Here is a 137,426-nt window from a genome sequence, read left to right as displayed (position 1 = left end):
GGAGCCCAGCAGCTGGTCCCATCTTAGGTGCCCTTTCTATGGGGGTGGAGAAGCCCACCAATTCTTTAATCGTCACCAAGTCTTATTTTTGTCCCCATCTGACAAATGAAAGTAAAGTTCAGAGAGGTGAAGTAACTTGCCCAGAGTCACACAGCTAGGGAGAGCCCCAATCAGGATTTGAACCCTGGTTTGTGTGGCATGAAGCAGGGCTCATCCCTTGGTGATGCCATTCTGAGAAGACAGACTGTGAAGGGGCCTGGCACGGGGCTGGCCCATAGAAGGGTGACTCAAAAGGGTTACTTTTCCTTTCCTCTTCCTTTGTGGGGCTAATGCAATTCACCAGCCATCTGGTACTTTCTTGTGTTTAATTAACAAATATTGATTGAGCTCCTACCATGTGCCAGGCACTGTTCTAGGCACTGGGGATTCAGTGAATAAACAGAAATCCCTGCCCTGATATTCTCATGAGGAAGACAGACAATAAATAAAATGTACAGGATGTTGGAAGATGAAAAGTGCTATGGAGAAAACACAGCAGAAAAGGAGCCTGCTGCGAAGGACGGGGGAGAAGGGATTCCAACTTAAATGAAGTGGTCTGGGAAGGCTTCACATAGAAGACATTTTTGTGTAAACTTGAAAGAGGTGAGGGTGAGGTGTATGGATCTCTAGGGAGAGACCCAGGCAGGAACAGCATGTGCAAAGGTCCTGAGGTGGGTGTGTCCCTGAACTGGCCAGAAGCCCACTGGGTCTGGAGTGAGGAAGCAAGGGGAAGATGGTAGGATATGGGTTTGGAGGTAACAGGGTCCCCCTTACACGGGGCCTGTAGGCTGGTGTCTGATCTTTGACTTTTGTTCTGAGGGAGATGGGAGCCATCAGGGTTCTAGCGGAGGGAGGACAAGATATGAGTGGCCTTGTACAAAACAAGACGGAGGTGGTAGCTGCAGAAAGTCCTCTGTCCACTGGCCTGGCTGGGAGAGAGGCAGCAATAAAGACTGCTGAGCAAGATGGGCTGCAGTGGGCCACAGCAGGACAGACACCCTCAGGGGCCTCTGGTGGGCCAGGCGAGGGCCAGCGACCTGGGTTCTACCTGGCCCTGTGGCCGAGCTGCTGGGTCATCTTAGATCATTCTCAGCCTTATGTGCCCAGCTATGAACTGGAAATAATTCTAACACTGTTGTGAAGACCAGAGGAACTGAGCTAACTACTGTGGGAGCCCCAGAGGCTGGGAGGCTTCCTGGAGGAGGGAACCCTTGAGCTGAGCCTTGAAGTCCAAATAGAATTAAGCCTGGTGGAAGGAACGTGGGTGAGGATGGTGGGGGCTGGCGAAGAGCATCCAGGGCGAGGGACAGCGTGAGCAAAAGCTGGGAGGCTGGACACCAGAAGATACTGGGTGTTGAGTGAGCTTAGCCGGGGGTCTCTGGGGAGTGGGAAGGCTGGAGGGCCCCTCCCTTCCATCTGGCATGGAGGGGTTGCTTTTTTTTATTTTTAAATTTTTAAATTTTTATTTATTTATTTTAACATCTTTATTGGAGTATAATTGCCTTACAATGGTGTGTTGGTTTCTGCTTTACAACAAAATGAATCAGTTATACATATACATATGTTCCCATATCTCTTCCCTCTTGCGTCTCCCTCCCTCCCACCCTCCCTATCCCACCCCTCCAGGCGGTCACAAAGCACCAAGCCGATCTCCCTATGCTATGCGGCTGCTTCCCACTAGCTGTCTACCTTACGTTTGGTAGTGTATATATGTCCACGGCCTGGAGGGTTGTTGTTGCCCCCACCCCTCCTGCAGCAGCGGGCAGGGCCGGGCTATCCCTTCCGCCGCGGACACTTTTTCAGCCACCTCTGCGCTCTCCTGGGCCGGCCCCGCCCCTGGGCTGCCCTGGAGGCAGGGGCGGGGCCAGGCGCCCCAGAGCCGGCAGTGGGAGGGCGGGCCCGGGAGCAGGTGGAGGGCTGGCGGCAGCGGCAGCGGGGCTGCCATGGCTCGGCCTCCGGGTCCAGAGCACCGACTGCCACCTCTCCCCTCCTGGCCTGCCCCCCATGCCTGGCAGACCTTTGCCTTTGCCGGGGCTCCCGCCTGACCAGCCTCCCCTCCCCGTCTGGTTGGGATTTGGGGGCTGAGCCGTCTGGGGTCCCAGGGCCAATGCAGTGCCGGCTCCTCCGGGGCCTGGCTGGAGTCCTCCTCACCCTTCTGTGCATGGGGCTCCTCTCCCTACGGTACTACTCAAGCCCATCCCCGCAGGGCGTGCCGGAGACCCCCGGGCTGAGCCCGCCAAGCCCTCGGCCGCCGGAGCTGCAGCTGCACCATGTCTTCATCGCAGTCAAGACAACCCGGGCCTTCCACCGCTCCCGCCTGGAGCTGCTGCTCGACACGTGGGTCTCCAGGACCAGGGAACAGGTGACAAGCGGGTGACTGCGGGCCGCAGGAGTGGCCTCTGGTCTGAGGGACTCACAGAGGACTTTCTACCGAGCTGGGGTCCCTGGCGGCCTCGAGGGAGAAGCTGCTCACCCATCTGCCCCACCTGGGCTGTCTTCTCGCTCCTTCCTGGGAGGATCGGGGGCTCCTGTGGCCCTGACTGTGTCCCTTGCTGGCCCCGGAGCCAGGCGCTTCTCAGGCCCACTGCTTCGTTTCTTTTGGGGCCAGGCTGGGCCCCTACCCCGGGCTCCTGGGTCCCTTCTGGGGGGTGGTCTCTCTATTCCCTGGTTGTCCTGGCACAGGTTTCGTTCCTGCCCACTCTGGCCCAGCCTGGCATCGGGGGCAATGGGGGGTGTTGGGCAGCTGCGACAGAGGCCCCCGAGAGGTCCTGACTCTGACATGCGCCCAGGCCAGGCCGCCCCCTGTCCAGGCCCTGGGTGCTGTCCTTCTGCCCTGGCTGTGAGCGTGGAGCACAGGGACTGAGCCGCTGAAGAGGGGACAGTCTGGGGTGGAGGGGCTGTTCGGGGAGAGCGGCAGGGGGGCATCCTCTCAGAACTCCTGAGAGTCCCTGCCCCCACGCCTCTGCGGCCCAGGGTGTGCCCAGGGCGGTGCACCTCACCTCCTGTGCTCCATTTCCTGTGGGGCACTTTCCGAGCGAGGGAGGTGGGGCGTGTGCTGTGATGGTGGCGGCTGAGGTAGTGGTGGGCGAGAGGTCAGGGCAGAGGTCTGCCTGGCGTGTGGGATTGTGTGTGTGTGTGTACACCCGCGTGCATGCTCACCTGCACGGAGCCAGTGTCAGTGTTAGATGTGCCGTGACAAGAGGCGTGTGTGCCGCAGGGCTGCGTGGCTGCTGCCGTTCTGGGGAGGTGGCTGTGACACGCCGAGTCCCTTCTGGCTCTTGCCCTCCTCACATCCAGTGCCCTCCTCAAGCAAAGTCAGTGATTTGGGGGTGCTGGGAGTCATCCCTGGGGGAGGGAGATTCTCACACACACACACACACACACACACACACTGTCCCCACTTCGGCTCAGTGGAAGTGACGAGCCTTCGGAGGGGGTTGGGGGCTCCTGGAGACCAAGGAGCGGGGAGGTGGTGCCTGGAAGAGGCCAGGGCCCCCTGGGGAGGGGGCACCCCTGCCCTGATTTCCTAGCACCCTGGATTAACCCTTTCCTTGCTGTACCCCCAGCACCCCAGGCTCCTCCCTGGGGCTCTGCACAGCTTCTCGTCTTGGGCAGATTCTGGTTCCACTGGCGGAAGTCGCCAAGCCTGGCCCTCCCCGCAGACCTTCCTGTTTATGGTGCTGTGTCTGTGTGTACCCGGGAGCATGGCCTCACGTGGTCAGAGGCCCTTTCCTGTCTCGTCTTGATCACTATGGTGGTGTGCTTGCTCCGGATGAGGAAACTGAGGCCAGAGAGGAGGAAGTGCTTGCCCCGAAGGCCTGAGGGGGCAGAGCCCAGTAGGAGCCGGCTGCCATCTCCCGCTGGGGCCCCTCCTTCTCTGCTGAGACCCGGGATCCCAGAGCTACCTAGTCACTTGGGCCTCCAGCCTGGGTGTCTGGGCCTGGCAGGACCAGGCCGGCAGAGGAGAGGCAAGCAGCCCCCCGCTGTGCCCTGAGCTCAGCCCCAGATGCTAACCGGCTGCTCAGCATCTAAGTGACAGCATGTCGGTGCATCGCTCTGTGGAACCTTCACAGTAACCCGAGTGGTAGGTATTGACATTCTCAGTTTACAGGTGAGGAAACTGAGCAAGGTTAAGCAGAGGTAGGAGATGAATTCACTCAGTTGGACACTCCCACCCACCCCCACCCCTGCCCCTAGCACAAGGGGCAGAGTCTAGAAATCTTGTCCTTTAAGGCAGGGTTGAAAAAAGGAAAGATACTCAGAGGAAGAGGAGAGGAGACAGAGAGACCCACTCCTGCCATTGCATCTGGGCCCCCTTCGTTTCCACCCTTTGGCTCATCTCTTCCTGTGACCTTGGCCAAGGCCTTCCACCGTTCAGCCTCAGCTTCCCCAGCCACACAGGGCAGGAGGGTCTCGGAACCTCTTTCAGCTCTGCTATCAGCAGCGGTCCTGAGCTGGTTAACTCCAGGGCTGGGCACCCGCCCCAGCTGGTTAAGGCAGCCGGGTGGCAGGTGGGCCTTTGTGGCAGCGAGCTGGGGCTCGTGTGGGGCCTTTGTCCCAGGCAAAGGGGGTGGGCTCGGGGAAGGCACGTTTTGTGATTCGGGGGGGGGGGGTCTTCCTCTTCCCCACAGTCCTCGAGGAGGGCGGGTGGGGGATGGGGGAGGAACAATGGCCCCACATCTCCCCTCCTCTGCAGCAGATGGCCCCCGGCCACCCCTCCCCTGACCCCAGCAGGCTGTCTGTCCCTTTGTTCTCCCGGGAGGTTTTAACCATTGTCAGAGTCCCTCCTTGAACAAATCACATGCAACCTTCAGCTCGGAGGAAACTGCCCGCCGCTCTGTGCCAACCTCAGGATTCCCAGGGACCGAAACGCCAGCCTCATGCACCCTGCTCAGCCCCCGGGCCCTGCTGCGGGGACCCCTCCCCTCTGCCTCCCCCCACCGATTCATTCACAGGCATTCCCTGGCCCATTTGGCCCACGCTCCAGACTTGAGAGGGTTCCGCTATCTGGGTGACTGTTTGGTGGCAAAGTTTGCCAGGTAGCAGGGCAAGAAAGGCCAGGCTCCCCCGGGGGCTGTGTTGGAAACAGACTTGGGGTAAGGCGGGACGGAGCAGGGAGAGCAGGGAAAGGTGACCAGCGAAGCGGGCAGGAGGTGGCGAGGGGGGGCTGGACCGAGGGCTGGCCGTGGAGGCTGGAGGGAGAGGGTGCACCCTGGGCAGTTTGAAAGTTGGGTGGACAGAATTTGTTGACAGACTGGATGTGGGTGTGAGAGAAAGAGAGGAGGCACGATGACCCCAAGGGGTTGGGTTCCAGCAAGACGGGGAAGAGTGAGAGGAGCCCAGGTCCAGGGGCGCTTGGGTGCTCCGTGTTGTCGCCCTCAGTCTGAGGTGCCTGCTAGACCCCCAGGGAAAAGTCTGGCTGTAGTGGGAGTTGAGGGCGGGGAGAGGTCCAGGCTAGGTTCAAATCCTAGCTCTCCTCCTGCCAACCGCACCGCCTTGCTCCATCACTTAGCTTCCGTTTTGCCATCTGCGAAGCGGACAGATCATAACACCTGTCTGGGGGTTTAGTGAGGTCATGGGGGACCAGGTGTATGAATGCTGTGGTGGGTCACCTCTGCTACCTGGCAGATGTGTAGGGGCCCCGACACTTGCACAGGGAGTTTGCGTGGCTGTGAAAGTCGTGACCGTCTCTGTAAGTAGTTTGGTGTCCTAGTGTGTGAGTCTGTCTACTGAACAAGTGTTTAGGGTTCTGTATATGTGGAGGGGCCAAGCGGGACTGTGATGTGTGTGCGATGTGATGTGTGTGCGATGTGATGTGTGTGTTATGTGATGTGTGTGTGATGTGATGTGTGTGTGATGTGATGTGTGTGTGATGTGATGTGTGATGTGTGTGTGATGTGATGTGTGATGTGTTTGTGTGTGATGTGTGATGTGTGTGTGATGTGTGTGTGTGAGTGATGTGTGTGTGATGTGATGTGTGATGTGTGTGTTGATGTGATGTGTGTTATGTGATGTGTGTGTGTTGTGATGTGTGTGTGATGTGATGTGTGATGTGATGTGTGTGTGTGAGTGATGTGTGTGTGATGTGATGTGTGGTGTGTGTGTTGATGTGATGTGTGTTATGTGATGTGTGTGTTGTGATGTGTGTGTGATGTGTGTGTGATGTGATGTGTTTGTGTGTGTGTGATGTGATGTGTGTGTTATGTGATGTGTTTGTGTGTGTGTGATGTGTGTGTGATGTGATGTGTGTGTGTATGTGTGTGTGTGTGATGTGATGTGATGTGTGTGTGTGGTGTGTGTGTGAGTGATGTGTGTGTGTGAGTGATGTGTGTGTGTGATGTGTGTGTTGATGTGATGTGTGTTATGTGATGTGTGTGTGTTGTGATGTGTGTGTGATGTGATGTGTTTGTGTGTGTGTGATGTGTGTGTGATGTGATGTGTGTGTGATGTGTGTATGTGTGATGTGTGTGATGTGTGTGTGTGTGTGTGTGTGGTTGATGAAGGTGCGATTCTGCTAAGGGTGTGTGACTCTGGTAGGGACCCTGTGGGTGCTGGTCTGTAAGGGGGCTGAGTGTGAGCCTGATGGGCTGGTGTATACCGCGAAGTTGTACAAAAGCTGGGTTGTGTGTGTTGTATGGGGGGGGGGTTGGGTAGTTGAGAAAGTCATGTTGTCCTAAAGGAGCGTGTGACTGTGAGAGGGGTGTGTGTCCATCACTGAAGGAGGACAGAGGTCTGCCATGTGTGTATCCACCTGGACTTGGCTGTGGTGGGCTGTGGGCTGCCCGGGACTCTCCTTGGCCAACCCCAGTCCTGATTCCTTTCTCCTTCCTAGACGTTCATCTTCACCGACAGCCTGGATGAAGGCCTCCAGGAGAGACTGGGTAACTCTGGGTGGGTTGGGGGCCCCTCGGCTGTTGCCAGGGAAAGCTGGGGTGGCTGTCCCCTGGCCTGGGGTTCCCCAGGAAACACGGCTGCCCACCCTTGTCACAGGGGGATTCCCCTTTTGCCCAGGATGGGAGCAGGCTCCTTCCCTGGAAACGGGTATGGGTGTGGGGAGGGACTGTGCGAGACAAGACCCTGGACACCTGGGTCCCAGCCCGGCCTACTGTCCATTAGCTCCAGGGTCCTGGGCAGGTCAGCCCCCCCGACCTCAGCTTCCCCATGTGTAAAATGGGACTGGATGCACTGCTCCAGGCTCTCTGAGGCCCCGCCTTCCTCTGCATTCTCACGCTGTGTAGGGCTGTTGGGAGGAGCTGGGCAGGGGTCCCTGACCTGTCCTCCCTTCTTCAGGGTCCCACCTCGTGGTCACCAACTGCTCTGCGGAGCACAGCCACCCTGCCCTGTCCTGCAAGATGGCTGCTGAGTTTGATGCCTTCTTGGCCAGCGGACTGAGGTGAGGTCACCTTGGTCTTTGGGGGCAGGCGTGACCTTTGCCTTGGGCCAGTTCCTAAATGAGGTGTCTTGTCAAAAAAGTAAGGTTGTCCGGGCCCTGTGAATTTAATCACATGTAGGGCCTGCTGGGATCTGTCTCTGGACAGACAGATGGGATTCCAATTCTGCTGTTCACTGGCTGTGTGACCTTGGGCAAGTGTCTTAACCTTCCTGAGTCTTGGTTCCCACCTGTGAAGTGGGCACAACTTCCTCATGAGCTTACACCAGACGCTGCCTGGCACAGCACACACCAGTGCCTTCAGTGTTAGCCTCCCCCACCCCATAAGTCTGTTGACTTACTATGAGGGCGCAGGGTGGAGTCTGGCTGGCTGGCAGCCCTTGGGAACCCCCTCCAAGTTCACTGTCCCGCGTTCCATCCCCACAGATGGTTCTGTCATGTGGATGACGACAACTATCTGAACCCGAGGGCGCTGCTGAAGCTGCTAAAAACCTTCCCGTGGACCCGCGACGTCTACATCGGCCGGCCCAGCCTGAACCGGCCCATCCACGCTTCTGAGCCGCAGCCGAACAACCGCACGGTCGGTTCCCTCGCTGCCTCCTTTGTGCATTGGCCGCTGGCCCCGGGGGCGGGGCCATGCGGGGCGGGGCCATGCGGGGGCGGGGCTGTGGAGGGGTCCGGTGGGTTTTCTGGGTTTCAGATTTGGCTGCATCCGGGTGTGTCTGGGCTGGTGGCTTCGCCTGTGATCCTCAGTCTCGTCCTTTATGAAATGGGGAGATTGAGATAATGCAGGTAAGGCACAGAGACTGGCGCTTAGTAGGGCCTCGGCCACGGAGGAGCAGTGGCTCGTCCTGGTCACACAGTGAGCATGGGGGGGGTGAGTTGAGGCTTCCTGACTCCACGGCGGGGCTCCTAGCCACCTGGCATCACCATGTAGTTGTACAGATTGTTAAAATGCTGAATCCGCTGGGCCGGGTAGTAAATTGTGGCTGCCGGGAGCCCCTGAACCCTCCCCTCCCCTCCTCTTCTCTAGACACCCCTCGTCTTTCCAGATTTCACTAACCAGCAACTGAGTTGACACCTGGTACAACAGGGTTCCCAGCACCGGCTTCAGCTCCAGACCTGAATGGACAGGTTTAGGTCGCCAGATTTTGCCCCTAGGGCTTCCTTGGCCCCTGTGAAGAGTCAGGCCATGGGTCCCCCTCTCTAGACGTGGTGCCTGGAGCGGGAGCTGGGCCAGTTGTGGGGTTTTCTCCCTCCCAGGGTCACCATCTGCTTCACTAGGGAAACCAAGAGCAGGGAGCACAGAACCTTAATTATCTGCAGCTAATCAGCCTCTGAGCCCTAATTAAATCTTCCTGGGCCTTGGGGGAGCGTGTGTGAGCGAGCTGATGCCAGGTGAGCCGCGGGGTCTTCCAGACTCCCACACCTCCTCATCCCTGACCTAAGGGTTTGAGAGCTCCGCTCTGGAACCTGACTCCCAGGGTTCACACACCAGCCCTGCTACCTCCTGGCTTTGTGACCTTGAATGAAGTCACCTCACCTCTCTGTGCCTTGGTTTCCTTATCTGTAAAATCAGTGAAAACAGTCACTACCTCATAGGGCTGTTGTGAGCAAAAAAAGAATTAAATGCGGTCATCTATCCAAGGGCTTGGAACGGGATCTGCCACGTGGTGGACACTAGAGAGTGTTATCAATCAGCACCCAACTCAGCACAGCCTCATCTCTGAGCTGTGTTCTTCCCGTGCTGGTTCAGGACACACCCAGTCCTGGGCACACCCAGTCCCCGACCTCACAACGTGCATGAATGCCCTCCTTGTCAGACACCCCACCAGCGGGATCCCAGGACTCTGCTCCAAAGTGTCCTGGTCTGTTAAGACCCTGGCATCCCCCAGGGTGGGACAGCAAAGGGGGCAAGGGCTCGGGCTTGGAGTCAGTCCCAGCTCTGGGACCTCAGTTCTGTGCACCTTGGTCACCTCACCTGCAGCACAGGGCTCTGCATAGTCAGTGCTCAGGGTTAGGCACTTGCATGGTCGCTGCTGACGTTGCTACAGTTCTCTGGGAGTGGAAGCCCTGCCCTCATCAATTCATTAAACAAGCATTTATTGGGCACCTCCTGTGTGTCAGGTCCTCAAGAAACCATTCATTCTGCCTGATTGAGGCCTGACCTCTCTCTAAGAGGGCAGAGTTTCCAGAAGTAAGCTCGTAGAGGTCTTTAGGAGGAGGACACCTCTGGGCCAGGAGAACCACCGGATTTCAGAACTGGAGCCAATGTTGTACTCACAGGTGACAAATCTGAGGTACAGAGAGGGGCAGGAACTTTCTCAAGGTTACACAGCTGTGCAGTGGAGGAGGCGGGGGCCCGTCCACTTTCCAGCTCCCTGCCCACGGCTCTTCTCACTGCTGCATCATGGGAGGTGACCCAACCCAATGTAACACGCATCAGTGAAGCACCAACTCTGTACTTGGGAGAAGGTAACTTTAGGGCACTTGTTTGACCAAGAGATGATACAGCTGAAGAGGTTCAGTGTTTCTCAAAAGCCTTAAAGAAATTCATGGGTGAATTCACATATCCTCACAGAGGAGGTAGAAGAGGCCTTGGGCCATGGTGATGTTGGGTGAGGGCAGAAGGTGGTTTACACCCCAAAGGGGTGGTATTGGTTGCTGAGATTGAAATGCCAAGGGGTTTGCTGGCCTTAGGGGCTCACAGGCCTGCCTGCCCTTCTCTCTTTCCTCCATGAGACCTCATTCTCTCCTTTTGCAGAAAAGCTTTCTTGGTCCCAGGAGTTGGGACTGGTGAGGCCAGTGTTCATGGCCCGGTGTAAATGGCATCAGGATTACCTTTACTGGTGACCCTGTCAAAGCATCTCTCCCTCACAGCATATGGAGCTCAGGCGAGGACTCTGATTGGCTGGCTGAGTCTGTTGCTGAGCCAGTCACTGGGTCAAAGGTGTGGTCTTGTGATCCATCATTCCTGGGGCACCTGCCTGTATCTGTGACCTATGGGAGCAGGTGCTGTGTTGGGCAGTCCCTCCTGAACCACATGGGGATGTTTCTCTGAGGATAGGGATAAGGTGCGCTGGGTGGACAAATATGATATGTGTCCTCTTTAACTGAAATCCAGCCAGATTGGGGTCTAATTGTTGTCCCCATCATTCTTAAATGGCTATGTGACTTTGGGTCTCGGTTTCCTTATCTATAAAATGGGCATAATAATGTCAGGCTGTAGGAAGACTTTAGTGAGATGTGAAATAAAAAGTTTTGAGCCATGCTTGTTGGGGGTAAGGGGGGCCCTGGCTGTTGCCCCCACCCCAGGCTCACCCTACGTTTTGGCCCTCCCCATCTCTCCCCGCAGAGGCTGGTACAGTTCTGGTTTGCCACCGGGGGCGCCGGCTTCTGCATCAACCGCAAACTGGCTTTGAAGATGGCCCCATGGGCCAGGTAAGCAGAGACCTAGAGACTGGTGGAAGAGGTGGGGGGGTGCAGAGAGGGGGTGTTGGCTGGTGTGTGGGTGGGGCCTTTGCAGCAGGAAGGACTTGAGAGCGAGCTCAGGAGAAACTACCTCTCATTCCCGCTGCATCACAGAGTTACACAGTTAGTGGTGAGCAAGCCACCTGGCACCATGCCCTTGGGGGTACCCGCCTAGTGCACTGTGCCACACACAGGCAAGTTGTGTAATCTCCAGGAGCCTCAGTGCCCCCATCTGTAAAATGGACCTGATAATACAATGGCCAGTGGTTGTTGTAAGGGTTAAATGAAAAAGTGTCTGGGCTGGCACCTGGCAGGAGCCTGGCAAACGTTAGGTCCCGTTTTCAGCCCTCTTCTGACTGGTCACTGTCACAGGGGAGGTGAAGGGCAACTGGAGGGGCACTCAGAGGAGGGAGTAGGGCCTTCTGCTTGGGGAAAGGAGGGAAGGCTTCCTGGAAGAGGTGAAATTTGAGCTGGGATGGTCCTAGAGGGCTCAGACTGAGGGGGATCGTGGGAATAGTGGAAGCCCTCAGTACCTGGTGGGGGTGCTGATATTCTAGAGAGGACGTGGCCGAGGTCTAGCCTCTTGAGGTCTGCCGAGCAGGCTGTTATTAACAGCTGCATCAGTGTCACTACCTTGAATTGAGGGTTGGCTCTGAGCCAGGCCTGTGCTTTGCTAAGAGTATCACAGCCCCCGGGGAGGAAGGGGTGTTGGCCTTATTTCTACTGGGCTGAGGAAACTGAGGTGCTGAGAGGCTAAGCAAAGTAATTGGTTCAAGGTCGCTCAGCTGCTGGGTTTGGCTCTAAGGCCTGCGTGCTCTGTCACTACACCAGCCTGCCGTGCCCTACCCTGGACGGGAGGGGTCCTCCGGGGCCAGTTTGTGCCCTGGCTGGGAGCAGGAGTGCTGTCCTAGCATCTGTCGACAGCAGGCATGTACACACAACCAGGGGTCATCCCTGTGCCTGGGCTGCCCCCATCGAGGCTTCTGTCCACCTCTATGGTACATTTGTGTGAATTAGAAAAATGTACCCACTCTGGGCAGGTGCAGCCTGGGGAGGGGGGCAACGGCTGGGTTTCTGCACCCACTCGACCCCTCGGTCAGGCATCCTGCACAGCGGGGCAAGCTGCCCCACCTGGCACCCCCGCGGCGTTCGTGGGGTACGCAGTCAGGTGACGCCCTTGCCTGGAACACCGCTCCTCCCCTGCTCGGCACCTGGCTGACTCCAGCTCATCCTGTAAGACGCTGTTTAAAAACTGCTACTGCCATGATTAAGTAAAGAGCAAAACAAAAGACTGCCACATCCTCTGGGAATCCACCTTGTCCTCCCTGTGTCCCCACGCCTCGTGCTTCCCTCTGACTTAGTACCAGTCCTCTGAAATGACCTGCTCATCTATCTGTCTCCCTCCAGAATCGGGGCTGCTGTTGAGGGCAGGAAGCATTTCTTTCTCATCTCTTTGTCCTCAGCCTCTGTGTCATGGTGGCTGGCAGCAGGTAGATGCTCAAACTCAAGAATGAATGAATGAGTGAGTGAATGAATGAAAAGAAAGAGAGAGAAAGAAAGGATACATTTTTAAAAAGGGCTGCATTTCACCTTTCCTCCACTTAATCCTCACAACAGCCTTGTGAGGGCAGGGCCATTATCATGCCCATTTTACAGAAGAGGAAACTGAGGCTCCCCGAGGCTTATGACTTGCACAAGGCTACACAGTATGCAAGAGGCAGATGCTAGAGCCAAGCTTCGTTTTCCCAGCTGGCCTGGGCGGAGGCAGGGTCTTCAGGGAGGCAGGGAGGGCTTTAGGTGTCGAGGGCCTTAGGCCAGTGGCTGCAGCATGACTGTGTCCCTCAGTGGCCCCCGCTTCGTGGACACATCTGCCCTCATCCGGCTGCCTGACGACTGCACTGTGGGCTACATCGTCGAGTGCAAGCTGGGCGGCCACCTGCAGCCCAGCCCTCTCTTCCACTCCCACCTGGAGACCCTGCAGCTGCTGGGGGCTGCCCAGCTCCCAAAGCAGGTGAGCCAGCCTTGGGGCAGGTGGCACTGGGGAAGGTGTTTGTGGGGGCTCTCCCCTATTGATGGAGAAACTGAGGCCCAGGGTGGCAAAGGATCCCCTTGAGGGCATGCAGTGACTCAGCTCTCTCCACCTCTAACCCTCAAGGGTCTGCATTTATGATGCTAAAATTATTTGATCTGGTTCCCAAATGCCAGCTGGAGGGACCTGAACACATGAGATGGAGCTCATCTTGAGGTTCAGACCACCCAGCTCGCCACATGCTACCTCCTTCCCTCTCTCCTCTCTTCAACCTCCCATCCTCCCCGCACCCTCTGAAGGGGCCAGTCCTTTTCACCTGCCTATCGGCAGCCCCCTCCTTCACCAAAGCTTACAGGTGTCACTGGGAAGGACCAGGTCTTCAGTAGGGACATCCAAGTGTAATGTCAGGCTGGGGGAGGGGGAGGGACCCGTCCCACTACCTGGCGAGGAATGACTCTGCTGAGGTCTAACTGGCTGTGCCTTGCAGACACGCCCTCCAACTCATGGGTTTCCAGCCCCGTAGAGGGTCCTGGCTGGGAGGCCCCTGGGATCTTCTGCCTCATGGTGTGAGTGAGTCAGAGCCCTTTTGGCTGCAAGTGACAGAGAGGCAACAGACTAATTAAACAGAAAAGGTCTGTTTAAGTCGCGTACCTGAGAAGCTGAGGGCTTGGCCTGACTTGCTAGATCTGGCAGGGTCTGGGTGCTCAGACCCTGTCCCCTCTCTCATGTGCCCTCCCCCACGTGGGCCTCATTCTCAGGCAGGCTCAACCCTCATGCTGGCAAGGTGGCAGCCCCTGGTTTCCACCCCACCCATGGGAAGAGAGCTCCTCCTTCCACCAGATCTCAGGACTGGTGCTCATTGGTCACATGGCCCACTTGGGTCACATGACCTGTCTCCTACCAGTGCCTAGAGTTAGAGTTGATTGGCCAGACCTAGAACGGGGATGCAGATTGGTCCCATTAGGATCACAGCCAGGAAAGAGGGGCAGATTTTGGACGGCCAAAACCAGGGCACCCTACAGGTGGGGTTTTCAGATCCCCCGCTGTGCCAGGCAGCACACTGGGGCCTTAACTTCTTTAACTCTCTGCTTCCCCACAGCATTCACGTGGGGGTGAGTCCTAACATTATTCCCATTCTACAGATGGAGAAACTGAGGCCCAGAGAGTGGAACTAACTGTGGCACACAGCTAGTAGAGGACAGAGAGGGATTTGAACCATGCTTGGGTGGTCCCTAAGCCCACAGTCTTTAACCACTGTGCTTGGCTACCTCTTGACGGGTGTCATCATCCTGTATCCTCATTTCTCGTGGAGTGACCTTAGGCTCCGGGTGGAGACGGATTGCCCAGGCCCTAGAGTGGGTCTCAGGAAACCTCCGTTCAGGCATGCAACTTTCTGGAAAGGTGCTTTCCCGCCTTGAGCCTCAGTTTCCCAATCTGTAGATGAGGGAATCGTTCCAGCCTCCCTAGTAAACTGGACCGTTGGCGGCACAAATGGGATTATGGTCAAAGGGGAGTGGGGTGGGGCCCTCAGCGGAACAGCCATTACTGACGGTGGAATTTCAGGTGCAGAGGAATGCTTTTTGTGCCCCTCAAAATGCCTTCTGTGCCTTCTCTGTTTCTGCCCAAATGCTGCCCCCTTGTGGGGTCGCCAGTGGGACGCCCTGCACCCTTCACTCTCTTCTCTGTGTCTCTCTGCGCAGGTCACCCTCAGCTATGGCGTCTTTGAGGGGAAACTCAACGTCATTAAGCTCCATGGCCCCTTCTCCCCTGAGGAGGACTCCTCCAGGTGGGTCTGGAGGCTGAAACTGGAGGATGGGAGGAGTGGGGCCTGCGTCCAGGCATCCAAAGATGGGAGAGCCAGGAGGGAGGGAAGTGAGAGAGGCCAGTGACTGACAGCGCAGAGCTGGGAGTGGAGGGAGTGGATTTCAGTCTCCGCTCTGTCACTGGCTTGCTTTGTGATCTTGGGCAGGTGCCTTGCCCTCTCTGGACCTTAGTTGCCCCATTTGTAACACAAGGAGGCTGAGCTATGTGGATCTGAAGGGCTCTCCCAGGCCTGATCCTCTGGGAGACTGTGAAAGACTGAGCTCTCTTCACTGAGCAAAGGAGATGCTCTAATGGAGGAGCTCCAGGCAGTCATGGGGAAATGAAAAGAAAATCTTTCTTAGGCTCTTTGTTTCTTTGATGATACTTTGTGATGGATAGAGGGTTGGAATGGGGGCTAGAATGCCACTTAGGCACCTTCCAGTTCTGTTCCCAAAGACTCCCTGGGGGGATTAGGGCTGCTCAGCCCAGCCCCCTCTGTCCCCCCCCCAGCCCCACCCCCAGCCCCGATGGCTGTAGGGCAGCTCAGAGCACAGCCAGTGACACACTGTGTCAGGGGAGCAAGACCTACTTAAGGAAGTAAAAGAAGCCGGTGTGGCTGGAATGTGGGAGGAGAGAGGAGAGTGGAGTCAGATCCAGTTGGGGAGGTGGCGGGGAACACCCTCCCCCATGCCCCCGAAGGCCCTGTGGGCTCTGTCTGGACTTCGGATTTATCCGTAGGGTAATCCTTAGGGGAGCCAGCACTCCTGCCCCTGAAATTCTGCAGAGCTGTCTGGCTGGGGGCAGAGGACTCACAGCTATCCCAAGGCTGCCGGGACCAGGGCTGTGTTGAACAAGTCGGGCATTCCAAGGAGACAGAGTTTGGCTCAATTTCTAAGAGGAAAGGAGCTGCCTTCTAATAGAGTGAACTCCCCATCCGTGGAGGTGTGCAAGCTATGGCTATACTGCCAAGGCGTTTAAGAATTGGTGTTAAATGCTCTCAAAGCCTGAAGATTTAGAATCTAAAGGTTGCTACCTAATGGGGCTGGAGCCAACTGGGGACTCAGATATGTGCGGCCAGAGGGTGTGGCCTCAGCTGAGGCCTCTTCATGGTTTCTCTGGCTTTTGAAGTCTTTATAAGCCAGCGGTTCTCACCTCCCCCCCACGCCCCCCACTAAGGGACAGTCGGCAGCGTGTGGGGGCATTTTTGATTGTTAAGACTCAGAGGATGCTTGCTGGCATCTGGTGGGTGGAGTCCAGGGACGCTGCAAAGTACCCTGCGATGTACGGGACAGCCGCACAACAGAATTATCTGGCCCCCAATGTTCATCGTGCTGAGGTGGAAAACCCGTGCCCCAGAGCATCTCTGTGACGTGCTCCCCAGGAACCCGTGGGAGTGACCCATCTTGTCCATTTCTGGTCTCTCCACAGGTTTCGCTCCCTCCATTGTCTACTCTACCCGGATACTCCCTGGTGCCCACAGCTGGTGGCCCGATGAACCCTGAACCTCCGGGCAAAGGTTGAGCTGAAGCCTTTGGTTGCCCTTAGCCTCCCAGGCGGCCTTGAGGGCCCGTGGCAGTTCCTGTGTGGGCAGCAGTCCCTGGCAGGGCCTCTGTGGTGGGCAGGCCCAGGATTGGATGGTGGCTGGCGGTAAAGGCATCCCAAGCCCCTGGGAGGTGGGCTGGACAGCCCAGGACCAGGTGCACCATGGGAGGGCCAGAGAGGCCTCAGGGGCTAGACTTCATGGGCCTTGGGTGGCTGAACTGAACAAGGGTAGGGGTCCTTGAGCTGCTCGAGCTCAGGAGTCCTAACTCTCCAGAGAATTACATGGGTCCCTTGGTGTGGTCAGAGCCCCCACCTCTGGTCCCTCAGTTACTCTCCCGAGGTCAAGCGCTGGGCCACCCACTCCTGGCTTCCTCGGCTGGATCCCCAACCACCGAGGGGACGCAGGTGGAAGAAGGGCAGAATCCAGGGTCTGCGGCAGATCCTGTTATTGCTGACCAGTCTCCGGTCCCTGCTCCCCACCCGATTCTGTCTGGAGCATCCGCAGGTCCAGACCCAGATGATGAATCAGAATGGGTCCTAGCCAATCACGATGATCCTTTTGCTCACTTTCCCAGCTTCCCTTTCTGTTAGGAGCTACTATATGACTCAGCTCTGGCCAGAGCCAGAGCTCTGTCTGTTAGTGCAAATAAAGCAAAGCCAATAGAGAGGCTTCTGGGGAAGGTTTTGCAGCCCCAGACCCCATCTTCCTGCTGTGAATGTGGGTGCGATGTCTGGGTCTAGGGCAGCCACTTTGCCACCATGAAGGAAAGGCCAAGACAATCATCCACAGCTGTCCCTTCCAACATTTGGTTGTGTAAGAATATTAAACCCTTATTTGTTTAAGCCTCTCTTGGTTCAGTTTTCTGTTACGTGCAGCCAAAGTCGTTCCTGACCGGGGCAGGGTCTTTGATCTGTCTGTCGCAGTGGTGTTGATTTGAGTCCCTCGGCTAGACAGCCCTGCCCTACCCTTGCTGGCCGTGTGACCTTGAGGAATCCACTTGGTCTCTCTGGCCTGTTGGCTCATTTTATATATGAGAAAAGGAATACCTACCTCGCGGGTTGTAGGTGAAATGATGCAGTTTGTAAAGGGCACAGCATGGAGAAAGGAGTGGCTCAGTGAACAGTGATGGAAGTAGCGTGTGCTGGGTCATTGCATGCCAGGGCATATAAGAGTGCGCGTGTGCCGTACACCCTTCTACGCTCGTCTGTGCCTAAGGACATGTGTGGGGTGTATGGATGTGTTTGTGCCTGTGTCACACCTGTGTGTGTGTGTGATGTGCACGCATGTGAATATCTGTGTGCTATGAGGTGCTGGTTTGCTGGGGACGATTCTTCCTTTTATCTGTCTTCAGGGCCTGGGTTGGTGTGGCCAGAGAATCAAGGCAGGCTGAATGGAGCTAAGGCATTCCGCCTCTGGTATCAGATAAAAGGGCACTTTGACAGCCCAGGTAGGAGCTGAGTAAAGGTAAATGCCCTTAGAATTTCATGTCCCAAAGAGGTTGCATGACTGAATGAAAGCGATCGTGGTGAAATTTCAGGCCTGATGGTACCTGTGGGGAGGGCTAGGAAGGGAAGTTGTCTGCTCCCCGCCAGCATTGTGCTCAGAGATGTTGTGTAATTGGCGTCACAGTGGGGCTCAGGGCTGAGGGGAGGAGGGAGGGAGGACAAAGGGGCTCTGACCCAGGCAGCTGGGGCTGGGGGCTCCTTTGGAGCACGTCCTCCAGCCCTCGAAGGACCTCGTCCCTGCCGCAGCTCTGTCTGGGCTGATGGAACCGCCGAGCACTGGAGTCTTAGCACCTTCTTTTCCAAGGAGGAGCCTGACCCAGAGGGAGGCCGCTCTGTGCGTGTTAGGCGCAGGGCTTCCTTTCTTTCTGGGTTGACCTAATGCTGGGTTTGTGGAATGCGAGCCGAGTGGGGCGGGCCCTGGGCCCACAGCCCAGTGGGGATGGGATAGTGTGCTGCACTGCCGCTGTCCTCTCCACCCTGCGCGCGGAAGGCTGCTGGCTGGACCGCTTTTAGAAGCAGCGGCAGATTTGCAGGTTGCTCCCAGATTCTGAGGGTCGGGTGGAGGGAATAGGACTCGGGCCATCTGCTGCCTCCATTGTCCCAGAATAGCTGCTGTAGGGCGGGGAGCAGAGTCAGCAAGGATCAGAATTGGGATGGAGGAAGGAGGGAGGCTGAGTTTAACCCTCTGTGGGTCTGTGTGGGAGGGTGTGAAGCTGCCTGTAGGCTCTGCTAAGGTGACCTGTGTGGGCCCCACAGGCAGGGACTGGGAGCAAGGTTGGACCACCTTGTCTAGGCTTTGCTGTGCACCTTGGGCAAGTATTATTTCCATTTTACAGGTTAGGAAACTGAGGCACAGGGAGAAGGCCCTTGGTCCAGGTCACAGGGCTTTCAGGTGCCAGGGCCGAGGTTTGAGACTCCACAGTGGTCATCACAGCGTGGGATGACCCTGCAGGGTCAGAGGGCCTCCTCAGGCCGGGGCTCTATCCTCCTTTCCCCCTCTGCCTCTATGCCCTTGGGCAGGTGACTTCACTACTATTCACTGGCCTCACCTGGGAAATAGGCACAAAGACTACCTAGTGTGCAGGGGCAGTTTTGAGACACTGCACAGAAAGCTCCTGTGGCAGGTAGTCACTCAATAACCACCATCTCCCTGCCCTCCCCAAGCTCAGTGTTCTCGGCTGCAAAAGGGGGTGGAAGGGGCGCTGGACTGGCCATCACCTCCACTCCGCCCTCTGGTCTGGGTCATGGTCAGTCTCTCCTGTGTTACCATAGCAGCCTCCTCGCTGGCCTCCCCTCAGGCCCACTCACCCTTGCCCACCGGTGCTGACCACACTCGCCTCCTCGTGACTGCTGATGGGTGCGCAGCTCCTCTGCCTGCCCCAGCTCTCCCTCTCCCTGGAATGCACGACTGGATCGCGCCTGTCAAGCTCCAGTGTCCTCTCCTAGGGAGGCTGTCCTTGATCACCCACCACAAAGTGGCTGCCTGACCACCGTCACCTTGCTCTGGGGTAGCTCTAAACGTCTCTTGTTGGTGTACGTGCTTGCTCGTGTATTTGTTGTTCGCCCCCATCTGACTGTTGGCTCTGTGATCCCAGGGATTGTGGTGGTTTTTCTCACTCCTGCTCACTGCCTGGTGCATAGTAGATGCTCAACAAATATTTGTGGGATGAGTTGAAAAATGAGTGAATGAGTTTCTCAGAGCTATTCCAGCTTTGTCAGCTTTAAGATTTTACGAAAGGTGCTAAAACCCCTTGGGGACCAGGTGATGGGGAAGATTTATAATGGAAGGATCAGGCTGGTAACAGTGATCATTTTTAGTGTCACACACGAAAGGAATATCTGACCTTACTTGCTTCTGATATGGTGCACTAGGAAGGACACAGCTTCACCCAGGAGGTCTGCTTGCCAGAATAATTGACTCTACACAGATCAACCCTCTGGGTCTAAATATCAGTGTCCAGGAAATGGGCGGGGCACGGGCAGTGGAACATGTAAAAGGACACCAGGAGGGCTCAATCCACCAAATCAACAATGAGGACGATTCTACAGGACAAAGAGCCTGGTTTCTTCAACAGGTAAAATGACATCAAAAAGGGAAGGAGGAAGGACTGTTAGAGATTAAAACGGATTTAAGAGTCACAGCAACAAAATGCAGAGCACGGAGCTTGTTTAGATCCTGGTTCATAAAAATGGACCCTAAAAAGACATGTTTTTTTTAGATTAATTTATTCTTTTATTTGCCAGTAGCCTGCAAACTTTTTTAATCTAAAAAGTACATTTTACATCACAATCCAACAAACACACATATATAATATGTATACATATAGAAAAGTGAAACAAAAGTTTTGCCAAAAACGTCTACCCTCAGTGTTAATTCTTTTTAAGACTTTTTTTGTTTTTTAAACCAAGGCTGAACTGCACTGACACATCATAATCACCAAAGTTCCTAGTTCATCTTAGGGTTCACTTTAGGAAGTGAATAGTGTTGCACGTTCTGTGGGTTTGGACAAAAGTATGATGACATAGGGCTCCCCTGGTGGCGCAGTGGTTGAGAGGCCGCCTGCCGATGCAGAGGACACGGGTTCGTGCCCCGGTCCGGGAAGATCCCACATGCCGCGGAGCGGCTGGGCCCGTGAGCCATGACCACTGAGCCTGTGCGTCCGGAGCCTGTGCTCCGCAACGGCAGAGGCCACAACAGTGAGAGGCCCGTGTACGGCAAAAAAAAAAAAAAAAAAAAGTATGATGACATAAAATCATTATGATGTCATACAAAGTATTTTCACTGCTCATAAAAACTTCTGCACTCTGTGTATTCATCTCCCCTCTCCCCTCAAACTCCTGGAAACCATTGATCTTTTCATTGTCTCCATTGTTTTGCCTTTTCCAGAATGGCATATAGTTGGAGTCTGTTTTTCGTTTTTCTTTGCAGGGAGGGGTTCAAAGCCTATATGCCTATGAGACCACGCATGGCTCACCCACGTGTGGACAGGACAGGCTGTAGGTGGCAAACTCCCCCACTGAATACTGTAGCTTTCCTTCCAGTACTGAGCCCTGTCTCACTGGTCCTGCCCAGCAGCCACGTGGAGGTGCAGGGGGATGGATATGTGTTGGGTATTTGTTCATAGGAAGGCCACAAGGTTTGTGTCCCTTGCCACAATGAACCCAGATTCCTGTCGGGTGTTAAAAAGACATTTTTGATAAAAATGAAGAAATTTGAATGTGGACTTTGCATTATATGGTATTAAGAAATTGTTCATTTTATTAGGTGTGATAATGAGGTTACTTTTTCAGAAATGTTCTAATGTGTGAGAGATACATTCTGAATATATTCTGAAATGATATATTGTCTGGAATTTTCTTTAAAGAGATGCTTGGGGGAAGGAATTAAATAAGGATGTCAAAATGGGGACGGTTGTTGAAGTGGGGTGATGGGCACATGGGGGTTCATTATTCCTATTCCCTTTATTTTGGTGTGTGTTTGAAATTTTCCATAAAAAAAGTAAAATTAAATAAATAAGAGGGCCTGTGGATATTCCATTTTGCTAGCTATGGCCCTCCCCCTTTGCTTTTCCCCTTTCTCTCTCCCCTGTCCCCTCCTCCATGCCCCACATTCAGGCCCAGAGAACATCTGTTCTCATCAGACACTGCTGTCCTGAGTCTACTTCCTGTTCTCCCCAAACACCCAGAGAAAGGAGAGGCAGGCCTTGACCAGAAGCTGACCCCTGCCTGATTTGCATTTTGCCTGTTTTCTGGTTTCCTTGAGGCCCATCCTGACTTCTTTTGGTTCTGAGCACTTGTCCCAACTGCTTCGTAACCCAGCAGCACTTTCCTCGGGCACAGTCACTGGGCCGATTCCTCCGCCCACTTATCACTCCCCCTAGTCATCCATCCAATAAGAATTTACTGTTCACCTCCTCTGGTGGGGGCATGGGGAGGTCCCAGTGTTAGAGGCTACACAGGGGAGTCAAGGGTAAGCCCTACCCTCAATAGGGAGCTCGAATCCCAGTTGGGACAATATTGAAAACATGGTGTATCATGTAATCGATGAGGAACTGTGACCGTGGGACAGAAGAAGGGAGGACTAAATTCTAGGGGGTGTAAGGGGCAGCAGGAATCAGGAAGATCTGGGTCTTGAGCCATGAGGAGGTGAGCAGGAACGGAATGCATCACATATTGCCTTGAAGATGGATCTAGGGAGACCCTAAGGAAAGACAAATGTTAGTTACGGTTATGATTACCGTTTTCACCTGCCTACTTATCTCACTTTGCAGGACAAAGATGAAGTACGTACCTGGCACCGTGTCCACGTAAAACACAGCAAGTTCTCTCCCTCCTTCCCTCCCTACATCTCCTCCCGAATGACTTTGTAAATTCCCCCCAGAACAGAGACCTTGCTCGATGCAGCTCTGTGCCTTATAGTATCTGGCACAGTGCTGGGCGCATAGCAGGTGCTTCCTGAAGACCAATGACTATTTAGGTGGGTGAGTCAACCTCAGGCTAGTACCAATAGAATCACAGGTGCTTGGTAAAAACAGATTCCAAGGCCCCATCTTAGATCCTCAGAATGCAAGTCTCCAAAGAAGGGGCCAGGGAATCTGCATTTTTGCCTGGTTTCCCAAGAGGATCTAAGTGGCTGCTGGGTTAGAGAACAAGGATTTGAGGTGCGTTCAGCACCATGGACAGAACCTCACGCAGCTGCCTTTATCTACTCTCCTTCCTGGGACGAGATGGGGGCGAGGGCATTCTAGGTATGTATGCGGCGGGAGTTAATGGTCTAACCCTGATGGAGGCCGTGAGACAACTGTGGCCTTGGCCCTCAAGTGACACAGTCCTTGTCTTTGCTTCAGGAGCACGTTTCGGAGTGGACACTGGTCCTGCTGCGGGAGACAGCTCTGACTGCACAGGGAGAGGCAGGATAATAAATATTGCCTCTATTTCTTTTGTAAGTTGTAAGCGACCCTCATACTGTGCAAGCGGCAAAGCATGAAGCCTGAGCCGGTGTGAACAAATTAATCCCCCAACCGTGGTTTGAGCACCTACTGTGTTCAAGGGCTGTGCTGGTAGCCAGGGGGCAGAGGGATGGGTGAGATACAGCTGCCAGCCTCAGGGCCAGCAGCTTGCCAAATACGGTTCATTGACTGTTAGAAAGCAGAGCTGCCTCGAAGATAACCAGGCCCGGAGTCAGTGAGTATGCTTACTGGAGAGGCTGCCAGGGGAGTGGAGAGGACAGACACGTGGCAGAAGAGGCTTCCTGGATTTGAGACCTGGCCCTGGCGCACCGACTAGCTATGTGGCCTTGTGCCTGCTGTTTAGCTTCCAGAGCCTCAGTTTCCTAATCTGAGAAATGGGAGTGACTACGTCCTTCCATCTCCCAGGGCATTTATAAGGAACATGCCTACTCAGCCCGGTTCCAGCCGTGCAGCCCCAGCACCATTCATTCACTCATAGACTCCACATTTATGCCAGGCACGGTGACAGTCACTGTGAACAAGGGGCATGAGAACTGGCACACAGGGGGAGTAAACTGGGGGGTAGGGCCACCTCCAGCCTCCCTTGCAGTGAGAGGGTGGCCATGTGACTGAGTTCCGGCTGATGGATGTGCCCCACTTGCAGGCCTGGCCCATAAAATCCGCCCCCCACGAGATGATCTCTCTCTGTCCTCATCACTGGCTGGATGGGGAGGACTTTGCGTTGTAGGAGCCTGGAGGTGGGAGGAGCCCAGGTCCCAGAATCTCTTCGTGGGAGTCTGTCCATCAGACAGATGCACTGAAGTGTTAGAAGAACCAGAAACAAACTGGTGTTGAGTTGAGCCCTTGGGTTTGGGGATGTTTGTTACAGCACTTAGCCTACCCTGGCTAATAATACAGGGAGATACAGCAAACAAGTAAACAAATGAGCAGGAGTTCTAGAAGCTGATGGAGTGAGGAGAGCCACACACAGGAAGGAGACAGTGGGGGAATGTTTGCAGGATACATTATGGATATACTTTTAAGTTCTTCTAAGCTTAAAAAATAAACCTTTAGCCCCTCAATGGTCCAGGTCTGAAATTCTCTGGCTTTGGCTACATAACTTCCTTCTCAAGCCTCCTGAAACCCCATCTTGTGTGATGGATGTCACTCATAACTCCACCTTCTGGCTTTTATTTCAGGGACCTGCTGACCAAGTTTTGTCTTTAGTCTGGCCCTGCTGGGCCAGAAACCTGTCCCTTCATGCTACCTAGCTCCAGTGACCTTTCTCTCTCCCGTAACCTGGCCTTCTGGGAAAAGAGTCTCCAGATGGACCTGTGTTCCCACCTCTCCAGCCCACTGAGCCTCCCCCCACCCCAGCTTTGTTCAGTATTTGGGAGAAAGTATATTTGCACCTTTAATGACTTTACAGAGGCAGGATACAGACCATGAGAGTGAAAACATCCAATTTACCAGTTGGTTTGCAAGAGATATTTATGTAGTCCAAATCTGTTTTATTTGTATGTGATTATTTTTAAATTAAATTGAAATAAATTCTAATACATAAGTAATATGTTTACCATTCCCTTTCCCATCGCTGCATAACAAACTACCCCAAAACTTGTGACTTAGAACAGTGACACCACTTATTTTGCTCATGAATCTGAGATTTGGGAAGGATTTTGTGGGAAGGCTTGTCTCTGCTGCACTTGGTGTCAGCTGGGGCAGCTCCGGCTGGGGCTATGATTATCTGAAGGCTCTTCCTCGTGTCTGACACCTGGCTGGGGAAGACTCAAATTGCTGTTCTCATTCTATGAGGCCTCTCTGGTATGACATTGCGGGGTAGAGGGACTTCTTACATGCTGGCTCAGGGTCCCATGTATAAGCTGGGTTGCCCCCTGTGACCCAGCTTAGGAAGTCCAACAGCATCAACCAAGGCCAGCCCATATTCAAAGAGGGGATTTAGACTTCCCACCCTTGCCTTTAAGAAATTACGTTATTAATTTAAAAAATTGTGTTATAATATATATAAAACATAAAATTTGCCATTTTAATCATTTTAAGTGTACTTCAGTGGCATTAATTGTATTTGCAATGTTGTGCGATCACCACAAAAACTTCTTTGTAATGTTTCATCCATGTTGTAACATGGATCAGATCTCCATTCCTTTTCATGGCTGCATACTATTCCATTGTCTGTATATGTCACATTTTGTTTAGCCATTCATCCATCCGTGGACACTTGGGTTGCTTCCATCTTATGACTATTGTGAGTAATGCTGCTATGAACACTGGTGTACAAATATCTGTTTGCATTCCTGCTTTCAATTCTTTTGGGAATATACCCAGGAGTGCAATTGCTGGATCACATAGTAATTCTGTGTACATTTTTTTTGAGGAACTGACATACTGTTTTCCATAGCAGCTGCACCATTTTACATTCCCACCAGCAATGCACAAGGGTTCGAATTTTTCCACATCCTCACCAGCACTTGTTTTCTGTTTTTTTAAAAAATAATAGTCAACCTAATGCATGTGAGGTCTCATCAATGGGTGGGAACCATCTCATTGTGGTTTTGATTTACATTTCCCTGATGGTTAGTGATTTTGAGCATCTTTTCATGTGCTTATTAGCCATTTGTGTGTCTTCTTTGGAGAAATGTCTTTTCAAGTCCTTTGCCCAGTTTTAAATTGGGTTGTTTTTTGTTGTAGATGAGCCCTCATTCTTTTTTGCAGCCACGTAGCATTTCAAAGAAGAGTTATCAAATTCTTTTACTAACCAGTCCTCTGCTGATGGCTGTTCGGGTTGTTTCCAATCATATGCTGTTCAAGCAATGCAGCAATGAATTTTCTTGTTATTTTCTTGTTATAACACATGTTATTATGCTCATGTGTGAGTATATTGAAAGATAAATTCCTAGCAGTAGGATCGGTGAATTAAAGAGAAGCTGCATTTATCGTTTAGGTAGATACTGTCCAATTGCCCTTGAGAGAGGATGTACGGATTTATATTCCCTGTAGCTATGTAAGAGAGCAAGGTGCAGCTTTAAAACTAACACATATGTTTTCGGCATTGTGCCAAAGATTTCTTCTTCCTTGGGGATGCTAGTCGGACATTTCCTGATACCGATTAAAACATTGGCCTAACGCTGCCCTCTGTTAAGGGATTTGCAACTCAATTGCATTTGTTCATAAAATGGAATTAATATCGAATAACTTGCTAACAACAGAACTGATTTTTGACCCTGTGCTATGACAAATCTATTCATGGTTTTTGTGTGTGTGTGTGTGTGGTACGCGGGCCTCTCACTGCTGTGGCCTCTCCCGTTGCGGAGCACAGGCTCCGGACGCGCAGGCTCAGCGGCCATGGCTCACGGGCCCAGCCGCTCCGCGGCATGTGGGATCTTCCCGGATCGGGACACGACCCCGCGTCCCCTGCATCGGCAGGAGGACTCTCAACCACTGCGCCACCAGGGAAGCCCTATTCATGTTTTATGTTTTAAAAATCTATTCAAATTTAAAAAGCTGCTCCTTAATACTATTAAAATAAAAAAAAAATTAGACTAAAAAAATTAGACTAAAAAAATTAGACTCAATCTCAATAGGTATGCCAATCTTTCCAAATAGGATGCAATTTATTTTTATCAATATTTTCCCAGAGGTATAGCCATGAAAATTCATGATGGGAAATTCTTTTCTGTTATCCGTGGTATCTAACAAGATAATGGAACAACTCACACACCAAATATTAACTCAACCTGCGCTTTTTAGATGACGTGTGGATTTAGAAGCAAACAGCATCCCTTTCCAAAGCCAACGCCAAACACCTCACTCCTCCAACTTCTAATTAAGAAAGTAACTGAAAGATGTTGTGATCAAACCGGGATCCAATTAAAACAGATAAACAGACTGTAGCCACATTAACTACATTATATAAATATATGTTCATAATTAACTAGACACAGTTTTCAAGAAGAAGGGGATTTTTTTTTTCAGGAGAGACAACTCCCGTAAACGAACTAACTTGTAAATCAACTCGGGACAGCAAATTCTATATCCTCTGTACGGCAACTAATGTAATATTTATATTAACTGATAATAAAGACATATGTCAAATAAAACATGATGTGCAGCGTGAATAAATGAGAAATACTTAATTAGTATGTTACAACCATAGTGAACACACATTAACTTTGGACTGTGTGTCAATGTAGAAGCTAGTTCACGTAAAGAATAACTCACTTCTCTTTCCTTGCACGATAACTTCAAGTTCATCCAGTCCAATCTCTTACTCAGCAAAGGAGTCCCAGGTCACCCAAGCAGAGCTTTCTTCCTCCAGTGATGAGTTTTACTATCTCAAATGGTAGCGAAGCCATGCTGCTCCTTATAAGTCACCTAGATCGGGTGGTTTGTGTCTTTCGTCTCCTCTGGGAGCTGTCCAGGACACACTGGCTTCTTCCTCAGCCGCCGGAGATTCAAAGACACATACCTGCCCAGACATATTCTTTTTAGAAAGTTCCCCTGGTGATCTGTTTACAGCAAAGTTTGGGACTGTCTACTTTCTGCTCTACAAAGAGCATCATAACCTGCTGGTCATCTCCTCATTCATTTATTAGCATGAATTGAACACTTTCTGTGCTAGGTCCTGAGACTACCCATATGTTACTTACTTAATGGTTTTCTTTTTGTACCTAAAGACCTTTGTTTTAAACAGAAAGTTTATATAATGGATTGGATGGGCCAGATCTATTATATCTACCATACATCAAAATAAGTACATAATTCTTAAAATAAACAAGAATTATTATCTAAAAAGTACACTACTATCTAAAAGGTATCTTGTATATTACTAGTAATATTTACACCACCTTTTAGGAAACAATGAATTCATTTCCGCATTTGTTCACTCATTCTTTTATTCATCCATCCCACGTTGCCTGAGCTCCTCTGATGGGTCATGCTTGATACGGGCATCCTCCCCTGCCTTTTTTCTTGACCATACCTAGTGTCCATCTGCCACCCAGGAGCCCCCCGAGCTCCCTGCGGCTGGAACAGGAATGGAGCCATCCCCAATGTCTTCAGGCCCAGATGTTAGACCTGGGGGTGGAGTCCCAGTGGGTAATGTAGGCTGTTACCACCAGGGGGCACTCCTGCCTCACTGCTGGCTTCTCCCCCAGGCCAGGGACCGGCAAGGTGGGCCCCAGCTGGAAGGTTAGGATGCCTGGGATGCTGCTGGGGGCGGGGACCAGGCCAGGCTTGGGAAGAGCCTTGTGGGATAAGGAGGCATAGAAATGGGCCCCCTGCACTCAGATTCTAGGAAGTTTCCCCTCCTCCCCGTCAGGGGAAAAGAGCACACAGTACGTCTTTTTACACAGGAGCACCTGGGGACAGCAGCCATCAATTAAATAATCCTGCCATTTGGTGAAGGGCAAGGCTACCCCATGTGCAGACGCTGCCCACCATGAGCACCAGACAGCACGCCTGTGGCCGATCCGGAACCTGCCCTGTACCTCAACCCTTTGCTGATTCTTTCCAGGGAGAGGAGAGAGCTGATGGGGGTCAGTGGGAGCCTTTCCTGGGGTCTGAGGCCATTCCTGGGGTCTGAGGCCACACTGATCCCCACCTCCAGCCAGGTGGACCTTCTACAACTGTTCTTCCCCTGGGTCTCAGTTTTCCCTTCTGTAAAATGGGGCTGAAATCATTTCTGCCCTGCCTGACTCTCTTGGGAGCACGGCTGTGAAAACTGCTGCAAACAGCAAAGAAGAGGTTTAAACAGAAACAAGAGGATCTAAGATGGAACTTGGAGCCTCCCCTCCCCGCCCCCCCACCCCTTCCTGTTTGGAATTTTTGCCAATTTGTAATCTGTGCCAGTGAGTCTGCGCTTCACCACGCCTTGCTGGAGCTGGTAATTAGGTGCGGTGGTGGCTCCTGCTTTGCCCTCCGATGATTTTTCTCTAATTGCTCTAATCTATGTTTTCACGCACTCGCTGGAAAATGAGAAGAGTCGCCAGCTCCACAGAGGAAGGGAGATGAAGAGTGAGCCCCAGGCAAGGGGGAGGGGGAGGTGTGCCGAGCACCTACTGCCTGCAGCCCTGTTCCTGGGAGTTGCGTTAAAGGAGGACATGTGGGAGGGTGGATATTCCTAGGGGGCCTGCGTATCTGGGAAAGGGGATGGGTGAGGATAGGGAATCCTGATTGGGTTTGACTCCTGGGTAGAAGACTAGGGGGGCAGAGCTAGTTAGGGGTAGGAGTGGGGGCACAGGGCAGAGACACCCCAGGGGAGCAGGCCTGTTGGTGAGTGTGTTTCAGGGTGCGTGTCCACCTTGTTTCTGGGAGTGCACAGTTGTGGCTTTCTCTGAGACAGGACGATTCCCTGTGGTCTTTCTGGATTTGTCTTGCCTTTGGGAGGACAGTTCAGTGTGCATCTGTGTCTGGGGTTTTGTCTCTGACTGTGTGTCTGTGCGTGAGTGTATGTGTGTGTGTGTGTGTGACAGAGAGTGAGGTTGTCTGTTACTACCGGTAGCTGCTGGCTCTGGGATTCAGCTTCCAGCCCTGCAGGGTTTCCTTTCTGAACCTCTGGGAACCTCACCTTGGGACAGAGGTGGCTGGTGCAGCTTGGGGAGGTGGTGCTAGCCTAGATAGCAGCTTAAGCCCCTGCTGCTGGGGTAAAGCGATTATCCATGTATGTGTGCATGTGTGTGTGCGCGCACGCACACATGCTTGGGTAGGTGGGTGAGACTGAGCTCACAGCTCACCCACCCCAAAGAAGCTGCAAAAATGTTCCCATGGTGTTTCCTTCCCTCCCTTTCCTTGCTGTGATTCGCTCCCCCTGACCTGGATATGTGCGTTTACTCCAAGACGCTCTGTTCCTAAACTGCTTCTCTTCCTAGGGGTTCTCTGGCTCTCATGGTGGCATTTCAGTCAGTGTCAGAGGGGGCCACGGTTTGGGACATAGGGTGCTTCCTGCTGTTGCCTTAGTAACATGGACAAGTTGAGATTCTTGACCCTGTGTTTGACAAATGAACCATGTATATAACCACCACTTAGTTTTACTCGCATAAACTTAACCAAGAGGGAAAGCTTTGCGTTGCTCTTCCTGGTGCCCAGAGACTCTACACAGGGTTAATTATGATCAGAGCAGTGAGTGTGAAGTCTGCGAATGAAATGTTCCAAAACTGATGAGTAAATTCAGTTTCCTGTAACAGACACACGGTAAAGAAAGTTCTCAGCACGAACATGTCAACAGTGACTGATACTTAATATCTCCTCCTACATATCAGGACTGAGCTCTTCCCAGATCAGCTGCTAAAACCCTCAAAGCCACCTATGGTGCCCGTTTTATAGATGAGGCACAAAGAGGGTAAGGAATTTGCCTTGAGATCACACAGTTCATGGAGCAGGGACTTGAGCCCAGGCTGGCTGGTACCCTTGCTTAGTACCCAGCCGCTAGGCCATGCATTGTAGGACAGCCCTGTAAGGTGGTCTCAGTGTGAGTTTAATGGTTTCCCCTCTTGCAGGAGACCCACAAACCTTAGTTTCACATGGCAAAGACAGGGGAGGACAAGTTTAAAAGAGACTTTTACCCCACCTGGCTAGTATTCGTTTTGTTTGTTTGCTCTTTGCGAATATCCTCCAGCTTCTCCTTTATTTCTACAACAGGCATGAGTTTCAGCCCAGTGCTTTGCTTTCTCAACTACACTTGTCTCGACAGCTCCAGATGCAGTGACCAGCGTGGAGCACCACTCACCCTGAGTTGTGGGGCGCCCTCCAGGTCAGGCCAAGGCTTTTTTTTAAACAAAAATTATTTATTTAATTTATTTATTTTTGGCCGTGTTGGGTCTTCGTTGCTGCGCACGGGCTTTCTCTAGCTGCGGTGAGCGGGGGGCTGCTCTTCGTGGCAGTGTGTGGGCTTCTCATTGCGGTGGCTTCCCTTGTTGCAGAGCACAGGCTCTAGGCGCGCGGGCTTCAGTAGTTGTGGCATGCGGGCTCAGTAGTTGTGGCGCTCGGGCTTAGTTGCCCCGCGGCATGTGGGATCTTCCCGGACCAGGGATCGAACCCATGTCCCCTGCATTGGCAGACGGATTCTCAACCATGGCACCACCAGGGAAGCCCCCAGGCCAAGGCTTATTCACAGTGTCTGGGAGCTGGGATTTGAATGCTAGTCTTTTGGGCATAATGGAAATCTGAGAGGGAGGCAGGGAGGCCGGGGGTGCACTTGGAAAATGAGGGTGCACAGTAATATCTACCCACAAGGCTTTTGTGTTTTAGTTGGGATTGCTTCCTGTTGCTGATAATAGAGACTGGAAACGACAGTGGCTTAAACCAGATTTAGGCTTATCTCTCTCTTACATAAAGGATGTCAGGAGAAAAGCGTCCAGGACTAGTGGGGGGCTCAACGGTGTCATCAGGAACCTGAGCTCCATCTCTCTTTTAGTCCCGCCAACTTTAGCATGTGGGTTTCATCTTTAAGGTCACTTCACGCTCCAAGAAGGTTGCTGGATCTCCACTATCACATCTACTATCTGGGTGTGGTGGGCACAGACTGGCTGAATGTCCCCCTCTGTCCCACCTAACAAGTTAGGCTCGCTCCCTCACTGGCCTCTCCTAGCTGCAGTGGAGGCTGGGAAATGGAATTTTCTGGCTGGGCCCAAGCGAGTGTTTGTCACTAAGGTAAATGGGAGACAGGATATTGTAAGTCTTTGCCACAGGCTACAGCAGAGTCCTGTGCGCCCCAAGGTGAAATCCATCTCTTTTTCCAGGTTCTGTGACTGTTTCAAACCAAACAGCCAGACAGGGTGAGGGGAAGGAGCCCCAGCAGTGAGTGCCAGTTCCCAGGCCCTCCAGAGGCCTACTAGTTCGGGGGTTTATTTCCCCTTTATAGTATCCAGTAGTGGTACCAGCCTTGGAGAGGCAGGTTCTGCTGGACAACCATGGAGGGCTTTGGGGGAGAGAGGGAGCAAGCTTCCAAGCTCGGGGCTCTATGCCTTGCAGGTATGTTCCAGAAGGAACTGTGAAGCAGCAGTTATTGTACAGCTTGGCCCTGAGTTGGGAGGTCCAGGTGATCCACCTGGGAGGACAGGATGGGGTAGCCCGGAGTCTTTTTTTTTTTTTTGCGGTATGCAGGCCTCTCACTGTTGCGGCCTCTCCCGTTGAGGAGCACAGGCTCCGGACGCGCAGGCCCAGCGGCCATGGCTCACGGGCCCAGCTGCTCCGCGGCATGTGGGATCTTCCTGGACCGGGGCACGAACCCGTGTCCCCTGCATCGGCAGGCGGACTCTCAACCACTGCGCCACCAGGGAAGCCCTAGTCTGGTGTCTTGAGGATGTGGGTGCCCTGTCTGGGAAGACCCCCTGACCCTCTCCAGCAGGCCCAGCCAGCCCCCCGCAACCCAGACCCAGTGGCCAAGTGTATGCTCCTCCATCTCTGCTGGGCCCTGACCATCCGAGGGAGCATTTAACTGCTCAAGGCACATTCCTCCATTTCCTCGCTGATCCTCTCCACATATTGGTGAGGTTGACAGAGAGTCTCACCCCCATTTTACAGATGTGGAAGTTGAGGCTGAGAGAGGCTAAACCATGGGTTCAAAGTCACACCGTGGTCAAGCTGGGATGGGTCCCAGGTTCTTTGATTCCGAAGTGGGTGAGAGATGGTCTGAGTACATATTCCAAACGTACTATCTCTTCATTTCTTTTTTATTTTATTATTTATGTATTTATTTTGGCTGTCCCCACCAGGGGTTGAACCCGGGCCCCCGGCAGTGAAAGCACTGAGTCCTAACTGCTGGACTGCCGGGGGAATTCCCTCATTTCTTTTTTATTTTAAATTAAGAGAAACTTGAGGTATAATTTACATACAGAAAAGGAAAGAAAGTACCTGGATTCTAAATGTATAGTTTGATGGACTTACATGTTTATCAGATATTCTCAGCCCCCCAGAAGGCTCCTTCATGTTCCCTCCCAGTCACTAGCCCCTCCTCCCCCAAGGCAGCTACTACCCTGACCTCTATCACTAGAGACTGGTTTTGCCTGTTCTTACCCTTCATTTAAACAGAGTCATAGAGCGTGTTTTTTTTTTTTTTTTTTTTTTTTTTTTTTTAGAGCGTGTTTTCTTTCTTTTGGCTTCTTGGACTTAGCGTGATGCCTGTGAGATTCATCCAGGTTGTGGCATGTGTATCAGTAGTTGATTCTTTTTCCTTGCTGAGTAACATTCTATTGTGGGGATATACCACCATCTGCTTATTCATTCATTTGTTGATGACCATTTGGGCTGTTTTCTGTTCAGAGTGTAATAAGCAAAGCTGCAGTGAGAATTCATGTTCAAGTCTCCGTGTAGACACGTGCTTTCACTTCTCTTGAGTAAATCCCTACAAGTGGGTGATCAATGGGTGTAACTTTGTAAGAAACTCCAAACAGTTCTTCAAAGAGGTTGAATGATTAACGGTCCCACTGGCTACGTAGGAGAGTTGATTCTCACTTCCTTCCAATATTTGATATTATCAGTCTTTTTTTTTAATGAATTAATTATTTTTGTTTTTTTATTTTTGAATTTTTTAAATTTATTTTTTTATACAGCAGGTTCTTATTAGTCATCAATAAGATGACTAATTTTGTTCTCTACATCTGTGTCTCAGTTATTATCAGTCTTTCTAATTTTGACTATTTGTGTGAGTGTGAATGGTAGCTTATTGTGGTTTCAGTTTGCATATCTCTGATAGTCGCTAATGTGGAGTATCTTTGCATGTGCATATTGGCCATTTTGATATTCCCTTTTGTGAGCTGCCAGTTCATATCCTTTGCCTATTTAAAAAATTGTTTTGTGTGGGTTTTTTTCTTATTGATTTGTGGGAGTTCTTTATATATGCTGGTTACTAGTCCTATGTCAGATATATGTATTGAATTATCTTTTCTGCATCTTTGTTTTTTTTTTTTTTTTTTTGCGGTACACGGGCCTCTCACTGTCGTGGCCTCTCCCGTTGCGGAGCACAGGCTCTGGACGCGCAGGCTCAGCGGCCATGGCTCAAGGGCCCAGCCGCTCTGCGGCATGTGGGATCTTCCCGGACCGGGGCACGAACCCTCATCCCCTGCATCGGCAGGCGGACTCCCAACCACTGCGCCACCAGGGAAGCCCTTTAATGCATCTTTGGATTGGCTTTCCCTTCTCTTAACAGTGTCTTTTGCTGAATATAAGTTCTTAATCATAATGAAGCCTAGTTTACATTGTTTTCTTTTATGATTAATATTTTCTGCGTCCTGTTTAAGAAAGCTTTGCCTCCCAAAGGAGTCTTTTTAACATATGACTCCACCCGGCCCCGCCCCATCTGGCTACTCTCTCTGCCTTCTCATCCTCTATTAGGAGTGCCTCCCAGGAGCAAGGGGTGAGGAAGGCAGAGATGGGCTGGGAGATCTGTGGGGAGGAGCAGGGTTAAAGCCTCCCCAGGACAGAGATCTGTGTCTCCCACCCCTTCCTTCCCCTGTGTGGATTTCGGTTGATGCTGGGCTGCAAGATTAAAGCCAAAGAGATTAAAAGATTACCTCTGGCAGGGAAGGCAAATTCTGCCTCTTTGCTCCTAGAGCCATGAGGGGGAGGGGGGAGAGTTAGGGTGGGTGGGGGGTGGTAGTAATGGAGCCGCCTTCACCTCCAGGGCCATCCCCTTCCTGCTGAGAGCCGCACCCCTGGAAGGCTGAAGCCTGGGCCACTCTCACCGTGTGTGGCCTTGGGCACTAGCTCACCTCTCTGGGCCTCAGTCCCCAAGTTATAGACGGGGTGGGGGGCTGAGCCGGATACTAAGCGCCAACGTGGGCTTTAGTGAGTCCTCAAAGTGTGACCCCGACGAGCGGTCCCAGCATCAGCTGGTAAAGTGTTAGAAATGCAGATTCAGGCCCCTTCCCACACCTACTGAGGCAGAAACTCTGCGGGATGAGGGGGGACAGCAATCTGTGTTTTAAAAGCCCTCCAGGGGATTCTGATGCACACGAATGTCTGAGCACCAGTGCCTTTACTTATGGTAACAATTGCTAATTTTTAGGGTATTTAACTGTGCTCACCAGTGACTCTTCTAAAAGAGTATGTACCCACTCACTTATGGTGCTATTACTCACCCGACTTTACACAAAAGGAACTGAAGCACAGAGAGGTGAAGCTGCTTGCCCGAGGTCACACAGCTACTACATGGCTGAGCCCGGACTCGAACTCAAGGAGGCTGCCTCCAGAGGCCAAGCCACTAACCAGTGCCGTGCATCCTGGCTTTTTCAGAAGCCCCCGGCTTTTGTCAGCTGCTCTAGGGAGTGGTGGCTCCAAAAGGCTGACCCCCTGGGGGCCCCTGGCTTGCGAGTTCCTTTCCCAGCTTCCCCCACGGCCCGCTGACCACAAAGGGCACCTTCCTGCTTCCTCTTCCTGCTGGAAGCCCCCTCCGCTGAGGCTGAGGGAAGCGGGTGCCGAGAGCTGACCTCAGCTGCACAGTAAGCCAGACCCACAGACGGGGACCCACGGCTCCACGTCTCAGAAATTCATTCGTGTCTCAGTTCATTCCCTCAATCAGTGTTTATAAAGGGGTCCCGACCAGAGTGAAGTGGGGGCCAGCAGAAAGCCGGAGGCAGAGAGAAGGGAGAGGGGAAGAGGAAACCCGTCCGTTAAATTTATGATTCTCCCTGCGAGTCCCCTCCTGCCGCTAGGGATGGTGCCAAAGCCCAACCCCTATCAGGGAACGTGATCAACAGACAGCCAAGGCTGGGATTCATCCGGGCAGCGCTGGGGAGTGCTGCACCCCAGTGGGAGTGCGGGCACCGGCTGCAGGGAGAGAGCAATTCATCACAGCTCTCTAGGAGAGCAGAGAGCCTCCACCGCCTGGACCCCCACTGGCCTGGCCCACACTGGGCTGCCCAGCCCGCCCTGCTTCAGTGAGAGGGGACATATATTTGGGGCTCCCAGTACCCCCCACTTCTCTTCCCCAGTTCTCTTGGGTCTGTAACCTCTTTGAACCTTTGACTGGGGCGTGGGATGGGGAGGAAAGACCTCTGGATACAACCCTGGGCAAGTGCCTTCTCTGAGCCTCAGTTTCCCCATCTGTAAAACCAGGGCCTCAGCCCAGCTGGCCATCCTCACAGGGCGGTTGTGGAGGAGAAAGGCCGTGGCCATGAGCTGCAAAGCTCTGTCCCACCCAAGAGATGACAAGTGTGAGGTGGGAATGAGGAACCTGCCTCCTACTGCTATGTTCCTGGGCACGTGCTGGGCTCTTCGTGGGGAGATGTGTGCCGGGCACACGGGGCTGCCGCCGCCGAGGGTCTGTGTGTGCAGGTGTGTACACCTGTGCGTATACACGGTGCGTCCAAAGCTGCAGCTGCACGTACGGAGCATGCGCGAGTATGCATGTGTGTGTGCGGACACGTGTGTGTATGTGCGTGCAGCTCTACTGACAGCTGTGAGCTGAAGCTCTCACGTACTCCCTCCACCCCCGCCAGCTTGAGAGGACCCCTCTGGAAGGGTGGGGGGGGTGCTTATTCACAGGCCCCATCCAGCTGGTTATTTACTGATTAATTCTGCTACCAGCTGCTAGAGGCCAAGCCTGTGCCAGCCGCAGGCCCTGGGCTGATTTACATAATTAAAACCATCAGTAACAAGAGCTTGGCCTCACCCCCCAACTGCTTTCTCTAGCATGACAGGCCGAGCCTCCCTCCTCCACCCACACCCTGTCCTCTGCACCCTCAAGCCTCCCTCTCCTCCCAGACCCCCTCACTCTCCTGGCCTGCTCTGTGTCAGCCTGCTGGCCTGGGCCCCTCCATGACATCAGCCACCGCCCAGTCTGTGTGTAGTGTGCTGGGATTCTCCAGTCACTGACTCCAAGATTCTATTAGTCGATGGTTCTAAGGTTCTTTGGTGGAGAGCCTCAGATTATAAGATTCAGCTGTGATCCTCTGAGTATGTGATTTTTCAAGAGTCTGTTACTCTATGTGACAAAGGGGAAAAATGTTTGCTCTCAGCAGTCCTGCCTGCGCTCGGGGAGGTGGGGCTGCTATCTGGAGGGCCCGCATTTCCGTGGAGGCCGCCATGGTGGAGTGGGTGTGTCACCCCTGCTCTCCAGAAGGAGGAGAAGTGTGTCACTGCAGAGGGCTGGGGGTAGGGTGGGGCTGGGCACTGCAGGAATCCGGCAGAAGGGGGGAGGACCCAGGGACACCGGAGAGGGCTGGAGGGAGAAATCCTTGGTGGTGTCCCAGCCTCCAGGAGGGACTTTGGAGAATATCGGATTCCGTGGAGTGTGTGATGTTAACCCCCTTGCTGGTGTCACCTTCAGCATCTTCAGAAAAGGCTGAAGAGAGAGGCAGTTTGGGGGGAGGCCGTTTGGGGGGAGGAGTGTGGGCTGTTCTACTTCCCAGCTGTGTGGTCCTGAGGAAGCTACTCAGCGTCTCTGAGCTGCAGTTATCGCCTCGCTTGTGAGATGGGGACTGTTGTGAGGATTAAATATTAACTTCTGTGAAGTGCTTAGGCTGCAGCTGGCGCCTGGTGAACCCCTAATGACTGGTTGCTATTGTTGTGTGGGTCCTTTGGGGAGATGAGTAGCAGGTTGGTCAGACACGGTGAAAGTACAGACACAACGGGGGACTGGGTCTTCCCTTCTCCATAGGTCAGCTCGCGGTGGGGCCGGTGCTCAGAGGATGTTGGTTGAAGGAATGAGTGATTCTCTCTTCTCTCAGCTCTTCCCAAACACGATGCCAGCCCCAGGCAGCCCTCACTAAGCCAGCTTAGTGTATTTGGGACACATGGCTTCTCTCAGGTGGATCCCCAGGACTTTCTCTCTCCTCGACCATCTGTCCCATCTCTGCCTCTTCCTCTCCATTTGCACAGCCCAGCTGCGACGCTGAGCAGGAACTTCTGTCCCTTCGCCAACCACCTCAAAGATTGGTCAACATTTAAAAAGTCGAAATAAAGTAAGTTTAAAATTAATCATAGAATGCAAGATGGTGCAGCCGCTGTGGAAACCAGTTTGGCAGTTCTTCAAAAAGTTAAACAGAGAATTACCATATGATCCAGCGATTCCACTCCTAGGTACAGACCCAAAGGAGTTTGGAAGTACGTCCTCTGATGAAGCAGAAGCTCAAACAGCTTGTGCCCCAGTGTTCATAGCGACGTTATTCACAATAGCCAAAAGGTGGAAACAACCGAAATGCTCACCTGCAGATGAATGGATAAACAAAATACATAACATATATAAAGGCATGAAAATACAACACAAATACATACAATGGAATATCAGCCTTAACAAAGGAATAAGAGTCTGATTTACATGCCACCACATGGATGAACCTTGAAGACGTTATGCTAAGTGAAGAAAACCAGACACAAAATGACAGATTTGATTTCCAATCAAATTTCCAAATTCGATTCCAGTCAAATTCGATTTTCCATATTATACACTCATGGAAGTGTATGATTCCACTTACATGAGGTCCCCAGAACAGTCAAATTCGTAGACACAGAGGGAGAATAGAGGCTGTCAGGGGCTGGCGGAGGGAGAAGTGGGGAGTTAGTGTTTAACGGGTATAGAGTTTCAATTTGGGAAGATGAAGAAGTTCTGGAGATCGATGGTGGTGGCGGTTGTACCACAGTATGAACGTCCTTAATGCCACGGAACTATACATTTAAAAATGGTCAATTTTGTTATGTATATCTTAGCACAATAAAAGGTTTCATTGAGAGAGATGATTTTGTTTGTAATCCTTCTATCTCTTTTGTTTTTACTTTTTAACGTCCACCACCGATCCTCCAGGCCCCCATGTCCCTGGCATATAACAGGCCCTCACTCATCCCTTGCAGAGCGGATGAACGAGCCAGGCTTCCCATCTGGCCCCGCGCGGCGCCAGCTTGACCAGCGGCTCAGGGTTCCTGGTCCAGGCAGCTGTTTCTCTTTCCCTCTTGATTTCACCAAACCCTACAACCCATGAATCAGCCACAGGTGGTCGGGGATGGGGACAAGTGCCTGGTAGCGATTAGGTGGTTCTGGGCTTTGAGGATTAGACACGGCCCCAGGTGACGGAAGAAGCAATTTCTCACGGAGGCCTCTCTTTAGCCCTCATCAGAGGAGAAGGCGCCACCCTTGCGAGCTGGAAAACGTGGGGACAAACAGCCAGGCCCAGGCTTTTGTTGCATTTCACACCGGAGAGGATTCCTTCTTGTTCAGCTGGAGCTCTTCGATGTGGCTTTTAATATGTTTGTTGCTGTGTAATCGATTTCTCCCCCTGAGCAAGTGGAGAAAATCATCAAGTGCTGGGACAGAGTCAGGCTCTTGGGGATCAAGAAATGTGCCCCACATTCAGTCTTACAAAACCCTGGTATCTTTTATCAAGTGTGAACATTGTGATGTAGCCCCCAGGTGACAGAGACAGATTATTCGAGGTGCTGACCGTATAGCCAGGTCATGTTTTTTAAAATCAAAGGCACGTGCCCCACATTCAGTCTTACAAAACCCTGGTTTTTTTTCATTGGCATCATTGTTTTGTGGGGAAAGACTTTCAATCTTGTCTCTCATTTCAAAAAAACTTGATGTGCACCTTTATTCAATAGCGAGCGTTGCTCAGGTTGCAAACACAGATTTTTGTTCGGCCCATCTCTTCTGATAGATGCTGAAAAGACATTCACTCAGTGGCCTTGGTTTGATTGTACTTGTTATTTTCTCCATTTCTCTCGGTGCTGAATGAAGATGGGGAGCTACATTGTTGCCTGCCAGCTTCTCGGTGAACAAGTGCTGAGCGCTGGCATGCCTGAGCTACAGCCCCCATCCACGGAGCTGTGCCCTTCCCTGCCGCCCACAGGGTGGCCGAGAGTCAGTGCTGATCTCCGTGTCACTTTCCAGTCCACATCGTGGCTCACAGTGTTACCATCAACTTAACCAAAAAAAGTTCTCTCCTGCAGCATCAATGTTGAGTGATGAACAGGACCCAAATAAATCATGGAGCACATTTCCCTCATATATGTACCAATCAGGCTGCAGGTGATGGAAAAAATCCAGCTCTAAGTACTTTAATAAATAAAGGTGCATTCCTGAGAATATCGGCCTGTCTGCTATAACAAAAGCCCAATAACAGTGGTTTCAGTAAGTCTGAGTTTCCTTCTCTCTTGATTAACAGTCTGAGCATAATGTGACCAGTGCAGATAGGCTACAGCTTTTTATTTTATTACCTGCCTTCCTCAACCACAGGTGGCTCCACCATCTGGTTTAAGATGGCTGCTCCAGCTCCTGCCACTGCATCTGCATTCCAGCCTATTGGAAGTGCAGAAAAATAAATGGAGGTATGCATCTTTCCTTTTGAGGGCATGAGTAGGAAACTGCACAACTCCTCTCTGCTGTCATTTCACTGGCCAGAATCCAGTCGTAGGAGCACACTTACCAGCCTGGTAAACTGGGAAATATAGTCTTTATCTGGGCAGCTATGTACGTATTCAGCAAAACTTCTATGAGTACTGTGGAGGAAGGGGAGCGTGGATATTGGGGGATAACTAGCAGTCTCTTCATTAACTCAGTGACTAAATAGCATTGACCTCCTGTGGGGGTGAAGATGGAACAGTGAAAAAGACGGCAAATGTTCTGTTTCTCCCAGAGCTCACAGTCAGGTGGGAGAAGAGCAAGAGGGGAGACTTTCAAGGGGGAGTCGTCAGTCGTGTCTAAGGTGGCTGACCAGACAAGTCAGAGTTGAGGTGAGAGCCTGGTGACCTTGACAAGGAGTGGAGAGGAGGGACAAAGATTGACTGCAAGGCCTCCTGGAGAGGCACTGGGGTGGGTGAGCGAATAGAGACAGGTCTTTGGGTGTTTTTTCTTTCTGTAAAAAAAAAAAAAAAAGGAGAGAAATGGGGGTGTGAAGTCAAGACAGTTTTTTTTAAAAATTTAATTTAATTTATTTTTACACAGCATGTTCTTATTAGTTATCTATTTTATATGTGTTAGTGTATATATGTCAATCCCAATCTCCCAATTCATCACACCATCACCAACTCCCCGCCTACCGCTTTCCCCCCTTCGTGTCCATACGTTTGTTCTCTTTTTTTTTTTTTAAGATGGAGAAATAAGTACGTGTGTGGTGATGGGAATGATCTTAGAGAGGGAAAAATGAAAATGAAGATGAAGGAGAACGAGGAGGAAATGATGAAGAGCATCCTTGAGGAGATGAGAGGGGTTGGGTCTAGAGCACCATGGCGGCTTGGTCTTAGGAAGAGGGATGTGGGCATTGGTGGAGTCTTGTCTGATTACTTCTGCTTCCTCAGTGAGATAAGAAACAAGGTCATTGGTAGCTTGGGTGAAAGTGGGGAGGAGAGACTGGAGGATTGGGGACATAGGAGAAGTTACGCATCTGCTACCAAGGGGCTGCTCTCCTCACGTGACAAGAAGCCTCCCGGAGGGACAAGATGGCTGCCACCACTGGCTCCAGCATTATGCCAGCATTCCAGGTGGGAGGAAGGTGGGAGGAAGGTGGGGCCCCACCAGTTGTCTCACTTGAAAGAAAAGAAAAGCTTTCTCAGAAACCCACCAGCTGCTTTCTGCTTAGATCTCACTGGTCAGAACTGAGTCACATGGCTACCCCTAGCTGCAAGGGAGGCTGGGAAATCAGGAACAGGATTCTCAAGATTGGCTGAGAGGAGGGCACACTGCCTCATCAAATGCAGCCAGGGTGCAGCTAAGAGAAGGAAGAGAATCCCTCCCATCTGTCACGCCCTCCCGTACATGTGCCAAGGTCTGCTGTGCTCTCCCTGCCAGTGGTTTTGTGCATCTGTAAAGAAAGGGAAGTATCAGCCACTGTGCATGTGTGGGCATTACAAGTCTTCTACATCATTGGCCATTAATTTCATGGACCACCACCCCCAACTCCAATAGTGGTATTTGATAAAAGGTAAAATAATTTTGCCAATAGCTTAACCTGTTTGCTCTGACTTAGTCACCGTGTGGCCGGCTTTATAATGGTCCTGGTAACAGAGTGGTTTGTACCTGGCTTTTCTATGAGGCCAGCCACCTTGATTAATGCCTCTGTGTTTTTGGTCTCTTCTCTGCCGTTAGTGATGGAAGTCATCAATTTTGTATTGGAAAGCTTTATTTTGTGTTTGTTCTAGAGACACTCCAATGTTTTCCCAGAGTGATGCCTTGATTGTTTTCTGGGGAAACAGATGTGAAAACTTCAAAGGCTCCTACCCACCACCGGACAACCTGACATGAGAGACCCCGCACTGGTCACAGGTATGACACAGATCCACTGGCAGGTACTAGGGTTGTACTTTCTATTTTTACTGTTTGTCTTTGCTGGTGCAAAATCATACTTCTCTAAACCAGCGCATTCCACAGGCATATCAAAATCCTAGTCATGGGCTTCCCTGGTGGCACAGTGGTTGAGAGTCCGCCTGCCGATGCAGGGGACGCGGGTTCGTGCCGCGGTCCGGGAAGATCCCACATGCCGCGGAGCGGCTGGGCCCGTGAGCCATGGCCGCTGAGCCTGCGCGTCCGGAGCCTGTGCTCCGCAACGGGAGAGGCCACAACAGTGAGAGGCCCGCGTACCACAAAAACAAAAACAAAAGAAAAACAAACAAAAAAATCTTAGTCACTATTGATGGTTATGCCTTATTCTGAATCATAGAATTTTTGTTAATATTTTCATCACTACTTTCATGTTTCAACAAACCATTCTGCATCATCAATCCATTTTATTTGGGGCTGTAATACAACACAAACACGTCTGAGGGCTTCCTGTGTGCCAGGCAGTATTCTAAGTGCTTTATATATATTGTGTCAATTTTAAAGCACGCTCCCAATTTTTTGGACAATCCTCCTGTGAAGAGCTGGAATCTCCATCCCTTCCCTTTTAATCTGGGCTGGACCTATTGATTCGCTTATCACCAATAGAAGGCGGTGAAAGTGATGCTTTCTGATTTCCAAGTTCAGGTGCAAAAACGCCATGTAGTGTCTACCAGGTTCTCCTGCGACCCTTGTTCTGGAGGAAGCCAGCCGCCAACTCCCCTGATTCTGCCATGCTGGATGTAGGCACCAGCTCCAGCAGAGCTGCTAAACTACAGCAGGCACCAGATGCCAGCCGTGTGAGTGAGCGATCTTGGACGTCCAGTGCAGCCCAGATGATGCATCAGCTGATGACGTCCGCAGCCGGCATCTGACTGTGCCTGCGTGAGAACCCCCACCGAGAACTGCCCAGCTGAGCCCTTCCAGAATTCCTGACCCACAAAACTGTGAGCAGAATAAAATGGTTGTGTGTGGGATTTTTTTTTTACCACTAGAATTTTTAGCAGCAATAGTAACCAGAAGATATAGAACTCATCTCATCTCGATTTTTCAGCTGAAGCAATTGAGCCCCAGAGAGATTAAGCAACTTGCACACGTTTTCATGGCAGAGATAAGAGATGAGTGCAGGCAGTCTGATTCTAATATTCTGCCTCTTAACAATGGGGGAAAGCAAAGTTAACCAACAAGCGGAAGTGCACAAAATGTAAAAAGTGTGACAGCAAGGCTACAGCACCTGCAAAAAATCACAATGAATATTCCATTTCAAATTTGCAAAATGGAAGTGAATGAAATTCTTCCAACCTTTCCTCTTTCATCTAAAAACTTCCAACTGCCCAGGGAGGTCAGGGTTTTGAGACCACATGAGGGAAGCCCACACCTCTCGACCCATAGTATCTTAGGCACGGGAGCTCTGAAGCTTCCTGGAAGAAAATATTAGAGCCATAAAATTAGAGGACATCAAATTTAACTGTTGGAAACACCTTGGAATTCATCTCATCCAAACTTCCACCCAGGGCAAGAGAAGGAAAAACCACGGGAGAGCAAAGCAACCTCTTGATACAGTGGCCTGAGCGACATCGGTAGGCAGCTGTGGTCAATGTCCAAGGAGCTGTGGAGGAAACATGGCAGGGTCAGAGCACAGGGTCAGGATGGTCACTGAGGGCGGGGGACTGGGTCGGCCTCATGGGCATGTAACCTGTGCAGTCACTCAGGGCCTCCTGCCTTAAAGGACCCCACGTTTCATTTAATGCTCTGCATCGCTGTCTTGAAATTCTTAATAATTTTTGAACAAGGGGTCCCGCATTTTCATTTTTTACTGGGTCCCACGAATTATGGAGCTGGTCCAGGCTGGGGAGGTCTGAGAGCTGCCTCAGGAATGAGTATTTCAGCAGAGAGAGCAGGACAGGCAAAGCCTGGAGGCTAGAAAGCCCCAGATCAGCTTGGGAAATGGTTACTTGCCCAAGACCATCTAGGCAGGAAGAGATAGCACAAGGAATTGAACCCAGTCTTGTCGGACTCCAAGGCTCGTGGTCATAAACACTTTGCTCTCCTGTCTCCTGGGACAGAACTCACACCTTGAGCCAGCCTCCTGACTGTTCCTACAAATTGCAGCCTTCTTTTCTAGGGAGCCTTCCTGGATTTCTATGACCCATCCTGCTTGCCATTCCCCCCTTCCTTCATCCTTCTTACCTGGCTGAGCCTGTGCCAACCTGTCTATTTTCCCTGCCCCTCCTGGCTAGCGTCTACTGTGGCTTCCAGGTCCCCGGGCCAACACTTCCAGGGCCTTGTCTCCCAAGAAGAAGCCTTGGGCTCAGTCTTCTTGCTGCAAACCTCACGTAGATTCCACGGTGAAGCCTTTCTCACCTTCCCATTCCTAGAGCTAGGCTGCAACTCCAAAGAATTGGCAATGGGAATCAGGCGTGGTTCGCATTCCTCCCACCACTGACTAGCATGAGCACCTTAGCCTCTCTGAGCCTCAGTTTCCCAATCTGTTAAGTGGGCCTAGACCCCACATTAATCACTGGTCCTGTACATCCTGATATGCGGCCACGTCAAGGCCACCACACCTCTGCGCTCTTCCTCCCCACCCATGTCCCAGACCAATCATGAGAAAACTTCAGACACGCCCGTACTGAGGGCCATACTCCAAAATACCTGATCGGTACCTTTAAAACTGTCAAGGTCAAGAAAAGCAAGGAAAGAATGAGACGCTGTCACAGATCAGAGGAGGCTAAGGAGAAACATGACTAAATGCAACGTGGGATCCTGGATAGGATCCTGGAACAGAAAAAGAACATTAGTGGAAAATGGGTGAAACTGAATGAAATCTGGAGTTTAGTTAATTGTAATATACCCGTGCTCATTTCTTAATTTTGACGAATGCATTGTGGCGATGTGAGATGTAAACATCAGGGGAAGCTGGGTGAAGGGTACATAGCTACTCTCTGGGCTCTATGTACATCTTTCTAAAAATAAATCTAAAATTATTCCAAAATAAGATGTTTATTAAAAAAACAACAAACCTGCACCACTGCTATTGCTTTTATCTGCCGTGTCCCTCCCCCATTCTTCTGCTGACAGGCCCTTCTCTGGCTACAAGGGTGTGGGTACCTGACCCAGCCTGGGCCATTAATCTGCCCTCATCACCCTGGCTCTTGGTCCAAGGGGTAAGCATGTGACCTGCACTGGGCCAGTCAGAGTCCTTCCCTAGAACTGTTCAGCTTGGAATTGGATGAAAATCTCTTCCCATTCTCGCCATGAATATGTAAGGCTGTAAACCTGGGGTCTCCTGGTTTCACTGAGTGGGGACGGTGACCCAAAAGAACTAAGCCTCCGAGAGAGAGAAAGAGAGAGAGAGAGAGAGAGAATGATGACGGCCTTCAAGGTGGCCTCGTCCTCCTTCCCAGTCTTCCTCAGGCAGACCCTTCCTGCCCTTCCCTGTTATGTGAGCCAATATATCCACTTTTGAGTTTAAATCAGTTAAAACTGGGCTCGAGCTGGGTTTCTGTCACTTGCAACCAATGAGTCCTAACATAACTTCTCAAGTTGTGTGAAGATTCGATGGCGTTTGTATATAACCTGGCACACGGCAGTCACCTGCAAATGGTGAGGAATGTGTTTTCTTCTGCAAGGAGTCTGGGGCCTGCCATGCACTTCTGCTCGTTTGGTTATGGCCCTGACACCTGCCTTGCTCCCCTCCTGGCTCCCACGTACCCTGCTGGGCATCCTGCTTCAGATGAGCCCATCTGGCTTCACACGCCCTCCCCTCTCCAAGCCCTGATCCCGGCCTCCTCCTCTTGGTGTTGGGAGCTGAGTTTGCAGCTGAGTTTGGGTTTTGCTCTGGGAAGGGTATCAGGGAGGAAGAAATGGAACTCAGCCTCTGGCAGAAAATTTCCTGCTCGGAAGTGGGGGGCAAAATCCCAACACTGGCCTGGCCAGACCCAGTGAAATCAAGGTGTAGCTGAGTGTTCGAATGCCAAGGTTTGTCTAGTGCTTGTTCTGGAAATGAAATGACGGGGCTGTGGAGACTGGAGTTCCATGGGCCCCAAGTGTGAGGTTGCGGGGAGCAGGAGATGTGAGGGGAGGTTTTAGAGAAACCACAGGCAGAGCAATCAGAAGGATTTGAGTGAGAAAGGGCAGAAGTCGCTCTTTTATCTCAGGTCTGGGCTATGGGCCAGGAAGGCTGAGACACCACCAGGGAAATCCAGGGAGAGTACTGAGGGCGTGCAGCCACCTTGCCCTGGAGCTGGGCTGGGAAGGACCTTGCTCAGCCCGAGGAGGGACGAGGCAGGTCCTGGGGTTGCCTTCCTGAGCCTCAGTTGCCCCGTGCTGTCCTGGCCACTTCGTGCATCTGTGCCTTGTCCCTTCCACCTGTCAGGCTGACAGGTAGCTGGAGCACCTCTCTCTCTTCTTTTGTTTTGCGGTGATTTAATTTTTTTTTTTTTTTTTTTTTTTCTTTTTTGCGGTACGCGGGCCTCTCACTGTTGTGGCCTCTCCCGTTGCGGAGCACAGGCTCCGGACGCGCAGGCTCAGCAGCCATGGCTCACGGGCCCAGCCGCTCCGCGGCATGTGGGATCTTCCCGGACCGGGGCACGAACCCGTGTTCCCTGCATCAGCAGGCGGACTCTCAGCCACTGCGCCACCGGGGAAGCCCAGTGATTTAATTTTTAAAAAAATTTTCATACAATTTAAAAAGTTTACTTTCCATTTACAGTTATTACAAAATATTGGCTGTATTCCCCGTGTTGACAATACATCCTGGAGCCTTACACCCAGGAGTTTTTACCTCTCACTCCCACACCTCTGTATGGCCCACCGCCCCGCCTCCTGTAACCACTAGTTTGTTCTCTATATCTGTGAGTCTGCTTCTTTTTTGTTATATTCACTAGTTTGTTGTATTTTTTAGATTGGAGCATCTTTTCTTGTGCGAAGCATTCCTTTTGCCCACCACGCCCCCTCCCCCACCCGGCCTTCAGGGCAGAACTGAATTCACTTGCCTTTCTGTCCCCATACGTTTTCTTTCCTCATCTGCTTTACTCTTCCTTCCTTCCTTCGTTTGTCCACTCAGGCATGAACTTGATCATTTTATTCAACAAATATTTTTGGAGTGCTGGCTGCATGCCAAATCCTGAGCAAACCGAGGTGAATAGGACGGACTGCCCTTGCCTTTGTGGCAGCGAGAGGGAGGGAAGGGGCTGGGTTTAGGGTACGTTTTGGAGGCAGAGCGGGTAGGAGTTGTTGATGGGTCAGATCTGAGGGGAGCCCAGGGGGCATCAAGGAGGCATCTGGGTTTTGGGCCTGAGTAACTCTGAAGCAGCCGCATACACCTGCCTTTCCCCACAGAGCCTGGGGAACACACAGTTACCCTAACCCTAACGCTAACACTAACCCACCCCCACACTTGGATTCTAGACTGAGAGGACATTAGCTATAAAGGCAAGGTGCTGGGAATGATGAGCCAGATGGGGGCTAACAATGGGGCTACCTGCCTAAAATACCCCAAGAATTCCCGTGGCCACAGCACGCTTCCATCAGCAGGAAAAACTGGGTGAATTGTAGCATTGCCTCTTTCTCACTGTGTGATCTTGGTCAAATCACTCAGCATCTCTGAGCCACATCAGTAAAACGGGAATACTAACAATAAGTACCTAGTGAGATTGCTGTCGTTATTCACTGAGACTTTAATTCACGGGAACACTTGACATCCAGCCTGAATGAGACAGTAAATGCCTCCATTTTAAGTGATTATTATGATTCTAGGCAGAATGTGGCCAGGTTGCAGAAGACTCCAGATGCTGGTGTAAGGAGTTGGCGTTTTACCCTATGGAGTCAGAGCCTGAACATTTCTGAGCAGAGCAAGGACACAAGGAAAGCAGACAGTCAGCGCTTCTCCAGTCCCTGCAGCATCCGGAGCCTTGGAACCGGCTACAGGTCAGCGGTGACAAGCCCGGCCGCAGGGCCAGTGACTTCCAGCTCCCAGAGCCCTCCAGCTGCCCCACCTCCGGACCCAGGCAGTGGAAGCCAGTCTACCCCCCACCCCCAGCATCACTCTGGGCAGAGCCCGGCTCACTGAGCCAGCTGAGACTCAAGCCACCCCCACGGCCCCGACGCTGTGGCCACAGGGCCCAGGCCTGAGGCTCCAGCAGGATCCCCGCCCGACAGAATTCAGGAGCCCCACGTAAGGGTGCTTAGACCCAAACGGCAGACACCGCCACAGTGCAGGGCTCAGTGGCCTCCGGCTAGTGGGCAGTGGAAGTCAGACAGACGCACAGAGCCCTGAGCATCCCCCACCCTCTCCAGCTCTCCCTGGCGGGTGTCTCAGAGGAGACCCCTGGCTCAGAAAGCTGGGGGCAGGTGGTCTGTCGTAGGGCTGTAATGCCTGCAGACCCCCCCTGTGTTGGAGCCGGCTCTCCTTGGTTTGACCCTTGCACCATTGGGTGGGGCCACTTTTGTGCCTGGCGAGGGGCTGGGCACCCAGGGTACCGACCAGGTCAGACACGGTGGCGTCTGGGAGTTGCTCGCATTCTAGTGGAGGCACCAGGTGTATCAACAGGGGGACTCACAGTCCTTCCCTGTCCCAGGGTACGCTCCGGGCCTGCTCTACCAAGACTGGCAGGGAGGCGGGCTGTCCAACCTCAGCCCCCAGGAATCTCAGCTCCAAGCCGGGCAAGCATGATGCTGTCGGCACCCCTAACGAGGTTCCCTGGGGCCCCTCCCATAACTGGATCTCTGGACCAAAGGGTATCCACCTGGACATTTCAAAATATCCCCCAGGGTGTGGTCTTGGCCTCTGGCCCTCACAGACACCCTCTCATGGGCGTCACACATGCAGCCACCCGGAACTCTTGTCTGGCCTCATCAGGAATTTTATATTCATTCTTCAAGCTCCGTTGGCCTTGAGCTGCCCTTGATTCATGGAGGATGATAGACTCTCAGAAGCAGAGAATCCTCCAGCTCCTGTATCCGCACCCCTAGTTCTGTTTTTACCTTTGCTAGTGTGCTTGCAGAACACGGAACTTCCCCAATTTTTCCAAATATAATTGATCGACCTCAAGCCCACTGGCCCCCAAGACGGCTCCTGATGATACCTTTCTCCTGGAATTCACACCTGTGTCGTCCCCTCCCACAGTGAACAGGGCAGATCTGTGTAACCAATAGGAGATTGCCTAAACGATAGTGTGTACCTTCTGAGGAGAGGTCATCTAAGAATTGTGGCTTCCTCCCTGTTCTCACTCCGGGAGAAGCAGCCGCCGTGCTGTGAGGACGCTCAAGCAGTCCTGGTGAGAGGTCCATGCGACAAGGAACTGAGGCCTCTTGCCGACAGCCGGCACCAACTTGCCAGCCAGTGTGAATGAACCATCTGGGAAACAGGTCCTCCAGTGAAGCCTTCGGATGAGTACAACCCCAGCCAAACACCTGGACTGCAATCTTATGGGAGATCTCAAGCCAGAATCGTCTGCTGCCAGATTCCTGACCACAGGAACTGTGAAATAATAACTATCCTTTGCTGTTTGAAGCCACTGAGCCGCGAGGTAATCTGTTACATAGCAATAGATGATTTATATGACAAGCATGTAGACTTTTCTGAAGACAGTGGTGGGGAGAGGTGGTAGGGGAGGCTGAAGTTGGGGGAGGGGCGTATATTGCCCACCTTTCCTCAATCCCCAGCTCCGAATCCTCTCATCCTTAATACACCCAGCGATTACCTGCTCCCTAAGCCCTACTTCTAACCCGGCACACGCTGACCTTTCACAGGGACTTGCAAACCAAAATGCCCTCAGCTAAGTGACCCCACTTTCCCGAGAAGGCAGCTTGCATCTGTCTCTTTATATTCAATTTGGGGTGGTTCCGTGGTGGGCAAGGGGCAGGGGTTTTAGCGGGGAATCTTCATTATTTGTCCTTCTGGGTTCCGTGTCTTATCACGGGCTCCCACCCTCTGTGATCATAGCCCTTGGTTCCAGCATTGGAAGCACAGCAGAAAATCTGATTTTTGGTCTGGATCCAAAACAGGAATATGACACCCCGTCCACGGTCAATGTGTGTGTGTGTTTCTCTAAAAGAACCACTTAACCTAATTTCCTTAGCATCAACTCGAAACGCCATGTAGACCGAGGGAAAAAAAATTCACCTAAGTACAAAGGGTAGGTCTTGTTATTCCCCTTAAACAGCCCATGAAGCTTTTCAGCAATTTATGGGTTCCTCACACTCTCATTCCTCTGTTTCCTAAGGCTGCAGAAAGGAAGATCTCCCTGAAACTTGTCCTTGTGGCGATACGGCGCGGGCAGTGGGGTCGTTTGGATGCGAGCCACATCTGGTCAACTTAGGACAAAGGGCGCTTGTGGGTGGGCTGTGAGGAGCGGCTCCCAGGCACTGCCGGAAGATCCCAGGGTCTGGGATTCAGGACAGGGGTCCAGGCTGCCGGAAATGCCTGCCCATCTTCTGGCACTGAGGCTTTTGGGATGGTTCTGCTTCGGCTGTTTCTCACGTCCACGCGCCACGCCACTCACGACTCAGCCCAGCTGGGGGCTGGGGGAGGCACCTTGATTCAAATTCCATCAAGACTGTACATGGCAGTGGGGAGAGAGGAAATTGGGAGGCTGGTGGGAGGGAGGAGAGATGCTGGGTTCTCACAAAAACCCCCTAACGTTCGCTTTGTGACTTTTTAATGAGAATAATATATGTTAAGGGCCTTGCATGGTGCCTGGCTCTGAGTGAGCCCCATACAAGCTAGCTATTATGAGAGAGGTGACGGAGTGAGAAATAATTCGGGGGAGGACACATGTGAGAATGAACGATGCAATGTGATGTGTGCTGTCATTAAGGCCTGCACCGACTGCTTTGGGGGCCGGTGGAAGAATAAGCAACTTGGCCAGCTCAGCTTAGGGGTGGTCACGGAAGGCTTCACCGAGGAGGCAGCCTTTGAGCAGTACCTAATGATAGACTAGAAGTAGACAGGTAGGGAAGGAATATGAAAGGAGGAAAGTCTTCCAAGTTGAGGGAACAGCATGCTCAAAAGCACAAAGGTGTGTGGGTTATGAGGTGAGAGATTCATGGGATGTTCTGGAAAGGACGGATATTGGTGTCTGGGACCCAGAACATGTGTGGGGTGATACAAGATGATGCTAGAAGAGTAAGGGCTTGACTGCAGAGGGCCTTACTGGGGCAAGGTGAGGAGTTTGTGTTTTATTCCCTAGCAGAGAGGGCGTACCATTCATCTCTGCGTCTGCACCCAAGGCAGACATCACCAATCGATCATGATGACACTGTCTTCAGGGGGAACACCCAGGTAGCTGCTGCCAATCACTTGGCATCGTCATGCAAAATGAAACACACTGCATCCCTGCATGGGCTCTGGGGAGCTACTGGAGGGTTTAAATAGGGGGGTGATGAGGGAGGATTGCTGCAGGTGTTCAGGTGAAAGACGGCAAGTCCTAACCTAGAACAATGACAATGGGGATGGATTGTTGCTGCCCACATTTTTCTCAACCTTACCTGTTCAGCTAGAGATTCCAAGCAGTCTCTTCATCTCCACCTCTCAGGCCTGGCCAGAGTGCTCGGGGTCCCGTGTGCATGCATGTGTGTGTGTGTGTGTGTGTGTGTGTGTGTGTGTGTGTGTATGTTAGCTCTGTCTGGGCTACATTGTGGGGAGAAAGGTGTTGTATTTCTGGAACTGTGCTAACCCATGTGGTTGCCATTAGCCACATATGGCCATTTAAATCTAAATTAATAAAATCAAAATTAAAAATCCAGTTCCTCAGTCCCACTAGCCACAGTGTCAAGCACTCAATAGTCACATGTGGTTAGTGGTTACTGTACTGGATGATGTAGCTATATAACCTTTCCACCATCGCAGAAAGTTCTATTGGACGGCGCTGGTCCAGAGAGAGCCGAGTCGGGTGTCCAGATCACCATCCTCAGTTAGCCCAGGTCAACTCCATCTTCTATCTGGTGGTGGTGACTAAGAGTTTGAAAGCCTTGCCAAGTTATGTCTGCCTGCTAAGGACGAAGCCTCCGAAGGGAGACTCTTAAGAACGTTTCAGAGCTTAAAGCCATCTCCGAGCTAATCCACCAAGCCTGGAGGTTCCGAGGGGAAGGGAGCGCCCTTGCGGTGACCCCCAGCATTGTGCTGGGCACAGGGCTGCTTCTGTTACTCGCATTTCCCAAAGGAGGAAACTGAGGCTCAGAGAGGGGTGTGACTTGCCCTTTGGCAGATGATGGGAAAGTCACGCAAACTGAACCGGAACAGACTGTTTAGCTGCGTGCTGCCTGGTGTTCCTTGGAATCATTGCTCAGTTTCTTGGGCCAGAGCACAACTGGTGGACCTCCTCCAGTGCCCATTTCTGCAAGCCTCTGCACGGGAGAGCCTCAGCCACAGGGGTAGATTGGGGAGATTTCTGCAGTTGCCCCCTAGATCCGCCAGAGGGCGCAGAGGCCGTTGTGCTTCCGCCTGAGGTGGGCGGGGCGGTGAGCGAGTCGTTCCTTCCAGCAAGGACTTTGGGCTGGGACCCTGCTTCTCGCCTGGCCTTATGAAGCGGACGAAGAATGTATTCCATGTGGCCCCTACCCTCTAGGAGAGCTCCGTTTAGCGGGCAGAGACAACATAATGGCTTGTTTGGGTCTGCAGCAAGGGGCCTTGAAGGGTGGATAGGAGTGTGCCAAGTAGCCTGGAGTCCAGTTGTGGAGGGCAGAGGCGGAATGCCCAAGTCTGTCTCCTACTCGGAGAAACCGTGACCTCGGTGGCCTGTGTCTCAGCGCTTGTCTACCCTCCTAGCCTCATCCTGGACCTGCTTTTCTGTTCTCAGTTGACAGGAGGGAGGAATTTCTGAACAGAGGTTCTGCTCTAGTAATACCTAACTCCCTGGAGTTCCTTGCACACACCAGGTGGTTTCATGCCTCTGTGCCTTTGCACATGCTGTTCCCGCGGCCTGGGACATACTTCTCCACCTTCTTCAGTTGACCAACTCCTATTCGTCCGTCAAGATTCAGCTCAGGCAATGGCTTTTTCCAGGGAGTCTCTCCCATTCCTGGCTTGGGTGAGATGCTCCTTCTGGGAGCTCCTGCAGCCTGTTCTGCTGTGCACTACTTGAGGACAGGCACTGGCGCACAAGGCCCCATAAAAGTGATTGAGACGCATAGGGCTTGTCCCAGGCAGGGCTTCGACGGGAAGGTTTGCGGGTCCCAGGAGCCGAGACGGCGCCTGTTTCTTCCTGCACGTGACATGAGCCAAATCTCACCAGGTACTTGTGTGCCCAAGTGTGTGTGTGTTGGGTGGGGGTGGGGGTGGAGGTATAGGCCCCGGATGTCAGAGCTTCTTTCTGCATCTCCCACCTCTGTGTGTGTTTACGTGGGGGGCGGTGGCCAGAGAGAGGCTAGGGCTCAAAGGTCTTAGGAAGCGTCTCTGGGCAGCAGCAGAGACCAGTGTGCCCCTGGGCATACTCCGTGAGGGGTGGGGAAAGGTAGTGAGCGGCAGCCCAGAGCCCTAGCCCAAGGGTAGAGAGACCCGGAGTCTACTACTGTCTCTGCTATCAAGCACGCTGTGTGACCTTGGAGGAGTCACTGCGCTCACCGAGCCTCAGTTGTCTCGCCTGTAAAATGGGAACGCAGCAGCCACAGTTCTCCGGTTGTCAGCGGTTGAGCACTGGACGGGCGAGCCGGACGGCTGCCGGGGATGGGGTGGGGTGGGGGATCCACCTGTAGTGGGAAGACCAGGGGGCTCGGGCGTCTTCGGGCGGCCGCTGGGAGCCGCTGCGCACCTCCGGCGGCCCGCCCCGCATTAAGTTTGCCTCCAGCTGTTGAACGCGCCGGCGGCGGCGGGACCCGGTCCCCGCGGGGTGAGCGGGGCTGGGGTCCGGGGCATGCCGGGGGCTCAGCCGTCCGCGGGGCCGCGGGTGCAGCTGAGGAGCCAGGCGCGGCCCCCGCCCGGCGGGCGTGTGTCTGCGAGCGTGCGTGTGTCCGTGGCGGCCTCGAGCCGGGAGAGGGGGCGGGAGGGGTCTCGCTGCGGAGAGGCCTGCGGAGGGGGCGGAGGGCTCGGGCGGCTAGGGCGGCGGACAGACCGCGGCCGCGGCCGCGGGCCCTGACGCACGCTGCGCTCCGGCCCCCTCCCGGGCGCGGGTCCCGGCGAGGCAGAGGCGCGGCGGGCGGCGGCGGGGTCTGCGCGCACACGGCGGCTCACAGACACACACCGGTCGCGCCACAGACACACGCCACGCACCGAGCCGCGGCCGGCGCGCCAAGCCCGCCGGGCGCCGCGCGCATCGCTCCGCGCTCGCACTCGCACTCGCCCTCGCGCGCAGGCCCCGCAGCCGCCGCGGCCGGAGGCGGCGCTCGGCCAGGAGCCCGGCTGGGGCTGGAGGTGAGTGAATTCCTCCAGATCCGAGCGCCCGCGGCCGGCGGAGACGGTGGGAGTGGGCGCTGGGACCGGAGGACACCCCCTCCGCCAGTGGGGGTGGGGCTTGGGAGGGGGACACAGCCAGGGGAGGATGAGACGGGGAAAGCCACCCGCGGCGCCTCCTGGGTCTGGGCATCCCCGTGAGACCCCCGGAGGACCACCCTATGCGGGGCGGCGGGGGGGGGGCGGTGGTGGTGGTGGGCGGAGGCGGGGTGGGAGGACGAGGAGGACGGTCGGTGAGGTGAGCAGTTTCGGGGGCTGGTGCAGAGGCTTGGTGGTGGACGGTCGTGCCAGCCAGTGCCACAGCGCACCTCTCTGCCCCCATCTTTGCGAATCGGGGGCCCTCGCTCCCCTCTTTCACGGAGTGCTGCCGGGTCAAGGGATTCATCTTCGTAGCTGGTAAGGGGGGTTTGATTGGTGCGGGATGACAGCTCCAGCGGGAGGGGGCCAGGGTGGGGCTTTCCCCCTGCTTCCCCGCAGGAGGGCGATGGGTTTGGTAAGAGGACCGGAATTGGGGAGTGGAGGCTCCCAGGGGGTGGGAACCCTTGCAAACGCTTTGCCCCTTTTTCTGGTGGCGCTGGTGTGGGGCAAGCAGGGAGGCGGCCCAGGGAGGCAGCAGAAATCGGCAGAGATCTGCAGACTGCAGCTCTGGCAGGGCCGGGGCCACTGCCGGTGTGTGTGTGTGTGTGTGTGCGTGCGTGTGTGTGTGTGTGTGTGTGCGTGCGTGTGTGGGCTCCAACAACTGGCAGAAGAGAGGGGCAGGGGGTGGGTGTGTTGGCTGGTGAGGCAGTGTGTGCACGTGGGGAAGGATGTGTGTGCTGTGTGTGCACACGGGGCTGTGTGCAGGAGTGGACCCTGTGCTGTCTGTCTGTACACACACACACACACACACACACACACACTCTCTTCGTGGCTCAGCAGGGTTTCCTCGGAGTGTTTGGAGGGGAGAGTGCTGTTGTGTTCGTCTGTGTGTGCTCGGGGAGCTCGTGTCCAGGACAGAGGCGGCCAGGCTGTGGTGTGTCAGCCGTGCCCAAGGAAGGAGACGACAGGGGATGGTGGCATTCACCCTCTCTGGGCTCAGCTTGGGAGAAATGGAGAAACGTGGTACTTGAGGGCACTTTCTGCAGCTCTGGGCTCCCTGCTGTGTTCCGTCCACCTGGACCCCTCCCACCCCAGGGGCTGCCTCTGGAGGGCGCTTCGATCCCGTTGCTGAGACACAGGTGTTGGACCGGAGTGTGTGTGTGTTTGTGTGTGCGTGCGTGCGTGTGTGTGTGTGTGTGTGTGTGTGTGTGTGTGTCCGGGCTGCGGCTGTTGGAGGAGAGAAGCTGGGGGGGGAGGAGGGAGGTGCTGGCAGCACCTGGAGGAATGTGGTGGAAGCTGCAGGCCCCAGGCTGCCAGATTTAGTTACTGAGGGACATTTTTATCTGCCTCACCAGGGGAGTAATTTGCATGTGTATGTGTGTGTGCCTGGCTCGAACACCTGTTCTCAGGGCCTGTGGGCACCTGTGGGACGTGTCGTGTCTAGGCCATCAGCAGGGCATGGGGGCCTGCACATGTGTGTAAACGTGTGTCCTAGGAGAGGAATGTCTGCGCACTCGCGTGCGCACACGCGCGCACACACACAGGCACCGTCCGTAGATGCCTGTCCTGAATGAGCTGTGTACATGGGTGGGGACCTCTGGGCCATCGGCCCCTGGGCAGGAAGAAATAGGAGTAGTTGAAGGGGGTATCAGGGAGCTGTGTGTGTGTGTGTGTGTGTGTGTGTGTGTGTGTGTGTGTATGTGTTTATGTGTGTGACGTCAGTGAGAACCTCTGGGTGTGACATCAGCTCCAGGTTGCCGGTGACGTCACTGGGACAGCAGTGTGAGGGGTCACCCCCAAGGACCGGGTGATGTCAGTGGGAGGGTGAGGGAGGTGTCACGGTGAGGGTGTGGGGCTCAGTGTGGTCACATCCCCTGTGTTGTGAGGGGTGAGGAGGGGAGAGGGATGGAGCCTTGGGGTGAGCAGTCCCTCCCAAGAGGTCCCATTTCCTGAGTGGACGTGGGACCCCTTTCCGTAAGGCCTGCCTCCCTAATAGCACATCTCTGTTGCCTAACACCCGACCCGTGGTGTCCCCCCTCCCCCTCCCCTGCCTGGACCCCGCCAGTTCCTGTTCTCCACCGCATCCCAACGGGGTTGCACAGACCCTTCGGTGACTGTGTTCTGGTGAGTGAATGTATGTGTAAGTGCAGGTGACAACAGAAAACGGCCACAGCGAGGGAGCCAGAGACCTTAGGTTCTAATCCCATGTTGCCTCTCTGTGTTTTGTGGTTTAGGCATTCCTGTCACTTCTCTGGGTCTCAATTTCTTGTCTGTCACCTGGAAAGTGGTTAGGGAGGCGAGGGGGGATTACAGGAGTTCATGGGCTTCTGGGGGGCCAGATGCCCAGCACATGATAGAAGGTCAGTCCACGTGAGCCCCATCCCCTAGCCTCCTGTCCCCCAGCCCAGAAGCTGCTCCCCTGTTTTGCTTTAACTCTGGCTTTGTAAACAACTTTCTCTTCTCTCCTTGGATCCTCACAGCAGTCCTGTGAGGCTGGTAGGCTGGCAATATTATGTGGCCATTTGACAGATGAGCAAACTGAGGTCCAGAGGGTAAAGTAAGCTGTTGTCGTTTCATTCCTTAGTGAGAACTCCCCTGCTTGGTGGGTGCGGGGAGACCCGTTGGATTGGCAGGGCACTCTCATTTAACGGAGGGACAGGGCGCTCTGCGCAGTGGGGGCAAGGAGTGGGAGGCGCCAGGGTGAGGGGCCCAAGGTGGAGAGGTCAGTGGCTGCAGTACAGGCTGCCTCCTGACTCGGTCCAGTGTCTGCTTGTTCTGCCCCATGAGATTCCGAGATGGCCCGGCTGATAGAAATGGCCGCATCCAGCTGCTTAGCCGCCTCTAGTGAGGTCAGCCAGGGGTGCTCACAGGAGGCTCTGTGCCTGCTCCCCGGTGTGGCTCCCTTGTCCCCGATATCTGGTGGGGTGGCTGCTGTGGAAGTAGACCTCGTGCCAGTGACACCTCTGCTGTGTCCTGGCCGCGTGTGACGCGGGGATCAGCTCCTGTCTGTGTCCGAGGTGGTAGCAGCTTGCCTTGTGGGCTTTGCTGCGCGAGTGTGAGAGTGTGGCATCCCCATGCAGGGTCGGGACTGCACCCATCACAGCTACTCTCACCGCTTCAGCTCCGGTGCCCCTGAGCCAGGTCCTCTCTCCTGCCACCTGCCCCCCACCAAATCTGCTAGGACAGTGCACTGTGCAGACACGACAGCCAGGAAGCAGATTGCCTTGAAGCCCAAGACTCCTTAACAAGTCAGGCCTCTTCGGGGACAGCGTTAATAGTCCAGGTTAACTCAGTCCTCTGTCTCCTGCTGTCCCAGCCCAATCCTCTATTAAATTAACCTTCTCCTGGCTCAATTAGCACCTGGGGCAGAGGCGCTGCCGTTAGTACTGGGGATGGTGTCGGGGGAGGGGGGGTTGGAATGATAGAACCCCCTCCTCCTCCTCCCAGCTCTGCAGACAGTCCCCAGAGAGCCCCTGAGGGCTGGCGAGCCACCTGGGCAAGCTTACATTCAGGGTGCCAAAGGAAGGGCGCTGGCTGCATGATGCTTCTGACGGCAGTAATTATAGTGATAATAATAATGATATTAGCTAATATTCATTGAGTGTGTACTGAGAGCCAGGCCTGGTGGGAAGCTCTTTTAGGGGCACTCATTTAATCCCACAAAGCCTTCTGTAGTAGAGCTATTATTCCTCATTTTCCAGATAAGAAACAGAGAGGTTCCAGACCAGCTCAGAGCCACACAGCAGTGGAATGAGGACTGGAAGCCCCACGGGTGGACTCTTTGCATCATTAATTGTTAATTGATGAACCCTTTTGCTAGGGAACCCTGGGCATCTTGGGGTGCCCCTCTCTCTGAGGGACCTCTCAGGGCCTTGCTTTGCTTATCTGTAAATGGGGGCAGTGTAGGGAAGCAGTGGGTGTGGCTGCAGGCAGAGAGGAGCAGAAAGGCTGCTGGGTCTCAGTTCTCTCTGCATTCCTCCTGTGCGCCCCCCCTCCATAGTGACCTGTGACGTTCCCAAAGGTAGCTCCTTGCTCCCCGGTTCTCCCACAGCGCTGGGAGTACAGGGGGTGCTCGGTGGGGGCTCCCCTCAGAGGTGGAGGGGCTGCTGCTCCAGGATCAGTATGTTCCCCAGGCCTGAGTCTGTCGTGGCCTCAGCCGGGGGCCCCTGGCCACTCGGCCACACTCTCCCTGTCTCGCCTGTGGAAGAGCAGGGAGGGGCTCAGGGCCCAAATTCTGCCCCTTTTCATCCTTGATGTGTGTCCTGGGCAAGAGAATTCACTTCCGGAAGGTTCTGTTTCCTCAATGGAAAGTGAGGGTAGTGGTACCGAATTTCTAACTCTGCCGGGTTAGTTATATAAGAGAATGACAAGCGTGTAGCATTGTGTCTGGCACATAGTAGGTGTCAATTAGATGATTTCCCTCCCCCTTCCCATCTGTGTCCTTTATGCATTCCTGGTTCCCTGGAATGGGGCTTGGGCTGCGAGTCTGTGTGTGTGTCCATCCTTCCCTCTCTTTTTAGCCTCCACTTTCATCCCCTGAAATGCATAGAAACTCTTTCTTGGAGCCAGGCTGGGGGGCCCAAGGAAGCATGAGAAGGGCCTGGGAGCTGCGTACCCCACAGCTGGAGCGTGTAGAGGGGTTGGGGGCGGCAGGGCATGCTTTGTGGGTGTGTCTATGCGTGTGTGTGCACACTGGTCACCACCTCTCTCAGGGGCAAGCGGGGAGCCATTCTCAAGGGCCCAACCTCGTGGCTCAAGCCTGACTCAGTTTCCCTCCTTGGCCTGTTTCTATCTTTTCTCTTCCTCTTGGAACTTGGGGAGACACAGGCTGTGGGGTCAGCCTGCCTGCCAGCCTCCCTTCCTTGCCCTTCTCATTACCTGTGGGGGGGTCTCCTGTCTGTCTCTCCTGCAGCGTGTCAGCTCCAAATGGGTAGAGACTAGTGGGCCCTCAAAGAATACTTATTGAACAACTTTCTATCATTTACGTGCTATGGAGGATGGGCTGATGTATTTTGTATTCAGTCCACACACACACACACACACACACACACACACACACAATTATAAGCACGTCTCACCCAAGGATAACTGCTATGCCCAGGACTCAGGTGGAAACCCCCAGAGATGAGCTCCTGTCCCGAGGAGACGGGAGATACCTGGACCATCTGCCAGGTGCCGGGCGTGGGGCCTGCACACAGTAGGGCTTCCTTGACAGGGGGTCCCTGTTAGCCTGTGGCCTGAGCCAGCCTTGTAAGCAGGGCTGGAGAGGTTGGGACGACTTCTGCTCTGGGCACTGTAGAGCCCCCATGATTGCACACCTGCTACGTGCCAGGCATAGGGCGAAGCACTCTCTATTATCTTGTTTAATCTTGGCTGGAGTACTGTGGAAGAGGTCCAGCCGGCCTCTGGGTAGGGGCATGCCAGGTGGAGACCATGTGAGCCGAGGTCTGGAGGTAGGAAAGCCCGGAGTGGATTTTGGGAAGGTGAGTCTGGACATGTAGTTTGGGGATCAACCACACAACAACCTAAATGACCCTGAAATCTGGACGAAGAAATCCAGCATTATCCTCTTTGCCAGAGCGTGTCAGAGGCTCTGGCTGTTTGTTAAAATGCAGATCCTCGGGCCCTGCCTGCTGAGAGTTGGATTCAGTACGTTGGATGTGGAGCCCAGGAACCTGCATTTTTAGTGCATTTTAGAAGGTGAATTCGCCCATGTTTGCTGGGTGGATAGCAGCTGAGGGGGCTGCTGCGTGTTCCCGGGGATCTCCGGACTCCTCCCACGCAGCCTGGGAGGCAGCAACCCGGTTTCCAGAGGAGCCTGAGCTCAAGGAAGTGAGGTGCCCTGCCTTGGGTGACACAGCAGCAAGACCGAGACCGACACTGACTAATACTAATAATCTTCGTGTTCACTGACTGATGTTCTAAGCTCAAGAAGTCCTTCAGTAAATCCTCAGAACGACCCTCTGCATCATCCCTGTTGCACAGAGGAGAAACGGAGGCAGGGTGTGCGGTCACAGTTCAAGGCCTCACTGCTGGGAAAGGCCTGAAGTGCGGTGGGGATGAGGTGAGGCTGGAGAGGGCCTCCCTCAGCATCTTGGACAGAGCGATGCCCTGATGCCCTACGTCTCCCTTCCTTTGGTGCGAGGGCGCGGGTGGAGCTGAGCCTGCGTTTGTGCGTGTGAGCAGAGGCCAGAGGCGGGGGTGGAGGGGGGAGCAGAGAAGCCTGGAGGAAGGCGGAGAGCCAGGAAGGCGTCCCGGAGGAGGCGGCGACGCAGAGTCCCGTAACGGTGGCCAGAGGCTGTTCATCCGGTGGGCGCTCTGGCCGCGGCAGGTCCGGGTCTGGCGGGCGGCGGGGAGCATCCGTCCCCGGTGCGCGTCCCGGGCTGGTGCACGCGGGCGCAGCCCCCCGCTGGGCACGTGCGCGGCGGCGGGGTGGGCGGGAGCTCGCATACAGCCTCCGCCCCGGGCCCCCAGCCTCCAGCCCGCGCGGCAGCGAGGCCCCGGGGGGTCCTAGACCCGCCGGCCGCCGCTCTGCTGCGCCCCCGCCCCGCGCGGCAGGCCCGGCTGGGTTTCCGCCTTACTTCCCTGTGCTTAGAATTTGCAGCCGCATCCCCTGGCGCTCGCAGCCAATTTCACGGCCTCTGGGCTCGGCGCGGTGCTCGGGATCTTAAACCGGCCCGCGCGCCTCCGGGGAAGGGGACGGAGGGGCCTACGGAAACGAGGACCAGCCGAGTCGTTGGCGAGGGGGTGTGTGGGTCAGGTGGGTGTGGACGGCGGGGGGGCGGGGCGCCGCCGTGAACTGCCCTGGGAGAGCTGGGGCGGGTGCGCAGGCGTGGCCATGTGTGTCCGGAGCCGTACCCCGCTTTGGGAGCTAGCTTGGAGCATGTATGTGTTGGCCTGTGAGTCTTTTCAGGGACCCCTGTGCCCGTGGGCATGCTTGTCTGGGTGTGTATGGTGAAAACTGTGTGTGTGTGTGTTGGGGGCCCGTCCCCAGTGAGTGGGCGCCTGTGTATTTCTGTGGGTGTGTTGACATGTGTCTGTGCAGTGTCCCCAGGCGTGTTGGCACATGTGCTGGTCTGCAAGTTGGAGCAGACACCCCTGTGTCTGGGTTCTGTGGGCAGCTGGGTACAGTGCATCTGAGTCTGTGTGCACATGTGTGTCGGAGGGAGTGTGAAATTCTGGTGTGTTGGTTGCTGTCTGGGTGTGCCCTGTGGCTGCTGGTGTGTGTGTGTGTGTGTGTGTGTGTGGGCATATAGTGTGCAGCCTGGGGTGCGTCCCATCCCTGCTGCCGCTGGGCTCGGGGTCAAGTGGGAGCCGGGTAGCTAGGGGGAGGGTGTCCCTCCGGACCTGGACCTGGAGCAAGCTGGCTGCTTCCTCCTCCTCTGCCTCTGGGTGTGGGTGGTGGATTGAGGTATGGCGTGATGGGGGGCGGGTTGGGGGGTGGCCGAGAGTGTGTTTCTGTTTTGTCGCTGCCCCTGGCTGCCAGCACTCGGTGGGTATACATATGTTTGTGAATGGCAATGTCGAGGGGGCCGAGGTGTGAGCCCCTGCCTGCGGGGGAGGGCCAGGAGTACCATCTGGGCTGATGGGGTGCGGGGCCAGACAGAGAGAGGGGCCTCCGCGGGAAGGGGATGAGTGTGTGTGTGTGTGCACGTGTGCGCACAGATGGAGGGCAAGTTCGGCCGAGGCACGTCAGTCTGGGAGTCTGTGTGTCTGCGCACGTGGAGGTCAGGCAGGTACAGTGCTCTAAGAGTGTGTGAGCACGTATGGCGGGTGGTGGGGCCGAGGTGTTACCCCTGGTGGCACACGGGCGGGGGGCCCCAGGGGTGGGTGCCAGTCCTTGCAAAGTTTTGAATAAGAGATGTGCTGGGGGGGAGAGGGGTGCTGGTTCCCTGCAGCAGAGGGGATGGGGCCCAGCTGTAGGAGGGAGTGGGCCGAGAGCGGGTGTTGGGGTGACCGAGAGGAGGCCGGCGTGGCTGGAGGGGTGTGTGGGGGTGCTGGGCATCAGGTCAGCGTGAGGGTGTGTGTGGCCATCCCCACCTGGGTGTGTGTCTGTGACTGGGAGTGAGGTGTGGGGCTGGGACAGTGACTTGGGAGGACCGTCCAGGCTGAGAGGCCCAGCAGGGGCTGAAGAGCACGGATGGGATGAGGTGGGTGGGAGTGGGGGCCCTTTAGCTCCCAGAAAATCTCTCCATCTGTTGCTTGCACCTCCTGCCCAGGGGCCATGGAGGGATTGGAAGAAGCCCTGCGGCCCTGGCTCCTCCCCTCTCCTCACCCGAGAACCCTGGGGGGTAGGGTGGGGAGTCCCCAGCCTTCCTTCTGGGTCTTGAGGCCCTTCCCTTCCCTCTTTCCTGCCCCATCATCTTTCTGTCTCCATCTCTCTGCATCTCCCTCCATTCCTCCCCTCCCTCTGCCTCCCTCCTCTCTCTCACAGTGATATTCGTTTGTGGTATATTCGGTTACCATGGGAAACCTAAGAAAAAAGTGAGTGTACCCTTCAAGACTTCAGCATTTTTCCCTCCTCCCTCCCTCCTGCTGTCCCCCCCTCCCTCCCCGTTCTCCCCCTCGCCTCCTCCCCGCAGAAGGAGAGGACTTGGGTGAGGAGCTGCTGCCGCCCGAGCTGGACCAGGACCTGAGACTCCATCGCTGCCGCCGCTGCTGAGACCAGGCCAGGGACAGGGCTTCGCTGGCCGCAGGGGCTCCCTCTGCCCGCAGAGATCTGGTAAGGACAGGGTCCTTCTGACGGCGTGTGAGTGTGTGGCTGTTGTGAGCACGGCCCACGTGACCTGGCCTTGAAAACCCGTGATGTAGCCCAGCCTCTGCCTCCTGTTTGTCCCTTCCTGCCCTGCCTCACCCCTGCCCCCAGCTGCCGGCACCCCAACTCTGCTCCCCCCCCCCCCCGGCTTCCCTTCCACAGGGCCTCTGAGGCAGCTGGCAGAGTGGTGGGCCTTTGGGGGGCTGGAACAGGTCCACTGGGGAGGGGAGGGAGGCAGCCCCTGTTGGCTCAGAGACCCCACTTCTGCCCCTTTGCCCGGCTGAGAGCCTGAGCCTGGCCTGCCTGCACCCCAGCAGGGCAAGGGGCATCTGTGCCCCAGCTGGGGGTGGCGGGACCGGCCTCCAGGGGATGGCCTGGAAGAACATGGCCTCGTCTGTCTCGGATGGGGCCTTTCCACGTAGAGAGGGGCGGACGGAGGGGCCGGGAGTGAGCGGGGAGCGGGGGTAGTGCCGGCAGAGTCAATACCAGGCCTGATCCAGTGTCATTGAATTTGGGAGGAGGCAGGGGAGCAGTCTGACACTAGGAGGCCGCAGGCAGGCAGGCAGGCCGGCCACTGGCAGGAGCTGTCCAGGCTGGGGCTGGTGGCTGCCCTGGAGAGGAGAGGCCGAGGCTGTCGCTGTCACTGTGGCTGTGTTGGTGGTGGCCACGTGGAGGGAGCTGTTGTCCAGGCGGGGCGCTGAGTGACGGTGGTTGCCGTTGCCCTGGCGAGGGAGCCGCCTCTGTGGCATTGTGGTCTCCATGGAGAGAGGAGGAAACAGGGAGGAGGCTGGCTGTCTGGGCTTGCTGTTGGTGGTTGCTAAGGAGAGGGAGATGCCGTTTCTAAGATGTGGTGGTCCCCATGTGGAGGGGCCGTGGCTGCCAAGGTGTTGGGGTTCCCTGGGGAAGGGCTGGTGATGGGTGCTCCATGGAGGATGGGGTGGGGGGGTGACGGGGGAGGGGCTACTGCTGTGGACTTGGTATTGCTGGCACAGGCTGAAGCAGGGTTCTTTGGTGGGGGCAGTGAGGCACACTGGGTGGGTCTGAGCTGTGCTCCCCACTTACGTTGCGCATCCTGCCCTGTCCAGGCCAGACTGCGGCCCCTGCTGCACCACTGGCATCCCTCCTCCCATGGCCTTCTGTTGCCTGTCCTTCCCTCCCACTTCGTGGCCAAGCTCTCCTGCCTCTGTTCCTTGAGCCCTCTCCCTCCTCGGGGACTTGGAGCATACTAGCCCCCCATCTGGACGCATGTTCCCTCCTTGTCCCCAGATGACTTTGTCCCCATCCTTCATGTTTGCTGAGCTCTGGGAAGCCTGGCATTGATGCCTGCCTTTGAGGTATCAGGTAGGGGAAGTGACTTGCCCAAGGTCACACAGCATACATGTGCTAGGCCTGGGATTTGACCCTGGGTGCCTGCCTCCCCAAATATTCAACTCATCAGGCCTAACTCCTCCCCCAGGACTCCGGCCCCCCCACCCTGCCTCCCGCCGTTCAGAGTTGTCTCTCTTCCCTCAGTCCCCATGTATTCATTTCATTTTGGTAACAGTAGGAGGCAGCGTGGAAGAGCACAGAGTTCCGGGTTTGAATCCTGGCTCTGTCACTTACAGCTGTATGACTCTGTGCCTCAGTTTCCCCTTCTGTAAAATGGAGATGATGCACATGCCTCTCGAGGTTGCTGTCGCTTGGGATAATGTCTGGATGCTCTGGTTCCTGGCACCTAGTAGACTCTCAGTAAGTGGTAACCACCACCATCATCGTTACTTTCTTTAAAAAATGATTTTCTGACATGTCTGGGGTGGACAAGGTGCCTTCTCACCAGAGATCTGCCTCATTTTTCCTTTCCTGTGTTCACTGAGCAGCGGAGGTATTGACCTGACATCAAGGAAGCAGGAGGCGGGGCTTGGAGAGGAGGAGGGTCATGCAGCACCTTGGTCGTGGAGCCAGGACGGAACCAGGTGTGGCTGGCTCCCTGTCCGGTGCTCCCTGCCTGCTAGCTCCAGGGGCCTGGGTGTGCACTTTAATCATGTGGGCCTTGTCCCCCGAGCTGTGCCTGAGCCCCCAGCCTCCTGGCTTCCTCCCAAGGGCCCAGTGTTCTGCCAGCTCAGCCAGCCCTGGCTGGTGGTACCCTGGGAGTATCAGGGGAAGTCTGTCCTGTCAACCTTGGCACCACCAGGGGACAAGCCAGGCAAGGGACTGAAAAGGATATCCAAAGAGGACTTTTTAGGGGTTTGCGGAGTGACAAGCAGGATGTCTTTTGAGTGACAGAGATCTGAGTTCAGATCCTGCCTCCGCCACTGTCTAGGTGGATGGCCCTAGCCACGTTTCTCTACTTTTCTGGACCTCAGTTTCTTTTTTTTTAATAATTAAAAAAATATATATATATATATTTAATTGTATACTTTTTGGCTGCATTGGGTCTTAGCTGAGGCACCCAAGATTTTTGGGTGCAGCATGTGAGCTCTTCGTTGCAGTGTGCAGGCTTCTCTCTAGTTGTGGCATGCAGGGTCATTAGTTGCGGTGCGAGGGCTCTCTAATTGTGGCACACAGACTTAGTTGCCCCGCAGCATGTGGGATGTTAGTCCCCTGACCAGGGATCAAACCGGTGTCCCCTGCATTGCAAGACGGATTCTTAACCACTGGACCACCAGGGAAGTCCCTGGACCTCAGTTTCTTCATCTGTATAATGGGTATGATAATCCTTACCTCACCTTGCCAATGTGAGGCAGGGGAATGAAGTTCAAGCACTGGGCCTGGTGCCTGGGGAGGTGTTTCCTGCAGCGGCAGCTGCTCTCTCTAACCTGTCAGCCTTCTCACCTTTCTGGCTGACTTGGGTAAGAGGAGATAGAGAGCAGTCCTGGGTGGTCCCAAATGGCAGAAGTGGGACCAACCAGGCATAGACCTCAGTTCATCACAAGAGACTTTCTAACAGAGCTGTCTTGGGATAGAGAGAAGGAGGTTCTGAGCACTCTAAGTACAGTGAGACCACAGAAGGCTGGCAGGAGCACAGAGTTTGGGATTATAAGACCCAGGTTCACGTCCTAATGTTGCCCTTTATGGGCTGTGGGATCTTGGGAGCCTCAGTTTCCCCACCTGCAAAATTGGAGGAATAATAATGGAACAAGGGTTACTTTGTTTTTTAAATTTTATATATATATATATTTTTTTTTTTAAGTTAGATTTTAATTTTAGTTTAAAATTTTTAAAAAATTAACTAATTTATTTTTGGCTGCATTGGGTCTTCGTTGCTGTGCGCAGGCTTTCTCTAGTTATGGCGAGCGGGCATACTCTTTGTTGTGGTGCGCGGGCTTCTCATTGCGGTGGCTTCTCTTGTTGCAGAGCGTGGGCTTTAGGTGCGCGGGCTTCAGTAGTTATGGCTTGCGGGCTCTAGAGCGCAGGCTTAGTAGTTGTGGCTCATGGGCTTAGCTGCTCCATGGCATGTGGGATCTTCCCGGACCAGGGCTCAAACTCGTGTCCCCTGCATTGGCAAGCGGATTCTCAACCACTGCGCCACCAGGGAAGTCCCAAGAACAAGGGGTACTTTAAATGAATTCATGTAAGTGGAAGAGACCTAGGATTCCCTTGAATCCTCACAGCATCTCATTTTCCAGAAGAGGAAAGAAAGCAAGATGCAAGGAGCTTAAGGGGCTTGTAGCAGTAATACCAGTACCTGCTGTTTACTGATTTTCTGCTACGGGCCAGGCGTTTTCCCACATGCTCCAGGTGTCATTGAATTGCCCAGCCTTTGCACTTGCTGTTCCTTCTACAGGAGTGGCCGTTCCTTCTGTGCCTGTTGATGCTCCACAGGCTTGTGGCGTGCGTGGCTGTCTCCTGTTCTGTCTCACTGTCACCTCCTCAGGGAGGCCCTCCCTGACCACACTGTTCATTGCTCTCGTTCTTCCCTCTCTCTTTGTTTCCTTCTAGCCCCTACCACAACCTATGCTATTTTGTTTATTTGCTCGTTTATTATCCACCCTCCTACCGTGAGAGCTTGGAGTATCAGCTCTGTGAAGGCAGGAGCTTTTTCCGTCTTGTTCCCTGCTCCATCCTAAGGGCCTTGAATGGGGTCTGGCACATAGTAAATGCTCAGTAGATATGTGGTGAAGGCGTGGGCTAACCCTGCCAGCTACCCTGGGAAGTCATCTCATCATTCCCATTTTACACATATGGAAAGTGGCTCTAGGGAAGCTTGGTAAACTGCCTGTGAACGCGCAGCTGGAAGTAGGTGGCAGACCTGGCATTTGACCCCAGATTGGGCTGGTTACGGGTCAAGTGCTTTTCCTGCTGCGCTACACCGCCTTGGGGAGCTTTGCATTTTAGGTTAGAGAGTTTAGACTTTACTCTGAACACAGAGGCAGAATCACAGAAAGGCTTTTAAGTAGGGAAGACTCCTGCCTGAAGGAAAACCTTATGTTAGCAGCCAGAATTGTCAAAAGAAATGAGTTCAGCTGCTCACTACCTGTGTGGCCTTAGGCAAATTACTTAACGACTCTGTGTCTCAGTTTACATGTCTATAAAATGGGGATACTATCTTGAATCAGTTCAGCTGCTCACTACCTGTGTGGCCTTAGGCAAATTACTTAACCACTCTGTGTCTCAGTTTACATGTCTATAAAATGGGGATACTATCTTGAATCAGTTCAGCTGCTCACTACCTGTGTGGCCTTAGGCAAATTACTTAACCACTCTGTGTCTCAGTTTACTTGTCTATAAAATGGGGATACTATCTTGGCTGATCTGGGCTGGCTTCTGGGAGGCAGTGGGCTTTGACCTTTGATTTGCAGCCTTGGCTTCAAGTCCCCCTCCCCAGGGTGGAAAGAACAGCATCTGCTGAATCACCCTGGTCCCGGGGGGCCTCACTGCCGGCCCTGAGGGATTTGAGATTTTGACTTCTGAATGGGGGACATTTTAAGTGCTTGGAACAGGCCATTTTCTGCCCTAGCAGCCTGGGCTCTCTTATCCTACCCCAGCCCCACCTCCCTTAAAGAAAGAGAGAAGATCAGAGAGGAGAGAGAAGGTTTTAATTGAGCACCTATTACGCACCAGAGCCATTCTCATTTGTATCCCCTTTCACAGTCACAGCAGCCCCTGCAGAGTATATTCGTTATGCCCATTTTACAAATGACCAGACTCAGGCTTGGGGAAATTCTCCATGGGGCACAGAGCAGGGACTTGGACCTAGGCTCGGAGGCTCCTGTCTGCTCTGTCTCATAAGAGGGGAGAGAGTGACGGAGGTGCCCGGGATGGGTCTGCTCTGGGGTTACCCAGGGAGTGAACTATTGGTCTCAGCCCCACCAGGATGGCGCTTAGAGTGGCCCCGATTTCAGAGGCTGGACCTTGAGGGGTTGCGGATGGGCAGACCGCTCCCACCAGCCTGGCTCCCCCCACCCCAACTGCTGGCAGCCTCACTAGCCCCTGGAATAGATCTGGCCTTGTGTGCGGTTATCCCAGTGTCTCAGTCAAGACCCCATTTGTTTGGGGAGGAGAAAGGGGGGTTTGTGGTGCCCAACAGAGGTGGGATTCATGGACAGGGCCGGGGCGGGGGTAGCCTGCCTGGTACGGGCCAGGCCTGGAGGAGGGCCAGGAGGGAGTGAGAGGAGGGGGCTGGGGCGTGGCCTGGGGTCCTGCCTGGGGCAGAGTCTTGGGCGGGGGGGGGGGGGGGGGGGGGCTGTGTGGATGGAGGTGCAGGAGGAGCGGGGTGGGAGTCCCACTCTCATGACTCCTGGTCTGAAGGAAGGAGAGCATGTCACTCTGTCCTGAGGGAGCCCCAGGTGTTAGGGGAGGTGGGGAGAGACCGAGCCATCAGGATCCTTGTTTGAGGGAGACACAGCCTGACTCCAGGGAGTGCCCCGTCTGAGGGGAGATAGAGCCTCGACTCCCAGGAGCCCCAGTCTGAGGGCGGAGGCACTGTGGGTGTCCTGGGCTCCATCTGCTTTCTGAGTGCAGGAGGAGGGGATGGTCCCACTGAGTGGAGTCTCCCTGAGTTCTGGGAAGCCTTCCTGGAAGAGGCAGTCCCTGAGGACTGGGAAGGGGTTGGATTCAAGGCAGCACCTACAGGAGGGCCCGTTCTGTGGTTGGAAGGAAGGCCCGGTGGGTTAGATCCTGATTCTGAGTGGTCATGTGCACCTGAATCTCAGTTTGCTCATCTGTGAAATGGGGACACTGCTGGGCACCTGGAGGGGATGGGATGAGATAGGCTTGGAGGGGGGAGTACCTGTAGACAGTAGGCCCACAGGGCTGTTGGGGGCTGCATGGTTAGTAAGGCCTGAGGAGTTCCAGAAGCTGACGAAGGCCCATGCCCCCACCCCCTGCCTCCACCTGGGGTCACAGCTCAACTAACCCAGCTTCAATCTTTACCAGCATAGGAGGGAGGGCAGACTCTGGGCTGAGCTGTGAGGTGGACACAAGGGCTCCTTCTTGCCTCCAACTTGCTGTGTGACCCTGCCAAGTCCCTCACTCTCTCTGGTCCTCAGGGGTGCAGTTGGGGCCTGCCAAGGACCCCGAGCATCCTAGCAAGAGACAGACTACACAGAGGGGTCAGCAAAGCAGAACAGGTACCCCAGACGATGGTGGCTCAGGGGCCCTGGAGCTAGGCAGGGCCTGGGGGAGCAAGGCCTTTCCTGCCTCTGCCAGACACTCTGGGGTGCTGGGGTGGGGACAGTGGGTCAGAGCAGAGAAACTCCTGGGGCTGTAAAAGGGGGTGACACAGTGGTCAAGCATGTGGGCCCAGGCCTGGGGTCAGCTCCTGATTCTGCCCATAACAAGTGCCTCAGTATCCTCATCTGTAGAATGGGAGTAAAAATAGTACCCACCTCATAAGGTGGAAACTATAAAGTACTTGGCACTGCACCTGGCATACAGTGAGTGCTCAATAAACGCTGACTCTGCTTCTGGTGGTGGGAGCAGGCAGGCAGGGCTTCACGGCCTTTCCAGCCACCACCTTTTAGGCTGTTGAGGACAGGCTGTGGCTTACGGAATCCCAAAGCCTGGGGTGCTGGGCCAGGAAATGTGGGGCTGTCTGCCACTGTGGCTCTTCCCACTCTCCCCAGTGCCTGCTGAACAAGATGCTGTGGAAAGAGCCAATGAATTTCGGAGTAGGCAGCGTGGGTTCCATCCCAGCTCATTCATCCCCTTGCTGCCTGGCTCTGAGCAAATCATTTTCTGAACCTCCGTGTCTTCATCTATGAAATGGGATCAAGGGCCTTCATGAGGATTAAGTGAGAGGATACAGGAAGGCAGGACCCATCTGCTCCTTCTGTACGGATGCGTGTTTGTACCTACTGTCTCCTGTAACTGCTCTGCTCTTCCCCTCTCTGATTTGGTGCTGAGGTTGCTGGCAGGGAAGGGGCTTTGGAGACGGAGTTCCCAGCCTGGTTGAGATGGCAGCTGACCCAGAAGCTCTGTCCTGGATTCCGGAGGGAGCTTGGGGTGGGGGCTGTCCTCGGGGACCATCTGGGCCTCCAGGGCAGCTGCAGATGCTGAGGGACCTGGGGAGGGTTGGGAGCTGGGCTTTTTTTAAAACAATTAATTAATTTATTTAATTTTATTTTTGGCTGCATTGGGTCTTTGTTGCTGCACGCGGGCTTTCTCTAGCTGCAGCGGGCGGGGGCTCCTCTTAGTTGCGGTGTGTGGGCTTCTCATTGCGGTGGCTTCTCTTGTTGCGGAGCATGGGCTCTAGGTGCGCAGGCTCAGTAGTTGTGGCATGTGGGCTCAGTCGTTGTGGCACGTGGGCTCAGTAGTTGTGGCTCGCGGGCTGTAGAGCACAGGCTCAGTGGTTGTGGGCTCTAGAGCACAGGCTCAGTAGTTGTGGCACATGGGCTTAGTTGCTCCGCGGCATGTGGGATCTTCCCAGACCAGGGATCGAACCGGTGTCCCCTGTGTTGGCAGGCAGATTCTTAACTACTGTGCCACCAGGGAAGTCCGGGAGCTGGGCTTTGATGGGGGATCAGGACCCCAGAGCACTGGAGAGTCCCAGCCAGCAGGGTCTGTGCTCACGGGCATGCTGATGCCCAGAGAGGTCCTGGCCCGGGGTTACCCTGCCCCGACTGGCTGGGCTGAAAGTGGAATGTGTTCTGGTGGCTTCTAGCTTAGGCACTCACTTTCCGTGGCCCCTGGGCCAGGATGAAGTGGCTGTGTCTGGACAGGGTCACCCAGGGCCTGGGCTCAGCTTTCTTAGCTCTGCGTCTGTCTCTCTCTCTGTCTCCTTCTGCCCACCCTCTGGCCTGTGCCCGCCCTGCAAACAGCCTGGCCCTGTCTGTTTATGGCAGCCTTCATGTCCCTCCCTCAGCCACCTGAGGGAGGTGGAGGGACCAAAGCCGGGTGTGCGTGGGTGTGAGCACATGTGCCCCGGGTGGTTTTGTGTGTTTGTTGTGTGTTGGAGGGTGTGCACCCCCTTTCTAACTAGGGGCCTGACACATGCTCTCTGTGTGTAAAATAAGAGAGGGGTAGGCTGCTGCCCCTTCCCTGTCACTGGGGGCCCTTCCCCATGTTTCTGGGCACCGGCGGATACCTGTACGGCATGTTTTCTTCCCCATGGGATTTGCTGCGCGGCCTCTACCCGGGAGGCCCTGACTCCGCTCTCCAGGCACCTCCCCTCAGGGCACAACGGGGCCCATCCTCATCCACCTCGGCCTGGGGTCTCCTCGCATGGCTGTGTCTGTGTTGTGGACGGCTGGGTTGGTCACAGTTTTTCCACTTTCACCAGTAGTGCACGACTTCAAATCCTCACCCCTCTGACCCACATGGGCCGCCCTGTGACAGGGGTGGGCTTGTTTGTGGGCGTCTGCTGCCGGGGCTGAGTGTGGACGTCTGGGCTCCCCTTGCAGCTCTGGGCTGAGGGTTTTGGGTGGGACCCCCATTCTGGATGGGATTCCTGCCTGTGGGACTCCCTGGGGCCTGGGGAGGGGTGAGGTGTGGGGGGCCTGGGCCGGGAAGCCCCTGGCTGCCCCTGGAGCAGGATGCCGGGGGGCCCCACTGCCCCGTGCCATCCCCACTCTCTGGGTCCCAGGACCAGCGGGCCTTGGGCCATCGGTGCCAGGGGGAGCTGCTTCACCACCTGGCTGCCCAGGGCCCCTGAATGGCACAAGAGTGCCTGATGCCTTCTGGAGCTGGGGGTGGGGGAGGGCGGGTGAGTGACAACCACAGAAGGAGGAGGTGCAGGAGTCTGGGGCAGGGTCCGGAGGCCTGGCCCCCAGCCTGCACTCTCACCCGCTGGGGCCTGAGTCTGGTCAGTCCCGGGACTTCTTCGTTCTCTCGCTTGAGTTGGAGGCACCTCGCTGCTGTCGGGAGAGACCTGGGCTCGGGGTCTGAGTGTCAGCTCTACCCTTAACCCTCTGTGGGACCCGGTTCTCAGGCGGCCTGTAGAACCTAAGGGAGTCATGTATTCTTTCTATTTAACAGCATCTGTATAACACTTACCAAGTGCCAGGCACTGTTCTAAGAACTTTACAGAAATTAAATCCTCACAAAATATCATTATCCCCATTTTACAGATTGGGAAACCAAGGTGCTGAGAGGTTAAGGATCCTGCCCACAGCCACACAGCGGGCCAGTGATGTGATCGGGATTTGAACCAGGGCCGTCTGGCTCCCTGGGCTGTCCCAGCCACCTTGCTGTGTTGCAGGCCCGTGGTAGTCTGTGGAGGGTGGTGCTTGGGCCGGGCCTGGGCCAGCCTGGTCCCTTGGTCTGAGCCTTGACGGTGGGCCAGGAAGGTGGTCTTGGCACACAGTAGGCGTGGCAGCTTGGGATCAGGCCAGATTTGAGTCCCTAGCTTGTCACTTACTAAGTCACTTGACCTAGCTGAGCCTCAGTCTCCCCATGTGTAAAACAAGGTAACAGTACCTGCCTGGCAGGACTGTTGTGAGAATTTGGTGCGATGTGGTGTGCGGGGCACTCAGCATGTGGTGGGCAGCTGTGATGGCCCCATGGCAGGGTGAGAGGGAGGCAGTTTAAGGGGTGCCCCGTGCCAGCAGAGGGCAGTGTGTGCCCCTGGGAGCCTGTGATGGACTCCCTGTCCATCTGGTGCGTCCGCTGTGCAGCCGGGCTCGAGGCTGGGACACACACAGACACACGCACAGTGGAGAAGCAGCTGAGCAGCCTTGCGTGTGAGGGCTGGGACGAACCCTGGATACCGTCTCACCCTGCTCCCTCGTTGTTGCAAGTGGGAAACTGAGGCCCGGAGTGGGGAAGAGATTTGTACTGGGACCCACAGTGAGTTCAGATTGTCTGAAATTTCATTGGTGGGCGGGGCCTTTTCCAAGAAATGCAGCAACAGCCCTGCCTACAGCGGCCCTGTCCCGGCCACACTGGCCCACATTCTGCAGGGTCCGTGCCCTGCCGGGCATTTTTGCTGGTCTGTTGACCAGCTTACGTGCGACTTCCTGGCTTGTTTCCTGGCTCGTCCACCACCGTGGAAGCCGTGAGGACTGGGACCTTGTCTGTCCGTTCACAGCTCAACCTGTGTCCCCAGCACAGAGCCTGGTGCGTATACAGTAGGTGCTCAGTAAGCATTGGTTGAGGAATAAGCGACCTTAGGAAACATCCCCTCTGCCTCTGTCGTGGGAAAGTCTGAATTTCAGACGGGTAGAGCTGCCCAGGGCCGAGCCGGGCACTGAAGCCAGGCCTCCTGGCTCCCAGCCCTGAGCCCTCTGTGCATTTGTGAACATATGTAACACACAGAGACACCCGCGCACACACACACAAATGCACACACTCTACGCCATGATTCAGAAGCTTCACGCTGATCATTGCTCAATTTTCTAGCTTCAAAGTGTCCATCTGTCCATCTCTCTGCCAAGGCCGTGGGCTGGACACCTACGGAGGCACCTGCTCTGGGGCCTCCCCCACAGCCTGAGGCTGCCCCCAGGAAGGGGCAGGGGTCCTGGTAGGGGAACCTGGGAGGGTGCAGCCTGCCCAAGTGAATCCCCCCGCCCCAGGTGCATTCCCTGCTCTATGCCCAGTGGATTCTCTGTGTCCCCTTCTTCTGGCCACGTCCACCTAGTCCCACCTTGACAGCCCACCTGCCCAAGCCTGATCCCTGCCCCCATCACTGGGCTGTCTGAGGCTTTGGGGGAAGGGGTGTCATTCCTGGGGACCAGGAGGATGGTAATTAGTATGAGGCAGGCTGGTTAGCTCAGAAGTTAAGTCTTTGTTTTCCTCACTCCCCAGTTTCTCTAATTGAGCAGATGTAGAGTGGGGGAGGGGGAGGGGCTGCTGGGTTGGTCCCAGGGCTGGGTGGGGGCACGCATGGCTGTGTGCTCGCTGCAGGGGGTGGCAGGGTGGGGTCACCCAGGTGGGGGGCGGCCTGGTGGAGGAATGCCAGGGCAGGAGCGCCCACGGGCAGGTCCCCAGGCTGCAGCCCTCTGGGGGTGTGGTTGCATGGCTCTGGGAGGGCATCACACCTGGGACGCCACTGTGAGCGCTCGTCTGCGTTCGTTCATTCCTTCCGGTCTTCGCATCCAATCGCGAATCATAACTGCTGTCATTTATTGAGCACGTGCTCTGTGCATTCCCTGGGCTGGATGCCGTTTGCGTATTGCCTCGCTCAGTCCTCAGACGATGGTGCAGGTATGGGACCCTCATTTCTTAGGGGAGGAATCTAAGGCTCAGAGAGGCTAGGTGACTAATCTAAGGTCGGAGTGGCCAGGGCAGGGTTCAGACCCCGGCTGTCTCCCGTGGCCCTGCCCTGGGCTTAGGGAGCCATTGGGGCTGGGAGAAAGGGGAACCTGTGACCAGGTGGTGGCCAGGCCAGGCCCTGGACACTAGGGTTGTTAGGCCTTGTCCTTCTCGTCGGTTGCATGGGGATCAGTCCATCCACCTTCTCAGGCCGTTGGGAGGAGGAGTAACAACAACTGTGATAATGGCAACGGTGATGATTGGTTGAGTGCTTGCTGTGTGCCAGGCAGGTGACAGATGCTCTACATGTTTTCATATTTCATCCTCGCAGCAATCCCGGGAGCTCTGGGTAGACACCCTTATTACCCCATTTCACATTCACAGAAGCCAAGGATCTGGGAGGTAAGGAGCCTGCCCCAGTCCCGGTTCGTAAGTCGGGGACCCAAGATTTAGCCGGGAGCCGTCTGACTCCAGGCCCTTCCTCCTTGACTGCCACTCCATGTGGTGTATAACCCCTGTGAGGTGCCTGCCACATGGCAGGTGCTCAACAAAGGTTAGTGGCCTGCACCCTTCCTGCAAGGGCTGGTTCCTGGAGATCCTGTGTCTCTGGGGCTTAGCTGAGTGGTCCAGGGAGGACAGCCCTCCTCATAATATCCTGTGGGGTAGGTATTACTTTTATTTCCATTTTACAGGTGGGGAAGTTGAGGCTCAGAGAGGTGAAATGACTTACCCAGGATCTCACAGCTGGTGAGGTGAAGGGGCCGGGATTTGAACCCAGGTGGTCTGGGTCCAAGTGCAGCCGTGCGGCAGGCTCCTGGGCACAAGCGTCTGCTCCCAGCTGTGTCCGTCCCTCAGGGGTGATCCTCCTGGCCTGATCCTCCACTTCCCTGGCTCCTCTTATCAGCCGTGTGCGGGGATGCCTAAGTTTCCATCCTCCACTGTGCCCTGCCTCTGGCTGTTGGGCATTGGGTGTGGCCACCTGATGACTGGACATGTCTTTCGGGGTGTCCCTCTGGCCCTGAAATCTCAACTTGTCCAACGCAGGACTCTTCCTCTCTCCTCCTGCATATCAGCCCATTTGCTCCTTCTCTGAGGCTCCCCGTTCCAGGGTGGGCACTACCGTCATTCGACCACCCATCTGGACCTGGAAGTCATCCCCGAACTCCACCCCTGGTCTCCCATCTTCATCCTGTAGGTCACCAAGTCCTGTTCTTGTCCCATCACCTGTCCACTCCGCTGCCCTCACCTGCATTGAGTCACCATCGAGAGCCTGGAGCATTGCAGCAGCCTCCTCAAAGGCCAGCTCTCCCCGCCTCCAATTCATTCCGCACCCTTCTGTTGTCCTGGGCTCCCTAGCATGTCACTGCTTCCTGTTGTCCTGGGGCTGAAATCCAGGAGATTGGGTTATTTATGATACAGGTGATTCTGGCTTTTTAAGTGAGGAGGCCATAGAATTGCAGCGTTGTATAGTTATGGTGCTCGATTGGTAATTGTACCAGTCAGAATCAGCCTGGATTCTGGGACCTGTTGGACTCGGCCCAGCCATGGGGCTCCTGCCTCTGGGCTCCCTCTCCCTGTCCCTCTCACATACCATTATCCCGTCTCCTGGCCTCGTTCCAGTTTCTCAAAAGTGCTGTCTTCTGGGTGCTGCGTAGGCAGTTTGATCACCAGGATCACCCTCAGCAAAACGTTCCTTGACCCCAGGATAGATGAGACCCCTCAGGTGCCTCTGCACTGGGGACGGCCTTCTAATTCTCCTAAGAACCCTTGGAGGGGAGCAGTGCTGCTCATTTTGCAGATGGGGAAGCTGAGACTCAAAAAGCTAAGCTGGCATCTGAACCCAAGTCGCTCGCCATGGAGCCCGTGTTCTCCCCCGTCTGTACGCGTGTGTGTGCACGTGTGCGCACACTGCGGGCTCTGTTGTCTGCTGTCTGAGCCAGGCGGTGTTTGGGCTGGGATGAGCCGCTGCCACCTTGGGAGAGGAGGTCCGAGGTTGCCTCTGGATGCCGGAGCCCGTCTCTTCCTGTAGGGGGTGGAGATGCTACATGTGAACGTTGTGTGTGTGGGGGTGTCAGTCCCTCGCTAGCCCCCGAGATCACAGCCTCCCCGGCTCCTCCAGCTTCTCTCCCCTTCCTTCAAAACAAACACCCGCGAGCCCAAACCACCCATCCAGCCAAGGCACAGATAGAGCCAGAGTTGGAATTAATTAATCCTGTTGCCCGGGCAACTGGGATCCAATCTTCTCCGTCCAGCCCGCCCCCGCCTGCCAGGCCCCGCCCTGCCTCTCTTGGCCCCACCCCTCAAGGCTTTGGCCCCACCCTCTCCCCCACCAGCAGCTGGTGGTGCCCTGGTGTCCTGGGAGACTCTTCCAAAGTCGAGGACGGAGAGGGTAGGGATATCTAAGAACTGGGTTCAAGAACCCACTCAGCCACTCTTGGGAGCTTGGGAGCGTGGGAGCGTGGGCAAGGCCCTGAACCACTGGGAACCACGCTATGACTCTACTTACCTGGGGAGGGGCACCACCGGGGGATTTGAGAGATGTGTGAGAGAGGAAGAATGAAAGTGGCCTGAACTGGCGATACCATTGAGACCAGCAGTGGGTGTGCAGGGCTGCAGGAGCAGGTGTCCAGTGACAGGAACTGTTACAGCTGCAGTTGACGGCAGTAATGGGGCCGCCTCCCCTGGCCACAGGTTCTGACTCAGTTCCCCCTCCTCCATCTCGACCTTCCTCTCATCCTCTGAGCCTGCACCCCTCTGGCTGGACACCAGCAACCAGGGTCGTGTTCTCCATCCTTGGCTGTTGGTCTGTCCACCAGTCCACCCCACTCTGTCTCTTCCTGGGTGACCCTGAGCAAGTTACTTAGCGTCTCTGTGCTTCCAATTCCTTGTCTGACAAATGGGCCTAGGAGCCCGCACCTAGGGAGCCGTGCAAAGCCCCCTGCGTGGTGTTTAGTCTGTGCTAACCACCCGGTTGCTTCTGTGCCGCTGCTGGCCGCAGGCCAGGGGGTGCCCTGTGAGAGGGGCTGTGGGGAGCACAGGGGACAGTAGTCCCACCTTCCTCTCGGGGAAGTCGAGGGTCGTGACCATGGCCACACTGTTGGGTCGTTGAGGCTCCCAGCCCTACCACTCTTCTCTCTAGGACCAGCTCACCGTGTCAGGCGCAGCCGTATGGCATTGCAGATGGGGAAATCAAGGCCGGCGTGGGGTGTGGGGGGGTGGCAGTTGTAGCTGGTGCTTCAGGGGCTGACCTTTCTAGCGTGGCCCTGTTTTCTGGATCTTGCTGGCTGGTGCTGGCTGGAGGGTAGCACAAGCCAGGTCTTTGAAAGCCGGAGCTTGAGTCTCCCTCTGTTGTAACCGTAGGGAATGTGCTTCTCTTGCTTGGGCCTCAGTTTTCTCTTCTGTGAAATGGGAGATCATGGGGGTGTAGCTGGTGGTAACTCTGACTGAAGCAGGTTGGAGTCATGGCTTTTTAGGCTTTGTGCTAGCAGAAGGGGGCCAGTGTGGGCAGACGAGGTGCAGTGTCTGGCCAGGGCCATTCCTGGCGGTGCTGTCAAGGTGGAGGATATAGAGGGAACCTGAGAGGAAGATGCCAGCTCTCACCCCCAGCCCCCATCTTTTGGAGTCCCCCGTTCTGGGCTCTGCCGAGCTTGGCAAACTCAGCGGTGAGCTGGGATGAGGCCCAGGGCAGGCCCTGGCTCCTGCTCGGCCTCCCACCTGGTCCTAAGCCTGTGGAGGCTGAGTGCTGGGTCTCCCATCATCTGTCTAATAGGCCATTTGCTCCTCTGTGTGCCAGGGAGGTGTCTCTCAAGCTGGCATGGTGGGGCAGGGGCTCTGGAGAGAAAATGGCCAGGACTGGTGATGGACCTCTCCTTGGCTCCACAGCCCCTTCCTCAGGCACTGTGGGTAACTTGCTGCCCCTCCTGAGCCTCAGTTTCCTCATCTGTGAGCTGGGCCTAATGATGCAGTCAATGATAACACCTGTTGTAAAAGCTTTTAAAAAAAATTTTTTTTTATCTATTTATCCATTTATTTATTTTGGCTGCGTTGGGTCTTTGCTGCTGCGCGCAGGCTTTAGTTGCGACGAGCGGGGGCTACTCTTCGTTGCTGTGCACGTGCTTCTCACTGCAGTGGCTTCTCTTGTTGCAGAGCATGGGCTCTAGGTGCGCGGGGTTCAGTAGTTGTGGCGTGGGATTAGTTGCTCCTCAGCATGTGGGATCTTCCCGGACCAGGGATCGAACCCATGTACCCTGCACTGGCAGGCAGGTTCTTTATTTTATTTTTTTCATACATCTTTATTGGAGTATAATTGCTTCACAATGTTGTGTTAGTTTCTGCCGTACAGCAAAGTGAATCAGCCGTAAGCACACACATATCCGCATATCCCCTCTCTCTTGCGTCTCCCTCCCGCCCTCCCTGTCCCATCCCTCTAGGTGGTCAGAAAGCACCAAGCTGATCTCCCTGTGCTGTGCAGCAGCTTCCCACCAGCCAGCCATTTTACCTTTGGTAGTGTATGTATGTCTGCGCTACTCTTTCACTATGTCTCAGCCTCCCCTTCCCCACGGTGTCCTCAAAGTCTGCATCTTTATTCGTGCCCTACCACTAGGTTCATCAGTACCATTTTTCTAGATTCCGTATATACGCGTTAGCATACGGTATTTGTTTTTCTCTTTCTGACGTGCTTCACTCTGTATGACAGCCTCTAGACCCATCTACCTCACTACAAATAACTCAATTTCATTTCTTTTTATGGCTGAGTAATATTCCATTGTATATATGTGCCACATCTTTTTATCCATGCATCTGTTGATGGACATTTAGGTTGCTTCCATGTCCTGGCTATTGCAAAATAGTGCTGCAATGAACACTGTGGTACATGACTCTTTTTGAATTATGGTTTTCTCGGGGTATATGCCCAGTAGTGGGATTGCTGGGTCATATGGTAGTTCTATTTTTAGTTTTTTAAGGAACCTCCTTACTTAGTGGCTGTATCAATTAACATTCCCACCAACAGTGCAAGAGGGTTCCCTTTTCTCCACACAGTCTCCAGCATTTACTGTTTCTAGATTTTTTGATGATGGCCATTCTGACCTGTGTGAGGTGATACCTCATTGAGGTTTTGATTTGCATTTCTCTAATGATTAGTGATGTTGCGCATCTTTTCATGTGCATATTGGCCATCTGTAAGTCTTCTTTGGAGAAATGTCTATTTAGGTCTTCTGCCCATTTTTGGATTGGGTTGTTTGTTTTTTTGATACTGAGCTGCATGAGCTGCTTGTATATTTTGGAGATTAATCCTTTGTCAGTTGCTTCGTTTGCAAATATTTTCTCCCATTCTGAGGGCCGTCTTTTCATCTTGTTTATGGTTTCCTTTGCTGTGCAAAGGCTTTTAAGTTTCATTAGGTCCCATTTGTTTAATTTTGTTTTTATTTCCATTACTCTAGGAGGTGGGTCAAAAAGGATCTTGCTGTGATTTATGTCATAGAGTGTTCTGCCAGGCGGATTCTTAACCGCTGCACCACCAGGGAAGTCCCTAAAAGCTTTTGAGAGGCAAAAACGAGGGGTGGCAAACTCAGATGCCCACAGGGGCCGGGTCACGAAAAGTGTGCATCCGGGCAGAGGAAGGCAATAGGGTGAGGCGGGGCCGTGGTAAACGCCCGCGCTCAGGCTCTGCCCAATGGCATCAAGCTCGGATTTGTATCAATACCGAGACTGCCAACAGAAGTGATCTGTGGGCTGCGTTTGGAGCTGCCGGCTTGCCCCAGAAGGCAGGCTCTACAAATGGATTGACTGGGAGGGGGATATTTAACTCTACTTTACATGAGAACAAGGGCTAACATTTATTGAGGGCTTCCTCTGTGCCAGGAGCAAACTCAACACTTCACTCGGATTACCATGTTTGATCCTCACACCAAGGGACCCGGAGGGCCGCAGGGCGCAAGTGCAATTCCTGCTTTGTGGATGAGCCAGTTAAACCAGAGAGGTTAAGTCAGAGCCCAAGGTCACACAGCTGTGGGGGAGGGAGCAGGGCCCCCCCTGGGACTTTGGATTCCTTATTGGGGGTTTTCCCCTCCGGCCTCATGGGGGCAGAGTGGTGGGGGCGGGGGGGGGCAGATCTGCTTGGCACAGAAGCACCCAAATCTGTGGCTTTTTGTTTCTCTCATAGGAGGCTGGGAGAGGGAGGAAAACGGAATTAAACAGATGAAAGGTGTCGCGGGGCTGAGGAAGAATAACGTTTTTTGTGAGCTTGTTAACATTTGTGAAGTTCAGTAAGCAGAAATTTATGCTGTTCATTTGCATGCATTGAAGGGAGGGTTCCCTGGGCCCAGTGCTGTACCTGGAACCTCACCAGCCTCCCAGGGCAGCTGACCCTCAGCCCACAGGAAGCTGCTCCCGCGTAAGGAGGATTTGTTTTGGCTATTTTCTGTGATTTCTTCAGATCCACCTGTTTCTGGATGGCCTACTGTGTGCCTGGCACTAGCCTTCTGCAGCTGTGGCTGTCCTTGCTGTGTTTGGGAGCAGCTGACCTGGATGCCGTCAGAGCGGCCTGGCCCTTCGTTCAGAGGCTGAATATTCTAGATACGGTTTCCAGCCTCTCCAGGGGCTACAGAAGGTTCGGGAGGCCCAGGGACCACCAGCTTTGCTGCCCAAAGCTGGGGGACCCAACTTTAGCTCTCTGGGCCTCAGTTTCCTCATCTGTGAAATGGGGACAGTAGCAGTACATGCTCGTCTGAGATGACATTGGCTCGTGGGGGTGGTCTGCCCCCTTTGCTAGTTGACATGGCGCTTTGGGTCCCTTGGTTTGCGGTGGAGCTGGATGAACTGAGAGCCAGCTGATCCTTTCTCTAGGAGGCCTTCCCAGACACCCCTCATGGGCCTTGGCCACCTTTTCTTGAAGCCCCACGGCACCCCCACTTTCTCCCCCAAATAACTGGTCTCCTGCACTACTGCCTTTGAGCTGTGAACTTCCTCAGGGCTGAGCCACCTGTGTCTTGGTCACTGCGAGGCCCTGCTCCTGCCCCAGGGCTTGAGACATGGTACTAAATGAATGAGTGGGTGAAATACTTAACCTCAGCCTTGTTCTCACTGCTTTGGAATGAAAAGTCCCTTCCAGGTGTGTAGTGATTCGTGGTTTTAAAACACTTTCAGGCTGCTGCTGTCATCTGATCTCTACCTTTTGATCCCCACGTTCCCTTTCCCGCTCCCCCGCCCAGGCAGGAGCGTCAGGATTTGAACCCAGCACTCATTCATTTGTTTTTTTTTCATGGAAACTTCTGAACTCCTTCTCTGTGCTGGGTATGGAGTTTCTTATAAGGAGTAAGACAGGGTCCTGCCCTCCAGGGGCTTTGAGGCTGCATTCAGACACAGTGAGGGTCAGGGATCAGGAAGCTGCAAATCCTCGTTCTTTCATTCACCCAAGAGGAGCAAGGTGGCCTTTGGTGGGGCGAGCACGTGAGTGAGGAGAGAGGTGAAGACGTGAAGTCAGGGAGGGCTGTGGATTTTATTCAGATGTGATGGGAGTCAGCAGGCAGGGGAGCGTGTCGGCAGGGAGGAAGGTGATGGCCACTGCAGTAGTTCAGGTGTGCAGCTGGAGGCCAGTGGAGGTGGGGAGAAGCGGGTGGGTTCACACTGGTCGCGCTTGGCTAATGAACTTGTTCCCTCTGCCGCCAGGAGCTCTGGGAAGGCTCAGGAGGGAAGCAGCGTGTTTTTTCGGCAGACGGTTCTCAAGCATCTGGTGTGGGCCAAGCATCCTGCAGGGTTCTGGGGGATTGGGGGTGAATGAGAAGAGTCCCTGCCTTCAGGGATCCCACAGCCAAGGGGAAGGCAGAATAGGCTGACTGATGCCTGGGTAGGCTGGAGGGCTTCCTGTAGGAGGCAGCTTTGAGTCTGAGGAGTAGCATTCAGGAGGTGGGGGTAGGGCATACCAGGTTGTGGGAATTTCAGGGGGAAAGGCCAGAGGTCTTGGGTGAGAAGGGTGACGCTCCCGTGCTAGGGCCTGAGCGTGGGGAAGGAGGACGCAGGAGTCTGGGGAGGAGGGCAAGGCCTGTGAGCTCCCTGCAGGCCAGGGGAAGGAGTCCAGGCTGTGCGTCTTCCAGCAGCAGGGCTCACGCTGGGGCTTTAGAAACAGGGTTGCACATGACGCCATCCAGGACTGAGGGAGTGGCAAGAGCTGAGGAACTGGGGAGGGGAGTTCTCAGAGGTTCTCTGTTCTGGGGTCGGGTTGAGGGCTGGGAGGCTAGTGGTGGTAGAGGAGGGGTCGAGGGAGAGACACAAGTAAGGGAGGAGTCACAGGACAGGGTGGCCCAGAGCAGGGTGGTGGGAGGGGCATGTGTGTGCAGAGTGGGGCGCCGTTTTTTCTGACTGTACCCTCATTACAGGAGGCGTGTTGGAGGACAGATTTGCAGAGACAGGGCCAAGCCCGATCTTGAATGCGGGATAGGGACTAGGGAGGCACCGGAGGCTTCCAAGCAGAGCCGTGCCCCATGAGCCTGCTTCGGGACGTTTCCTCCGGCAGCTGTGCAGAGGCTGGGCAGAGGCAGGGTCGTCCGGGCATCTCCTTAGGAGACTGCTGCACCCGTCTGGTCCGGGGAGCTTTACCGGCTGGCATGGAGTGGAGGGAGTGTGGCAGAGCTCAGGGAAGGCTCAGTGGAAGAGGTGGCATTTGATCCGGGCTGGAGATGGTGAGAGGGTTCGGCTCTGTGGGGGTGGGGAGGAGGACACAGCAGGTGGCTGCAGTGGAGGTGGGAGAGACCAGTCTATTCAGAATGCCTTTGAAAGAAAGGAATATCATTATTGAGGACCTCCCCAACCCCCCGCCCCGGGGCGATCCTTCTCTGCCCAGGGCTGCACGCCCAGCTCCTCATGTACTGCCGCAAGGCTTCGGGTAGGTCCTTTGTGCCTTCATTTCGTTGTCTGTAAAATGGGGATATTGTTAGAACCTGACTCTTGTGGGGTCATTGCGAGGCTTAGGGGAGTTAATCCACCTGCTGCCCAGCCTGGGAGATGCTCTGTAGTTATTGGCTGTGGTCATTTCAGTCTCATTTAACATTCACAGCAGGCCCGCAGGGCAGCCTCCCATCTCCGGGGAAAGATGAGAAATCGGCTCAGAGAAGCTCTTCAGCCTGCCTGAGGCCACACAGCTGGGAGGGGTACAGAGCAAGGGTCTGAATCCAGGTTGTTTGGGACCCCGGTCTTGATTCTCTGTCCTCAGTGCCTGTGGCCTCCTGGAATGCCTGTAACAGCCCTGGACACTGGGTGAAAAATCGCTCCCTTCCTTCGGCTTCGAGAGCTCCTGGATCAGGTGAAAGGAGAGTAGGCAGGAGTCAGGCTCTGATCCCTAACTCGGCTGCCACTGGCCATGAGGCCCCAGATCAGCTGCTTTTGCCCTCGTAGCCTCAGTCTCCTCGTCTGTAAGCAGAGGCCCCATGTGCCCAGATAAGAGCTTCTGGGCCTCCTTCAAGTTCAGCTGTGTCAGCCCCCTGGCCCAGGTGAGGCTCCCAGTAGGGGCTCCCTTCACATTCCCTTGCTTCCCGTGTTCCTCCGCCCCTGCCTGACCACACTGCCCTGAGCGGGCTGGGGTCAGAGTGTACGTGGGAACCTCAGCACTGGTCAAGGCCCCAGTGGCCATATTATTGACGATAAGGAGCTGGGAGGCCCTGTTGTCATCATTAGTAGTAATGGGCCCACTCAGCGAGGGGGGCGGTGGGCAGGTGGGTGGGGGCAGAGGCCAGCTGGGGATGCCATGCCTGGGGGCTGTGTGGTTCTTGTGCTTTTTCAATTCCCTATGCCCCAGGCACCTCCTCTGTGCCAGGCCTCTTGTTGGTACTGGGGGCACAGAGCGACACGTGGTGCCGCCTTGGTACCGGCGTCCGGAACTTGTGCACTAACAGTTTGCTTTGGCCAGAATTACTGAGCACCTTCTGCGTGCAGACCCCTAAGATGGGGCCTGGGGCGGAGAGCGGACCCTGGCCGTGGTCCCCAAACCCTCAGCGCTCACACTGAGAGTGCAGTGAGGAAGCACCTGGAAATCCACGCGTGTTACCCTGCTTTGAGCAACCCTGATCTGTGAAGATTCAGATTCTTCATGAGAGAAATTGGAGGCTGGTTCTCTGTTTTCCAAACTAGTTTGCAGGAGGGTTTCCTTAAATAGCAGAAGTCCCCCGGGCACGGGTGCCGGGTCTCCCTTTGCCAGTGGGTCCCCTACTGGCCCCTGACTTCCTTGCCCATCTTTGTTTCTTCCACCGTGCGCCATCCTAGTCCAGGCGCACAGCAGGCGCTCGTTAGACGTGGAGTGTCTAGTTGGCAGGGTGCAGCCGCTTCGGGGATCCCTCAGAGGTCCTGAGCCCTCCCGGTTAACCATCAGCTTCTCTTCTGCCCTCCTGTGGGCTTTGTGCTGCTCTCGGTGGCAGCAGGCAGGCACTTGTACCCTGTTGCCCCTGAACCCTGAATGAGGCCCCTGCCCCTTCCCACCCGGGGTCCCCCACCCCGGGGGTGATCCCCTGCGGGCCAGAGACTGGTTTTGCTAGCTCAGGGCCTGGTGCGTTGTAGGCCCTTAGGCGTGTGGATCACGTGCCGCTGATGAAGGGACACCTGGGTTGTCTTGTCACCCTCTTCCAGATGAGGGAGCCACAGTGGGCTTCTCACCCAGGGCAGCTCTGGCGGCGGAGGCCTGGGGAGATTTGAGCAGAGCTGGAGGAACAGACTAGCTCCACGGCCACAGCTTGGTGTGTCCCGGGCTCTTCCACTTCCTAGCTGTGTGCCCTTGGGCGAGTGGCTTCGCTGCTCTGGGCCTCAGTTTCTTCATCTCTCAAATGGGTATATAGTCATGCCCGTCTCGCAGGGCTGTGGGGAGGGTTGAATGAGTTAATGTAAAGCCTCACTAAGGCCTGGCGTATAGTTAGTGTCTGGCGCTCAGGCCCAGGCAGCAGGGGTTGATCCTGGCCCCACCACTTACTAGTGGTGACCCAGGAGCCCACTTTGTCTTTCTGAACCTCGTTTTCTCACTTGAGAAATGGGTCTGATGACATTTACCTTGTCATCCTGTTGCGTGGGGGCTGTGTCTGCATGCAGACAAAAGAGTGGTGAGGCCGTCACCGGGTCTTCCCGGGTTCCCGGTTGACACTGATGCAGCCCCGTGGGTTTGCCGTCTTGACGGAGGTGTTCGTTCAGCCTACAGCACTGCTGGGCTCCCTGTGCGGGGGGCTGGAGCTGCAGCGGAGAACACCCTATGCTCACTGGCTGGGCGATGTGGGAGGGGCAGACACCATCACAGGGTCAGACAGGAGACGGGAGAGTCACTGCGGCAGAGTGGAGAGCTGCCTTGGGAGGAACGCAGGAGGGAGGGTCTGGAGTGGGCGGTTGGGCCAGGCCTCATAGGGCCTTGACCTTTAGGAGGACTTTTGGCTTTAGCCTGGAGCCACGGAATTTTCTGGAAGGGCCTTAAGGGAGGGCCCTCAGTGGGTCCACAATAAGCAGGCTATTTTGAGAGGCTCTCTGGCAGCTAAGCAGAGGGTAGGGGAGGAACCCAGGGGACACTTGGAGATGCTGGAAGGCAGTGTTGCCATCCAGACGAGGGCCGTCAGTGGCTTGGGCACACAGATGTGTGGCCCGGGCAGGCGTCAGGGTGGATTGGAGATGAGGGATGAGGAAGAAGGTGGAGTCAGGCGTGATTCAGATAATGAGACCGAGGCACAGAGAGGTTTGGTAATGGGCCCCCAGCCTCACAGCCAGGGAGTGAAGCCTCAGGCCCGGCATTTGTACGAGGCAGCGGCCTGGCCTGCTGCCTTGGCGGCGGCCCCCAACAGAGACGCCCGTGGAGCAGAGGGGAGGGCAGTGGAGCGGCGTCCTCCCGCTGCGTTCCTGGCCTCTGCTCTGTGCCAGGCGTGATGGAGATCGATCAGGGCATCTGCCAGGGAATGAGGTTCCACTCCGTGCTGCCTGCAGCCCATTAGGCAGGGATTGGCGTATAGAGGAACCAGTCAGGGAAGGATGGGGCCAAGGCAAGGTGGTGGCCGACCTGAGTGACGGTGAGGAACTGGGGACCCCCGGTGAGATGGGGAGACGGCCATGACCGGCCTTGGTTTTCCCATCTGTAAAGCGGAGGGGGTTCTAAGAAGGATGAGGCAGTACAGGACTTCGCCCAAGCCCTGGGGCGTGGTATGTGCTCCGGAAATGCTGGGTGCTCTTATGATTATTGTTGTTGTTGTTGTCATTATTGTTTTGTGGTAGCTGGAGTCCACCCTTGCTGGCCCCGAGGGTCAGTTAGCCTCTCTGATTTGGGACATGTGGTCTGCCAAGCCAGCTTAGCTCAGGGACGGATGATGCTGGCTACAAAGCCCAGGCCCAGGCCCGGGTATGAGAGAGGCTGCTGGTGGGGGAGGATAAGGAAAACTACAGAGAGGACTGGTTCCTGTTTTGTGAAGAACAGAGGGTCATGTGAGTCCAAGAAAGACGCATAGGTGCAGGGAGGGGTCGAAGGAGTCTGCAGAGGATGGGACGGGCCGACTTTGACAAACCCAGGCGGTGCTTAGAGACTGTCCTTTGCCTGATTTTATGCAGGAGGCCCAGAGAGGGTGAGGGCCTGGCTCAAGGTCACACAGCAGCTGGTGCAGACCTACCAGCTTGGGGGCCTGGGCGTTGCCCCACTCTGTGAAGGAAGGATGTGATCATTTATCAGGGGAGTTTAATAATGAATGAAGTTGAAGTATCTTAAATGCAGGCAGCAGGCCCGAAGTAATAAGGGGCCTGTATTAATTCGGAAGTTAATGAATATGCAGGTGTGTCTGAATGATTAATGCGGCTCCCGAAGGCCTTGGAGAGGGGTGTGTGAGCTGCTGCTGATGGAAATATGAATATTGCATACATCTGCGAAGTTGGTTAAACCAGGGAGCAGGTGGGCATTAATGAACCAGAAGACTCTAGCGGCCACAAAGGGCTGAATATGTGGCTACAAAGGGCTGAATATACGGATACTTGGGGGCAGATATACAGGGTCATGGCCAAGTGCTCTCATTTCTTGCTGTGTGGTCTTGAGCAAGTCACTTAACTTCTCTGAGTTTCCATGTCCTCATCTGCAGAACGGGCATAAAAATAGTACCTGATTCCTAGTATCCTGAGGATGAAATTCATGACAGCTCCTTAGCACCAGGGGCAGGCGTAGTGCGGGCATCTGATAAAAACTGTCACAGCCTTGTTAGAAAGGATGGCAGAGGAGTGGTTGAGGAAGGACAAGGAAAGTATAACAGTAATAATGAAACTCCCTCGAATATGGCTAGCACTTTACAGTTTGTAGGGGGGTTGCTCTCTCATCTGCTCCTTGAAGCAGCTGCGTGGGGCAGAGGAGATGGGTCTTGGGGAAGCTGAGGCTCAGGGCTGGTCCCTGCTCAAGTCACCCAGTCGGCAGAGGCAGAGTCAGGCCTGGGCCCAGGTCTACACCCCTTGCCAGTGAATTTCAGAGGGGATGGAGGTGGGACTGCCGGCTGGCAGGAGGGTCCCGCCGATGCACTGACCAGGAAGGGCCTTCAGGGTATTTGTTGGGCCCGGGGTTGGGAGATCCCACGTGCCCTCTCAGAGCCTCAGTTTCTCTGTAGTGTGAGGATCTGTCTGCCACTCAGAGCTGTTTTAAGGCTTTGGGGATAAAATGGGACACTGCACCCTCACCTGTGCTCAGCCTTTGGGGAGTCCCAGACTCTGCAAACATTATCGCTCTGATGCTCGCAGCAGCTGGACCGGGAGTTTGTGTGCACCAGCCCTTGTGTCTGGTGTCTTATGTGCGGGGAGCTGTGGGTCCTCGGCCACTCTTGTAGCTTTGGGTCCTTGGGCACATCCCCTAGCCTCTCTCAGCCTCAGTCTCCCCATCCTTCAAGTGGGCAAGTGATATATTAAGTGTGTGGGCTCCCTCCAGCTGTCCCACCTCCCCCTGCGCCCATGTCATGGCCTTGTGTATGGGCGTCCTTTCTTTGAATCTCTGTGGCGTTTTATTCATTCTTTTCTCCTTTTGTGAACATTTATGTAGCGCTTCCTGGGCACTGTGTTGGTCTCTGGGTTTACAGGGTGAGTGAGATCACCTTCCCCATCCCTGTCCTTGACAAGGTCCTGGTCCAGGCACAAGACGAGTGTGAAGCGAGTGTCTGGTGAGGCAAGCTCGGATGGGGCATGCGAGCCAGAGGACGGCCTCTGGGCCCAGACATGGATTGCGGGGAGAGGTGCTTGTTTATCTTGCTGTCTTCCCCGCTGGAGCTTCTGCCTGAGGCTGTGTCTTTTGGCTGTGAGTCCTCTGCTCCCAGCAGGAGATGGTCAAAGAATGGCTGTTGGAATGAATGAGGGAGTGAATGAGGGAATGGCTGGTATCTAGGCCCCTTTCCCTGCCTCTCCTGGGCTCCAGGCCAGGGAGCAGAGGCCCAGCCAAGCCCTCCCTGGGTTGTCCCAGGTGGATGAGGGCAGCCTCTCTAACATCCTTTTCTGTTCCTTCCTGGGTCTCTAGCCTGGGCTGCAAGGCCCCCGCTGCTGGCCTGGCTGGGTCACAGAACTGAAGGTTGTTGGGTAAAGACCCTGAGCCGTCGTGGTCGTGGCGTAGCCTGCTGTTGACAGACGGGGACGCCGGGAAGGGGCCTGTGGGGCAGGGCTGGGGTTAGAGCACCCGCTGGGCTGCTCCTCGGGCTTGGCCCTGCAGTGCCCAGCCTGGCTGTGTATTTATAGTCTCTGCTGATCTATATTAACACCAGGGCCTGCCCAGGCCTTTGCAGCCTCTGGATCTGAGGATGGCTTTGAACCAGCACAGCCCCGGGGCTCACGCTGGGCCTGGAGTTTTTTCGCCAGCCTGGGCCTGGGCTCTGGCCACCCTTTGGTGGGTTCTGTGTCTTTGGGGTTTGTTATTCCTCGCTTCCGTCCTCTGCAGGGAGACTGTGAGTACAGCATGGGCTCAAGCACTTGGGCTACGTGACCTCGGGGAAGCCGCCCTGCTCTCCGAGCCTCAGTCTCCTCATCTGTAGAATGGGCCATAATTCCCACGCAGCTTGGTGTCTCAGGCACTGAGCCCTCAATGCTTGTGAGCTGGAGTCACTGTTTACCCTCCTCACGTCTCTTCTGGTCCTCATCACAAGCTGTCCTCAGAGCTCCTAGGGACTGGAGTGTCATCTCCATTGGACAGATGAGGCCACCGAGGCCCTAGGGGTGGTGTGACTTGCCAGGGCCATACTGCCTGTTGGGGCAGGATTTCGGACTCATCTAAGTCCGAATGTTCCAGCTTCCCAGACCCCTTATCCTTTCCAGAGCCCCTCAGGGTCCTTGGGGCAGGCCGCCTCCTCACCCCACCAGCTTGGTTCCCACCCCTGTCGCCACGGGAACGGCTCCACTAACTCTATGCTTCTCTTACAGAGCAGAGACGACTGGCCGCCCTGAGCGCAATTCAATTCAACAGACATTTACTGAGTGCCTACTATGCGCCAGGCCTTAGGCTAGGCACGGGGGTGGGGGCACAGAGAGGAAGACGGAGTCCCATCCTCAGGTAGCTCCAGGCTGGGGGGCGTGGAGAAGACAGGCAAGGGCTAAGCAATGACAGCTCAGCTCCAAGAGAGAAGCTGCCTGTAGGGCTGGAAGCAGCAGAGGTACCTAGGTTCAAGTACATCCCTGGAGAGCTGCTGTCCCTCGCCTGTGCCTCAGTTTCCCCATCTGTAAAATGAGGGGAAGGGAGGTGGGGTGAGACAATCTCTAGGATCCTTCCAGGAGTCCATGGGGATGGAATCAGGGCACAGGGGCAGAGTAGAGAGGCCCACACTCTCCCTGTGGAAAGGAAATCTCTGAAGGCTTCTTGGAGGAGGAGGCATGAGGTCTGGGCTGCAGGGGGTGGGGAAGGTGGAAATGGTACCCCAGGCTCAGGAAGAGCATGAGCAAAGGCCCAGGGGACATGCAGAGGGGTGTCTCTGCAACTCCATAGGTTGTGACGGGGTGTCGTGGGGTATGAGTTTAGAGAGGGAGGGAGGGGCCCAAGGGCTGCATGTCGGGGTGTGAGCTCTGTTCTGTGAGCTGTTGAGGATGGAGAGTGAGGAACAGTGGTCCTGCTTTGTGCCACCCCCTTCACCTCCCCTCTCTCCTGGGTACACTTGACCATCACGTTCCCGTAGAACATGTGGCCATGGTGGTGCCCGTACCTTCCTAGACATGTTACACATTAGTCCCCATGGCAACCCCGTAAAGTGGGCATTACTGGGCCCAGTTCACAGATGAGGACACCGAGGCTGAGAGGGAAGCTTTTGCCTGTTATGATCTGACTCCCAGCTCCCCCATGCTTCTTCCACTAGCTGTCACTGTTGGGAGGGGGGCGGGTCTCTGTCCTGTGTTACACCTGCTATGCTAGGAACCCCCAAGCTCTGAGGAGTACCTGCCAAGGGGAACACAGTTGAGTTTGGAGGTGAGGGTGGGCAAACCCTCAGATGTTGTTAGCAGGACCGGCTTTTTCCAAGGCCTGAGCTTCTGCCCCTGCGGCCACCCTCTGAGATGGGGGTGAGGCAGGGCTCCTTCCCACTTTACAGATGAGCAGACTGAGGCCCTGGGGGTCCAAGGTCGAGGCAATGACAGCCTGGGCAGGGAGCACCATTTTCTTATCATCCAGCTGAGGCTGGAGGGAGGTTCAAATCCTCCGAGATCTGTGCCGAAGCTGACCCACACAGCCCTCCCCAGGCAGTGGAAAAGACTGGCATGGAATCACAGACCTGGGTTCAAATCCTGCTTTTGTCTCGCACAAACAATGTGATCTTTGTGAGCAAGTCATTAATTACTCTGAGCCTCAGTTTCCTTGTCTGTAAAGGGAGAGCGCAGACCTCCTTCATTCGGTCATTAACAGACGTTCGTTCAGCACCTGCCGGGTTCCTGGTGCTGGGCTTTGATGGAGACTCAGTCCCTTCCTTGGAGGACTCAGTTCAGGAGTAAGAGCAGCAGTTTTCGTTCGGTTGTGATGGAAGAAGCCCAGGGGGCTGTGGGAACCCACAGGAGGGACCCCAAGCAGACCATTTAAACTGGTGAGGGCAGGCAGGAGGGCAGGATAGGAAAGCAGGAACCAGCTCTGCAGGACCCCAGGGCCTGGGCTTCAGATGTCTGTTGGAAATTTCCCAGATCAGTAGGGAGCCAGGGAAGGCTTTTGAGCACGGGAATATCGGAGGCCGGGAGCCCAGTGAGGATGCTGATTGAGAAACTCATTTGGGGTGAGGAAGGAGGCTGAGGCAGGGCAGGAGCAGTGGGAGGGTACAAAGGCCTTCCAGATGTGGGCAGCTGGGGCCGCTTCGAGCTGGCTCAGGGACCGGGCAGAGAAGCAGGGCTGGGGAGCATGTGGGCAGTGGGAGGCGAGTCCAGTTGTGGGGTTCAGGTGCCAGGGAGGGGTCCGAAAGGCAGCTGGCGGTCAGTACCAAGGGGATAACAGAGACCCTGAGAGGGATGGAGATGCTGGGGGGTGGGAGTGGGGAAGCAGGTTTGGGCAGAGCAGAGGACCGGAACCAGGACCTCAGAGAAGGTCACTGCAAAGTAGCCCAAGGGGGAGCAGCCTGGCAGGTAGGAGGAATCCCGAGGTATAGGGACTTAGGTCTGCCGGGAGATGACAGAAGTCACCTGTGTCGGGCACTTTGCCCAGTGCCAGGCTCACAGAGGGGCCCAGGAGGGTCAGTTCCCACCTGGCTTTCGCTGGAAAGCAGAACCGTAGTCTGTCCCCTGCCATCCCGAGGAGGAGGCTCTGAGGAGGAAGGTGTTTGGGAAGGAGGGAAGGGAAAAAAACATTTGCGTGTGGAGCAAGGCTGAAGAGAGGGAGAGAGAAAGAGGGAGCAGGGGATGAAAAGAAATTACCATCCGCCGGGATCTTGTCATTCAACCCAATTTTCAAAGGACCACAGCTGTCGCACTGAGATAATCTGTTAATTATAACAGCCATTGTGCTTTGGCAATGGGAGAGAAACTGAGGCTGAGGAACAGGCCAAAGGCAGGGGTGGGAGCCTTTGGGGGGCAGGAACAGGCAAGAAGGCAGACACTGTCAGGGGCCAGGCCTCATCCCTTCCTTGCCACCACTGTTGCAGCAGTGGGTGACGGGGACCCGCTGTGTGCCGGGCACTGTGGCACGCCTGTGAGCCGGGCCACCATAACCATTCTAGAGGCAGCTAACTTTATTGAGCACTTACTATGTGCCATACCCTGCTCTGAAGCTTTCATTCTCCCACCCTCTGAGGTAGTGCCCTTCTAGTCCCATTTTACAGAAGCGGAGACTGAGGCTCAGAGGAAAGAAATTGCCTGCCAGGGCCATGCTCTTCGTTCAGTGGCAGAGCCAGGATTTGAGTTGAATGTGGCCTGTCCTTCTAGAAGAACGCTAGGGAGGGCCGGTCCCCATGGGTTGGCCATGCGGGCTTGGTGGCCACATGTCCTGGGCTGTGGTCTCAGCGCAGCCGGCAGTCCATGGGGTAGCCCCCACCCCCACCCCGGGCATTTCCGGGGCTCCTTCTGCACGAACAGGGCTTCCTTGTTCTCTGATGCCACAGCTGCAGGCCCCTGCAAGCTCCCCCCCACCGCCATCCGCACCAGAGAAGCTAGTCTCAGGGCCAGAAGAGGGACCCCATACGACCGCCTGGTTTGGGGTTGTGATGGGCTGCGGCCCTGGGAGGGGTCTCAGCCTGGCCCTGGCTGGCTGGCTATGGGGCCCCGGGTGCTGGGGCCTGGGAGAGGCAGTGGGGAGGGTGGGCAGGAGTCCCAGGTGAGCAGAGTGAGGGGATCCTGAGGCCTGTGGGGAGGGGCAAGAGCAAGGGGCCATTCCAGAAGGCCAGGGAGCTCTTTGCCGCAGGCCCTCCTCCGGGGTGTGGCTTCAGCAGCCAAGGCCTTAGGCCTCCTGGTGTTCACAGCGGCCTTGGCTGGAACCTCAGCGCAGCCTGGCTGGCAGCGTTTTACGGAGTGGGAATCCTGTTTGGGAGCAAGTAACCCTCAAACCCCAACAGGAGCCCCAAACTTGACCCAGCAACCCAAGCAGCATGGTTGGAGAGCCAGGGACCCCACAGGTTGACAGGCAGGTCTCGGAGGCTGTATGGGTGCTCTCCTGGTTTGGGGTCCCCACTCCAGTGGGCCTGCTTGGAGGCAAGCAGGGGTTGTGGATGGGCCAGGGCAGCTAAAAGTCCTGTAGAACTGGTGTCACAGAGGCCAAGACTCAGTAGACTTTTAGGATCAAGGGATTTGTAGAAACACTGTAGAACTCCTGCCTCCCAAATTCATAATTAGAGACCTCCCCCCGCCCAAAGAAAACGACCCGTGCCATTAGAGTGTCCCAGAGCCACAGAACCAGGGAGGCAGGTACTGTAGCACCCTCGGGTCCCAACCGGGAGTCTCATGGGATTCCCCCCACAGGTCCGGATTCTAATTGTCGCCACTCTGGGGTTCCCTCTGTTGCCCAGGGGTCAGTGGGAGCCTCAGCCAGAGAGGCGGGGAGGAGGATGGGTCCACCTAGGCCTGTGCCACCTGCTCTGTCTCTGCAGGGATGCAGAACCTGGGCAGCCAGTTCTTCCAGGTTTTTCAGTGGATTCCAGAAATGAGGATTTTAAAACTAAAATCTCCAGAGCTATCATCATTGGCAACTAATTAAAATTTTTTTAAAAAACGATTGTCCAGATGAAACAGGATCCCACAGCATCTCTTGACCCAGAGTCTGGTGCCATGGAGGGTCAAAACCACTATGTAGTCGTTGTGAGACCTCAGTTTCCTCCTCTGTAAAGTGGGAACAGCAGCATCGACTCGTGAGGTTGTGCAGAGGATTCAGTGAGTTAACGTGAGAAGTGCTTAGGCCTAGCCCGTGTCAGCCCATGACTCTGTTTTCATCTTGCCCCACGCTGCCCGTCCCTCCCCTGCCAGGCTGCCTCCGTGTGGGCTGCGCGCTTTGCCACCGGGAGCCCCCACGGCTCCCCGTGGGCTCCAGACACACCACTCTGCCTTGGGCCAGCCCTGAGGGTGTGGGAAGGCAGGGAAACGTTCACCCCTTGGGGCCCTGGAGAGGGAACAGAGCTGGGAGGGAGGCCTAGCCGGCGCCTGGCACATAGTAGGTGCTCCATAAATGTTTATTGAATGAATGAATGGAGGCCATGCAGGCAGAGGCAGCCGCGCGTGCGCAGGCACTGGTGAAAGAGCGGGTCCCGTGGAGACTGGTGAGTAGTGCCCGGGGCTGCAGCTGAGTGGGGCCTGGGGTTTGCCGAAGCCAAGGCGAAGGGACCAGCAGGGGTCAGGTGGGGGAGGCAGAGCCAGGTGGGGGAGGGCAGGGGTCGTGTCGGGGGAGAGGGGCAAGGTGGGGATGCAGGGGTCAGGTGGGAGAAGTCAGGGGTCAGATGGAGGAGGCAGTCCCTTGAATAGCCTGGAGGATTCTGGGAAAGCCAGAGATAACTCCTGGGGTGGGACTAGGAGATGGACTTTTAATACAGATCATTCTTGGCCATGAGCAGGAGGGTCCCATGCTCTACACGGCACCGGCGGTGGGTGGGGTGGATGCTGGGCTGCTTAGGGCTGGGGAGTGGGTACCAGGGAGTGGGCCGTGTGAGGGGGCCGTCTGTGAAGAGCTGCCCCCAGAGCCAGTGTTGGGGCTTCTCCTGCCAGGCTGCTGGGTGGTTTCCCAGGGCCAAGACCTTCTGCTAAAAACCCTTCCGTCCTCCTCCCTACCTCCTTCCTCTGAGGCCTGGACACAGCGCAGGTGCTAATGACAGATCCAACGCCCCTGGGAGCAGGGGAGGCCCAGGCATCAGTTGAGTTCCTGGGAGATGACCCAGTGAGCAGTTACAGAGGGCTTGGGGCGGGCCCCAGCAAACCAGAGAGACACAGGTGCTCAGCTGTTCTCCCCCTAAATAGATGAGGAAACTGAGGCCCAGAGGGGGCAAGGTGCTGACCTGCCCAAGGTCACACAGTGAGCCAGCCCTCTGTGTGTCATAACAGCTCGTGGCACAGCAGACTAGCCCAGCCCCCTTCTCTGGCCAAGGTTACTTGGCTTGGAGACAGATGCCCAGTACGTCGGGGCCTTGCCAACCCAATTAACCCCCAATAACTGTCAGCTGTTGCTGCTGTCGATGTGGCCATGTTCTTAGTAAGCTCTTTTGGGTAAGTCAGAAACTCGGTGAAGACAGGGTGCATCTGTCTGCAATACTGCACATCATAGGCGCACAGTAGGTGTGCAGTAAGTACCTGCGGATGTGTGAGGAGCGCAGGTGAGCGTGTGGCTGGTGGCACAGCGTGCTCGACCTGCCCCAGTGGTGAGCTGCAGGCCCGTGACACGGATGCAGCCACGGCCTGCTCACCCAGCGCAGGATGGCACAGAGCTGGGAGCGGGTGCCGTAGTATCAAGGGGCAGGAGCCAGCTCCCCTGAGATGTGGAGCAGCTGGCACGGAGGGCTGAGACTAACAAGACGTGATGGAATGGGAGTGGATGGAAACCTAGCACCTCGGGTGAAACCCAAAGAGATACTTCCCAGAGCTGCCTGAGGACGTTCTGAGGGCATCGGGGCTGCCTGGCAGGATGTGAAGGGGCCCGGGGCTTTGGTTGACATCTAGGTCAAGGTGAGGACACACTGCTCTGCATATCCACGCTGCTCTCACGGAAGTGTGGCACCCGAACAAGGGAAGCAGAGGGCCCCCGGTGCCGGTCACTGCTCGGACCATGTTGGCGCTGAGGCTCAGCTCCAGGTGACACCTTTTAGGAGGGATCTTAACAGAAAGCATGACCCGGGGCAGCTGGACCCAAGGGTGTGGGACTTGACACCGTGGCTTTGGAAGAGCAATAGAGGACGTGAGGCTGTTCATCCTGGGTACGCGGATTGCAGGGGCATGAGATAACTGATGAACAAATGTCAGAAGGACCTTTGTGGAGAACTCTTGGCTGCATTGGCTCCAGACAGGCCGTATCTGGCCAGTGGCAGGTTGGGACCAGTGAATGAACACAGGTACAGGAGCTAGGTTTGGCTTTGTAATATAAAGAAGTCTCTAATAATCAGAGCTGTTCAGGAAGGGAATAAGCCTCAGATGGGTGCTGAGATCCCTGTCACTGGAGGTATGCAAGTTGGGGGAAGTCACATCTGCAGGGATCCTGGAAAGTCTGGTAGTTCTAAGAGCTCAGGCCAGTTCAAGTTCCTGGCTGTGTGGTCTTGGGCAGATCACAGCCCCTCTCTGAGCCTCAGTTTCCTCATCTGAGAAATGGGAAGTGTGGGTCATGGGGCTAAAAAGAAGCCTCAGCACATTTCTTGCACACCGTGAGCACCTCATCAGTGGTGGGGGCCCTCCCTCTGATAGTTATATAAAGTCCTGATTCAGTGGAGTCACGGACCCCAGGATCTCCCTCTGTGCCCCATCCCCATCCCTAGCCCTGAGCTCTCATTCCACACATCATGTTCTGGGCACCTGCTAAATGTCTGAGCCTGTTCCAGGTATGGAGGTTGCAGGTTAGCTCGAGATAAAGCCTACTCTGACTTTATTATGGGGGCAGGGAGGGGCTTATAAGGGACTAAGTGATGTCTAGTATTGTTGAGGGATCAGAAGGGACCAAAGTCAGGGTGGAGTGACCAGTGAGTCCTCTCAGATTTGGCGTCAGGGAAGGTGGGGTTGTGGGGAGCAGTTGAACAGAGATCTGAATGAAGTGAGGTAGTGGGTTGTGCAGATATTGGGGGAAGAGCATTCCAAGAGGAGACAGTAGCAGGTGCAAAGGCCCTGAGGTAGGAGTGTGCCTGGGGATATTTGAGGAACACAGCTGACCTGGACTGAGTACTTCCTGACTGATGGTAGAATTGAATTCTCTCTCGGTTTATGGGTGGTCCACTCTTGTACACTTTCCTGATAGGGAGGGAGGTGCCTACCCAAGGGGCAGGAAACTCACAAGATGGCCTGTGCATGTCCAGTCCCTGCAACGGACCCAGCTCTTTGGAGGAAGCTGGGGAGGGAGGGGGCCTCAGTTTTCTCATCTGTAAAATGAAGCCAACAGCACTCACCATGCAGGGCTGATATAAGATTCAAGGAATGTGAAATGTCAGACACAAATGAGCCATTGAGTAAAGGGTAGCTGCGACTATCTTATGGACAAGGAGACTGAAGTCCTGAGAGGTTGATTAATGTGCTCTATGTCACACAGCTCAGCATGCAATACCAGGACCCTTTGTCTCCAACATCCATGCTTTTTTCTCTCCATCCTGCAGCTGGGGCTCTTTGCACCTGAAATCCAAATGGTTCACGTACCATACAGTAGTTCAGTGGCGAAGGTATAATTATCCCATTTTACAGATGAGGAACGGAGGCCCAGAGCAGTCTGCCCGAGGAGCCCTGGTGAGGTGGAGGCAGCTACAAGACCCGGCATCCAGTTCCTAGGGGGTGGCAGGCTTTGTCCCGGAGGGTGGAGTGGTGGCAGCCCATCTCTGGAACCCCTGGCCTGGTGCTGCGCTTCCAGCAGAGGTGAGGTGGCTGCCCGCCTGTCGAGTTCTGGCTGGAACCCAGGAGTCCTCGGTCCTCGTAATCCTGGGTAATGGCATTGACACGGACAGGGTCAATGGCACCTTAGAGAGCCTTGGCCAGCCTGGCCCAGGGAGGAGCCCATGCCAGGGCTGATCAGCTGCTGCAAATGAGATTTCCCTGGCTAAGCCTCGCGTCCCACTCCTGGGAGGTCAGAACACGGGCCTCACCTCCCCCATCCACTCCCTGGGCCCTGCGAGCATCCTGCGGGAGTAGGACCTTACGAGCGGGAGCCGTGCATTTGCCGGGCCTCCTGCCCTGTGCAGAGCGTGTTTGTCTCTACTATGTTCTGGGATTTCGTGGGAGCCCCGGGCGATGGGAGGCACTCACCTTGCCACACAGGTGGAGAAACTGAGGTTTGGAGGGGGCCTGCAACTCACCCAAGGTCTCAGAGCCGGCCGGCCCCGCATCTTCCCTGCTGACCTCTGCCTCCCCACTCCCCACCCCATCTACCCTCAGCCGGGGGACACACAGGCAGACCTCACCCTGTCCATCCTCTCTCCCAGCCCAGGCAGGGGGAGCAGCCCCATGACCCCCTGGCCCTCACAGCCCCACAGCCTGGGGCGGAGAGGTCAAGGCTCCCCTCTGACTGGGGAGCTTGGGGGTCAGCCTGCAGTGGAGGGGTCTGTGGCCCAGGGGGTTAGGGAGCCTGAGTCCCGGGGAGCCCTACCCTTAGGTGATGACGGTTGTGAGGAAATATGAGAAAAACCTCATGAACAACGGCAGCTGCCGTTTTCTGATGCTGCCTGCTACGTGCCAGGTCTTGCGTCCGCACCCGCCACGTCAGCTCACTGCAGCCTCGCGGGCAGGGATCGTTCGGCCCACTTCCTCGGCAAAGGAGGAGGCTTGTGCCCAGTGTCCTGGGGTAGCTGAGTGGGCCGTGTCCGGGGCAGTCAGCTCCCAGAGGGCACTCGAGTTTGGCAGATCAGGATCTGTCGCTGCCACCCTGGCCCCTGAGCTGACCTCCCACCAGCTGGACGTGTCCCTTCCCCAGTGCTGGCCTCGGTTGCCCCTCTGACAGTGGCTGGGATTGGGCTAGAGCCAGGGCTCCTCGTCCCTGCTGCTCTGAGGCTCTGGGATTCTGAGTCCACGGAGGGGCCCTGAACCTCGTGGCCCCTGGAGGAGGGTGCAGAATCCAGCGGGACCGACCGGTGATGTCAGGGGGCGGGTATGAAACCCAGAGAGGGAAGGCCTTTGCCCAGAGTGACTCAGACTTTCCTTGGCTGTACCGAGCTCTGAACAGAGACCTCCCGTCAGCTCTGCCCCTCAGACCCGTACGGTCTTGCCCACTCTTCTCCCTCCTTTCTGTCCAAGGGTGTCCCCATGAGAGTGGACATCATGCAGTGTGTAGCCTGCTAGACGGGGATCCCTCGACGGCACGCTGCCCCCCAACTTCACCACATTCCTCCTCTCTGTGGTGGCAGGAGAGAGGGACCCTTGGAAAGGTGCTGGTTGGGCACTTTGGGGCTGCCCCCGCTCTGGCCAGAGTTCACTCATTACCTGACACCTGGGGGAGGGGTCCGTTGAGGTCAGGTCCCCTGGGAGCGCTGCTCTTTGCCCCCTCACGCCCTGGTGCCCTGGCCACTGGCCCACAGCCTGCTTCCGGGGTGGCCACGCCCTCCCAGGTTTAGCACCGTTTGGGTCCTAGGCAGAAGAGGCCTCTGCTTCCAGCACCTGCTCCCTGCCGCTCCCCACCCCCTTCCTGGGCTGCTCACCGTCTGCACTTCGGTGGCTCAGCCAGACCCAGTGCTCATCTGACCCCTGGATGGGGGGGGGGCAGGCACTGTGTCCCCTCCCTCGCACCCCCGTATTTGTCATCTCGCTGTGCTTTGCTGTGCTTTTCTGCCGATCGATTCCTTTGTCTCCGACGCGCCCTCTCCGTTTATCTCTGTTCCTCTGCCTCTCCCTGCTCAGCTCTCTCCAGATTTTGGCTTTTCCCTCCTCCTCAGCCCTCGCCTCCTGTCTGCAGCTCCCTCACCTCCTTTCTCTCTCTCCCCAGCCCCCAGGTGTGCTGGGGTGGGTAGGGCCCTGTTCTTGCCACTGGTGTCTGGGCTGGGGCATCACTCCCGTGGGAGCAGGGGAAGGCCTGACCCCCAGGACCCTCAGCCCCAGATCTGATAGCTCGGCGGCCGGCTCGCCCCTCCCCACACCTGGAGTGGGTGTGCAGCCGGGCGGGGGGCCAAGTGCTGCTGTCAGCGCCTTTGCGGCCTTGCTGTCCCCCGTCCCTGGATGCGTCAGGCCTCGACAGGTGGTGGGCAGGCAGCCCAGGGACAGGGACAGGCGGCTGACGCACACGGGATGGGGAGAGGGGGAGCCTCCTCCCCACTCTGAGTCATGGGGGGGAGTGGGGGGAGCCGGAGAGAGGGCGGGGTCACCTTGAGGGCCCAGTTGGGCAGCGCTCAGAGGGCCTGGGTTAGGGGCGTGGGGGCCACTGTACCCCCTGAACTGTTTGGGAAGGGAAGAGGCAGGACTGGACTAGTGCAGCCTCTCCAAGTCTGGGCGCCTTCTCCTACTCCCCTCCCTTCCCCTTCGCCTCTTCTTACACCCTCAGCATGGGCTGGGCTTTCCAAGAGTCTGGCCAGCTCAGCTTAGCCTGACAGCTGCTGGGTCTGGCCAAGCGGGTGACGGTTTGAGCAACTCAGATCTGAGGATGAGGGGGCTCGATGCGGCTAAAGTTACTCATGTGCGTATACATACATACGCACTCGTGTGGGCCACACATGTGCTTAACATGTCGACATACAGGCAGGTGCGGGCCTGTGTTCCCCAGAGACGCTCCACATGCATCCCTTCCCACCCCTCCACACACAGGCACGCCCTCGTTCACTCCTACGTTCACTCCTGTAGCTGGCCAGGCAGGCACACATCCTGTGCACACGGGCATACGTGTGCACAGCCGCCGGCCTGCACACCCGTCTACTCGTACACGTCAGCACGCCCCTGCTCCAGTGCTCTGAGCCAGCGCACACCTGCGCGTCACCTGCAAACAAATGCGGTCCCCAGACATTCCCAGCCAGAGGAGGGGCAGACAGGGTTCTCTGATAGGGCAAACTTGGCAACTCAGCCTCTTCCATTACAGCCTCGCTGCCTGAGGGGGAGGGGAACTGAAGCCACCGGAGGGGTAGGTCTGGCCTCAGGCCCCCTAGGAGCCAGCGGCCACGTCGGATGGGAGCCCTGGTCTCCCGACTGCAGCCCTGAGAATTTTTGTGGCACAGCCAAGGACAGAAACACTCTCTGCTGCCTGTCCTTGCCCCCTTCTTGGCCGACAGCCTCGTGGTTGCCCCCTCCCCTGCCCCCGTCCGGCCTCTCAGCCTAAGCTGGTCCTGCAGGGGACGGGGAGGTGTGAGGCGGGCCCCCCCGGAGGTCCTGATCGTCACAGCCTCTGACGCTGCATCAGCCTTTCACCCGAGGGGTCACCTGGACGCCCTGTTCACTTGCCACCTCAACAAAAACTGCCTGCCTGGGCTTCCTTGGGGACTTCTCTCCCTCTCCACTTCCCTTTCCTCTGTTCCAGCCCTCTGGGACTCAGGGCTGTAAATTGGTTTCGCTTTAACAGCAGAGGTTTCACATTTTTTCTTAAAGTGCTTTTTTCCTGGAGTTTCCCGGGAGGAGGAGCAGGACGCAGAGGTGGGCCTTGTGAACAGTCTTCTGCTTTCTTTATCCAAACATGGATTTCTCTGGCCTAATCTTCACATCCCTGACCAGTGCCCAGGGCGGAGGGAGGGAGGACCGAGTTCTTCTCGCGGTCAGGAGAGCACTGGGTGTGAGTTAGAAAGTGATGTGGATGAGGGGCCGTGTCTGGCTTGCTGGGTGACCGGGGCAAGCCCACCCCAGACTGAGGTTCAGTTTCCCCACTTGGAAAATGAGGGTCTGTGGGCTGGGAGCCCTGCACTGCCTCCCCTGACGCTCTTCATCTTGAGCACGGGCAGCATGGCTCACCTTACTTCTCCCCGCATCAGATGGCCAGGCAGGGGCTTGGTCCCCTACTTTATAGTTGTGGAGACAGACTCAGGGGTGGTGTGCTCCACCTGGCCAATCAGGCAGGGCGGGCGGGGCTCCAGGCCTCCGGATTCCTGCTGGCTCGGTAGCCTTCATCCTGGCCCAGGCTGTGGTGTGTGTCTCTAGGCAAGTCACTGCTCCTCTCTGGGCCTCTGACTCTCCCAGCCACTGAGGGGTTGCCGGGCTTCGGTCACGGGATTCCGGAGGCCTCTGGCTTCTTCTGCCTGAGGCGTCCCCTGCAGGATCCGCGCCCGCACCGGAAAGCGCTTTGCGGAGGGGCTGTGGAGGGTGTGTCTGGATTCCCAGACTCTCACCCTCTCTTTCCCTTGGCTCTGCTCTCGCCTGCAGGATGAGCTCATCTTGTGACCTCCCACTGCGGGAGACCCCAGCCTCTATGCATCCCCCTGCCTGGGGTCCCACGGCCATGCTGCTCTGCTCCCCCTCCCCCATGGAAGCCGAGACAAGGGAATTATTTTTGGAACAGCAGCAGTTACACAACAAATGAATGATTTATCTTTGGGCCTGGAGGAGAGGAGGCATTTTGCTGGGCATCTTAATTCTTCTCTGGATTGGAGGGTGGCTGCTTGGGTACGTGGCCACGCGTGTGTGGGCCTGTTGTCATACACAAGACTGCAGGTGTGCGTGTGTATACACCTGTCGACGTGAGCATGCCGTGGAGTTCTGGCTCATGTGGGGGCCTGTGGGTCTTTGTGCAGGCAGGTGGACGAGTGTGGACACTAGCGTGCTGGGGCGTGTTTGTGTGTGTGTGCGCGCATGTGTGTGTATGCACCTGGCCTGTTAACTCTCCAGTCTCCCTTCTTTGCCCACTGGCTCCAGACTCTATCCCCTCCTCCCTCCCCCTCCCTTGTTTCTTTGGTCTCCCTCCTTCCATGTCCTGCGGCCCCCTCCTCCCCCTCTTGCCACCCACCACCCCCCTTCTTTTATGTAACAGGGACCCAGAGTGCTGCTGGCGCAGGAACCCCCGGGAGGGGGTGGAAAAGGGACTGGGGGCCTGCACTGGAGCATAGTGGGGTTGCTCTGAGCCTTCACACTGATCTCTCACCCCCTCTTGGTGCTGCCTTTCAGGAACCAGGTGACAGATGGGTCTCTTCCTTCCTGTCCCCGTCTCTCGCGCTCCCCCCTCAGAGCTCCAGTCTCCAGCCTCCCGTGGGAATCGTCTGAAGTTCTGAGCCCAGAACCCCAGGGGGAAGAGGAGGAGGAGGGAGAGGAAGGCAAGCCTTGAGAGCCCGGGCACCCTCCCGGCAGGAGAGGAGCACCTCGGGGAAGCAGACTGTGGGGCCTGTAGCCCCCGTGGCCCTGGCCTGGCCGTGGCGCCCGGCTCCTGCGGGTAGCACCCCGGCAGGCCCCCGACAGTTGGCACCGGCTCTGCCTGCCTCGCTTGGGGCCCCCAAGCTGGGGGTCGCCCCCAAGATGGTGGCGGCCCCAGGGAGGACTGTGCTGCCGGCCCCAGCCTCTGGCCGCTAGGCCACCTGCGCCCCGGCCCCCGACCCCAAGCCCGGCCTGTGAGGAGGCCGCGGCCGGAGCCATGCTGCGCCTGGGGCTGTGCGCGGCCGCGCTGCTGTGCGTGTGCCGGCCGGGCGCCGTGCGCGCCGACTGCTGGCTCATCGAGGGCGACAAGGGCTACGTGTGGCTGGCCATCTGCAGCCAGAACCAGCCGCCCTACGAGACCATCCCGCAGCACATCAACAGCACCGTGCACGACCTGCGGCTCAACGAGAACAAGCTCAAGGCCGTGCTCTACTCCTCGCTCAACCGCTTCGGGAACCTCACCGACCTCAACCTCACCAAGAACGAGATCTCCTACATCGAGGACGGTGCCTTCCTGGGCCAGTCGAGCCTGCAGGTGCTGCAGCTGGGCTACAACAAGCTGAGCAACCTGACCGAGGGCATGCTGCGCGGCATGGGCCGCCTGCAGTTCCTCTTCGTGCAGCACAACCTCATCGAGGTGGTGACGCCCGCCGCCTTCTCCGAGTGCCCGAGCCTCATCAGCATCGACCTGTCCTCCAACCGCCTCAGCCGCCTCGACGGCGCCACCTTCGCCAGCCTGGCCAGCCTCATGGTGTGCGAGCTGGCCGGCAACCCCTTCAACTGCGAGTGCGACCTCTTCGGCTTCCTGGCCTGGCTCGTGGTCTTCAACAACGTCACGAAGAACTACGACCGCCTGCAGTGCGAGTCTCCGCGCGAGTTCGCCGGCTACCCGCTGCTGGTGCCCCGGCCCTACCACAGCCTCAACGCCATCACCGTGCTGCAGGCCAAGTGCCGCAACGGCTCGCTGCCCGCCCGGCCCGCCAGCCACCCCACGCCCTACTCCACCGACGCCCAGAGGGAGCCCGACGAGAACTCGGGCTTCAGCCCCGACGAGATCCTTTCGGTGGAGCCACCGGCCTCGTCCACCACGGACGCCTCGGCGGGGCCGGCCATCAAGCTGCACCACGTCACCTTCACCTCGGCCACCCTGGTGGTCATCATCCCGCACCCCTACAGCAAGATGTACGTCCTGGTTCAGTACAACAACAGCTACTTCTCCGACGTCATGACGCTCAAGAACAAGAAGGAGATCGTGACGCTGGACAAGCTGCGGGCACACACCGAGTACACCTTCTGCGTGACCTCGCTGCGCAACAGCCGCCGCTTCAACCACACCTGCCTGACCTTCACCACCAGGGACCCGGTCCCGGGCGACCTGGCGCCCAGCACCTCCACCACCACCCATTACATCATGACCATCCTGGGCTGCCTCTTCGGCATGGTCATCGTGCTGGGAGCCGTCTACTACTGCCTGCGCAAGCGGCGCATGCAGGAGGAGAAGCAGAAGTCGGTCAAGGTCAAGAAAACCATCCTGGAGATGCGCTACGGGGCCGACGTGGATGCCGGCTCCGTCGTCCACGCCGCCCAGAAGCTGGGCGAGCCCCCTGTGCTGCCCGTGTCCCGAATGTCCTCCATCCCCTCCATGATCGGGGAGAAGCCCACCACCTCCAAGGGGCTGGAAGCTGGGCTGGACACGCCCAAGGTGGCCACCAAGGGCAACTACATCGAGGTGCGCACGGGCACGGGCGGCGATGGCCTGGCCCGGCCCGAGGATGACCTCCCGGAGCTGGAGAACGGCCAGGGCTCGGCCGCCGAGATCTCCACCATCGCCAAGGAGGTGGACAAGGTCAACCAGATCATTAACAATTGCATCGATGCCCTCAAGTTGGACTCGGCCTCTTTCCTGGGGAGTGGCAGCGGTGGCGGGGACCCTGAGATGGCCTTCGAATGCCAGTCCCTCCCTGCGGCCTCCACCACCTCCTCGACTGCCACCCCTGGGGGGCTGGAGCGGCCCAGCTTCCTCTCACCTCCCTACAAGGAGAGTTCCCATCACCCGCTGCAGCGCCAGCTGAGTGCTGATGCCGCCGTGGCCCGCAAGACCTGCAGCGTCTCCTCCAGCGGCTCCGTCAAGAGCGCCAAGGTCTTCAGCCTGGACGTGCCGGATCATCCGGCCGCCGCGGGGCTGGCCAAGGGCGACTCCAAGTACATCGAGAAGGGCAGCCCCCTAAACAGCCCGCTGGACCGGCTCCCGCTGGTGCCAGCGAGCAGCAGCGGGGGCGGCGGCGGCGGCGGCGGCATCCACCACCTGGAGGTGAAACCCGCCTACCACTGCAGCGAGCACCGGCACAGCTTCCCGGCCCTGTACTACGAGGAGGGCGCCGACAGCCTGAGCCAGCGCGTGTCCTTCCTCAAGCCGCTGACCCGCACCAAGCGGGACTCCACCTACTCGCAGCTCTCCCCCAGACACTACTACTCAGGTTACTCCTCCAGCCCTGAGTACTCATCCGAGAGCACGCACAAGATCTGGGAGCGCTTCCGGCCCTACAAGAAGCACCACCGGGAGGAGGTGTACATGGCCGCCGGCCACGCCCTGCGCAAGAAGGTCCAGTTCGCCAAGGACGAGGACCTGCACGACATCCTCGATTACTGGAAGGGGGTCTCGGCCCAGCAGAAGCTGTGACCCTCTCCTCCCTGGTGAGGTTGGAGGGGGAGGGCCAGGGGCACGCGGGGAAGGGCCCGGGCGGCCGGGCGGGGCGCGCTGGGGGCCGAGGCCAAGGAGTGGACGTACACGCACACCCGCACGCACGCACCCACGCACACACCTGACCACCACCTGACTGTGAACCACCACCACCCGACAATACCGGATGGGAAAACAAAGACATGTTCACCTTAAAGTTTACACACTGATACTGAAACCAGTCGTCTCTACTGTGCTGCCCAGGGACTCTGCCGGGGTGTGCGTGCTGGGTGGGGCCGGCGGGCAGGCGAGGAAGCCAAAAGAGGGGGTGGGGTCTGGGGCTCTGGGACTAGGGACAGGTTTGGGGGCAAAGGAGCCCGGGGCGGGGGTGGGCCGAAGCCCCCCCTGGGGCAGGGAGCGGGTCCCCCCGGCTGGGGGACAGGTCACGTGGAGATTTAGTAGAAGGTGGACAGTGGGCATCGTTTCCGTACTTTGTGGATGGGGAAACCGAGGCCCAGAGAAGGGAATTGCTAACCCCAGGGTCACGTGGCAGGCGAGAGTCAGTCTCCCAACTTCCCGGCCCAGTGCAATCCCCCAGCCCCAGGAGCTCTCCCGGGGCCCTCACCCTCGGTTCACCCACTACCTGTTCTAGAGCTGTGGTCTCCTGGGGCTGTGGCACGTGAGAATCAGGCGGGTGCTTTTCCTTTCTAGAAAGCCCCATGGCCACGTCCCCCCCTTCCCGAGCGTGGAGCTGTGATTCATCACGTACAGGGGCCTCTGCACCATACACACTCCCCCCTCCCCCCAACCCCCGCCGCCAGCACCCAGGAGAGGTGGGAGGTCCTGTGGACAGGGGAGGAGCAGGTACGGGGACGGTCCACCGGCCCCCTTCAAGTGTCTTCCAAGTAGCCTGAGGGCTGCCGATGGGGTCTGAGGAGAGCGGCTGAGCCAGCAGCCACCGCGTCTCAGGTGCAGGCCCCATGCCCTGGCCCCCCAGCCTCTCTGGGCCTCCAGGAGCCCTGCTCGTCCCAGAAGGGCAGCAGTATACTGTGATGCCTGGGAGCAGTGGGGAGGTGGGATCTAACGGGGGCCTTCCTGCCTCTGCCCCCGCATCCTGGCCTCCCACCGGCCCGATCCCCCCTCCCCCTCCCCGCCACGGCCCTCGGGGCAGCATCTCAGCCTGCCCAGAGGAAGGAGGGCTTTCCGGAGCTTTTCCACTCACCCCCTCTTGGTTGCCCATCCCTGCCCCACCCCCCTGGCCTGAGGGGCTCCCATGTTTCCCTGAAGATGGCCACTCCTCCCTTGCTGACCCCCATCCTACATCGAACAAAGCACAAATGGTGAGCACTCCCACCTCACCCCTGCTGGGAAGGAGCAGGCTGGATTCCCGGGGCCCCTCCCGTCCCTGGCCAGCCTCTGTCGCCATGGCAACCCAGAGCCTGGCAGTTGGGACCGTTGGCCTCTTGGGGGTTCTCTCTCTCAGTGTGGGTGGTAGAGGGCGGTGAGAGAGGGCAGGGCCAGAGGGGGTGGCTGGATTTCTCAAGAGCTAGGGGCTTCCTGGGGCGCTGTAAGGGGCTGGGTCTGGGTTCCTGAGACCGTGGGGTCTCGAACACTGTCAGGGTGCTGAGGGGCTGGAGTCGGCCGTCCCTTCCCCTGTGGATGGGAGGTGGGCCCGTGGGGGGCGGAGACACTGTAGCTTTGCCTACCTGCCAGTGTGCCCCTTGGTGCCTCACCCACCGCAGGCGGGGATGGAGCCCACTTGGCTCTCCCCACCCTCCTGCCTTTGGCCTGTCACCCAGTGGGTTTCTTGAGATTTGGGGAGTGTGACCGTGGGGTGAGGGTGGTTGCTGGGAGGGGACCAGACCTGCACTGCGGGAGGCATTCTGACAGGGAAGCTATAGTGCCGTTCCCGTAGGATCTGGGGGAGGACCGTGGAGGGCTGTGGAGGGCGAGGGGACCTCAGGGCTCAACCCAGCCCCTCTCACACCTACTTGGGGCACGGACCAAGCCCGGGGCTCACTTTGGGGGTGACGTTTGCAAGGAAAGGACTGTTCTCCTGGGGAGTGGAGGGGAGGGGGCCAGCATGGATGTGCAGAGCAGACCTCCCCCAGCTCCCCAAATCCTGCCCCCCAGCCCCTCCTCAGACCGGATTGGCAAAACAGAAGAGCAAGCCGAGAAGCCAGTGATGTGAGGAAGCAGATTCCCTGTTATATTTGCATGACGATTTTACTGTATTTTTCTGAGCAAACATCTGTCGTGTATGTGCCAGTTTGTCCAGACTCCCTTGCCCCCCTCCCCGCCGCCCCCCCCCCATTCCCACAGTCCCTCTGTTGTGATCTGACAAGCAGCTCTTGAAACGTGGGGACGGGCCAGCTCTGCAAAAGACCCAAAACAGGTACCAGCGAAACACAGCCCCCGCCCCACACCCGCCTCCTATCTTTCCGGATGTTGGGCCCACAAGTGCCGCCTCCTCTCCTCCCACGTGGCCTCGCCCCTTGGCCTCTTCCTTGCTCGGGAAGGACAGCCCCGGGCAAGGGGGCGTGGGGGGACCTCTCCTCTGTCCCACTTGCTCCCATTTTGCAGATGAGGAAGTCGGGGCCCCCGAAGAGGGAGGGGGTCTGGTGATTTGGCTGCCGGGTGGGGAGGGTCAGGCACACTGCTGAGTACAGGAAGCCCAGAGCTTGGGGCTTCATGGGTGGCCCTACGGGGAGGTTTGGGGCCCTGAGGGAGGAACCTATAGGCGGAGGGGTCCCCCCGTGACGTTGGCCTGGCCTCACTGGAGACAGAGCCGCCTTCATTCCCCCATCATTCCTGGTTGAAGATGACCTGTAAAAACCTCAGACAGGCCGGCTTCAGGGCGCTCTAAAGGATAGATCTCCATCTTAACCACAAGGGTCTTCCACTCCCAGGAGGTGAACCGACATTCACAGCCCAGGTCGTACAGATCTTTGAGGAAGAAGACGGTCCCCCAGCTGCCCAGGCCATGCCGTAGCTCTGGGGAGGGGGCCACTGCACTGTAGCTCACCCTGGAGGCCTTCCTGCGTCTGTGTCCTGTGTCCTGTTCAGGATAATTTTTCCTCGGGGGGCGGGCAGGGCGAAATAGTCACGAAAGTCAAATGAACATTTATGTCAAGGAGTCTGGCTGGCCCCGGTCCTGTGTTTGTAATGGAGGTGAGCACGGTGGACCTGGGCCATGGCCTGGGCGGGCCAGGAGGGCAGGTAACCAGGAGAGAAGGGAAGGTACCGGGGAGGAGGAACGAGGGACCTGGTGGAGTGGAGGGGGCGAGCCAGCTGGAGGAGATGTGAGTGCCGCATCCTGGACCTCCTGGGACCTGCCTTGGGTCGTGCCCAGGCTTGCCATCCCTTATCGCAGAATCTCTCGAGCCTTCTGGGCGCCTGTTCCTGGGAAGGGGCACCCGTGGGTCCACGCTGTCCTGGAGAGCACAGGTAGGGGCCGCGAACCCTCTGTTGGAGCTAATGGCCTTCCAGAAGTGAAAAGCGGAGGTCTGGCAGGAAGAAAGCTTAGTCTGGGGCGGCCGCCTCCTTGTGGGTCCCAGGCTTGTTTCTCCCCTCTGCAGGAGGGGCCTGTATTGGCCACCTGAAGGCCCCTCGTCTCTGACCCCTCCTAGGGGACAGAGCAGGAAGACGGTGGTGGCGTGTGTCCAGGCCAGGAAAGGACTGTGTGCGGGGCAGTGGGAGTGGAAAGACCCGCTTGGGGAGAGTAGGTCTGGAGAGCCCTAGAGAGGCAGGGTGAAGAGGCTGGGCCTGGCCGAGGGGCTCTGATGGTTCCCAGCAGGAAGTCGCTCACCTGCCCCACTCCACGTCCTGGGCATTTAACAGAGGGGGAAACAGAGGCACAGGAAGGGGAAGGAAAGAAAGCTTCTAAGGTCTCGAAACCAGTTAAAGACAGACTGAGGCCAGGAAAGGGGCCCAGGCATGGGAGACAAGAGTGACAGGTCCTGGCTTATAAGGGGCCTACATGCAGTGACGGGACAACCTCAAACTGTTCCCCAGTGATGGGCACTGCACGGAGAATTAAAATAGGGCGACGGAGGGCAAGGGACTTGGGGAGCCCTCAGGGCAGGGGTGACAGGCAGCCGAGCTCTCTGAACGACAGAGTCTGAGGACTAGACTGCTGGCCGAGGGAGGATGAGACGGGAGTGGGAGGGAGTAGGGTAGGAGGAGCTGGGTGTCCCCAAGTACCTCCTCGGGTGCCCCCCACTCCCCTGGCCCTGCCCTGCGAGGACCCCACGGCTTAGCAGCATCCCACCCCATTCCTGAGGGAGCGGGGCTCTGTTTCCGGGGGGGGGGGTTGGGTGGTCAAGGCATGGGGAAGCCCTGGGGTGTCCGGCCCCCACGGGGCTTAAGGGGCAGGGCTGAAGCTTGCCCGCCAGGCCAGTGTGAAGGTTGGGGCTCGCCTGACCGCAACGCTGATCTCCTCTCTGCCAAGACTTCTGCTCCACGGCCACCTGTCCATCCTCCCACCTTTAAGGCAGAACCAGTGTTTAGACTCCTGTTCTCACGCCTGCTCCAGAGTCCCCCCTGTTAAAGGTACACCTCTGCTGCCCAGCAGTAGGGAGAGGAAGGGGGGTCGAATGGGGTGCGGGGAGAGGGTCTGAACGGCCTCTCCTTCCCCTGCCTCTCGCCAAACAAGCACAGGGCTGGGGAGGGCCGAGGGGCCCACTCTTGGTTCCTCCCTCCCCAAGGAGCCGCCAGCCCCTCGGCCCTGCCCTGCCGCCTGGCACCTGGTTTGGGTCTGCAGAGTTGGGCTCCTGGCCCCGGGCTACGAACCTGTGAACCCTAGCTGTGTGTGGACCCTTCCTCCCTCGGTGGGGCCTGAACTGTCCTTTTCTTCTTTTCGGGGTCGGGGGGGGGGAAACTTCATTTATTTTCTCTTCCCTATATCTGCCTCCCCTTCCTCCCGATTTCCTGTTTTAAACCGAATGGCACGAAATTGTTTTCCTCAACTCGGAGATTCCTGTATGGAGAGAATCAATTTCTATATTTGCAATAAATTTCTTATTTAAAACAACAGGGCCAAGGTCTTTGTTGAATGCCGACCCCTCCCTCTGCAAGTTGGAGTCTCAGCGCCTCCAGTTTCTGGTGCCTGGTTTCCGTCTCCCTTTCTCACCAGAGCCTCACACTCAGGGTTATGGCAATGCCTGCCCCCGGTCAAGGAAAAAAGAAGTGTGTCCGCCAGACAGGGTGGGCCAGCAGGGAACTGAAGTGTCAGTGTGCCTCTCACCGCCAAGCCTAGCCGGCAGGGGGGCCTCGTGGCCTCTCCCCGCTGGAAACCTGGCAGCCCGTATGCCATGTGCCCCCGCTCCCCTTCCTGGTGTCCTGGCCTCCATCACTGGATCCAGACCTTAGGGGTGGAGGGGCACTGGGGCATCACTTAAGTCTCAGCTGATTCCTGGGATTACGCCACCTAGTCAGTATCCGAGGGCCCCAGTTTCTCATACGCCTGCCTCTAACTGCCCGCAGAGGGTTGGGGTGATGCGGGAGGACCCTAAGCAGGTCCCCTGGCCTTACCGAGGACAACTTCCAGACTGCCTGCCTCTTCCAGCCCGTCTGCTGTCCTTTCCTCGCTGGGCCCCCGACCTGGGCCCCCTTACCTGCCTGTCCCCCGCCCTCCCCGCGCCACCAGTCTGCTGCCCTTTTCTCCACAGCTGTCAACCACCCCTGCGCCTTCTCAGGGATCCAGAGATGTCTCTCTGGGCAGGCATGGAGCTCGGGCCCTCATCTAGTGACCTCAGGCTGAACTGCCAAGCGTTCGCTCGGGCGGGGGGAGCCTGGAGCCCACCTCCAAGCCCCAGCCTCCGTGTCTTCCCAGGAGGCAGAGCCCCTCCCCCTCTCTTCCCAGACCCCTGCTCTCCAACTGCTGCAGACCCTCCTCTGGGCAGCCCCTGGGTTCAGCCCGGATTGCTACAGGGGCACTTGGAGTGGCCTCCCAGGCACTGAGCTCTTCCCCCGCGAGTGATGCCACACGGAGGCATTCGGCAGGCCCCGCCCCGGGGTCAGCAGTCCCTGTGGCCCTGGTGGCTCTTGGCCCATGGACCCTTCCTGATACCTTTTGCCTCCCTGGGAGTTGGTGTGGACTGGGGGGAGGGGCTCCTTGGAAGGGCCCAGGCTGGAGCCTCAGCTGGCCTCCTGTCCCCTCCAAGCTGCCCTCAAGCCGCCTCAGTGCTGCTGTCCCAAGTTGGCCGCAGCCTGGGCCGTGGTCTCCCTCTGCTCACTGGCTCTTCCCAAGCAGCTCGTGTCCTGCTTCCTGAGGGAAGTTTCACTGTGAACTTGCACCGTGGTGGGGTGGGGGGCAGGTTTGTGGGGGAGGGTTCAGAGGAGCAGGTATTGGAATCTCACAAGTTCCGTCATCTCAGGTCTGCAGTTGGGACTGGCCTAGGGTCCCCCAGCCTGGCTCAGGCTCACCCAGCCCAGCTGCCTTCCCCTTGCCATCCATGAGGCCTCCCCATGCCATTGTTGTGAGGATGGGGGTCTGCTACCCCTTCTTCCAGGATAGCCTTCAAATTCTGCTCCCTGACAGTAGGGTACTTAAGGCGATTTCACAGCAGCGGAGGTGTTTTCCTCAATGTTTTCCAGAATGTGGGGCTGGAGAATCCAGTTGTGAGTCTGAACTTTCTCTTGGCCCCAGCGCACCCCGCTTCCCTGGGTTACGGGTCCCAATGTCAGCTTCTCAGCCCTGCATTTGCAGCCTCCTGCAGGGTAAGGTCTCAGCCCCCAGGAGCCGCCTTCCCAGGGCTCTTTACCTGCAGGAAAGGAGACCTTGTGCCTGATGCAAGTCAGGGCAAAGGTTCTGTGCACATTCATTGTTCCCCCATCGCCCTCCCGCGGCTCACCCGGTCCCCATTCCCAGCTCTGCTTTCCGCCTTGCTCTTAGGGGAACTCAGCTACTGTCTCCTTCCTCGGGCCCTTAGCTCTCGGAGTGTCCTCCCCTTCACCCTTGTCTTTGGCACCAAGACATCCTGATGTGTGAGCCTGGATGGCAGGGTCTCTGGTTAACTCAGGGCTCACCTGCGTCCCCTCGCACTGGTGCCTGGAGGGGTTTGTGACTGGATCTCCACGGTCCATCCTCCACGTGAGGTCCAGGGCTGCCTCTCTGCCTGGCCTGGGTCCCCTTTCTCTTCCGCTAGGCCTGGAACCCCGGCTGGTCTGTCCTCTCTCCTCAGTACCAAGTCTGCCACACCCATTCCTGCCTAGCTCCCCTGGGAACTGGGAGCCCCGCCCCGAATCTCCTTTCTTGGGCTGAAACGGCCCTCCCCAAAGTCCCCGACAGCTTGTCTTGGGTCCTCATGGTTCTTGCCAAACCAAGCAAGATCATGTGTGAGGGAGTCACGGTGACGGGTGGAGACATGGGAAGTTGTAGCCTCTGAAAGTCCTTGTCCTCAAGAGTCTTGCCTTCCCTTTTCCTGACCTCCTCCAACAACTGCCCCTTCCTGTCGTTTGGACAGCTACCAGAACCTGTAAGGAACCCGCCCACCCTCCCCTTCCTCCAGTCGCTCTTGCAAACAATATTTCTGGCCCCCCTCTATTAGTGAGGCACAATAGCTGTGAACTGATCAACTTTGCCCTGGGCTCTGTTGCAGACAACAGAATTCTCTATAGCTAACTGAGCTGGGGAAGGATTAAAGAGGGGACCAAGAGTCATACAGACTCATCTGGAGGGCTGGAGACCCAGACCCAGACTGGAGTCATACAGACTCATCTGGAGGGCTGAAGACCCAGACTCAGGCTTGTGCTTTGTGGACTCACTTTCTAAGTAACAGCGCAGATCTGGACCACCTAGCAGGCTGCTGCCCCTTGGTCCATTAGCAGGACCTGGGCTGCTGGCGCCAGGACCACAGGAGCCCAGTGGATGCCCGTGGAAGCTGGTGATGGGCTGAAGGTTCCTCTGCTAAGGCAGGGGATGGTCACAGAAGCATACCCTCGGCCTCACTGCCTCCTTCCGCGTCTCTCCAAAGAGTAACCGATCTGCAGACCCGAAACCGCCTGTGACACTCAGCTTCAGGAGGGTCTTGCTTGGTGGTCCATTTTTAGCTTTCTGGCGTCCACAGTGCCAGGAGGACCTCTGCAGGGTGATGGGCCAATCCCACGTATCCATCACACAGACCAAGTTGCATCTGATTCCCACAGCAACCCTGTGAAGTAGGTGCTTTATTTAGCTCTGTTTTGCATTTGAGGAACAGAGTCAGCAACAGGAACTTCCCTGAAGTGGCATTGCTCATCCGGGGCAGCTGGGAGGGAATGCCACCCCATTTGACTCCCATGCTTTACCTGTTCCTCTAGATGGTTTCTTCCAGACATCCCCTCAGGCCAACGTCCAAAGGCCTGAGGCCCAGTTAGGACATGGCAGCATGTCCCAACCTGTAGTCCAGCAGAGAACAGACAGAAGGCCAGCTTTGAAAGAGGCCCAGGGCCTGTGACTGGCCTGAGCCTCGGACTTATGTGAAGATGTCCCAAGCTCTGTCAGACCCTGCATTCCGATTCTTGCTGTTAAAATCCTGGCTACTTCTAAGCTATCTGTTACAAATTCCTCACTTCAAGATGAGACAAATGAAGTCCAGAGAACGGGGAATGGGGAGAGCCTTTCCGGTCATAGGGAGCGTGGCATGACCTGGGAGGACGGAGGCCGGGCCTTAAAATATTTCGATTAGGCCCGAGACATGGGAAGGAAAGGAGGCAGAGGTCAGGACCAGGGTCAAGAGGGGCCCTGCCCTGGGCCGTGCACATCAGAGGGCCTACTTTGACCTGCTTCTGCCCCCGCCCCCCGTTTCTCCCTGCAGGGCGATGAGTCTGCAAGGCCAACATGTGCATGCCCAGGGCCTCCTCATTTCTAGACCCTGTTCAAAATACCTGGGATCCCCGGGACTGTCTGCCCAGGTGGCCTTAGGTCTGCTTCCAGGATCTGCCTTTCCAAGGGCGGACAGGGCCACCCATGTGGGCACAAGAGATGGCCAAGGGGTAGCCGTGTGTGGGAAGTGCGGGAGAGCCTAGATGTGTGGGCTGGGGGGCTACGTGCATGCACGTGAGACCCCTTAAGTTGTGGGACAGCGCTGGAGTGAGAAGAGAAGGGGTGTGCGGTGGGCCAGAAAACAGGGGCTTGCTTTCCCTGGGCTGCCTCATTCAACGAGTCCAAGAATTTGAATTCAGATCTGTTGTAGGTCATTATGAGGCATGTTTGTCAAAGCAGGAGGATGTGCTAATGATTTCTTAGCTTGATGTGTCCCTTAAATATTTAGACTTAAAGTATTTGAGCTTCCCCTTGAGCTTCCCTTTGAGCTTGCCCAGGTCTTGCAAGCACTGGGGGAGGGGCGGGGAGGGGCTGGGCTTCAGGATTAAGGGAGCCCTCGGGGAAGGGTTGGGGGAGGGACCCACTGTTTGGAGGAAAAAACTCAATAAATGGCTTTGGATGAGGAAATGGTTTTGCTTTTTTGTGTCCGGGCCGGAGCAGGGTGGGCTTGAAGGCCAGTCACGGAGGAGGAGATGACACTGCAAAGAGGGGAGGAGATGGGAGCAGAGATGGCACAGCTCGGGCCCAGGAGTTGGGGGGTGCTGGACTTTGACCTCCTGGAGGAGAGAGGGGATGAAGGAACTGGCTTCTGGGGGAGGAGCGACGGCAGGGATAAGGGGAGGTCAGAAAGGCCATTTGCATTTGGGGTGTGTCCTCCCTTTGCCTTTGTCAGCTGAGTAAAACACCTATTTTTTCTTCCTTCTTCTGCTGCTCGGCAGAATCCCCAGCGCAGGTGGTTTTCCTAGTTTCTTACTCTGAGGGTCGACCCACAAGCCTTGCTCTATGTGCCGTCTGGGGCCCTGGCCCTGGCTGGCATCTGCAGTGGAGAAACCTAAAGGAGACATGGCCTCTGGCTCCTGGGAGGAGCACACTGGCCAGGGCCAGGCATGGGAGCTGCCGGATGTGATTATCCCTTAACTATTTATAAAGTTCCTTTCACATTCTTCAGGTGAGGAGTGAATACTGGGAATGTAACCCTAGTAGATAATGGGGCCTCATGTGGCTCAGTCTCTGAAGTGAGTACCATTCCCAACAGCACAGCCCCACCATCAAATAGCAATGAAGGAGGAATGCCACTCTTTGCTCTCTTGAAGAACATCTAGATTGCATTTCGGATTCACAGCAATCCTTCTCATAAGCCCTTTTTTTTTGCGATACGCGGGCCTCTCACTGTTGTGGCCTCTCCCGTTGCGGAGCAACAGGCTCCGGACGCGCAGGCTCAGCGGCCATGGCTCACAGGCCCAGCCGCTCCGCGGCACGCGGGATCCTCCCGGACCGGGGCACGAACCCGCGTCCCCTGCATCGGCAGGCGGACTCCCAACCACTGCGCCACCAGGGAAGCCCCTCAGCCCCTCTCTTTGAAGCAGCCAAAGGGACCTTGGTGGGCATGCATGTGGTTGTGTTCCTCATCTGTTTAAATAATCTCATCGCCTCCTTCAGCCAGGCTGAGAAAGCCCTTCATCCAATCACGCCTCTGGGCCTTTGCACCTGCTGTTCTGTCTGCTGGGGGTTTCCCTCCAAACCCCCATGTCTCCCCTTTACCTTCCCTGAAAGAACCCTCAGTAGGTTCAGGAGAGCTTTCCCCACATACACACACCACTGGACATGGCCCTGCCCCCAGCTCCAGGCCAATCTGGATTGGGCTGAGCCAATCATGGTGGCCCTACCCCCCCTTGCCAGTGATTGGTTTAGGAATGGCCACGTGACCCACTTCCTAACCAAGGGAAGGAAACCTATAAGGGAGCTTTGAGGGGAAGGGTCTCCCGTGTTCCTCAGGATGCCCTTGTTGTATCTTACTGGGATGCGGACACGGGAACCACTGCAGCCTTGTGGCCGCGCGGGCCTTCTCTGGGAGCAAAGTTGACACACTAGGAAGGCCAAATGGAAAGAAAACAAAGGTCATATTTGAAGAAACGGTGGAGCTGAGGATCGCACTGGGCCTGGACCTGCCTGCCTCTGCTTCTCACGTGAGATGACGTCTCTTTAGCTTGAACTTGCTTGAGCAGGGATTTCGTGTGACTTGCCGCCGTGTGCAGATAGACACCATCAACGTGTAGCTCCTGCTTCCGGAGGTTGTGGTAGATTTGGGCTCCGTGTCAGTTCGCAGAGTGACAGAGCTGCTTCTAGGGCTGATGCGGCCATGGGCCACATTCGTAGAAACATAGGGTCCAGGCTGGGGGAAGTGAGGGTTCTCTGCTCTTCTGTACTGCCCAGAACCCATCTGGAGAGGCTGTGGTCAATTCCAGGACCCACTGGGGTCCATCTCCTGAGAATAATACCATTTGGAAGGGTTTGGAAATCCTGTCAGACAAGGGACACGTGAGAAAATTGGGGTTTTAGCCTGGCAGAGAGAAGGCTCGGGGAGGCCTCATTACTCTGTTCAAGATGTGTGCGGGGCTGCTGAAGGGAGGAGACACCGGCCATGTTTGTGCTGCTCCAGACAATGAAGAGGAAGCGAATGACAGCAGAAAGAGGTTTGCTAACAATTTAGGGCAAACTCAAACTTTGGTGGGTGTCATTCTCACCTGGGGAACTTGGTAAAGCCACAAGGTCCAGTCCCTGTCTTCTTTCAATGAGTCCCGGCCTCTGCCTTCTTAGCCCTCCAGGGGCCTGTGATACACGCCAACGTGGGCGACCCCTGACTTAGGGGAAGGACGCTATTTGTGGGGTGCCTAAGATGAGTCAGGTGCTGAGCTAGGCCCGTCACTGTGTCTCCCATTTGATTTGGACACAGATCCTTAGAGCCAAGCATCGTTGTTAACAGTAGTGAGTTCCCCACAAGAAGCATCACTAAAAATAACAACCAATGCAACAGAAAAAGAAGAAGATGAAAAGATAATTCTCAGGTGAAGAACTAAAAATGGCCAAGAAACCCGTGCAAAAATACTCCTCCAGTGTGGCAGAGATCACAGGCTGTTCTCCAGTCTACCTTCCCTTCTTCCATAGGAAAAGAACTTTTGGTTTTTGGCTGGGCACGTGATCATCTAGAATAAAGACATTCCCCCCTGGGCTTCCCTGGTGGCGCAGTGGTTGAGAATCTGCCTGCCAATGCAGGGGACACGGGTTCGAGCCCTGGTCTGGGAAGATCCCACATGTCACGGAGCAACTAGGCCCGTGAGCCACAACTACTGAGCCTGCGCGTCTGGAGCCTGTGCTCCGCAACAAGAGAGGCCGTGATAGTGAGAGACCCGTGCACCGCGGTGAAGAGTGGCCCCCGCTTGCCACAACTAGAGAAAGCCCTCGCACAGAAATGAAGACCCAACACAGCCAAAAATAAATAAATTAATTAATTAAAAAAAGAAAAAAAAAAGGCATTCCCCTGTCTCCCATCTAGGTGAGGCCATGTGCCCAAGTTCTGGCCAATGAGAAGTAGCAGATTCTGGGAACCTTCCTGAAAAGACAGCTGGTAGGTGCTTTTTTGTCTCTTTTTTCTTTATCCCTTCTTTCTTCCTGTGGCTGGAAGACAGGACATGATGATTGGGGCTCCAGCAGCCATATTGGACTGTGAAGAGATCTTGGGAACAGAGATCACACACAGCAAAGTAACAAGAGAAGGAGCCTGAGTGATTGACACCGTGGAGTAGAGCTGCCATGCCAGCTCTAGACTACCAACTTCAAGATTTTCCTTGAGCAATACATTTCTGGCTTAGGTCTCTGTTATTTGTACCCATGCCTAATCCTAACTGATAAAATGACAATAGAGAAATGCAAAATAAGAAATGAACTGTCACTTTCCACTTACGAGATGGGTAAGAATTAAATGATTATTATGTCACTGGAGACAGTGTAGCCCTGTGGTTAATATCACACCTGAGTTGGGCTCCTGCCTTGGACTTACCAACTATGGAAACCTGGATGAAGTATGTAACCTCTGTGCCTCATGACTTTTTCAGGTGTTTCCTTACCTGAAAAAAATGATTGTCAAAAAACAGTACTAGTCTGTAGCGCCATCGTGAGAAATAAATTCTTAGAAAAGTGCCTGATACAGAGCATGTACTAATGTGTCTGCCCTTAGTATTGATACTTAGCTATCACATTTGCTGTTGACTTGGGTGGAGGAAGTGTAACATGTAGACAGCCATTCCAAAGGGCTCTTGGTTGTATCTATTAAAACTTTAAAAGTTCACGCAAGACTCTTTCTAAGCGTCCCCTCTAATGGAGTAATTCTACTTCTAGGAACCTGAAATCCTTGGGGCCAGATTTGTTCCAGATTTTAGGAAGGTAATTTAGTGCATATGCCACATTCTTTGTCACTCTCCCACAGGGTCTGGGGGTGTCCCATGCTGGGGTCTTCAGCCCACTTTTGATTTCAGCCTCATGCAGACAAGGTCCCACCTCAGGTGCAGCTGGGAAGTTGTGGGGAGCGAATGCTCCTTGCGGCAACCCTCAGCTAGGGCCCAGGGGCAGGTGGGTAAGTGCCCAGCAGCCTCCATCCTTCAGGCGAGCATGAGGTCCAGGCTGCTCGTGAGGTCCCAGAAGACTTGACCTCCCCTCTGCAGTGACCTTGACAATGACCCTTGTTTTGGTATCTCCCTGTCCCTAGCTCACTCTCTCCAGTCCTCACCACCTGCTTCCTGGCATCACCTTCCAAGTAAACCACCAGCACCCAAGTCCTGTCTCTGCTTTTGGGGAGCCCAGCCCAGGATAACCCCCTAATGAAACACAGTATTTCTTCAGCAAGCTGCCTACATATTCATAGTAAGTGGGATAAACAAAGACTCTAAGTAGCCTCACATCAATTTGGTTCAGGTTTGCTGCCATATAGGTAAAGAGAAGGTTTGTCGAGCACTGGGAGTTTATGGCTGCGGATAAGGGACCGGCCTGTACTTGCCTGGTACACAAAGGTGCGCCCTCTCATGCCCGGTTCAATCAGTGTGGGTGGAGAATGTTCAGGGACCATGGACTGCTCTCAGAAGGCCCCGAGGACACAGCAGCGACCAGCACGTTGAGGACCTGCCCTCAAGGAGCTGACATCCAAGCAGGAGGAAATGGTCGATAAATACAGGTAGGTAAACAAGGTGATCTGACCTCTGGGAACACTGGGGAAGGAGATCCCAGGGTGGTTACATACGATGGGGTGCTCCGGGGAGGCCCATCTCTGAAGATGTCTGAGCAGAGAGCTGACAAGGAGAAGGAGCCCAGGACGCATGGTCCAGGCATCGGGAAGAGCAGATTCAAAGGCCCTGAGGCTGCGTGGCGTTTGACCTGTTTGGGGAGGAGCCACAGGGGTAGAAGGCACAAGAGCTGGCTGGCAGGGAGATGGGAGCAGGCCCTGGTGAAGATTTTCTAGCTTCTAAGAGCAGAGGGATGGGCTTCCCTGGTGGCGCAGTGGTTGAGAGTCCGCCTGCCGATGCAGGGGACAGGGGTTCGTGCCCCGGTCCGGGAAGATGCCGCGGAGAGGCTGGGCCCTTGAGCCATGGCCGCTGAGCCTGCGCGTCTGGAGCCTGTGCTCCGCAACGGGAGAGGCCACAACAGTGAGAGGCCCGCGTACCGCAAAAAAAAAAAAAAAAAGAAAAAAAAAAGAAAGAGCAGAGGGATGGACTGAGGGACTTCAAGCAGGGAGCACCACGATCTGCTTTGAAAGAGCCCTCTGCTTGTCGCTCGGGGAGCGGATGGGAGTATTAGTGGCAGCAAGGCAAACTCAGAATCAGCAGAGTGGCCTCTGCTGCCCACCAGCACCCATACCGCCTTTTTCCTAGCGGTAACCATGCCCATTCTGGCTCCTCCCACCTCCAACAGGTGCTTCAGGAAACACCACCACCACCACCACCACCCCCCACCCCTTGATTGGTCGAAGGGGGACCACACTCTCTGCCGGTGATAGGTCGGGAGTGGGCAGGTGACCAACCCTACCCAATGAAACATCAGGGAAAGTGGCGCGGACCTTGCTGCGGAGTCCACGGACACAGCCAGCTTGGGGGTGACATCTGCAACGCCAATGAGATGGGGGTCAGCAAAATGAGGGTAGAGGCTGCTTCCTGCGTCCAGGAACCCAAAGCTCACTCCAGGCTTCCTGCTGCGCAGAAATAGGGATGTACTTGTGGTCACAGCAAGATCAAGCAGGGGTTTCTGTTGCTTGCAGCAAGAAACCTCAGAGGGACAAGCAAAATGTCTATCAGAAGGGAAGGCTTAACAAATCAGGGCACTTCTGTGCTATGGAACACAGTAGAGCCGTCGTAAAGAAGAAGGGGATCCTCACACCCAGGAAGGGAACCAGCCACAGGGGATACTTCTGGTTCTCAACCAGGGATGATTTTGTCCCCAGGTAGCTTGCCAGATTAAGTAAAAATGCAGGATGCCCAGTTAACTATGAATCTCAGGTAAACAGTGGATAATTTTTGTGTATAAAAAAGTCCCAGATCGTGCATATTAACTGGATGTACTGTATTTTGTCTGGCAACCCTACCCTTGGGGCTTTGACAGTGTCTGGAGACTTTTCTGGTTATCACGACTGGCAGGAGGGCACTAGTGGGTAGAGGCCAAGGATGCGGCCAAACATCCCACAGGGCACAGGACAGCCCTCCCCACAAAGCAGGATCCAGCCTAAGGCGTCAATAGTGCCAAGACTGAGGACCCCCGTAATGAAATGAAAAACAACAACCCAGTAAGATACAGTGGAATCCCATATGCGTTAAAATTCCAACTAAATTTATGGAGGTCACACTCCAAAGTCAGGTGGGGCAGGGAGTGAATATACTCCTCACTCTAAATCCTTCTGCAGAGTTATTTAAAGTTAATATATTTGAAGTTAACCGTAATTAAAGTTAACATATATATGTACACACACACAAAGTACATAGACGACAATGATGGATTTTTCACCAAGTGAACACACCCATGACACAGACACCCCAGATGAACACCAAGAAAATGACCAGCATTCCACGAGGCCCCTCATGTCCCCTTCCAGTCTCTCGCCGCCCTGCAAGGATAATGCCTCTCCTGGAGGCTAACCTGTTTTGAACTTCGTATAAACGGAATCACACAGTGTGTATGTCGGTGTATATGCGTTCATTCATTCACGTCTGTCTTCTTTCCCTCAGTGGTGTGTCTGTGAGAGTCATTCGTGTTGCTGAGTGTCACAATAGTTTGTTCCCCTTGCTGTGCAATATACTCTAATTTCTTTACTCATTCTCCTGTTGACGGACATTTGGGTGGTTTCCAGTCTGGCACTGTGATGAATGAAGCTGGTATGAACATTCTTTCACACATCTTTCGGTGGCATCTGTACTCCCTCCTGGTGGGTGTGTACCTGGGACTAGATCATTCTGTATGATCAGTTTTACTAGATATGACCAAAGAGCTGCTGAAGTACTTGCACCAATTTACACGTCCCCCAACTGTATGTGAAAGTCCTTACCAACCCTTGATGCGGTCTAGTGATTTCATTTTGGCCCCTCTGGTGGGTGTATGAATTGGTAATCACTGCGAGTTTAATTTGCATTTCCCTGAGTAAATAAAGTTGGGCACTTTTTTATATCTTTACTCACCCTTTGGATATCCTCTGTTGTGAAATGCCTATTCAAGTCATTTGTCATTTTTCTATTAGGTTATCTCCTTTTCTCTCATTGATTTGTAACGAAGTCTTACTTGCAAATATATTTTCCCACTGTGTGGCTTTTCCTTCATTCACAGTGCTGCATCCCTTTCTGGGTATCATCCAGGCTCAGGTCATAGAAGGGAGACTTTTTGAAAGCGGCTCAAGGCTGAGAAGGTGACAACCACTCAGCATTATATAATAAGGTATGGGATAAAGACACCCTTAGCCGAAGGTTAATCTCTGCAGTGTGAAAGGTCTGGTTGTTTTTTTTTTTTTTTGCGGTACGCGGGCCTCTCACTGTTGTGGCTTCTCCCGTTGCGGAGCACAGGCTCCAGACGCGCAGGCTCAGCGGCCATGGCTCACAGGCCCAGCCGCTATGCGGCCTGTGGGATCTTGCCGGACCAGGGCACGAACCCGCGTCCCCTGCATCGGCAGGCGGACTCTCAACCACTGCGCCACCAGGGAAGCCCTGGTTGTTTTTTCATAAGTGCCACTATTGGGCTAGACCCCATGAGGGCTCTGCTCCTCCCCTCCCCTTGAGGACCTTAGTGCCCGCCCCCTGTCCCCACCAGAGCAGTCGCAGAAACTGGATAAAACTGAGAAGGACGGGACAGCACGTGCTGGAGACAGGACTTTGGTGGAGAATTAGAAAGAACCAAGGTATGCAGTGAAGGGCAAAGGAATGTGAAGGTGGGGAGAGGGTCCTAGGAAAGCACTTCCTGCTCTCAAGGATGGAACAAGTTCAGTGGACCTCACCCCATGGACCAGCCTCTGTTAGCCAGAACCACTTCTCTCCGCGCTGCCACCGTGCCTGTGCCATCAGCATCTCTTGCCTGCATTCCTGCAACATCCCTTTAACTGGCCTCCCAGCTTCTATTCATGCCACCCCACCCTCAACAACCCATTCTGTGCCAGCAGCAGAGCATGGAGATGGCTTAAAATGAACAATAGAACACATTTTCCTTGTGCTTAAAAGCTCCACTGGGTGTCTGTTGTGCTTAGAGTGCATCGCCAGCAACTTCCAGGATCCACAAGGCAAGATGCGACCCAGCTGGGCCAATATCTCCGACCCCTTCTGCTCCAGCCATGCTGGCTGCCATCCTCAGACAACCACACGTTCCAGACTCAGGGCATCTGTACTTGAGGTCCCTCCATCCAGAATGATACTCCCCCCAACCCTGTCATATTGGCCTCTTGTCGTTCCGGCCGCATCTCAGTGTCACCTCCCCCGAGGTGTCTTCCCAGAGCCCTCGGAATCCGGCCCCGCCCTGAATCATTGTTCCCTCCCTCTGTTCTGTGTTTTTCGTAATGCTGGTCACTCTGAAATGATCTACCTTTGTATTTAGTTGTCTGTAGACTGTGAGACAAGAGGACTTGTCTGTCTGTCAGCTTCCTTGCTGTGTCCCCAGAGTTCCAGCAGGTACTTGGCACACAGTAGGTTCTTTTTTTTTTTTTTTTTTTTTTTCTGTACGCAGGCCTCTCACTGTTGTGGCCTCTTCCGTCGTGGAGCACAGGCTCCGGACACGCAGGCTCAGCGGCCATGGCTCACGGGCCCAGCTGCTCCGCGGCATGTGGGATCTTCCTGGACTGGGGCACGAACCCGCGTCCCCTACATCGGCAGGCGGACTCTCAACCACCGCGCCACCAGGGAAGCCCATGGCACACAGTAGGTTCTTGATAACGATTCTTCCCTGCAGGTTGCTGGAGTCTGGACTGACGGGAGGGCCCCTGGGATCCTGTGTGTCCTCTACCAGCTGAGGGAGGAGGCAAAGAGGCTATTTGTTGGGGTTTCTTGTTACCTGGGTAATTAAAAAATCATTACAAAAGTAATATTAATTACAAAAGAAAACTGTTGATCTGGGTGAACCGTTGGCGTCCTCAACACTTGCCAACTTCTGACACCTACAAGGTCTGAGGAACTGAAACTGAGCTGGACCCTTGAGACTAGGGTTGGCTTTGGATGGGAGCAGGTGGGGGGCCAGGGAGAGGCACCCTCTTGGGCTTGCCTGGGAGCAGGCGGAGGTGGGGTTTGGGTTACCTAAGTGCCCGCTGGCCCTGGGTGACTGCCGGCTCGGAGTCGGGGAGCCCAAGGGCCCCAGGAGGAGCAGGGACACTGTCTGTTCAGGGCTCAGGCAGGAGCAAAGATGAGTGAGGCAGCCCCAGCGACAGAGGGAGTGACAGGGTCTGTGAGGAACTGGAACTCTGTGCCCGACCCCAAACAATTCATAATAAAAACAAAAAAATGAGGCCAGCCACCAGAGCAGGTACGGAGCGTGTTGCTTCAGAGGAAACACGGAAAGGTCTGTAGGCCACACGGCCTGAGCCAGAAGGGCTCCGAGGTGGAACCCCATTTTACAGATGGGCAAACCGAGGCCCAGAGAGGGAGACTGGCCGGGACGTGGTCTCTGCACTGTCAGCCTAGTGATCTTTCCTCCCAGCTGTGAATTCTGCTGACAGCCAGAGCTCAGGGGAGGGAAAGGTTGAGCAAGAGGAGGGGGTGGCTCGCTCCCATTTGGGGAAGTGAGGGGAGCCTGCAGGCCTGGGGTGAGGGGGGGAGCAGCGAGGTGGGTGGGCTCATCCCCAGGCCAAGCCCTGCCAGGGAGAGGTAATCGGGGAGGAGGAGGGGGCAGGGCTGGGCTCATTAGGATTCCAGACAGCTCCCGACACCCAATTTTCCAGCTGGGTGCCCTGGTCTGCTCTCAGAGCATCCTGCCAGAGCCAGTCTAATTGACAGGGAGACAGGAGGCGGCTGAGGGGTGGGGGTGGGGGAGGAGGCAAGGACAGGGAGAGGAGAGGGACAGGGGTGGGGGAGAGGGAGGGGAGGTGGGAGAGAAGCGGGGGATGGAGACAAGTGCGGGCAGGAGCTGGGGGGCGGGAGAGGTGGGAAGAAGGGGTCAGAGGAAGAGCCAACCCTTTGGGGCAGGCAGGTAGACACTGACCCTGGTGGCTGCCAGGGAGGAGGGTCTGCAGGATGATGCAGCTGGAAGGGAGTCGAGAAATGCCACCCACTGGTTTAAGAGAGGAGGAAACAGGCCCAGAGAGGAGAAGCTACTTACCTGGGGTCACACAGCCAACGGGAGGCAGAGGCAGGATAAGAAGCGCCCTGGTTTCCTGCCTCCCTAGCCGCAGGAGGAGAGAGAATCCTGAGAGGGGAGGGGAGGGGCTTCTGGGGCGACTGGAGGTGAAGGGAGACTATCTGGGGGGTGGTCGCGTGGCCCCGACTCATGGGAAAGTGCTTGAGCACTGGCCGCCTGCCCTCTGCGTCCGCACAGGCCCTGTGCACTGATGGCAGGAGTGGTGCAGAGCAGGGATAACTGGCGTTTCTGACCCTGGGTAGATGGCTGGGGTGGGCGCCAGAGCCGCCGCCCTCCGTCGTCCCCCACGTTGCTGATTGGAGTAATTAGCGGTAATGACAGGATTGGGGGCTCTGTTCCCATACACACGCACACACACACACACACACGCGCACGCACACGCACGCGCACGCGCACGCGGGCCCTCTGGGGCGCCATCTGAGGGAAGGTGGGAGGTAGGTGGCCGATGGGCCTTGGGAGAGGCCTGAGGTGGGGAGCACGGAGGGCAGCAGGGAGGGGAGGGGCGCCACAGCCCCCCAGGGGGACCTGGGCCTGCTTCAAAGTGCTCCCCAGCACCGTCGGGTTGGTCACGGGTGTTTCCTCCGCCGCTGGGCCCAGAGTGTCCACGCCCCCTCCCCTCCCCCACCAGGGGAGGCCACTGTGTCCCCTGCGGCTGCCTGGTGCCGCTGTCTGCTCACTGAGCAGCACACTGCATGGTGGGAGGGAAATTCCTCAGGCCACAAGTTCAGGTGGAATTTACCGGAACTAAGCTTCACCGTTTTCTGTCCCCGACCCGGACCTCCTGCTTTTTACGTTTCAGCTGCTTAGCCCCTTAGAGACAATCCCAGCCGAAATGGGGATTTCCTCACGTGAGCTGACAGGCATCCCCCTGGCAGGGTCAGGGTGTGATGGGCTTGGCACTGCCAGGCCCTGGCGGACGAGGCGGCCCTCCCTGTCCCATGGCCTGGGCAATGCCTGCAGCAGGAGCACCAGAGGCTGCAGGGCGCTGCCCCCTGTGGGCAGAGCCGGGGGCTCCCTCTCAGCCCCTCGGATCCCAGAGCCCACAGGGGCTTCTTCCCACAGAGGGAGGAAGGCCCACGAAGCGGGTTCTTCGTGCCAGGGCTTACGCTATGCCAAACTGGCAGGGCTGTGGGTCTAGGATGGAGTTGCGGCTGGAGGTGAGGGCTGGCTGAGGCCCCTGGGGGGCTTCTCAGGAACCTCCAAGCATCCTTGAGCAGAAGTAGGCCGGTCCCTCAAACTGGGACAGGTGCAGGGAATCTGGGCCGGCGGCCTGGCTGGTCTCTAGGGCTGTGCCTTGTGCGCTGGTGCCTCTCCACGGCCCGCCCCTGCTCAGGGGGTACAGGGCAGGGCCGCCTGCCCACCCACTGGTCAGTCCCTGCCCTGCACAGGCTCACAGCTCTTTGTGGCCCCTGGCTCAGTCATGAGGCCCAAAGAGGCAGAGTAGCCCATCTCCGACCCCACAAGAGCTGGGTGGCGGGGCTGGGGGTCTGTAGGCAGGCCTCCTTGATGTTAGGGCTTGGCCTTTTCCAGACCATCACACTGCTGTCGGGGAGCCAGAGACCCAGGACTGCCTGTCGGAGTCACCAGCCCAGCCCCGGCCAGTGCCCGGCACTTAGCAGGTGCTCCACAGACATCTGGGGACTGCCTGGTGGTGGAAAGCACTCAGCATGCAGTAAATGCTCAACAAATGGGAGTAAGCTAGTGGGTAAGGATGTAAGAGGTGTAGACACCATGGCTCCCAGGAGGCCCCTAGTGGGCAGATCACCCCTGCCCATCTCGGCTCCCTTCATATCCCACGAAGCAACTGGGATCTTCCCCAAGCCCCAGTCCTGCAGAAACTGACTCTGCATCCTCTCCCACTATCCCACCCAGGCCCCCTTGGTGGGGGAGGGCTGTACATTCCTCAGACAGCAGGCAGATGGGTGGGCCTGGGAGCCGCAAGCAGAGGGAGGGCCTAGGGGAGGCTCATGAGTGTCCTCTCTGGGGCAGCCTGTCCTTAAGGAGAGAGGCCCAGACCATGGACTCCCCGGGAAGGGTGGCCGCTCCTCCGTCAGGGCCGTTGTGCTCATCCCAGCCCTGCCTCTTTTTTCATGAATGCTTCATCCCTTCCCCGCTCAAAACAGGGCCCCATGTCCATCACCCCCCCACACTCACCCTCTCTGCACAGTGCCCCTAGGGGCTGCCCACCCCAAGAGGATAGCCCCTGCTTCCTATGTGTGTGTGTGTGTGTGCGTGCATGCATGTGTGGCCTGGGGAAGTTTTCTGTCCGTAGGCCTGGCAGGGGAGGGCCACCTCTGCAGGACCTCTGAGGCTGACAGCAGCCAGAAGAGGAGATAGTTTGAAGCCCCAGGGAAAAAACCCAAGATGCAAGGTGGGAGAAGCCCTGAGGGCTAGAGTTCAGCTCAGCATAAGGGGGGAGGGTCTCAACCTTCACAGGAGATGGTGGAGAGCAGGTAGGAGTGAGCTGCCCAGTCCTAGAGGTGTGCAAGGACCAACTGCCCTAGGCAAGGATATTGTAAAGGGAGCTGGATATCAGAGGGGTTGAACTAGATGGAGTTTAGTTTCTTCTGGCCCCAGATTTAAGGAATCTGGGGGTTCCTGGCCTTAGAGTATCAGAAATTATGACTTTCCCAAGCATAATGCATCTTTAGAGAGAAACCTTCGAAATCTTCCAGGTGCAAAAGAATAGGATGATAATGGTATGTTGGAAGCCCAGTGAGTGGCACGTGCACGTGTGTGCGCATGTGCGTGCGTGTGTGTGTGTATTGCCACCTATCAGCTGTGCAACCTTGGGTGAATCCTTCAACCTCTCTGAGCTCAGTGTGTTCATCTACAACATGGAGGCCACAGTCCCAAGCAAGGAACTGCCCTGTGTGGCAGGGGCTGCTGGGAGAGATGTGATATCGAGAGCAGATGTGCTCCAGTGCAGGAGGAGAGGGTTAATTACACCCCTGGATTTGGTAGTGATCGTTGTCCAGCCAGGTAATAGGGAGCCCATGAGTGTTAATGGATGAAGTGGTGATGTCTGATCATGCATACCTGCAGCTTCAGATCTGGAATGGACCTCTGGAACAGGCAAGAAATAATGAGGGTGAGGCTGGTCCCAGAGCAGGATGCACTGGGGCATTGGGGGGTGGAGGTCGTCCAGCCACGCCCCCTCCCTGCCCTGCTGAGGGGGTTGCAGGGAGGTGGCTTGGGGTCCCTGAGGGGTGGGTACAGGCTGTTCCCCGAGTGTGGACTGTGCGTATGTGTGCATATGCACGCGTGCTCGTGTGTTGTGTGTGTGACAGTGTGTGTGGTTTGTGTGTGTGTGCTGATGTGTGCATGTCAGGTCCCCGTGCCCGCCTGTGCACACATGTTTTCTGCTGTCAAAGAGAGAGATGCGCACAGACCCTGCAGTCTCCGGACAAGAGCAGAGGAATTCTCTATTTCCATGGCCTTCCACGGTGATTAAGTCTTGAACTTCTCCTTAACCATCATTTCTTCAAAATGAAAAACCCACTTGCATCTCCAAGCAGCTTGGAAATCGATTTCTTTCAAAATGAACTTTTGGGGAAGCGATTCCAAATAGAAATAAGAGGAGGAAGGTGGAAGGGGGTACAGGGTGGGGTCAGAGCGGCTGCCGGGGCCTCCGAGGGCAGGGGGGTGGTGAGGAGGGGCTGGGAATTCTCGACCCCTTGCTGGATTGCTTGTTTCTCCCCAGCCTCTCCTGGGACAATCTTAGCTCCCCCAGCCCCTCAGTTCCGACCCGTCACAAGTGGCCTGGTGTGGAAGGCTTCAGGAAGTGTCTCCCCCATGCACAGGCCTGAGGTCTTCTGGGGTGGAAATGCGTCTTAACAAGAAACCCAGGAGGACTTCCCTGGTGGTCCCGTGGTTAAGACTCCATGCTTCCGATGCAGGGGGCACAGGTTCCATCCCTGGCTGGGGAAGTTCTGCGTGCCACACAGCCAAAAAAGAAAAAAAAGACAAAACCCAAGAATAACCGTAGCCACCATGTTTTCATTTAATCCTTATAACAGTTCCTGTTCTGTATTATCATTCCATTTTAATGACAAAGAAACTGTGGCCCAGGTAGGCTAGGGAGTTTTTTTTGAGGGGGTAGTGGATTCAGGTGAGAACAGATGAGAAGTGCTTAACACCATAGGATCAGTATGGGGGTCAACAGGCTTGGGGGGACCCCTGCACCGTGGAGAGTTACAGCCAAGTCAAGGGATGGCCCTTCATGGTGGGAAGAGGTGTATGCCTCAGAATTTGTTGCGCACCTACTGTGCGCCATTGGCATTTATGAATCCATTTTCCACATAAGGAACTCAGGCTCGGAGAGGAGGAGCAACTTGCCTGTAGTCTCACAGACAGGGAGAGAACCCAGGTCATCCTGGTCCAAAGCCTGTACACCACCCAGGATCACCACAGAGAGCGTACAGGGAGGGCTTCCTGGAGGAGGTGGCTTCTGAACAGCGGTCCCAACCTTTTTGGCACCAGGCACCGGTTTCGTGGAAGATAATTTTTCCACGGACGGGTCGGGCTGGGGATGGTTTCGGTGATAATGCGAGCGACGGGGAGCCACAGATGAAGCTTCACTCACTTGCCCACCACTCACCTCCTGCTGTGCGGCCCAGTTCCTAACAGGCCAAGGACCAGTACCAGGCCCCGGCCCGGGGGTTGGTGGGACCCCTGCTTATGAGGATGATGGGGAGGGAATAGCAGAGAGGGTGTTCCTGGCAGAGGAAACTTCACAGTGACAGGCAGCAGAGGGTGGGAAAAGTGGGGGTGGCAAGGAGGAGGCTCGCAGTCTGGAGGGGGCACAGGCAGGGAACAGACCCCTTCAACCCCTGTGATGGGAGGGGAAGGGAGTGCTGAGGTGGAGGGAGGCCCAGAGCCCCGGGGTGATGCCCCTGGGCCAGCTCCTGGTGGGAGAGTGCTACTCAACAGGCAGAGAAGGGGAACGGGGAGGGCGCCTGGCAGAGCTCACAGAGGTGGGGGGATGTGGTGAGGACGGCTCACTGACTGAGCTCTTGCTAGGTGCTAGGTGCCATTCTAAGGGTCTCGTATTAACTAATCTGATAACCTGATGAGGTGGGTACCACGACGATCCCACTTTACAGGGGAGGAAACTGAGGTTCAATGAAGTTAAGCCAGAGCTAAGAAGTGGCTAAGCTGGGAATCGCACACAGGCTTGCCCGTCCCTGCCGGCTGCCGGGTAAGAGCGGGGGTGTGGAGGTGGGAGGGCAGGGTGCCTGCTGGCTGAGGGGACAGCTGTGGGCAGGGGGAGGAGAGAGAGGGTGGAGGCAGCGGGCATGTGAGGAGCCTCGAAGGCCATGCTAAGGAGTTCAGGCTCCCCCTGGAGGCTGGGGGTGTGGGAGCCTTCAGGGAAGGGGTGGGGGGCGATAATGTGACCAGGGCCATTGTCACATTATTCCCTCCCCTGTCGCCAGCAGAGGCAGCAGGGTGAGGGCCAGGAGAGGAAGGCAGCCTGTGAGGGGGCCGCAGAGGTGGGCTCTGAGGCGGAATTTCCTAGGGTGTGACCAGGTCTTGTCTGCTCCCAGCGCTGTGTCCACCTGGCCCCTGAGAGCACAGAGCGCCGGGGGCTTCTGTGGTGGGGTCAGAGCTCCTGCGTGTGTGTGTGTAGGTGTGTGTGAGTTTGAGGTGTCTGTGGGGTAGTGTGTGTGTGTGTGTGTGTGTGTGTGCGCGCGCGCGTGTGCGTGTGCGCGTGCGCCTGTGTGGACAGGGCTGCATGTGTGTGTCTGTGGACTTTTGTGCCTGTGTGCCTGTGTGTGTGTGTGAATGTGTGTGTGTGCTGCTGGTAGGTGTGGACGCGCGACACAACCAGCCCAGGGCGGGAGGGTATCTGTCACGCAGAGTCTGCAGAGGGTGCTGAGCCCTGGGCGCCAGGCAGTGGGCGGGCTGGCTCTCCGAGCTGCTGGTCCCCTTGGTCTGGTAGACAGGTGGGCAGGTGGGTGAGCAGTGCTCAACTCTTCCACCCTTTCTTCCCCCTCCCCACTGCTCTGCCACGCCCCTCTATTTGGGGGAGCCCAAGGGATCCAGAGGCCTGAGGCAGGGGGGCTAGAGGAGACTGGCAATGGCCAGGGGGCAGGAGGGTTGGGGACATCAGGAGGGGTCTGGACAGGGCTGAGGGGCTGGAAGGGTCTGGGGATGGGGGACTAGAAAGGGTGGGGGGCTGGAGAGCCTGGAGGGGGCGCTAGGGGTTTGGAAGGGGGCTAGGGGCTGGAGGAGACTGGAGACTGGACGGAGTTGGGGGCCTGCAGGGATCTGGGGGCTTGGAAGGGGGCTGGTGGGGGGCGGAAGGGGGTGGGGCGCTGGAGGTGGAGGTGGGAGTCTGAGTAGGTGGGGAGCACAGAGATTTCTGAGCCACAGTGAAAAGTGCCAGTGAGGCTGCTCCCTGCCGCGCTCCCTCCCTCCCTCCCGGGCTGGCAGCTGGGGTTTTGATCATCTTCACAGCGCTGAGCACCGAGGGAGCACTGAGAGGGGGCAAGGCGGGTTCGCAGCAGGAGGGAAGCCCGCCAAGGTGGAGGTGGAGAAGGCAGGAAACACACACAGCGGAGCCATGGGGGCTGACGGAGAGACAGACAGAAACTCAGACTGGAGGCGGCTGGTGGGGGGGGGGGGCGGGGAGGCGGGCACCTCTGTGCCAGGTCCTCACCCACAGGCCAAGAATTCGGCTGGGGTGGTGCCCAGTTTCCCTGGGGAAACTGAGGCTCAGGGAAGGCGGCTAGTCCGGCAACTCTCCAGTCAGAGCTGGGATCCCAGGGCCCACAGGGCTCCTTCCTCATGGGAGGAGGGAGAGTGAAGGGAGAGGGTGGGGCTGTGTGTGGTCTAGACCTTTGGGCTGGAGACGCCAGGGCCTCCCCACCGGGGCTTCCTGGATGGAGGAAGGAGGCTGGCCCGAGGGCAGGAGCCCTTAGTTCTGCTCTCCGCCCTGCTGGGGCCTCACTGTGTGTTCTTGGCAGGTCCCTGGCCCTCAGTGGAGCTCCGTTTCCCTGTCTGTGAAATGGAGGAGGCTTTGGACCCGACCGTCTGCCATATTTCTTTCAGTTTTTGTGACTTGAACCCCACGAGACTCACCTTGCCAGCATTAATGGGGTGCTGAGTGGGCCCAGCTAAGCTCCTTAGTCAGGACAGTCCTTTAACTGCTGTGGGACCTTGGGCAACTCTCTCAAGCTTTCTGTGCCTCAGTTTCCCCTTGCTTCAATGGGGGGCTTGAAAGGGATCTGTCTGCCCAGCTAGGCACAGAGTAATGGGATGACTGCGGCTCCCTTCGCCTCCTCTTCCCGCTCCTCCCCTCCCCATCTCCTAAAGCCTCTGCAGGGGCTGGTTCCGATGAAAGGTTCATTTTCCTTTCATTGAGCAGGTGACGAATTCTGCCGCCAATAATCACTTGTGAAAAATCAACAGTGAAGCTCAGCGGCTCCCAGGCCCCTGGAGAAATATGAATGGATTTCCAGAGGAACGGGTGGAGAAAACCCAGGGGTGGCGCTGCGATTTGGGAGTAGGGGGGCCGGGGAGGGGCAGCCACACTCAACAGTGTGCCCAGGTCCCCCCTCCCACGCCCCAACCCTTCTTATCACCACCGGGAGCCTTTGCACAGGCTGGTCCCTTCCATGGGGAATGGCCCGAATAGACCAGGGTGGTACGGTGGGCGCGCTCCGAGGATGGGGGTAGGCAGGCCTGGCTGGAGGGGAGGTTAGAGCCAGGGGAGTGATGGTGGCAGAGAAAGACAGAAGGGAGGTGGCGTCCTGTTCTGAAGGCCCTGAAAATCCACAGAAGACGGGCTCCTGTGGTGGGCAATGGGGAGTCACAGAAAGCTGTGGAGCAGGAGAGAAACAGGTGTGTGAAGGAATCTCTGTTTCGCCTGTCTCCTCTGCACCCTTTCAGGAGGGGCCCTTCCGGGGAAGACTCGGCCTCCAAGGACCTAAGCCCGCATCCTGGGGAGGGGGCTGGGAGTGCGTGGAGCAATGGGGCAGGGGCAGGGAGGCTGGGGGCAGGCACCCGCCTAACACGGAGGGGACCGGGTTATCTCAGGGATCCCCGCAGGGCGACGCAAGTGCTAAGTGGCTGAGTCTGACTTTGAGCCGAAGTCTATCTGAAAATAGGGCCCCAGCAGGAAGAGGATCCCGGTAGTGCTCTGTCTTGCAGGGAGATTCCCCTAAATGGTCTCGTTTATGCCTCTTCCTCGTTCTGAGGGTGAGGCTCTGCCCTCACTGGCCTATTTTACAGATGAGGAAACCAGGGTTCAGAATTGTTAAGTGTTATTGAGGTCACCAAAGAAACCAGTATTTCAGTATTTCCAGTCTTTCTGGACCAGTGCTTGGCACACAGTAGGTGCTTAATGAAAGGACAAGAGTCAGGATCTGAGACCCCTCTCTGGACTCCAGAATCACTGCGCTCCTGATAGCACCAAAGAGCTTTCCCTGAGCTGGCGCTGTTGTCAGCACGAAAGCCCCACAACTAGAACCATCTGAGAAATGTTCAACCATCTTGGAAACGTGGCCCAGAGAGGGAAAGTGACGGCCCGAGGGTGTACAGTAGCAGGGCAGGGACCAAGATCCAGGTCTTCAGACTTTCCCCCCGACTCTGGGCCCAGGTGGTGAGCACCCTGGACTCAGCCCTGAGCTGGGCAGGAAAGGCTGCCCAGCTGTGATGACTGCTCCCTGGCTCTGAAGCTGGGCAGGAGGGCCCTGGATGGGCAGGGAGGAAGGACAGGTGCCATGGCAACGAGCCACAGTGATGGGCAGCAGGTTACAAACTGGACAGCAGTGTGGAAGGAGGTGCTGAGCCCCGTTCAGCTCCTGGGACCCCCAAGCCAGAGCCCTGGGAGGCAGGCCTGGCCAACTCAAGTCTTCCACCTCCACTCGGCACCTAATTTCCATTTACATGGCCGCCCCCATGGCTGTCGGTGAGGACAGTGGGTTTTTCTCCTCAGCTTGGTGCTTTGTGACCGCCTGGAGGGGTGGGATAGGGAGGGTGGGAGGGAGGGAGACGCAAGAGGAAGAGATATGGGAACATAGGTATATGTATAACTGATTCACTTTGTTGTAAAGCAGAAACTAACACACCATTGTAAGGCAATTATACCCCAATAAAGATGTTAAAAAAAAAAAGAAGATCCTTCTTGCTTGATCTTTCTGTCTCTCCATTTCTCTCTATCCCTCCCATCCTCCCTCCCTCTCTCCATTTCTCTTCATCTCTCTCCCTCTCCCCGTCTCTCCCTCTCCCCGTCTCTCCCTCTCCCTTTCCATCTGCTCTTGTCTCTCAGACTTCAGCTTCAGACAGATGTGGATTCCATGTCACAGCCTGAGCATTTTTCAGCTGTGTGACCTTCGTGGAGCCATGCCCATCTGTCCACTGCCTTGCCCGGGCCTCACTTTTCTCATCTGTACAATGGGGTTAATAACCAGAGTGCCAGCCTCTCCAGGCTCACCATGTCTACAGAGGCCCCTGAGCCTTCAGCAGGTGCTCACTCCACGGTAGCCGCCAGACGGTGATGGGGATTTGTGATAAAATTCACTGGACTCCGAGCGCCTCACCGCCTACCCACCACCTGACACCCGCCTTCCACCTCTCCACCACAGCGGGGGAGGGTGGGCAAACTCCCCACTCCTGCTATTTCTCCTCTGGAGCCTCCCAGGAGGTTAAAAGCAGCTTCTCACTGGGATGTTTGGCTTTTTTCGAGTCTCCTCTGCCTCTTTGCTGTGAAGATATTCCCAGGGTGGCTGCGGTGGAAGGGAAGGAGGGGAGACTCGAGGCATTTACCGACTAAGAGGGGCACTTAGGGATGGGAGGGGGTCTGGCCTGGGCAGGACGTGGACCAGGCAGTGCCTGTTTCCAGAATAGCTCCCAGATGCTGGGCTGGGTTTAAATGTAGCAGAAGAGGCTCTGGAGTTGGGTCGAAGGTTCCATTGACCCTAGCCCAGGTTGTTGGACTGTGGAGGGGTTTCTGCGTCTGTTGGGACCTCAGTCTCCTCTCCTGGAAAATGGGCCTGATGACCCATGCCCTGCCCCCAGGGAAAGGACAGAGTTTTGTGAGCTGCAGATAGAGGTGCTGACGACATGCTGCGGTGACAGGGCTGGCTGGCAGAGCACCGAGGGTCTCCCTGGCTTACCCCTGGGCCCTTGGGCTCCTGTTCTCCACCCGCCCTGAGCTCAGGGCCGGCCCCAGGCCCGAGAGGAAGGCAGAGCTCTGGGCGGCCCTTCTGCTGCCCCCGGCTCAACACAGCCCCTCAGAGCTCGTGTTTCCACACCCTTCCCTGGCGGGGGGCCCAGCCAGCCCTGTGTGGTAAGGGCTGACCACTTTCTTTGTTTTGCATTTTTTAAAAAATGTCATAAAATATGTGTAACAAAAAACTTACCATCTCAACCATGTTAAAGTGTACAGTTCTGTGGTGCTAAGCACATTCACGATACTGCACAGCAGTCACCGTCATCCATCCCAGAACTTCTTCACTTTCCAAACGGAAACTCTACCCATTAGACAATACCTCCCCGTTGTCCCTCCCTCCCCCAGCCCCTGGTAACCACCCTCTCCTTTCTGTCTGTATGAATTCACCTATCTGAGGCACCTCGCATAACTGGGATTACACAATATTTATCCTTTGGGGTCTGGCTTATTTCACTTAGCAAAATCGGATGGTCTCTTTTTTTTTTTTTTTTTTTTGCGGTACGCGGGCCTCTCACTGTTGTGGCCTCTCCCGTTGCGGAGCACAGGCTCCGGACGCGCAGGCTCAGCGGCCATGGCTCACGGGCCCAGCCGCTCCGCGGCACGTGGGATCGTCCCGGACCGGGGCACAAACCCGTGTCCCTGCATCGGCAGGCGGACTCTCAACCACTGCGCCACCAGGGAAGCCCTCGGATGGTCTCTTTTAACGGATGAGTAAACTGAGGCACAGGGAGACCATGGGGCTTCCCGAGCTGTGCCCTATCCCATATCTTTTCCGCCGTTTCTTTTCTGTCCTCCCATAGTCCTGTCACTGTCCCAGTTCGCCTGGCATGCCCCCATTTCACAGAGAAAGAGAAACCATGAGCTCCAAGGCCCCAAGGGGCTAAGAACTCCTGGGTTCCAAGCACAGTGCTCAGACAGTCAGGGGAGCCACCCGGCTCTGCCCAGGAGGGGCCAGGGGCTGGTTCAGTCCCAGTGTTTTTTTTTTTTTTTTTATAATTTTATTTTATTTATTTATTTTTCACTGTGCTGGTTCTTCGTTGATGCTCTCAGGCTTTCTCTAGTTGCGGTGAACAAGGGCTACTCTTTGTTGCGGTGCGCGGGTTTCTCATTGCGGTGGCTTCTCTTGTTGTGGAGCACAGGCTCTAGGCTCGCGGGCTTCAGTAGTTGTGGCTCACGAGCTCAGTAGTTGTGGCTCGCGGGTTCTAGAGCCCAGGCTCAGTACTTGCGACTCACAGGCTTAGTTGCTCCGCAGCATGTGGAATCTTCCCGGACCAGGAAT

The 137,426-nt window shown here is 55.9% G+C and overlaps 2 protein-coding genes, 1 long non-coding RNA gene and 1 pseudogene across 16 annotated transcripts; 2 read left to right on the top strand and 2 right to left on the bottom strand.

Annotated features, from left to right (window-relative positions):
- The first annotated feature begins 1,930 nt into the window (after nt 1–1,930).
- Nucleotides 1,931–26,278, top strand: MFNG (MFNG O-fucosylpeptide 3-beta-N-acetylglucosaminyltransferase). Of its 8 annotated transcripts, none has more exons than XR_010932610.1 (9): nt 1,931–2,401; nt 6,872–6,920; nt 7,330–7,432; nt 7,856–8,009; nt 10,785–10,870; nt 12,308–12,390; nt 12,746–12,911; nt 22,052–22,528; nt 22,628–26,278. XR_010932610.1 is itself a non-coding variant. In XM_067697986.1 (9 exons), exons 1-9 carry the CDS (start codon nt 2,147–2,149, stop codon nt 16,232–16,234), a joined length of 1,056 nt encoding a protein of 351 aa, XP_067554087.1. In that variant the 5' UTR covers nt 1,931–2,146; the 3' UTR covers nt 16,235–17,117. The 8 variants fall into 8 exon arrangements, 7 of the variants coding, with proteins under 7 accessions (XP_067554087.1, XP_067554091.1, XP_067554088.1 ...); XM_067697986.1 differs by lacking the exons at nt 22,052–22,528; nt 22,628–26,278 and adding exons at nt 14,630–14,715; nt 16,161–17,117; XM_067697993.1 differs by lacking the exons at nt 22,052–22,528; nt 22,628–26,278 and adding exons at nt 14,630–14,715; nt 16,161–17,117 and having other exon boundaries at nt 2,170–2,401; nt 6,872–6,930.
- On the bottom strand, nt 20,883–20,975 carry LOC137203074 (small nucleolar RNA SNORA11; annotated as a pseudogene).
- A 27,455-nt stretch (nt 26,279–53,733) lies between the features above and the next one.
- Nucleotides 53,734–111,344, top strand: ELFN2 (extracellular leucine rich repeat and fibronectin type III domain containing 2). 7 transcript variants are annotated; one of them, XM_067697982.1, is made up of 4 exons: nt 53,734–53,821; nt 63,042–63,181; nt 90,194–94,974; nt 103,388–111,344. In XM_067697982.1, the coding sequence occupies exon 4, from the start codon at nt 103,848–103,850 to the stop codon at nt 106,308–106,310; it is 2,463 nt and encodes an 820-aa protein (XP_067554083.1). In that variant the 5' UTR covers nt 53,734–53,821; nt 63,042–63,181; nt 90,194–94,974; nt 103,388–103,847; the 3' UTR covers nt 106,311–111,344. The 7 variants fall into 7 exon arrangements, with proteins under 7 accessions (XP_067554083.1, XP_067554079.1, XP_067554084.1 ...); XM_067697978.1 differs by lacking the exon at nt 53,734–53,821 and adding an exon at nt 54,231–54,342; XM_067697979.1 differs by lacking the exon at nt 53,734–53,821 and adding an exon at nt 54,631–54,777.
- LOC137202429 (uncharacterized) lies at nt 88,772–98,435 on the bottom strand. The gene is made up of 2 exons (XR_010932609.1): nt 98,033–98,435; nt 88,772–89,124 (listed from the first exon to the last, which is right to left on the bottom strand). It is a non-coding gene; the product is annotated as an uncharacterized lncRNA (long non-coding RNA).
- Nucleotides 111,345–137,426: the final 26,082 nt, after the last annotated feature.

The sequence above is a fragment of the Pseudorca crassidens genome, chromosome 11 (genome assembly GCF_039906515.1).
Source record: "Pseudorca crassidens isolate mPseCra1 chromosome 11, mPseCra1.hap1, whole genome shotgun sequence".
NCBI classification, from domain to species: Eukaryota; Metazoa; Chordata; class Mammalia; order Artiodactyla; family Delphinidae; genus Pseudorca; species Pseudorca crassidens.
Note: the sequence above shows the minus strand (reverse complement) of the source record. Positions and strands in the feature narration are given on the sequence as shown.

Excerpts from the sequence above, each read along its gene's own strand:
- MFNG (XM_067697986.1), top strand. The coding sequence starts at position 2,147 with ATGCAGTGCCGGCTCCTCCGGGGCCTGGCTGGAGTCCTCCTCACCCTT. Across the intron at positions 2,402-6,871 it reads TCTCCAGGACCAGGGAACAG|ACGTTCATCTTCACCGACAG; the intron begins GTGACAAGCGGG and ends TCTCCTTCCTAG. Across the intron at positions 10,871-12,307 it reads AAGATGGCCCCATGGGCCAG|AATCGGGGCTGCTGTTGAGG; the intron begins GTAAGCAGAGAC and ends GTCTCCCTCCAG.
- ELFN2 (XM_067697982.1), top strand. The coding sequence starts at position 103,848 with ATGCTGCGCCTGGGGCTGTGCGCGGCCGCGCTGCTGTGCGTGTGCCGG.